General features: G+C 44.8%; 2 protein-coding genes across 3 annotated transcripts; one reads left to right on the top strand and one right to left on the bottom strand.

Moving 5' to 3' along the window:
* The first annotated feature begins 8044 nt into the window (after positions 1-8044).
* LOC100577365 (homeobox protein invected) lies at positions 8045-72967 on the top strand. 2 transcript variants are annotated; one of them, XM_006571083.3, is made up of 3 exons: positions 8045-11704; positions 64848-64853; positions 71112-72967. In XM_006571083.3, exons 1-3 carry the CDS (start codon positions 10276-10278, stop codon positions 71480-71482), a joined length of 1806 nt encoding a protein of 601 aa, XP_006571146.2. In that variant the 5' UTR covers positions 8045-10275; the 3' UTR covers positions 71483-72967. The 2 variants fall into 2 exon arrangements, with proteins under 2 accessions (XP_006571146.2, XP_003251690.2); XM_003251642.4 differs by having other exon boundaries at positions 8049-11704; positions 71130-72967.
* Positions 72968-98471: 25504 nt separating this feature from the next.
* LOC725151 (homeobox protein engrailed-1a) lies at positions 98472-103003 on the bottom strand. The gene is made up of 2 exons (XM_026444941.1): positions 101673-103003; positions 98472-99991 (listed from the first exon to the last, which is right to left on the bottom strand). The coding sequence occupies exons 1-2, from the start codon at positions 102367-102369 to the stop codon at positions 99639-99641; spliced, it is 1050 nt and encodes a 349-aa protein (XP_026300726.1). The 5' UTR covers positions 102370-103003; the 3' UTR covers positions 98472-99638.
* Between the last annotated feature and the right edge of the window lie 41176 nt (positions 103004-144179).

The raw sequence follows: 144179 nt of genomic DNA on the forward strand, positions 1-144179 counted from the left end.
AACAGCTACAATATTTAGGTTTATACTTCTTATATGCATAATTGATATATACGCAGCGTCCAAGTGTGTCTGGATATCCCTTCCTTTTTTTTTTTTTTTTTTTCATACTACTATATACCATTTTTTTTTTTTTTTAAACCGTTTTAAATTCTCGAGAGGCAGGAACATCATGGAATTGCCACGAGCGTGAACGGCCAGCGAGGATTAAATAATATTTCGCGAGATCACCCCCGCGCCGTGGATCGGGAGAGCCAAAGAAACTCATTAGTTGAGCTCTCGTCTCATGATAATTTATTTCGAAAACTATCTTTTGTCAATCCGCGAAATATTAATTTCCCCTCCTGGTCGTTACGAAAACATTCTCGTACGTTCTTATTTTCGGATATACTCTCCCCTCCCATTTCTGACGGACAATTAACAAATAGGATCCACCTGCTCGATCGAATTGTAAATATAGCAATGTATGATCTATATAATATTTATAATTAAACTCGAATGTATCAAGGTTTCCAATAAACAGTAGAAAGAGAATCCTTTTAATCTCTCATGGACGAAGATAGTTTATTTTCGCAATTTCAGAATATTTGAAATTGTTTTCGATAAAAATTCCACGAAGAAGAAAGAAAGAAAGAAAGATTTACTTTTTTCATCAACGATTCAGGTAGAAGATGGACAAACAACAAAATTTTATCAACTAATACTAAAACTTTTTATTTACAGATATTGTGAATTATTTATACGAAAGAGAAGTTGGAAAGAGTATTTTTCTTTTTTGTCATGATACGAATCGTATAACTCATCGCGAAAAATGGATATCGACGATTTTATTCGACGTGCGTTTCCACGAACTATTTCACCAGCGATGGAGGAGTGAAAAACCAGCGTGACGAAAGGGGAACTTCTACCTGGCCGATTTTGAAAAATTCGACGTGTCCAGAGGCTACAATGGCCACGGCACGGAACGAATCGTGTTTTCCAAACAGCATATCCTTCATCGAAATGCGTTGGTTCTCCGAGCGCGCTCAAAGATCGCCGCAAATGGCCGGTCCACGGTGAAAAGTGAAAATCTACGCAATATCTCATCCGCAAAATGGGCCCGGGGACCGTCATTTATCGCTCGATCCTCCCTCGATAACGGAAGAAAAATACGATAGTTCGTTCGCCTCTTCGAGGGTCGCGCATTATCGATGCCTGCATTTTTTTGTTCGACAGGAAAAAACGTTTCGAATGGCTCTAGGATCGTGACAATTAATAAAATGGTCTCCTCTGTGGAGGACCATTTCGAATATCTACGAGTTTTGTGGGTGGTCTGTTTTAATCCACCAGCAAATGTCGCCTGATTAATCAAGTATGCGCAATGTGTTCCAATATGATAAACTTTAAATCGCTTCATTGAGGTATTTTCTAAATGAATGGTTTCCTGTCGATCATCAATCAATGTAAAGAATTAGATTATTATTGCTGAAAAAAAAAAAAGAAAGAAAACTTATATAACTATCTATCCTCGTACAGGAATGAGCAATGTGAAATTAAAAATTCTTCAGACTATTGTACGCACAATTTTTCTTGGAAATATTCTTTACGCGGCAAGTCTATCATTTATCGGTAATTTAAAATCGTCACGTAAGAAGACTCGTGCTGAAATCGAAAGGATAACGATACGTAGATTAGAATCAAAATTTCAGAGCAATGAATATTCCAGCTGGAAACACAAATTATCCCTATCTCCTTGACCCAACTTTAACTTTAATGGCCAACGACAAGGAAAGGAAAAGCATCTCCGGATGTCCCGAAGAATTCTGGCGAGGCAAAGGGTCACGGTGGCGGTCGATCTTGTATCGCAGCCAAAAGGGCGATCCACGGCAGAAGCGAACACAGTAACGAACTGTCTCTCAACGGTTAGCATGCGGCAATTAATCAACCCGCAATAAATTAATTGCCGCTCGGCCAGGAATTAATTGCCACCCCGGCAATAATTATGGCCAACGCAGAAATAATTATCGTGGGCAACGCGATGATCTCTCTCCCCCTCCTCCTCTCCCCAGCACGACGATAATCCCTCTCGTAATTCGATGCGTGCTTAATATCTCGATCGATCCTCCTGCCGTTCCTCCTCATCTGTCTCGATTCGCTTTTAATTTCGATGAAAAGAGTGACCGTGATAAATAAATGTAAGTCGTGGAGAGAATCGTTTCGAAACGTTTCGTGCGTTTAATGCATCCGCGACAAGGAATGTCGAATCGCCAGCCGTTGTTTTATTACGCAGTTTTATTATCCCAAATGAGGCGAGTGTCGCTCGTTAATTGGGCCAACGACGGTGAAAGATGTTGGTCAAGCACGATTGAGCTGAACGAGAATCGTTTTATCTAATCATCTTGCTGATAGATTTTCAAGAAGGAATTTGTATCTCGAGCGATATTATAAATATTGGAGGATGAAAATTAGAAAAGGTTTGATTTTTTGAAAAAAATCTTCTCTCTCGGAAGAGCGATATAAAATATGTTATAAACCTTTACAGAGTGAAAATGATGGATATAAGGAGAATGCAGGTTTTGAAATTGCGTTGGAATTACATTTTGAGGTGTTAAGGGAAGGAGAAAGAGAAATTTCATGGAAATGTATTACCAGGAACGGGTCAATATTTCAATCCACCGCGGTATCTCGCCACGAATTTAAGCGTGTACTCCTCGACGTTCAACTTCCGGTTGGAGAAACGCATCGTTGCACGAGGGCGCAGTAGCCGGCAACAGAGGGAGCCACTGAATATCAAAATGAAATCTCAGAGGATAATAAATATTCGGTTATCGCGGTTAATCGAGTTATCGTGTGATACAGAAACGATGAGCTGGTCTTGTTGGCCAGCCACGATCCACGAAAATACTCGTTGAAAAATTCGAATCTATTGCTTGAAAATAAAATGAGAAGACCACCAAATAAATCCTTCGAGGTTTAATGGATTAAAAAAATATTCCAAAAATTTAATTCACTCTGAAAAAACTTTCGAAGAAATTACACTGTTGGAAATATACTTGCAAGAAAATTGATTTCACGTGGCACATCTCATATTAAATAATTCTTCGATTATCCAGACGAGCGATCGAGCTTCTACAATTACTCGTTGCTTCGATCTGCCCTTAATCCTGGTTACGAAACGAGTCGAAGTATCTCGAATGCATTATTTCACCAACGTCTCTGTACCCGGTTCCCGTATCATCGTGTATCGAGTATCTGTTCGGCTGGTGAACCATCCTTGTGTGTATATGTGTGTGTATGTGTGTACACTTAATAAAGTAGAGGTGTGGAGTTGCGCGATAGCGGCTCGCGGAAGTTATGTCCGACCGGAATCGCTGTTAGGTACTCGGCGCGGCAACGTTTGCTGAATTATCGCCGGTCGAAGGCTGCATATAATACCAGGACGCACTCTGTTTCCCGGCTACCGCCGATCCCCGCCACGATTATTTTCAATCCTCGTAGAAATTGAATGCGATTCGAACTTTTAAAGCGTTTAAAATCCAATTATGAGTATTTCTCCCTTCTGGTATAAACTCTTCTTGGGTTTACTTCCTTTTATAAATTGGCCCAAATAATTAGATAAGCGATTGGAGATGGAATTAAATAGGATTTCTAATAATAAATTTTAATTAACGAAAAATTGAAATTGTAGAATTTTAAAAAAAAGGGGAGGAAAAAAGATCTATTAGTAGGAAAAAATCAGTTAGCAGGATGGAATAAATTCGAAAGCTTCGCTTTCTCTCTCCCGTTCAAGAATAACGAGAAGCAGTCACTGTTTGTAAACGATTTCGTTTACCCAACGATGATACCCTGGCCATCGTTATTTCTGGCCGATATCTCTGATCGATAAACTCTGTGGTGCGTAAGAGTAAATACATTTTATCGGTGCAAATACTCGGGCGGGCGTAGATAGCGAGCGAAATATGGCGATTCTCCACGATTTTCACCGACAAGGACAATTTTTCTCCCCCCCCGAGTTCTCCGTTTACCTTTGATTAAATCATTTCATCAAACATGGTTCCCGCTGTGATCTATAATCGAGATTGGAGAAGAGTTTGGAAGAGAGAGAGAGCCTGGCCATCAGATAAAATCTGATGGATGCTCCTCGCCAATTCTCTCCGTGACGTATCTGCGGATATAATTCAAGGACTATCGCGTGATTTCGCACGATTGCACCGAGTGAGAGATAATCAGAAAGTCGTTTGAGAAAAATGCGATCAACAATTCGAAGTCCCAAAAAAAAAAGAAAGGAAAGTTGCAGGAAATCGAGTCTTTAAGAGGAGTTTAAAATTTTCTCAAGTTATTTTTCTTTCTTCATCTTTTACGCAAATTGTAAATAAATCACTTTTTACGTTCCTAAAGGAATCATAGTGATGGGAAAGAAAATCGAGACTCAAAAAAAAAATGGAGGAGAATCAATAGAGGAACGTTTCTCCAGAACGTTGCTTCTGCGAAAATGGCTGCTTATTAGAGGCAAATTGGCACCTTCTTTTCCAACTTGATGCCGTATTGTTGCTCGATTACTCGAGAAATCGATGCACGAACACGGGTATAGCCTCGCCTCGACCAATTATTTTTAAAAAGATAACATCTTTTAACGAGGAAGAAAGATCAATTCGTATAGAATAATAAGAGGATGTTGAAGAAAATCATAATCGCGATGCATCCAAATCGATAACGTTAATTTCTCTTTCCGACGAAGAGAGAGAGACAATTTTTCTTCAAAAAAAAAAAAACGAGACTGACCGTCAGAAAATTACAAGTTGAAAAGAAAAATTTATGCCCGACTCGGCTTAATTACGTGTCACCGGGTTGATATCGTAGTTAAATACGATAATAAGTCGCTATAAAAACATTGATGGTAAAAAATGCCGCTCCCGTGCTATTTGTTCATAATCAACGACTGATAATATTTTCGAGTATGCGGGAAAAGTTTGATTTGTGGCTTGTCCGCGCTATTATTAATCAACGATTGCCGATTCGATATCGAGTCGGTTTAAATTACGAAATATAATGTTTTATAATGATAACTCTTTCGTTATACAATATTAAAAGATAGATATTTTAATCGAAATGCTGTATAAGAAAACGAGAAAAGAAGGAAAAGAACAAAGAAAATAAATTAAGAAAGCGAAGAAATTGCGAAGAATATAGAATATATCAAAATCCATTCGAAAGATTCGAATGGACGATTAAATGCCACACGATATCAATCCAAATTTATTTTTCAAACTCGTCTCGTATTTCGCTAACGAACCGCACACTCTAATTCCAGACAAAATTACTATTTACCACAGATAATAACCGATCCGTTGAAAACTGCAACCACTCGTCCCATCACGAGCTAATCCATCCGCCGCTTTCAAATACCATTACCGCAAATTAGCCGGGAAAACAAACATTTAATCCTCTAAACGAGCACTCTCTCTCTCTCTCTTTCTCCCTCTGGTCGTCTGGCTCGCATTTATCCGGCATACAATTAAAATCCACGGGTCAGTTAATCGGTGTGGCTGCGTCGACCAAGAGAGGAGAGAGGAACGAGAGCGGTCTGCCTACGAATCGGAATTCGGCTTCGTTTTAATGCACATACGCGGGGATACTAACGAGCACGTGGATGCTCGTTAACGCGAGAATGCAAGATAGCCCGCGTTAACGAAATTTACGGAGGGAGTAACCGGTAACGAGTTTGGGTATCGAAGCCGATCGAAGGCACTCTTAATCCACGGATCTCGAGGTTCGTTTCGAGGAGGAACGAGGTGGAGGATATTTCGAGGAAGGATGTTTCTCGATGCTACGGATTTCTGGAGATGATTTAAGAAAAAAAAGATACGGAAAAAGGAAACGTTATCTTATAATCTGGCGATTTCGATGATGAGATATTCATATCATACGCGAAAGACGGTGTTGGATATTCACTCGCAAGAAAGTTTACTATCTTTTCCTTATTATGTTTCTTGCATAATTATTTTAAATCAGAATCGGAGGAGAAAAGTTCATCATCAATGATATATCGCCTTATAATTTACAATTCGTTGTGAATTCGAATCGTAAATGTTGTCGAATAAATATTCTTTGGACAGTCGCTGTTTAATTTCTATAAATGACATATAATTTCAACCGGAGGAAGCCTTAAAAGGTTTTGCACGCGCTTCGCGACACATTGGCAAGATACCATCCTGGTTAGGGTTCGATCGGATTAGCATAGGTTTCCGCGTTCTGCCGAGGAAAAGGCGCGTCGTGAATCCGGAATTAATCGGAAATAAATAGCACTTTTGCCAATGGAGAGAGAATGATAAAACGGCAAAGCCGATATGTATTATTACGGGGATCAAGAATCAAGACTTGTGCGCAAACAAGTTCCTTAAACGGGCGAATAAAAAACAACTTTTCCCCGTGTAACGTGAAAACCGTTCTATAACTTCATTAAAGAAACGAGTAAATTATTATCCATCTCGTGAAAGGAGATGGAAACAAAAGCGGGGAGAATTTTAATCTCATCTTTGATTCTAACGAGGCACGTCTTGTGAAATTATAAATTACGAGGAATCGAAATTAAATTTCTATCGATCATCTTTGTTTTGTCACCCCGACCGATCAAGAGGAAATCTAAGAGGAGTTGCGAAGGGTTTCTGCGCGTGAAAATCGCTGTTAAAACTCGCGAAGGAAGTCACGGATCGATGTTGACGCACTTTAACTTAACCCGACCGACGATTTACGAGCTGACATTTTTCTCCTCCCCTCCTCCCCTCCTTTTTTCCTCCTCTCTCTCTCTCTCTCTCTGGTTGCCTCCCTATCCGCTGAAAGATCGGCACATAATGAGGCTTAACGATCGCCCCGAGAGCACGTTGACGCGCAACCGACCTCCTCACGAACCCGACGAAAAATGAATACTTGATTCACGGCGCGCATGCACGCCACCGTTCTCCATCGCGGAGGAAAAAGCAGCGTGGGGTGGAATCGATATTCCCGCGGTGCTCCTTCGTCCCTTTCCCCCCAAGGCCGGACCCCTTCTGCATCTCGCTCTTCCGCTTCCTGTTTGCACAACTCATGCTGCGTGACGAATCGCCAATCTTGATTGAACGAGAGCCAGAAGAAGGATCATTTAATCTCGTTCACGAGTCATTAAAATATTGTTCAATATCGTTCGGCGAAATATTAATCTCGATCGAGCCAGAAGAATTAATTTTGTTTAAACGGTAGTCGAGTATGTACTCGCGACGAATCGCCAATCAGTGGGGGAGAATATTTTAATTCGGAATACTTTTATTGCGGATTATAGAGACAGAATTTTATTTTGACGAAGCATCTCGAATCGTATTGTGCACCTCGAAGATGTTTTGTAATTTATCGCAACAAAAATCTCCAACGTTTTATGGATCTGTAAATTATTTGCCGAGATTCTTTTCCCTTCGTTAAACCGATTAGTCGCAGCGGTTCAACACCGAGATTGGACCTATCTATCTTGCCACTTGACCTTGATTTCTTTCTTCGCCAGAGCCTTCACCTTTGATTAATCAAGATTGATACGCGCAAGTTCCATTCGCTAAAATATTCGAAACAAAAAGAAATCTTTGGCTCAACGGCGAAACGAGATAAAAGGCAAACAAGGCAACGATTTGTTTCCCCGTAATTCGAAATTAATCGGAATTACACGGACCGGAATTCAACTACCACGTTCCTCGTTTCCATTCAATTGAATATGTATGAGAGTAATGAGGAATTGCTCGAAGAGGAAAAAAAAAACAAGAGAGGAGGGGGAGGAGAAAAAAATTGGCTCGATCCAGTGGTCGATTAATAATGCACGCGAGACTAGTCGGAAGGCATTAGCCCCGTTTCTCCCATAACTCGCCGTTAAAGATGAAATCGGATAGATAGACAGGCCTGTATCGAATGGGGATTGTTACAACGTGGTGCATTACCGTAATAGAGGCGATCATAGCCTCACGATTGATTTATCCAATGCCCGGAAAACGATCGCGAAACAACACGAAACGTTTTGCGGACGAACGCTCTTGGGCCGTGCCCGATCAAAGGAATACTTAAGGAAACGAGAAGAAGAAGGTACGAAAATACTGAGCAGAAGAGAGAGAGAGAAGAGGATCGAATTGGCGAAGACGAACTCTGTAGAGGTAGAGGCCGGTGCGCGAGGAAAGCTGGCAGTTTGGAGCCGAGAGAAATGAACGAAGTATATAAGAAGGAAGCTCGGGGGAAGAGAAGCTAAACGTGGTAGGAGCTAAGAGCCGGATCATCTAAGAGCCAGATAGAGGAATCAGAAAGAACAGGCGGAACGTGCTGGAGACAGGAGGAAAGAGAGAAGAAGAAGAGAGAGAGAGAGAAGCGAGATGAAAGGAGAGGGTTAAAAGTGGAGGAGCGGAGGGACGAAGACAATCTGGAAAGCCAACGCGATAATGTCTGGAGGGGATGAATCGAGCGCGAGGAGGAAGAAGACCGAACGCCGTCCGACTAAAAAGGACAAGCGAACACAGGGGCAGCGTACTGGATCATCGGACGAAGCGGTTAGAGGAGCCAGAAGTAAAACGGAGAACGTTCCGTCCAGGTGGAAGGAAGAAGAGATGGTGGTGGTCGGCGAAGGGAGAGAGAAGGAGAAGGAGAAAGAGAGAGAGAGAGAGAAAGAGAGAAGGTATAAACGGAATAAACACGAAGAGACCACGGGGAGACCGGAGGTCTGCGACTGCGGGTGCGAGTAGAGGAGGAGGAGGAGGCGGAGGGGGGATATAGGCGATACGGCGAGATCCGAGGTGGAAGAGGAACAGAGAGGGTCGGGAAAGGTGTTGGAACGGGAGTAGGAAGGATAAGTTGGGCAGAAGAGGGGAAAGCGAGTTGTGGGTTGCCTATCAGCACTTGGTTGCACGGAGTGGTGGAAGGTTGGGCGGTTACAGGTTGGCAAGTTCTCGTGGCAGCCGGCAGATGTCGAGTGGTCGCGCCCCTAGACAGGGTCTTCACCCCTGAAAAGGTCAGCTCAGGGGCGTAGCGGTCGTGGAATCGACGCCCAGAAACGCCCATCGTCGACCCTCCCGCCGCTTCCTCGCCGCAGACGCTTCGCGGCAACCAACTGGACAACCAGCCCGGCCTGGATCCACAGCGTCGCACAACGGTTCCGTTGAAACCCGCGTCTACCAGCGCCGTACACAAGGAACACAGAACTCTTCTCCACGTTTCGTCGTCGGCCGTCATCTCGTCGAGCGCCGTGTCTCTCCTCGCCCCGATTATTATTATTCGTCGCCCTCGCCACGTTGACGAGCCCCTGGCCTCGGGGCTCCCGCCTCGGTTTACCTCCTCGTTCCAACGGTGCGGCGTTTGGTGCGCGTTCTGCTCGTTCCGTTCGATCTCCACGCTCTTTCCACGTTCGACCTGGTTTCGAGGGGCCATCCGGGTTGAAGGAGGGGCGCGAAAGTGAGAGTGCGATGGATTATGGACGTATCGAGAGGAGTTCAAGGCGGTACGACAGGTCAGTGATGCCTAGGGACCTCGGCGAGGACGATACCACGGCTCGTACTCGGTTCGGCTGCCGGTCCAAGTAACGAACTGGCGCGGTGGATGAGGCACGAGTGGACCGGTTCTTAGTGCGTAGCCCGCTCGAACAGGTAGTTTCGCGATGAAGATGGGAGATAAATACGAAACTCATCGTGGCAACCCGTCATGAACTGGGCTGAACAGTGTCCGTCGGCAAGATACGCTTACGGGGGAAGAGTACGGTTAGAGTGATCGGGCCAGCAACAGAGTAACTGAGGCGCGTGTGAAATATTTCCAAGTTTCCGGCGAGAAAAGGAAAAGTGCGTAGAATTGTACATTGCGATACTATGCGATTGACGAGGTACAGGGAAGGATCCCGAGTTAATGATCCATTCCGGACGGCCGATGAAAGGACAGGTGTCCCGTGCGAAAATGACGATCCCTCCTGGAAGCGTGCAACGGACGGAATCCGTTAGGTAGGTACTCGAAACTTGTCCCGGACTTGTCACACCGACAAGCGGAACGAAGGATAAAACGGGAAGAGACGGGAAAGAAGAGTCCTCGACCTCGTCGTCATGGGAGGATCAAGAAAGTCGAGCGAAGCTTAACTTCCTCTCCTCCTTCTTCTTCTTCTTCTTCTCTTTCTTCTTCTTCTGCTTCTTCTTCTTTCCGATCGACTCGACGAGGTGCGCAACGGAGAAATTATTCGGTTCCGAGAGAGAGAGAGAGAGAGAGGAGGAAGGGAAAAGAGCAAAAATAAAAGGAGAAACTAAAGAAACACGTGGAAACATGTCGAATACGCCACCCGAAGGATCGACCGGTTTAGATTCGAACGATCTCCACCACGAGATCAGGCAGAATCACCTGGCGACACGGTTGGAACTCGACGACTCTGAGAAGCGCGATCAGATACGAGGAAGTGACGCAGGCAACAACCCTGACAGCGATTGCGAAAGCGACACCAGCGAGGTGTTGAGCGTCGGTAGCGAGCCGACGCCCACCAGCGTCGTCGGAATCCGTGGTTGCGGCTCGGTCAGGTACGACCAGGAATCGGCGAGCAGCCGTGGTGGTGATTTTCGTGACGAGGAGAACACGAGGACATCGGCGACACCATCGCCTTCTAGCTCGACGAGCTGCAACGACGCGTTCTATCAGAGGACGACTAATCACGTCCCGGCACCCAGTCCACCGGCCTACAGTCAACCACCTTCGTCGCCCACCGCGTCCTCGGTCAGGTCGCCGGCTTCCTCCTCGGCCACCGCCTCCTCCCCGGGCCGGCCCGAGGCTATCCAAGACGTCATAGTGCCCAGGTATCAGTCGAGTCATCCGCCGCATTTGTTACCGCGTTATTCCTCGAGGGAGACCGAGATCCCCGATTACCCGGCTCGCGTCCAGCACAGTCTGAGCCACGAGATCGTTTACCCGACCGTGGACAGGTTGCACAGGACCCCGATCAGCGTCCCACTGGTCACCAGATTGTCGTTGTCGCCACCGTCGGCCATGACGGTCGCCGGCCTCCAGGCCACCACCCCTGTCCTCCATCCAACCGCGTGCAGGGATCCACGGGAAACGGCCTCGTTGATGCCGCACCCGGGCCAGCAACACTTGCACCACGCCAACAGCCACGTCCACCTTCACCAGACGTCCCAGGTGCAACACGTACCCGCAAACTCGGTGCACCAGCACCGACTCTCGGTCAGCAAGATCCTTCAGAGGGAGCCTCCCGGCAGCCCTGCCTCGCCCGGCCCGAGGGAGGAGAACGGGAGAACGATCCACGGTGGCGCGAACGGTGTTCAGAATAATGGGATCAATAACAGTAACCACCATAACAATCACAACAACAACAACAACAACAACAACAACAACAACAACAACAACAATCTGCAGCACCAGGCCGGCTTGAAGTTCAGTATAGACAACATATTGAAAGCGGACTTCGGCAGGAGGATCACGGATCCCATTTCGTTGAAGAAGTCGCGGCCGAAGAAGGTCAGCTCGAGGCCCATCGACCTGACCAAGGACTTTCTAGAGTCGGCCACCGAGGCCACCGAGAAAAACAGCTCGGAAACTAGCTCGACGACCAACGCCACGTCCGGTGGCGTTACGACCGCCAATCCTGCCTCCAACACGCCCGGACCACCTGTAACCGATCCTGGAAAGCAGTTGCCTTGGCCTGCCTGGGTCTACTGCACCAGATACTCGGATCGACCTTCCTCCGGTGAGTTTTCTTTGCATCTATTCTTCTCTATGTATTCTTCCACGAACGAAAATAACGTGAAATGATCTTTTTTTAACGATCGACGGTGTGTAGAAACTTATAAACAGATGATAAAGTATCGTTATTCGATCTTCAAGAGTAAAAAAATGCCAACTATTTGGATATCCGTATTGCATAACGGCGGATCCTTATGCAACGAATTTTTACAAATTTTTACAACGGTCTCGCGTTACGTAATACACTGTCCTCGAATCGATAGGAAGAGATATGCACACAACGAATATAACGAGTTTGAAAGATAGATATCCGTTTGAACGGTGGAGATAAAGCAAACGGTATTAATCGACGATGCTTTTCCGCCTCTCGTGATTCGACATTTACCGTTTACAAAAAATCCGACCGATCTTTTTCGAACGAAAATTACGACGAACTAATGGATCGGGCCGATAATGAAATTTCTCATTAGGCCCAATGGATATAACACGATTTCGAATAGTCGAAAGTTCATCGGCTTGGATTCAACGGTATGAAAGAATAATATGTTTCTCGGCCACGGGAAAGAAATCGTTGTTACGTAATACGGTTACGGTTCTACACTCGTTCCGTCACGATCTCGACAATTTTATTTAGATTATCGGCAGCTGGATGCTTTTTATAAACAGCTGAGTTGTTAACTAATTATCCCACGGGTTCCGGCAAAATAAAACCACCGTTGGCTCGACATTGGCCCGTAACGTAACGCGAATAATTCTCATTCTCACGATTCATTCCTCACGACGTAATAAGGGATGACCGATTTTAATTGAGATATTGATAATTCAACGAGACAGCGGAGAAAAAGAAGCGAGACCGATCCGTGAATCCCACGCTGTACAACACGCAAGCAAGAGAGATGGTTGTTTTCATCGATCGATCGATTAAGATGTAGGTTTAATTAGCGCGACAAGACGTATGATTTCACGTAAAAATTACCATTCGAGAGTCCATCCCCGCTCCATCAATTTCTATTCCTTGAATATTCAACGAGCAGTTTTCAAAGCGGGCAGACGGACGACCGGGATAACCGATCGAAACTTCCTTCCTATTAAACCGGCTAATTAGAGATTTATTTTGTCGCGTAGGGAGCCGCCGTTGGCGGGAATTGTTTCCCCGGTTTCGCAGCAGATGGATGACCCTTTGAAACGACACAGGAAAACGTGTAATTACTTTACTCGCCGACCGAGTGCCAGCTTGATGAATGGTAGAAAACGTTGCTTCGTGTCACTCATATCTGATATACGCTCATTGTCAGGAAACAATTGTTAACCACTCGGAGAAATAAGTTGCTCTCTGCCCCATAAATCAACCGGCGATATGCAACCAACTATTTCTCTCTTATTTGCTTTCGTATGCGTAACAACAATTTCCTATAGGTCATTCAGTTGTCGTATTCTTATGCAAACCATCGGTAAATAATCGCTCCCTATTAGATCGGTTTTCTCTCACAGTGGTCGTCGATGCTCGCCCCGTCGTCGTCGTTGTCCCTTTTCGCGCCCCTCCTCGTCGAAAGTTATCGGCCTGTCCTCGCCTCGATCGCATTGTGTTAGAAAAAAATCCACGGTCGACACGGTCCAACTTCGCCTCGCCACCCTATTGTATTTTAATAGCAATAGTGGACAAGTGCGGGGAAAACGGTTAACGCCATGAATGCCACGAATCTCTCACGGATCATTTTTCCATCGACGCACGCACTTTCCCGCGTGCTCGCTCCATATATCGAGCTCTCTCTATTCGAAAGTTGTTCCGGAAACTTTGACTCCTCGCAACACCGACCTGTTCTTTTTCTTCTAATCCAGAATAATTCTCCCCCTCCCTCAACGTTGAGAGATGATTATCGAGAAAGATTATTAGCTTGTTTATACGTTAGATACTCTTTCGATTAACTTTTCGTACAAGTTTAAATTATTCGGAAAAAGAAGTGGTTAATTATCATATTCAAAATTATCAAATTATCAATCGGAAAGCGTTTAAGAGAATTAGATGGGATCAGTCGTATCTTCGTTTCTCTTCGAATCTCCGCTCTTCGAATAATTTCGATCGATTCGAAGATAACGGTTGCTACTCTGACCTGTCGTCGCCTTGCATCACGACGAGGAGGACACGGCACGGCGATAAATGGAATTCAAAACGTTTCGTCGTCGAGTTCTCGTTGCGATATTTCCTATGAATGAAGTCGTATCGGCCGATGGAACATGTAAAAGTGCTAAATTCCCGATTAATAACCGGTAGTTTTCTTTCTCTCTTTTTTCTTTTCCTTTTTTTCTTTCCTTCTTTCTTTCTTTTTTTTTTTCGCGTGACCGGTTCTCCCCGTCGCCCGCCAAACGAACAAACAACAATATTGGATCACGTTCCTATTATGTCTTTACAGCGCGTAATTTCGCGGCCGACAGATAAATAGTCCGTTGAAACGGCCACGATAAAGCTTAATCACTGTTATTGCACCGGTCGGTGCGGCTATCGCAGGTTGGGGACACGATCACGGCTGTGTACACGTTCTTTCCACGCGCCCACGCGCCGAAGCCCAATATTCTGACAGCAGCGGATGTCAACGTCGCTTTTCGAGAAAATTGGGGAAAAAAAAAGAAAGAAAAAATATCGTGAATATACGAAAATAGATATAAAGGAAATAAAAAAAAAACGTTACGTGAAATTTGACGAACAGATATCTATTATAAATTCTAATTTAGAATTCGAAATTTCTTTTACATAAGTTTCGAACAAGCCGAAGAAAATATGTTGAGCGATAAGATTGAATCTGAAAAGAAACGCGTATACAATTTAACTTTCGATTTCTTAAGCAATAATAATAATAATAATATAACCAAATCAAGAAATTTACAACAAGTTGCGAATTACACGCGCTACTCTTTGGCAATAATACGAAAAGAAAAAAAGAAAAAAGAACAGAATGTTTTAATAATCAAACTTCTCGCTCGCAATTCTCGGAAAATTTATTAACACCGGTAAACTCGTAACCGACTGTCTCGTATAATCCCACTGATAATATTAATACGATCGTACGACAAGATCCAGTCCTCTGGAGGACTCCGTGGTATCGACACGAAGCCACTTTATGGAAGAGAGGCCTAGTGTAACGAGCGGGATCGTAAGCGGGACGAGCAAGAAATATCGCGTCCGATCTGGTTCTCCACGGTGACTTTATAATTTAACACTTTGCACACTCCGGTGAAAAATGCCGGACGGTGTTAATGGTGCTTTATTGCCGGTCAGTCAAATCAAACGAGATACGCTTATGAGGCGGCGTGCCGCGGACCACCTTATCACTCGGATAAATTCGTTATTAATTACCTCGACCGGTCGTTTTACGATCCCTTGCGGGACAGGGGACACGGGTCTCTCTTCGAGGAAAGCGGGATCGAGAACGAGTCCGGGGACGAGGACGCTGGCTCGTCTCGTTAAGCAGAATTAGAATTTTAGCCATCTCGATTAAATCGGTGTGACTCGAGCGTGCTTGGAATTATGCAACTCTAGCTAGGTTATAATATACCGAATCGTTCATTCCTCGTTTCCATTACCATACGACTGTAATTATACGATCGTTGTTGATCCCTCCGTAAATTATTTCGCGCGATTTGAAATGAACGGCGTGCAATGGACGAGCAACGAGATCTATATATACGAAGAAATTCCTTTTTCGATATTTCTCCAGAGAAAAATGTGCACAGTTGGGAATGTCCTGTCTCCCGGGGATATGTTCATTACCACCTCTATGCTCGATAAAACTGCGAATAATCACCGCGTTTAACATACGTTTGAGGAAAGTTATGGTTAATTAGCTCTGCCGGTATGTGACGGAAGATATTTCCATTAACGGGGCAAGGTGGAAAAGGGAAAAGAGATCGTTTGCCTTTGCCAAGAGGAGAAAAACTATGGTGTATTACGGTCGAAACGAGGCGGGCATGGCTCGCGATAAATGGCCGATATTCGCGACAAATGGGAAATCGGTCGCTTAACGAGGAGAAAGGGTCGCGAGCTTGTCTCTCGATTAGCGGACTGTAATGCGCGCAATTTTTAACGAGACGTTTTTAAAATACGCTTGGAATACGAGAAAGGAATATTTACGGGGGACGAAGGGAGAGGAATTCGAATTACTTTGTATTTTCGCACAATTTTTCAACGGGTCGTAAATAACGCGAAACGATACGCGGGGGATGCGATAAAAATTAATATTCGTCGTGGAGGAATTTTTAATACTTTTTAATACTCGTTGATCCCGCGATAAATCTCAGAGTGTTAAAAATTCGTCCGTGTAACCGGCCTGTTTTACGAATCCTGTGTAATACGCCCATAAAACTGCATTCGAACGAGAGAGAGAAAGAGAGCTCATTTCGGGTGAAACGAGGCTGAACGAAATAGCGCGCCGTTTAACACGGCGTATTTCATTCCTCTCCCTGATCTATCAGATTTAGAAATCAGATTCTCTGATTGTTTCGAGCAATGCATTTAACACGCCACGTTTTATCAATACTTACTCTCGCCCCCGCGGGACGAGAAGAAGAAGAGGAAGAAGAAAAAGGGGGAAGAAAAAGGGAAAAGAAAAGGAAAAGGAGAAGGAAAAGGGGATTATTATTAGCTCCGGGCCGCGAATAAGATCCGTAACGGCGTTGCATAATTAAAGGAACGATCGAAGCCGCGGGCGATCGGCCGATAAAAAGGCGAGTCGCGAGGTATATGGCGATAAATCAACCTTTAACGAAATGCTCGCTACGAAATAAAGAGACATTAATTTGCAAGGCTGGTTCGCTCCCTGCTCTCTCTCTCTCTCTCTTTTCCTTTTCTAACTATATATCCTTGTTCAACTGATTGGACAAGACAACCGATACGTGTACACGGGGTGAACGAAAGAAAGAAACCAGCAAACTCGAGTAGAAATCGCCGATATAATCCGTGGCTCGATGAATCTCAAACTTTTCCATTTTACATTTTCGAGCCTTTCCTTTCCTTTCCTACTAATTTTGACGGACGCTCGACTCGAAAATCATCAACGATCTAACATTAGATACGCTCGTGCCGTGTTAAATTCCATTGCATAATTTCGTTACGCGAACAGTAGATTTTCCATAACAGCGTGTAAACGTACGAAATACTATTTTCTCTTTTGTGAAAGATGAAATTTATCCATTGAACGCGACGAAAATTCGTTCGCTTAGAAACGGAATACTTGTTGAAGTCCAAACATTTCAAATAATTTAGCTCTCAAACTTTTCGATCGTATCCTTCGCAAAAATGCAACGCTTCGATCTACGTTTAAGAAACTGCATACAAATATATCCGAGAATACATCCGCAGGATTAACTCGCGTTACTCCTGAATCATCGAGCGCTCTACGAACACGTGTAACGTCGATGCGGTGGCCACGATCGATCTGGCCACGTGTGTGGAAGCGAGAGGTTGCTCCATATCGAGCAGCCTCGTGGGATCCATCCATCTTATTAAGGTTAAATCGAAGGTGCCTCCCGTTTCTCCGCGGTTGAACACGATAACAAAGGCAGGGAGCGCACGCACCATCCGTGTGTGTACGTGTGTATGCGCGCGCGCGTGTGTATAATAGCGGATCCTCGTGCGGCCTAGAGGCGGCTGCGGAGAAACCTATGAATGGCTTCCGTTCGTTCCAGATATCGTAAAGTGTATTTTCAGATACCAAGAATCGGTCGAAACGATCGTTTTCGTCTCGCGTCGTGCTACAAATGGCGGTATTGTGTTACCCTTGTAGCCGCGTTCGACGCGGATTTGCTAAGAAACTCGTGGCTGAAACTCGTGGCCGACACGCGATGAGAAATCTCTCCCTCTTAGAAAACGTGATAAATAACGCCAAGATTTATCGATTCTGCTCCAGAGAGCAGCCCGGCCACGAGGGATAACGGGGTGACCGCTAATGGATCCGAATGCTTTTCCTCGCCATTTTCATCGCTCGTGAAATCGCGTTATTTGAGAATTTCCGCTGGATTTCATCGATCTCTCCCCCTCCTCGCGCATATCATATATTTCTTAATTTAGATTCGATATTATTCCTTCCTTCGTTTACTTTCATTATCGTTGCTCGTCCCTTTTCTTTTTTCAACTCAACTCCCTTCTACTTCGCGTATTCCTTCATTTACCTTCGTTTAAAGGGTTTCGTTACGACGCGTAGACACCAGGGTTCACAAGTGCATGCAACAACGCTCCACCCAGGCCTGTAATTACAATCGAATTACTAACCCCGGCCGATTTGCATATCGGCGCAACTTGGTTCAATTTGACGTGCAATAAAGACGTGTTATTATCAACGTCGAGCTTGCACGTTGTTGAATCGAGACAACGTGATTTCTCCCCCCTTCCATTTTCCTTGATAATAAAAATCGTCGTTACAAATACCCCTGGCTGGCCGGCGTAGTTGGTCTACTGCGTCTTCTCCACAAGAAGAAGTCAAGTTAAAAGCGTTCTTTTGATAGTTAACGACGATTCACGGCGACGACAACGTGTGTCGAGGACGCTAATTACCCAACTTCTAGAAATTCCGATCCAAGCGAAGAGAACAAGGGGGAGATATCTCCCTCCTTATTCTTCTGTCTGCCGTCGTTCACGTCGTTCGATCGTTAAAATAAAATCACATCTAACGACGTATTAACGACACGTGTAATTATCATTCCTGTCTGATCGCGAGCCTTCGCTACCATATCATCACGCGCCGCTCCTCCACTCTCCACTCTTCCTCTTCCTCCCCCTCTTCTCTTTGATTTCCACGGATTTATGCGTGGAAAACGCGCGTGGCAAACGAAATCGAACAGACTTGACGATTTTATTCGATTCGCATCTCGCCCCACTCGTTATTATTATCATTATTATTAACGCGAAACTTGAACGCGTTAAATCTAAATTTAAATCCGAACCTAACACGAGCGCATATTACGCGGCTCGTAAAGTACGCAATGTCCACTCGAGGAAATATTCAAGACGGTTGAAATGGACGTTTGGCGCCATATATCGTCCAAAGAAATTACGCTGTCGCCGGTACAGTTATGGAAACATAATGACACGATAAATACGCGCACACGCGCGGCAACACACATACCTAGGGTAATTAAGAAGTCGTGATTTTCTGCGCGTGTTACAAACGACTCCATCCATTATGCGCAATTACGTCCTAACCTTTGAAACGGAAAATTTCCCAGAAAATTTTCTCCCGTATTGTTCGATCGATGTTCGATTAAGTAAAGTTTGATCGAAGAAGAGGCGCAACCGAAGTCGAAAACGGAGCGTTAAGTCGAGTAATGGAAAGAAATCGGCACGAAAAGATGCGTTGCGTTGTTTCCCTGTTAGAGAATCCGGCGAGGAGGACGACGAACATTGGCGCGAGGCAGCACCAAAGCGAAACGGCACGTCCATTGGCCGATTAACAAGCCGGCGTATGGCACCGCGGGGGATCCACTTGCCGGGACCCAGAACGCTGCATCGCCTTTCAAATATAACCTGACTTATGGGCGTAACGCGCCACGGAGCAAACTTTTACACGGTCACTGCGCCGATAAGCACCGCCAACGCCATATTCCCTTCTCTCTTCCTGTCTTCCTTGCCACGAATCAAGAACACGAATCGAGATTATCTGGCATTCGAAACGGTTGCCGTTTGATGTAACGGCCGACGTTGAACATCGTATTGAACAGGGTTGGAGGACAATGAAATTTAGAAGAATATTTTTAAAATTTTTTTTTTTTACTATTATTCCGTGATATTTTGGCGATGGTACAATGATCGTTGCAGTTATTAATCTGATATTCGAAACGAAGGGATCGTTGAAATTTTTAGAGAATTGTTGGGATATTTTTTTGAGTTTTTCCATTTGTCCACATCGATCACGAATTATTTTCTTGATGTTGTATGAAAAGATTTTATTTTTTGCAATAAGTACTGCACGGAAAGCTTATTCAAAGATCATTGTACATCTTATATATATGCTACAATCTCACGCTACAATATTTTTCATTTGCTTACTTTACAATTTCCTGCATTCTAATCAGGCAAGCTGCGCTCGCAACATTATGCTTCGGGAAGTATCGTGAATTTTTTATCAAAAAATCGAAATCAAGAAATTTAATATGCATAAGCTATAAAGGAAGTTGTTGAAATTTTGATTTATTAATACCTTCAACTCTTTCTTGGATGAATTACATCCTTGGTAATTGTGATGTATACATGATCTTCAACGTTACACGGTAATTACATATTTCACGTTTCCTCTCATCTTATTGGAAAACTCTTGAGCCATGAAATAACAGAGACGGATGTAGCGAGAGTTTCAGAAGAGGATATCTTTTCTCAAAGAAAACAATTTACACAATTGTGAAATCTCCGTTTCCATAATTTTCTTCTCGATAAGAGTAAAAAAAAAAAAAAAAGAGAGGAAAAAAAAACCCAAGATCGACGTATATTACTACATCGCATCAAACTAATGACTAATAACTCGCGCGGCATTCGTTTCTATGTACGCTTAATGTTGACAAACGATCCGAACGGAGAGAGAGTGGAGGAACGTAGGAAGAAGGAAGCGGATCGAGGTGCCCTCGAGACTACGACGACTCCAACCGATAGAGGCGACTTTGATGAATCAGGTCCCTGCTTTCTTTGACGATAATTTGAAGGTAACAGCGTGAAAGATACGAGCGTAATATCGCGTAATTAATAACGCCGTGGTTTCCAGCCCGGGGTTCCGAAGCATTTAACTTTTAAATTAATAATCGTGCTCGAAACCACGTACGCCACGTACGCTCAATGCGTCAATCTCCCTCGCGCTTCGTACTTTTCCACGATTAATAAGCTGGCGAAATAATAATAATTAGCGATCAACGAATCAACGATCACAATTGAGAATCGCGCATCGATCGTTTAGAAATCGAATCTGTTGTTCTGCCGTTCCGATCTGCCGAGGATCCGTTGGTGAAAGGAAGTCGAGGAGGAGGCGAACACGCACGTCGATTCAGTTACGAAGAAACGCGGGGAATGCCGCCGGTGACACGGAGGGAGAGGGATTACCTCACCATTGGATATAATATATAATGGCGCGGACGATTATCTCCGGGCTGGGATTTTCTCCCATTAAATCAATTAACCTCCCTCCATTAACGAGCTACCGTTTTCTTTCACCGATTGTTCCACAGGTTTTATCGATCCCTCCCCGATTCGTATATACCTCGAGAGCTTTGCCAAGTATTAAGTATATCATACACGATATATAATATAGGCGAACCGGCTCTCGGGCACAATTTGTAGGACAAGCAGGCTGATTCATAAGCCTGGGACGGTTTCATTGTCTCTTCAATTCGAGGCAATGATACACGCAACGATATTCGTAATTGGCCAATGATAGGAGTGAAAGGTATCAAGATTCGTTCGTCGGGGGTCGCCGATATACGGGGCCGGCCGATTGAGTTCGCCGAAACGGGGTTTATGATAATTAGCTTCCGAGAAATTTCAGCCGCCCGTTTCACGGTTTAACGACGTTTCAACGCCGTTAAGAGTCGAGAACGAATCGAGAAGGCGTAGGTGGCCCCCCCCGGAAGGAAGTTGATCGTCATCCGTCTTTACGATTAAGCATACGATTAACCGGGTACATCAATCTCTTCAGGGTCAACGACGAAACGTACACGGGCCATACCTCGGGGATATTGATCAATCCTCGCGTATTCGTTGAAAGAGTGAAATCCTTCCGGACAGGATGGATACAAATTCTCTTGCCTTTCGTACGCGTTCTTCGATACAAACTATTCAACTTGCGACAGAATCGTTTAGTTTGAATTGGAAATTAAGATTAAGCGGACCCTTAATTAAGAAATAATTAATAGAGACGGGGAGAGAATATCTCTCTAAACTTGTAAAAACTGTCACCGCTATCATCGGATATAATGGAAACAAATCTCATCTCGATGTGAGAAAAATCAATGAACTTGAAATCAGTTCTCGAGAAGAGACGACACGAGTGGAGGAGACGCGGACACGGATTGAAACGGATAAATCAGAGCCACGAGGAAGCGTCTAACCGGCGAATGCGGGCCGGAAGTGGACCTGTCGTCGATGCAAACGACGCACACGATGAACGCCTCTTCCCTCGTCTGGTTCGAGTGTACGCGCGTTTGCTTGGTGACGGGTGTAGGTGTATTATATGATCCCCGTTGAAAAGAGGGAGAGAAAGGAGGGCAGGGGACGTTACGAGCATGGTGGGTGCGTGGGTGGGCCGCCTCGTGTCTCGGATTCTTCTCGAGGGATATTCCCTCGAAATCGGGAGGAGGAGGAGGAGGAGAGACACGTGGCACACCGGATTCGGTAAATTATTAACGAGATTCTCTGTCCATTCTCGCCTCCATTTCCCCTCTTGACGTCTATATCCCGTACAGAGATATTCGCTGGTGAAATCGTCGATTCTTTTCAAGTTTCCACTGTTAATCGATTCCTTGGTTAGATCGGGCTAAGAAATTATCCAACGAGATGCGTTCGACGTGCGTTCGTTCAACGTATTATTATTATTATTATTATTATTATACGAATTCTATGCGTGTACGCCTCTCTCTATCTATCTCTGTATCGTATTATTTATGCTTTCTTCGATACTCCTCGACCAGCGTCGTCACGCTAATCACTTTACGCACGCCACAGACATCTATATTATTATTGACGATATATAATAAAGAAGTCAATCATCGATAACGAACGACACCATTACGCGGAAGATCGCGGGATATTTATTGGAGGAAGAGAGCAACCGGTCTGGCGACTCTGGTCTGGCCAGAGACGAGTAGAGTAGAGAGGAGGTAGACGCGGAGAGGAGGCCGAGTCAAAAATGTAGGGTGGCCGAGAGGATCCACCGGTTTCATTACGTGATGGGTACACGTGTTGCGTGCGGTATTGTTAACGAGATTGAGGAAATTGTTATACGGGGAAGATACAGTAATCGATGCTATCTCCGTTGCACGCGACCGTTTTCCTCTGTCCAACAACAATAAAATCTAAACTAATAATAATAGAAAAGAGACATGTGCACATGCCCTGTGGATGGATATATTTCTATCTAAAGAGGAGGATCATCGTTGGGAACTAGAATTTTCTTATGTTTTTTAGAAAAAGAAATGACGAAGATGATACACCGATTCCTTCTCGAGAAGAAAATCTAAATAGGATTTGCATCGTTTTCTTCCATTTTGAATGTTCAAGTAAAGTAAAAATCAATTAACAAACGTGTTAACATCGGCTAGATCGGTAAAAAAATAATAAGATCGGAAGTTCTTTCCCTTCGGGGAATGTCAACGATCGATTTCTCTTCGTTCCATGATAAAACCATGACGCGTTGTCGGAAATCATGACAAGATTGGATGAGGTATTCACCGTGGCGAAGGAAAGGGACGGAATACTTGATCGAAAGGAAAGTTGCGTCGATCGAGCAGGTTTGTAAAATAGAAAAAGGAAAAAAAAAAAAAAAAAAACACCAACGATCAGAAATATCCGATCGTTAATCCGTAACTGGATGGAAATTTGTTACGCCACGAATAATAATAATGGAATTACCCGCATCGCGTGGATCATTTTCTAATTCTAGAAATTGATAATTTAGAATACACACGAAACAACACCGTGCAATCTTTTTCGATTTTTTTTTCCTGGATCGCACAGCGGATTTCAATTTTGAGCTATGTATCATCTATCCTTTTTATTCTTGGAAAATTGAGACAAAGAGAAGAAGAAAAAAATTGTGAAACTACGTGAAACAGTATTGTATACGAAAAGAAATTAAAAGATTATCGAAGAGTAAGAGAATAAACATTAACAGTGTTCCGGTGAATTACTTAATAGGAAACACGTAGGCACGTAGAAACGTGTGCTTTATGGTTTTATAACGTATACACGTAAGAAGATACGACAGGGCCACCCGCGATAGCGGTGTCGAAAAACCGGATGATGCTCCTTCCGTACGACTATAATTTATCCTGGAATGACTGACTGGTCGTTAGAAGAAGGAAGGGATAACGCGAACGAAGACAGAATAGAAGATAGCACGCGTGTATGTGTGCGCGCGAGCGCGTAACTCTTGATTGAATCTTATTTATTATTAAATATAGAAATATATAAATGGTTGATCGCAATCGGTGATATTCGAATCAACGGATGTGGAAGAAATATTTGAAAAAATATTCCATCTATATCATCTATACGTGTGTAGAGTTGTTTAACGCGCAATTCTATACCCATTTTTGCAGTTCAATTATTATATACCACTCTTAACGTTACTTTATACACGACAAATAACGAATATTTGTCACGACGTGACAAATATTAAGAAGAATTCTTTGAAAGCTATTGTTCTCGCGACCTGGCGACCGGTTGTTGCCTATTATTTTCCCGATCATCGCAAAAAAGAAAAAAAAAAAAAAAGATAACGACGGAAAAACGAGGATCGCAATAAACTACTGGCGGATCCGTGTATTTTAATGCCCTCGTTTAAAGCACCACCTGTCCTCCGTCTGTTCCGACAATCGAACGAAATTCTTTTCGACGATACCTTCACGCACCAGGCCTCCCTTACTGAAATTACGAAAAAACAAAGCGACACAAGTATCGAAAATAACAAAAATACGCGATTAATTATCATCTTCGACAACGTTAAATTCCACTCCTCTCGCGTTGGACTGCAGCTCGCGCGGGGGCCTTGGCTGCACGTTAATCGGTAGAACGTATTATCTGATTAAAAGGTACTTTATATAGTTAATTACTTTATCAAACTCTTAAGTAGGATTGCGTTCTCCCGAGTCATTCCAGGCGTCGCCTCTCACGATCGACAAAAGCCGTGTTTCAATTATAAGCGTTTGCCTACCGTGCATTGAGATATTAAATGAAATCCATAAATTCATAGACACGTCTCGATTAATCACGTGAGAGGAGAGGAAAGGAGGGAGGGGAGGAGGGAGGGAGGGGGGCTTACTACACGAGAACCGTGGAAAGTTAATTACACCGAACGAGGCGAGCCGAGCCCGAGCCACGACGCATAAGCGCGCGATTATTTCGCGATTATCTAATACGAATTATCTGCGGTACGATGCCGCGATGCGTGGCGTACACACACACAGACACACATAGACACGCACACGATCGTCAAATTAATTATCATGTCCGTCTCGGTGCTCCGCTCAACGTCCGTGAAGCTCGTTAGGTTTAAGAACTACACGGGGAGATAAGGAGAAATTCGTGAAAAATGCGAAACGCGTAGACACGTCGGGAGGCGAGCACGTTGCGCGACGAGTTGCTCGTTTGCCAAGCTTGTAAAGAATTAAGCAGATGGTCGTTATATTTTTACGCCACTCCATAACCGCGCGCGCAGTACCATCTCGTCGAATTGCGGGTAATAATGAAATAAGAATCGCGATCAACACGCGTAAACGAGCGTGAACATTTTATTCCGGATCATATCCTTCTCGGCCGAATTCAATTATCACTAGTGGTTAGACGGTTTCAACGAATCGCGACATGACTTTGACACTTTTATAAATTATTCCCGTGGAAGGGAAAGATATTTCCTTTTTAATAAATCGTCCAATATTTTATACATTTTATCGTAAGATAAAACTCGTCGCGACTCGATAAATCATCGATCCTTCCTATAGCGTGTTATTTCATCGAATCTTTCCAATAGATTATCATTTTATATATATACATCGTTTCTTCAAGAATGAAAGAAGAATAAATAAACAATCTCTACCGGTGAAACAAAATGGAAAAAGTATAGAGTGAAAAGGGGAACGAAGGAAATCGAACAAATAAAGGGGAGCGTTTAAGGCGGGAAAATAAAAGGAGAAGGAGCAGCCTGGAGAACGTCTATTAGCATCTCTCCGGAGGGGGGCGAGTCCGGAGGATCCACCCTGACGGTTTATTCGTCGAAGCCCCGCGGACCCACCCTCGGCGCGCCACCCGATATTAATTACCAATTCGTCCCCGTTACCCTCGAAATAACAGCACCGCTCAGGGCGACTAATCACTCGATGCCGAGTGACGAGAGAGACAGAGAGAGAAAGAGAGAGAGTGTGGCCCGCGAGTTCGAGCTGGGAAACGTTTAACGGATATCTGACGAGTTCATTAATAACCCCTCGGTAGGTAGGTGGATGGATATAGCTCTTCAGGTATTCACGTGCTTAATTGATTCTCTCTTACGTAATTACCCTTTCCTCTCTTTCGGGACCAGGTTCGTCTATGAGACGACCTATTCCACGATTATTTTCGCGTTTCGTGGCGCCGGTTTATTATATTAATTTTAAAGCGGAATTATTTGGCCGGAATCGAAGGGATAAAGTAAACTTTTGCTTTAAGTTTAAATTATTTAAATCAGGAGGCAAAGGGAGGAAAGATTATTTAATTATAAATACGAAGAGAAGTTCGAATCTTCCTCCGGAGGAAGGAGACTTCCAGTAAGGGATATATGGATAAATATCGTAAATTATTAAACGTTATAAAGATACTTGGTTACATAAAATACGCGTCGTGTATATAAGCTTCGTCATGCGTTACAATCTACCCTCGAGAATGTTTTTAATTAAATGTTAGGCTCGAGAATGTGGCTGAAGGTATATATATACGAGTATTTCCAGTCTTATAAAACGTTAAAGTGCAAAATCATTTCGAAACTTTTTCGAGAAAACGAGCGATTTATGCGAAAACCTCCTGCGTAAAACGCGGATTATTTTGTAATTATAATTTCTCGGCGCACACAAAAGCTGCGGTGCAACGCGCGGTGTTGTATCTCTCCCCTCGCCGGCCAAGACGATTGAAAGATGAGACAGCCGAATGCAAATATCGCGGCTCGAGGCGTTCAAACCCCTGCGTAAACTCGAGTGATTCGACGTCGGTGAGAAAAAAGTCTACAACGCCCCCCCAACGGGGCCGGGTATGTTTGGAATTCGATTGACACGGTGGTGGTGCGCGACGCGAAGGGTTGTTTTAATGAATTTATACGATCGGAGGGGAAGGTCCCCTCAGGAGCGGGTCGAAAAAGTGATTGGGGGTGGGTGCCGGTTGACAGGTCACAAGATCAGAGAAGAACTTGAAATTCTATCGATACGTTGTTTCGAGTGTCGGAGAGAGGAATTTTACAGTCACGCCTCGATTAAAGTCACCCCTTAGAAGTGAAGGATGTATCGCATGGAATTTCTTCCTTCCAGAAAAATCGAACAGCAACAAGTCGAAATATTATAGAAATATTGTAAATGTACGTTCTGCGAATATACATCTAATCGTTCTTGTTTCTTCGATTGTTGTTTTTCAATGCAACGTGATAAGGCATCGTGTTTGCAAAGGACGATGTAACGAAAGCTGGTTAAAAAAACTTTTCAGGGAAACGAGTTGGAAAAGTGAGTTACCGGATCGTTCAACCCAAAGTGATGAAATGTAACATGCTCGCGGCGAATAAAAAATTAACCAGCGGTATAACCGGGTTAAGCCCTCCCTGGAAATATAGTACAGGTCGATGATCGACCTTTCGACTAGCGGAGCACCTGTGATACCCATGAATATCCACTTGTCTTTACCTCGTATAAAATATTTCGCGTGATTATCGAGGAGGCCGAAATTGACGAGTTGTTCGATAACAGGTTGTCGTCGTCCCGAATTTAGATGTGTGCCGACTTGATAACACGATCATAGCAAACAGCGACGATTTTCGTCCGAGTTTCCTTCACGTTCCTTCGTGTCGATAATAAAATATGCCTGCGCCTAATAAAATAAGCGCCATCGACGATCATTAATTTACTTTTTTTCTTTTTTTTTTTCAAGAAAGAAAATTACTCGTAATACGTTCCTTACAACTCTCTTAAATCGACGCTCGAACCTGGTTAATTATGCTCGACTGGGAACCCTAACATTATCGCCACTCATGCGCCACTCGGCTCTATTACAATTTTTTCCTCGTGGAAATAAGTGGAGCGAAACTGGGCCAATTTGTCCCGACCTGGGATAACAACAATTTTCTCACGTTTTACGACACAAACTCGCGATGATAAACGACCAAGGAAACGAATGGATTCACGTCGCGTTTCTTGCCAATATTCTCGCTCGTTTCCAACGTTCTTTTCGCAACGAAGGATCCCAAAAATGGATCTCGAGCGTCGTAGATTCGTTAGTATCGACGCCACCTGCGTGACGGAAGCGCCGTTTAAGAAGAACGAAGGTTGCACGGTGATTTGTAATTGGAGATTCGAAGAGTCGCGTCATTTTCGCGAATTATCGAGCTCGGATCGAATGGAAGGAACGCGAACGGTGAAATGGCAGGGGGACATATCCGCCTGGCGGAGTAGAAAGATTAGTAAATCCACATTATTAGCTTTAATGAGCCGAGACGCCGACCGCCTTCTTGCCTACGGCGAGATGCCGGCAAGGTGTGTGGCGAAAGTCGGCTGCAGGGTGGCCGACTCTGAATACGTCCCTGAATACGTTGCTAATAGATCGATGATCGACGCGTCGCCATCGATGCGTCAAAACCACCGCCCAAATTTTCCGCTCGATTCCATCTTCGAAGGAAAATTTAAAAATCAAATTTGCCAATCTTCTACGACAAGATTTTTATCATCCAAGGTATAACGATACGAGAATACTGTGAACCAGAAAATTTGATACTTTCTATTATCCATTGCGAACTTCACTCATATTTATTTCGCTCATACGTTCTCCTGTTACTAATTTGAGAAAACGTGTATTTGGCACAGGAACTAACCACTTGGTTAATTGCACCTGTCGAATGGCGGACGATAAACATCCTTAAATAGTATCGAGAGGAGACGATTTCATCGAAATAACCGAAGGAACGTGGTACAACAGATCCACGCGGCTTTCCGTCGAAAAAGTTTTTGCTAAACTGCTGCGTGGGCGGAATGCATTCAGAGTCGGGTTGCAATAAAGTAATAAGCCTCTATAAATAGCGGAGCCGCATGGAAGGAACACCATAGAGGGAACCGTGGAAGCATGGATGAAGGAGCTTGACCGCGAAAGTCAAGAACATAATCATAGACTATGATCAGCCGAGCTCCCTCTCCTCTTCCACTCGTCCTTCCTTCCCTCAGCTGCTCTTCTGTCATTCCTTTTACGGCCTTGCCGACCGCGATGATTGTTTGCTGAATTAATTCGCGGCCTCGCATACTCGCATTCGCTCAAATTTGTCCTTTTCTTTTCTCTTTTTTTTCTTTCGATTGATCGATAACGAAAGAAACGAGTAAGGTGTGAGAAAAAAAAAAGAAATTCGAAATCCAATCCTTGCGATTCCTTCTCGGTATAGCAACGATATTCAAAATATTCGAATCAGCTTCGACGTCTCTCAAGTAACGAGACGAACAATGAAACGTCGTCCAACAATTAGCGAGGACAGGCACGAAGCGACGCCCCTTCGATGTACGCGCAGCTTAATATTTTTCCTCTTCGCCATTATTGGTCGATCATCTCCATCGGAGGAGGGAAGGACTCTTCATCTTCCTATCTCTTCCATTCCTACTGTGTCCAACCTCGCGACAAATCGTGATTCATATTCAAAAAAGGGAATACTCTTTCCATGGAAGAGGTAACTTTCCACGATAAAATTCGTTCTCCGCGTAGTATAATTTAACGTCGTTAATCGAATCGTCGTTTTAGGGAGTCGCCACTTTCTTAAAAAGCGAGTTGCGGTTAGGTCGTCGACTATTCGAATCCGAACTGACGGATCGTTTAAAAAGAAAGGAGCCTCGTAATCCTTGCAAGGATAAAAAAGAACGTTTCTCTCGAGACGATCGGATATAGGGCGGGCCACAGGGCGGTCATAGCAATATAATTATCGAGGCGAAACTGAGAAGCGAAAAATGGTCCACGAGAAACGCGGCTCCCTTCTTCCGCCGTTGAAAAACATTCGACACCGAGGGGGGGGGAGGAAAGGGGGAGATCCGTAACCGTGGTTCAAGGAAGTCTCCAATGACAAAGGCCACTTTACGGCCTGCCTCTTCCCACTCTCTGTAACGTAACGAGTCTTCTCCTCGAGTACGCTCTTCGTGTTCCTCTTCGTGGTCGGGGGCTGCTCTCTCTAACGACCAGGTACGAAGATATCGTGCTCGATAATGGTTACTTTGGACCCCGACCTTATATAACCTGTTGTCCGAGGTGAGGGTCCCACCACCACGCGTACCAACCTACGACGGCACTTTTTATCCCCGTGAAACGAGAGAACCTATCCCCCTGTCGTACGCTCGGTCACGGTGAACGGGTTTCCTCTCCTGTTCGGGAAAATCGAGACGCGATCGATACGTTTCTAATCCTCGAGATCGATGGTAGATCGGCCGAAATGGAACAAGAGGAAGGGAGAGGGAAAAGGATAATAAAGATTGGGAGAAGGAAAGAAGTTTTTCTTTCGAGAAATTGAGTTCGCTCTCTCGTGAAATGATTGATCGTAAGGATCCATCCGGATTAAAATCGTTACCACGGGAACGTAGGATTAATCGAAGCGTAATTCCAAGATGCTACTCGAAAAGATTCTTTCCGGGACGTGGTTGAATCCACATTCCACATTGCTCGGTCCGGGGCTGATAGAGCGATTTTGTCCGGTGCACGGTTCAAGTATAGGCTGTCCGTCCGACTTAACCGAATGAAACCAGTCCAGTCGGCTGACAGTGCAAACAGACCCACAATTTTCTCAATGACCCTGGTACTTAACCAAAGTAACCGTTGGCAATAAAGGACCGCGAGCTGGCGATTAAGCCGAGTATCACCCCCGGGGGTCTTCTTCGTAGTCGTCACTCGGGGAGGATTCGCGTGTGCACGCGGCTCGATCGTTCGATCGTTCGGGAGGAAAGCGGTGAAACGACGATGATTGCACCGCGATAAATAATACGATTCTCCTTCCATACGAGCCAGCTCCTCCAGTTTTCGATTAACGCCGTCGATTATTAAATTTCTTATTCCTCCTCGAAAAACCCTTCCCCTGTGTGCACGCCAACGCGCGACACGATCACGTGGGATAATCTACGACCGAGTTTGGACGACATTCCCGGCAGAATTTACCTCTAACGAACGATCGTTAATTTCGTACGTAATACGCGATTGGAAACACTTTGACCCACCGATCGCGGACGCAATTTAAACAAACCGGTTCTATCGGGAAAAGAGAAAGCGACCATTAAAACCGAGGGAAACAATTCGGTTTGAATGAGAAGGAAACGCGTAAAAATATATATCCTGTCGTCTGTTCGATCCGCTCTTTCGAAAAAGGAACTCTTCCCTCGATAATCTTCTCTCGATAATCGAGATGAATTTCCCACGGATCTTCCTTCACTCCACGTTATCGTCCGCGCTATTAATAGCATTGAACGTAGCGGAGGTGTACACGAAATAACGCTATTCAACCGTCGTTACATCACGGATAAATTATTTCTTGACGCGAATCGAGCTCTTAGGAGCGAGCAATCAAATCTTTCTCCTCCTCCACCCCCTCCTCCCCCGTGTTAAAGCGATACGGTTTGATAAATTGTGGATAGTGATTGGAATTCGAAATAGTTAAACGAAATAGATAAACGATTGTATTAATAATAAAGTGTATATATAACAATATAATAATAACGTATAGGACGAGAGTCGAGCGTAAACATTTCTTATCGAGCGTATTTAATTACGTATTTAATTTACGTGTACGATTCGAAACGAGGCACGTAACAATAATAATAACAGGCAAAAAGGTTAAACCTCTGTTTCGAAACGAATCGACAGTCGCGCGTTGGCTTTGACACGCGTTACCTCGACTTTTCTCGCGAGCCACGATCCAATTAGAGATCCCACGCTTAAACACGGGGTTAAGATCATCGTCAGCCCTAATCTAAAACGTATCGCGACCACTGTTTCATGAGTATAACATAATTGTATACGGGGGAAGGGAAAAAAGGAGCGATGAAAACGTTAGTCTAATTAGAGTCGCAATTACCATTGTTCCCAGTCACGGAAACACAGATTAGCTACCGTAATCCGTTTATCTCATTTCTCTCTCTCTCTCTCTCGTCTCTTTTATTACAATTTTAAGATCTCGAGTGCCGACGATTGTATTAAGCGTTTCTTTGTTAGTTTGTGAGAATTGTGCGCCACCGAGTCAATTAAAAAGAAAGTTATACCGCGTGTGTAACCAAACACGACGTGCAATCTTGACTGGATCCGTGGTGTTAGAGCGTACATTTGTCTTCATTTAACTCGCACCGATTTATCTTTATATAACGATAAAACTTCTTCTCCATTTTGTAATCCGTATCTGGCAACACGAATGCCTTATTCGCGCATCTTTTTCTCCTTCCCCCTCCAATAAAGCGGTTAGAATTGTTTTCGAAGTTGACGCGACGATGGGTCAATCAATCCCTCGATTGGTGGAGGAGCGAGTGTTGCGCGTTGTACACTGTCAACTCGATTAGGCAGATTCGCCAAACTCTCGGCTGAGTAATAGCGGGAGTCATTAGATCGCGACGAAGCTTGGCATTCCACGCCGCGTAATAAAGCGACACGCGCATGTGTGCGCGTTCGCGCTACGGGTGTGTATACACGCGCCAGGCTGCACGCTGTGACGGAGCGTTTAATCAGGGCGTTCCTTCGGAATCCTCCGCCGTACAACCGTGGAATCTCGCGCGAGCTACGCCCAGAAATCAACCTGTTCGACTTTGTATGCGATTATACACGGGGGTGTGTTTGTATCGATCGAAAGTGATTTCTTGGAAAAAGGAAAATTAATTGGAAGAGGGGGATTTTAAAAATTGGTCGAGATTTCGTTCCTCTTCTATTTGTATTTACGAACAATTTATAAATTTCACGATTTGTTTGGTTCAGCGATGTACTTTTTTTTTTCGTTACCGGTTTTCTTCGAGCTGTATTTAATTATGATAATTTCGTAAAGAGGAAATACTCCAATCTATTGGATCTCTTTGGAGATTAAAAAAGGATTAATACGTTGAATTGACACTTACACGTGTAAAACTTGGATTTTCACAGATTTTCATTTTTCCAAGAATCGATATCTTTATGCAAAGACGATATCGCGATTGCAAAGACACCTCGTACACCGCGAACACGGTGAATTAATCGAGAGAGAGAGAGAGAGAAGGCTAACTCGTTTTCCGGCATAAAATCTCGTTAGTTATGATGGATAGTACGGCAAACTAATGACGTTACAATGTCTGCAAACGATCTTCGCAACACCTGGGGGACGATCGTCGATCGTATTTCGCTATAATCAATTAAACAGAGGGATACGACAATCGATAGGAGAAGAGAAAAAGCGATAACCTGTCGCCAGGAATTACGCGATATTTCTGTGATTAACGAGGGCGGAGTATTCGATGATATCCGAAGCAAATGGTTTCCTCGATCGAACACGACTTTGCTCGCTTACTGTTAAATGAAAACACGAAATGGAACGAAATTCAACGGGAAAATTAACACTGTTTATGCGATGGATAAAATATCCTCGTCCCTTTTTCTTCAACCACTTTCACAAAGAGTAACAAATATCTTAAAAGAAAGAAAGAACCAAACTCGACACGTATTACGATTGTTTTAGAAGAAAGACATCATCAACGACGGATCAAATTCAACGATATATTTTTCCATTCTCGTATTAAACGATCTCCGTAAAGATCGACGCAACAACAACAAGTTGGCGGCAAGTTTTCGATTCGAGTAAGCAGATCGTGCAGCGGGGAAGCGAGGAGAGCGGACATTGGCGCGAATCTCGTCGCAGCGAAATCGCGATGGGAAACGGGGCGGTGATGGTTCGTAACGTGCCACCGTGATCGACCTCCAGCGACGAGGCGAGGCCGAAATTTATTCTAACGCGGACACAAATAACGTTAAAACGCTGGTCGGCCGTGTTTAGAGAGTAGTCTTCCTCGTCGGTAAGTACCGGGCGGAATTCAACCAGCTAGATTGAGAGATATTCCGGCCATCCACGCACACGTACACACGCACGCGGTGTTGCACACACACACACACACGGGGAGAGGTGATGGCCGATGCGTGCACGTACGAGACCGGTTGCGTGGTGTGCGCGGGGCTGGCGAGCAATAGGCCCGACGGGAGAGACGGAGAGAGCGCGAGGAGCGACCGAGAGGAGAGGTTTTTCTGGTGGGGATAGGCCTCTGCGTGCGGTCCCTTCTTGGACGGACCACCCAAGTAGACCGGCTTACGCCGGCCATGCACACGGCCCAAGCGGCTGTGTGCTCACCTACACCTTTTCACCTACGTGAACCGGCCTACACCTACACACCTGTGCCGCCACGCACCACACCGACGAGGAGCACGAGCGCGCCCGTTCACGTGCACGCGCGTCTAGCCGACCGCGTCGATCCAACCGACAACCCCGGACGAAAACGATCCCACTTATGAATGAACCAACCGATACATCCGATCCGTTTCCCGCCTTCTTCCTTCCTTCCTTCCGATCGAGATCGAGCGACAGAAATTTTTCAACCGCGGGATTACCGTTCACGAAACGAAGGGAAAGGTTGCTTTTTAAAAATTTTTAAATCGAGGTGGGTATGAATATATATATATATATATATATGTGACGGATTCGAGCGATTCTCTCGTGAATATAATAATATCCTTGGACGTTTCGACGCGCGAATCTGTACAAAAGAAATTCCAAAGACCGTTTTCTTGGAAGCAAACCGTCCATTGCACGGTAAATCATTAGCGGTCGAACGGAAATTTCGTGCCGTCTCGTAGGGTACTGGACTTAACAGGTGTTACGCGACTTTATAACGTTCGAGGGAGCCACGTATCCAGCCGGTAGTAACGTACGGGTTTTACACAGGTGACCCCGTGATCCTCCACGCTGGAGGTCGTTGATGAGGCAACATCGTCTACAAGCAGCGTCTGCTCGGCCAAACGAATCATCCTTTTTCACAACTCCTCGCTCTCGTGCACGTACCTCGCCTAACGTTTCACTTTCTGACTTATTCCGTTTCTCCAACTATCGAATTCTTCTCCGACGATTAATTCAAATTTCGAATACGAAAATCGTTTCGTTGGTTCGCGTGCGTATCGCGCGTGTGCGGTCAGTTCACGAAAAAGCAAAGAAGAAGAAGAAGAAGAGGAAAAGAACGTTGCCGATTGAATGTCGGTGAATGGACACGGAAGAAAGGATGCCGATACGACGGAAAAGAAACGATCCCGGATGTCGGGAGGAAGGGAGTCTGGCGCTCATTATTGCAATTAGCATGCTAATCTTGGGGTTGGCTTAATGAATATGAAAATGAGCGCCGGCGATTCCAAAGCAGCGCGACAAGGTGATGTACGTGTACACGTCCGTGGGAGACGTCCGTGGCGGCAGTCGATAAAAGGAGAGAGAGGCGGTTAAGGAGAGATAGGTAGTCGTATACCTATTATAATCTTTATGGCTTCATCTACAGCCGATTCGACGATTAAACGGAATAGAGTTGAGCATCGAACCGACCACGCCGCTCGATTATTAACGGTAATGACGTGCACGGAGACGAAGCACACCCCCCTCCCTAACGACACCTCCACCGCGAGAGGAATCGCAGATGAATCGCGCAACAGCTGCTCGAATGAATTATTATATCGATAATTCCTAATTCACTCGTCGCCCTTACCTACGAGATAACGTAATTTCGTCGAGCAATCGACGCGTTATTTATCCAACGAATACGAGAGAATTGATAAAATTATTTCTACTCGTTAACTCACGGAACGTAGAATGATTATTTTTTGAGATTGCATTCGTAACGTTGATCTATATTGAAAGATAGCTGAATATCGGAAGCCGTTCTGCTTCGTTCATGAAGAGGTCATGCAGCAAAAGGAAATTTCACAGACGATTGACCCGAGGTAGCTTAGAACCGCTTCGCGTATTTTTCATCTTAAAGAGATCGAGCAGTTACGCGTTGAACTGTATTTATTTATTAGTTTCCGCGAAATTGATCTTCTATCGAAAAATTCTTCCGCCAAATTAATAGTATATATACGATTTAGAAATAGGAAAATTTAACGGTATATTTATCGATTCGTTAATTTACCATTCCCATGAATGTAAAAATCACATCCAACCACGGATTACTCTTAAGTAAAACGCGTCATAGTTTCATTTCTTATGCTTTAATTCGCGTAGAGAAAAAGAAAGGGAGAAAAAAAAGAAGGAAAGAAGCCCCGTATTACCATTTCACAAGAAGCCGATTACGCCGACAAGGAGTATCGAGTTAACGCAATTTCGAATGGGCTTTGCAACCGGTGTAACGAATTCTCATGTTAATTATGCGAATTTGGTTGGGCAACCGGCCCTCGCGGAACGGTTATAATGCGGTTTAAGGGATCGAGGCGAGAACGTCGTCACGATAATGAGCCATTAAATGATTGTCGTAGCGGGGAACGGTTTTATTATCTCGCGGTCGGCGAGATAACCCGCTACCGACAAAGCGGCCGCGAGGAACACTTCATTACGAAGTTTCGATTGGCCGAAAACGCCTCGCAGGCAATTAAAACCGGTCTTAATTTCGCCACGAGGAACGTTACTTGGCTTTAATGGCCACCGAGTACGGGAATCGATGTTATCCCCGGCCCGTTTAATTTTCATCTGTTCCTCGTGAAAAAAGTTCGTGAAACCGAAACGAGACGGGATTTTTTCTCAATTCGCGATACGACGCGAATTTGATCGTCGATTGAATCGTATCCGATTTAATCGATTACGATTACCAAGTATCCTTTTAATACGTTTATAAAATCAAGTATGATTTATACGGGAACTTGATCATCGACGACCATTTCACGGAGATTATTATATATATATTATCGCCAATAATCACCAGATTAACCGTTATGATTATGGTAATTTCGCGAGTATTATTAATTATTATTACCGCAGCTACTAATTTGTCCGTTTGAGAGATATGTAAATTACGGGTATTTATTTCTTGCTCGTTTATCATACCGCGTAAATTCTTCGATATTAAATTACAACGCTATTAGAATAATCTCGATCAATATCTAATATCGGAAAGATTATCGATACAAAAGGTTGTTATTAAACGATCAATGAGATCGAAATAAACGACATGGCGTCGAGATCGAAGAATAAATTTCTCGAATATTCTGTTGGATCGAGGTTGGTTCGTGCTCCCGTCACAATCACGCCAATCCCAAGTATATCCAAGAGGAAAGTGGAAGGATCGCGCGATAAAAAGTTTTCGCGCGTTACAACACTCTTGCCCCGTGTCAACGGACTCGGGAGCAAGAAAATTCCGAACAAGTCGGAAAAGAGGACGGTTGACACACTCGACGACGATCGCGTGCTGGGACGCGCGATGAACTTTGTCGCGCGTTTCTAGACGCGTAAGAATGCGTCGTGGGAGTTGGCGGGCTTTCAACATCGTTGAAGAGCATCGTGAATTTCCCTCCACCGTCCGCGCCAATAATTAAAGAGTCGACAACGATGTATAAATCACCGGTTAAACGAAAAAAAATCCTACGAATCCGTCACGAACGAGACAAATAATTCACGTGTTTTTCAGACGGACAAAGAGAGAGAGAGGATTGGTCGAGGTCGAAACGTTTTTCGAGATTTCGATTCGCATCCGTTCCTTCGCGTGATCATCTCGCCAATTGCGCGAAACGAGGGGAAAAATTTATCGTGAAATCAAGTTGTCCGATCCCCTCCCTCCTTCCTTCCTCCCTTGGGAGGACGATCATCGCGATAATTAACGCACGCGCGATTCGATTGTGAACTCGTTGTAAATCGTGATAATTCGCCGCGAAACGCGTCGAATTTGGCGGCGCAATAGGAACGTTGCGTTACTTTAACGAAGAGGATAATATGTGAATGTGTTGATTTATCAACCACGTGGAACGTGTCTTTTAGATCGTTTTGTAATTCACCAAACCGTTCTTAGATACCACGCGTTTGAATAAATTTACGAAGATCATACGCGGAAATGATATTTTCGTGAGATTATTTTTTTTTTAATAATACGAATTTAATTTAAGGAAAACATCGATATAGGTGAAGTATCGTAAGCTGTTTCACCTGCAAGCGAGCAAACCGAATTTCTTCTCGACTCGATTTCTTTCTCGATGGAATTTATCATCCGGTTTATTCGGGCGAGATACGCGTGTAATTCATAAAGCGGCCCCGCGGAACGAGTTCACGCGGGTTCGCGGGCGAACAAAGAGAGAAGAATGTTGAAGAGGGGCCCTAAAGAGGCCTCCGCGAGGCGAAACTGCACGAGGCGTGCTCTCGGCTTGCCATTCGTCCGATCGTCCCGTTAATATCGCGAAATTAAAAGCCCATAATTTATGGCCCGTTTGAGGACTTGGTGCTATCCCCTGAATTATGGCTCCCTTAACTAGACTTGAGTTACGACGAGCCACGCCGGGACCCGTCCTCCTTCGACTCTTCTTCTGCTCTTTCAGATTCGTCCTCTTCCTCCTCGCCCACCCCTTTGGCCCAACTGTGCGTGCTCCTCCATTTTCACCCACCTATTTCCGTCCTGCCACCTTCACTTCGGATACCACCAACTGCCTTTAAATCTCTCCTCCTTCTCCTCCTCCTTCTCTTTTTCTCTTCCTCCTTTCATTAAACCCCTTCTCCTCCCTCTTCCCTCTCCCACCACGCTTCTTTTATCGTTCGAAGAAATAAGCCAGCTTGATTTCTAAAGGTGGATTTACGATCTTTTTGCAGCCTCGATCGAAACCTCCCCCCCTCTTCCTTCGAATCGAAGCGTTACGACGGATATTCTTCCAACTCTCGTCCAAGACGAGATGACGATTATATTTTCCGTTCCGACAGTTTTCTCGAATCGTTGTTTCCGCAACCAGTTCCCTTGTTACCGGAAGATCGTAAATTTCCACGCGTTCCGACCACACCCACGAATCCAAAGGCCAAGCCAGAAGGGAATGGACTCCCTTTTCCAGTTGCAGCCAACGCGGAAAGGTGGAGAGCGATGAATTTATGGATTTAACCGCCCGAATGCCGGTTAATTATCGTACACGGTAAATCATATCCTCGCGAGTGGATGTATCAGCCTTCTATTTGGAAAATTGATTCTCCTCGTTTTCGTGGCTCTTCCTCGACAGAAGGAAAAAGACCTTATTATTTTCGGTCACGATCTTTCAAACGGATATAAATACACGTCTAGTTTGGAGAAAAATGTCGAGAGAGAGAGAGAGCACCTGTTTGTTTCTGGGGAAAGATATATACTCCTCCGAGAGATCTGGACTAGGTAGCAATTGTCCTTAAGTGGCTCTCGATATTAGTGAGTCTGTGAATCGATGCTCGACCACTGTACTTAAATGATCGAGAGAGCCGGTCCCGCGCGATTCGATGGAAAAGGAAGACGGGGAAATTCGTGACGGGGCGTAACACGTTTCTATATGTCAACAGTTGGCAGGGTATTGCTGGCCTTTACTTAACGGATGAGCGGAAATAATGCTCGGTTTTTGTCGAACCAGAGCCAGACCTGACGATATTATATACGGAGAACGTTTTCTTTCTCTCTTTCCCTCTTTCTTTATCTTTCTTTTTCAAGAGAAAGTATACAGCGCGTGTATATATACCGTGAAAACCGCGCTCCGCTCATAATTAGTCCTCGCGAACGATCGCTAGGGAAGTTTTCTTCGTGGCATTCCACTTTGTGTAATGGCCACCTTAACGGCCTCAACGGTTTCGTTCTTTTTAAACGTTTCCTCGTTCCCCCGTGCGCTTTTATTCTTTCGAGACAAATTTGATAGCCGCAAGAAATACAGTTTCTTGCTCTCTCGGTGAACTGCTCTTTAGGTAATATTGCCCCTCGCTTCTAAGACCTCTCTCTCTCTCTCTCCCTCGCTCCTCTCTCTCTCTCTTCTCTCTCTGTGGAGAAGTTGCGCCAGCCAGATCGATGATTACCGATATGGACGGTGCTCGTGAATCAAGCACCTGTAGGTCAGACCCATTTGTGACCGATTTACACAACGCTCTCGTTGCTCGCACCGTTCATTTCTTCTACGGTCTGTCCGCGAACAGCGCGCCACGTTTTACCGCGATGTGTACACGCGAGCGTTTGCAGCGAGATTCATTGGACGGTGCGAAACATTATATATCAGAACAAAGTACGTTTACGATTCTTTGTCCTATTATTGCGCGAAGGTAAATCGTTGGAAACGATAAAGCTGTCGTCGCTACGAACCGCAAAACTCGAATAGACATATTGTCTCTTTCGTTTCGAGATACTTTGTCTCCTTTTGTTCCAGAATTTTCTTCCTTTTTTTTTTAAACATCGCTCGATCGTCCGTTGAGCTGTTATTTAAGGGTAAATATACGGGGAAATATCGAGCAGTTTTCAGATTTGTTTTTTCCTCTCTCTCTTTTTCTTCTCTCTTATATATCCAATATATCCAATAACAATTCCAGTAGCATCGAACGCCTATATCGATGATCGCCTATTTGACCGGTTCTCATGAACCTAACACGTGTACTTACCAGGGAGCCGTTTATGCCCGTTTCTACACGACGGTACAGTTGTAGACACGCGTGTCTTACGTGCACCCGTGGAGGGAAACAAGGGAGACGAAAGAAGGAAAAGAAAGGGAGAAAGAGAGACGGGAGAGCGTACGTGCTCGTTGTCATACATTAGAGTTAATTAAGTGTGTTTAATTAAACTCGTTGCTCCCCTTTCGCATCCCACCTCCACCTCCTGTCGCCACAGAGAGAGAAAGAGAGAGATGCCCTCCTCCCCTCGCGCTTCCTCCAACCTTCCCTTACTCGCTTCCTTCCCGCGTCTCTCTCATTTTCTCTCGTTACAATACGAGAATCAACTTAAAAGTGTTAATGATTCCGGGCTTCGATTCCAGGTACGATTGGAATTTCTCTCGATCGATGCTTTGCCCTTTAAAGGACCGGTGCTCGTTTTTGTATTTTTTCTTTTCTTTTTTTTTTTAGATCACATCGAGGAAATAAAAGAAACGATTATCAACCTTGAAGAAATTTTAGGAAGGTATCGTGCAACGAAATTGGAAATTAAAAATTCCTCGCCTTGTTTGGATCTTAATTAAAATTTGTTAAATTCACCATTTGTCTCAAAGTCGAAACATCGTCCAATATTTCACAAGAATATCCAGAACTAGATCTTACTTCCCTCTACCATCAACCCAAATAAGAAAAAAAGAAGAAGAAGAAGAAGAAAGAAATCTAAACGGATCGTTCGTGCCAAACGTTCAACGGCAACGTCTTAAATACCGCGAGTACACGCCCGCGACACAGCGGAGTTAATCTCTGGAAAGGGGAGGACGGGGCCCCGATCCTTAGCTACGATTCCCGCGAAAAGTAACCGCGACTGGTTCTCGGAATTGAATTATATTGTCACTCGGTAGCGCATCGCGATTAACAGTTAGCCGTTTTTCTGCCGGCTCTCCTTGAGTGTGCCCGGCATTCCTGAAGAAGCGGTATTGCACTGTCGATCGATATCCGCGAGCGGGGAACGCTGGCACGTACGCGTACGTACACGTTAACAATCGGACGGCACGAACCCGCACACACACACACGCGCGCGAGCGTGCGTGTACACAGGGAGGAGGAGGAGGAGGAGGGGGAGAGACGATTCTTAGGAGACGTAATGGCACCCGTTCCATCGCGGGGGGAGGGGAGGGGGAAATGGGAACGAGGATGTGTAAAAGGCAATTGCCTCTCTTCACTTATGGTCCGACATAGCCGGCGACTCGCATAACTTCGCCTGCACGGTCGCCGTACGTCTTCCACGTTAATGCGCCAAGCGTATCGTGCGTGCCCCGTGCCCCGTGTGCGTGTGCGTGTGCGGCCCCCCCTCTTCCCTCTCCCCCGACCGTCCCACCTCCACCCTTTTGTCCGCCGAACGGCGCAATTTCGCGGGGATAATTATAAAATACGTTACGCTGCGACCGAGACCTCTTTGTACCTGTGTCCCTGATAGTAAATAAATTCGCGTTTCAACCGGGGATTTAGGGTGATCGTGTACGTGTATGCGGTTTTAAGAAGAGAGTTATCATGAAAGGATTCGTTTATTTTCTTCTCCTCCTCCTCCTCCTCCTCTTCTTCTTCTTCTTTTCTTTTTTTTCAGTAATATTCTAAGAGAGAAAGAGTGTTTCAAATTACGTATATGGTAAATGAATTGGTATTGGCGAGGTATGAGATTCTACATTCTAGATACTTGAAAGAAAGAGGATTGTTGATTATTCGGAAGATTATTGGGAGAATAGAATATGTTGTTGCCAAGTGGATTTATTTATAATATAATGGCGTTACGAAGATTATAGATGCAGCGGAATGCGTTTTGCTTTCGGATAGCGACGAGATGAATGTTTTCCCGATCAAACGTCGATCAAGCTCGATGCGTGATAAGTTATTCATTGGTAAGATATTGAACGATGGGAATGGGTAAGAATATTTCGCTCATTAATATTCGTTACGTATCTTCTTATATCTTAATCGAGAAACATTTGTGGAAGATGTGTTTTGTGCAATATGAAATTACATTGCGATAGATGTTTTAATTTCCTTGTTTCGATTTTTATTAAATCCTAAATGGAATTCTAAATTTTCGTCGATAATTAAATTGTTGTGTCCTCTGCTTTTGCAAAACGCGTGCTAATTATTAACGTATTAACGAGAATAAGAACAAAATGTTTGCAACAATGTACATATAAGATCGAAATAATTGACGGTTAACATAAAGAGAAATGTTTTCAAAGTTTTTAAACTTTTTATTCACGAGCGAGCGGTCTCATTAGCATAGATCTCTCGTTCAAAGTGTATTCACGTTGATCAAATTACAAGATAATTTCTAATATATTACGCGTAATTAAAATATGTACTATCCCTCGTTTAAAAACTTCTTTAAATGGACAGGAAAGCTTCAAACGTGAAGTGAAAGGCTTCACAGATTTCCTAACTTTCATTTTTTTCAGAGAACAGTTGGGAAATTGGTCGAACTTTCAACACGAGATATTAATAACGCGCTAATAGATCTCTTAATATCTCAATTTCACGTTGTTAAGCACAATTGATGATAGAAGCAACACAATTCATGCCTTCTTTTTTCCATTTTGCTTCGTAATTTGAAACTACGCGTGTAATTAATCGTGGTTACCGCGGACTAACTTCCGGTTTGATGCGTCGATCCACTTAACGATTTTATTTCGTCTTATTTTATTTTATTTTTTTTTTCGCGTGAAATCCGTACATGAAATTTCAAAATCACGTTTATATTCGTATCCCCGGATGGAAGGGAACGTCGGTAGAATTTTTTTGCAAAAAACATCATTTCATTAAGAGTTTGCTGAGCGAGAGAAAGAGAGAGACAGAGAGGAGAAAAAAATTCGCTTCCTTTTAAGGGATGTTCGTTATTCAGGTTCGCGTGCAAATGGCTTTCGAAAGTCGTGATCCACGCAACAAAAAACAAGGCAGAAATTTTCGTTCGGCGTTTCGGTGCGGGTTCCTGTTTCCCGTAGACGAGTTAACTCGTTCAGTGGACCTTAAACGGGTAACCGTGCGTTTCAACCATAACAATGTTGCAAGTCGTTAAGTCGATTGCGCTCGGTTTCGAAGGCATGATCGTGTCTTCAAGCTTCTTAATTACGTGTCGACTAATTATATCGCCGTCTTTATAAAAATTGCCCCGTATCTTATGCGTACGTTAACGTTCCGTCGTTAACAGAAATTTATACACCAATTAAACCGGGAAACCGGGACATGTACACAACGGAACGGAATCAAAAAATCAAAAATTCACACGATCCCCCGAAATATATTTATCGATTGTAATAATAACGCCACGATTTAATACCGTTCCATTATAAACTCTCTGTTTATAAAAGAAGATTCCCTTCCTGTTTAAGAGAGAGAGAAACGTTGGAAAGTTTTCGTAAATATTTATCTATTGTAAACGAAGGAGGAAGGAATTTCTACGAAATTTAACGCGTCCCTTTGAAAACAACGACAACAGAGCGGGATCAATCATCCCGTTAAGACGAAGCCGGAAACCTTGCGAGGAGATATCTCGAGTAACGATCGCGCGTATATAACGCTGGCCTCGCTTAAGGAGAACGCGTGAAAAACCGTAATCCCGGCTCGTGATTGCGAAATATATACGTCTTCCCTCGTTAACGCATCTCAACGCGTTCCCTTCGATCCACGTTTCCGCGTATCACTCTCGGAGCTGGACTCGTTGCGCGAAGTCGTAATTCGTAAGGAATAAAAAAAAGAAAAAGCTGTTGGAAACGTGCCGCATCGCGAAGGATCAAGACGTTGTATGACGGGTAGAGAGTCGAGTAAAATTTATTCGTCACCGCGTCGATCAGACGATCGGCGGAGGGAGAGAAAGAAGAAGGAAAAAAGAAGAGAAGAAAAATACATATATATATGTATAACGTCGGACGATTCTCGATTCGTATGGGGCCCGTCACAGTGTCGGGCCACCATGTCGAAGGATCGTGGCACCCTCGTGATTTCATCGACGCGGGTTAAAAAAAAAGTGGCATCGACGCTGACGAGTCAATTCATCTCCCGTTCTAGTGACCTCAAACTGGTGGAGGTGACGTCAGTCGGTGCGTCCAACTCCAGACCGTCCAGATCTATTCGAGGCAACGATCGATGGATCGTGACTCACGTCTCCGACTCGAAACACATCGGGCTGGACTGGCAGCCTCGTAATTCCTTTTCCACCCGGGGGATAATTCATTCCCCCGCCTCTGTTTTGACGCACCACCGCTCAAGATCCGTCGTATCAAATCGATAGGCCTCGATGGGCGCGCGGTGATCTATGATCGCCTCGGTGAACGGTGAATTGTTGTTGGTCGCACGCCGAGATCCGCTTTCTCGCGTGAAATTCTTCCGTTCCCTCGCGAAAATTTCCATCGTTTAAGAGGGAAAGTTCCAAAATCGTTCCTCGTATCTCGTCCAAAGAGATCTCGCGCGAGGATTTTCTTCGATCGATCCTCGAAGGAACATTTTCTTCGTGTTTCCTCGCGAAATGAAAATGCAACGAAGCCTAACGAAGCGTTTGGCGGGGGACGAATTCCAGGGCGTAAAGGAGGCCGGGGACGAGCAGGAAGACGAAAATCGGACGCAGAGCGTGTCGGGGCAAAGAAGAAAACGAGAAGAATAGCGGTGGCGTGCCCGGCAGTTCCTTTCGCGGCGTCCGTATCGAATGCTAATTAAACGGGTGTCGACTGTATCAAAATACCTAACGGCTGGCCCAGCTTGGTAGACTACAGCCCGATCGGTAGAGAAGGGCCACGGTATAGTTTTCGGGGAGCCGTGGAGCCTAATGTATGCCAGTGGGCTAGCACGGTGGTCTCGCGGCACCGTGTGGGTGGTCCACGTTCTCTTGCCAAGGCACTCCCCTATGCTACGGGCACTGTTATGTGCACTATATACCCTTTCCCTCTCGCGCTCCCTTGCGCCTCTCTCTCTCTCTCTCTCTCCCTTCCCCCTCTTTCCCTCTATTCGTCATAGCGCCTCGTCTTCACAATTCCTCCAAATTTCCTCTCTCGAGCCGCCTCTCTCTTTGATCGAATTATCTCCAAGCCTGTATAAGCGCGTTAAACGAGCCTGCTCCTCTTCCTTCCTTTTATATAATATCGGTTCGATCGGTGTGGGAAGAGGAGCGAGAAATCGAGGGGACGTGAAGTAATTTCAATTCACTTTGCACGATTAAAGGTAATAGAAATATTTTCGAATAGAATAAATTGATTGGCTACCTTTCGATTCGCGACCAATGCAACAACCATCGTCGTTCCATTGGTGGCGGGCGCATCGTTCGATTACGCGAATAAACACAGACGCTTTATAGACGTTTCCCCCATATTGCACACCGATCAAAACCCCGTGTATGACCCCGTATCGCTTAACACGCGTTACGTGCGCACACAACGCGCCCGCTGTTACATACTATTTACACTCGACCCGTTAACCAACGCTTATTTTCGCGTTATCTCGCGACAGAGTCGGCCGATCCGTGCCCGCGCATACGCGTTTGTTTTCCAATTTACGTGGACGGGCATGCGGACAGTTTATTATACGACAAGAAGGGCAGAGGCAAGCTCTCTCTCTCTCCGCCCGCGTTCATCTCGTTCTCGTTCAAATTTTATTCGTCAACTTTATGATTTACCGGCGGGGAAAATTTAAACGTTAAGATTCTTTATCATTTAATTAAATCGCGTATCGGATGTATATTTTCCAACGAATCGAATTCCACGTCGTGACGGTTCACGTCGCACGCGCGAGCGCGTGAAGAGCGCGGCAAAGGCGAGCGGAGCCAGTTGCACGCGGCCCTTTACTTACCGCCGGTGTACGACATGCTTACTCGCCTACCGTGTACCTCCTCGAACGGGGGAGAAGAGAAAGAAGGGTTGCTGAGGACGGAGGTGGAGGCGCACGTGTGGTCGGCGACGTATCGCTCAATTGAGCGAACGGTCCCAAACCGGTCCCCGGGTTTCGGTCCGGCAGGACGACAGTCGAGTGTCACGCTGTTGCCGCGGCTCCTGCTTTGACTAATTTGCTGCTGGCCCTTCCACCCATCCGATTCCGCGCCCTTCAATTTTCTCTCCCATTTCCTTTATCTCGCTTTATTCACTCGATTCCTCTTATCTTTCAAACTTTAAAGTTTCGTCTAATTTTATTATTAAACGGCGTAGAAATTCGTTGGCAGAATATGAAGGAAAGTTAGTTGAGATTATCGTTGGGAAATCCAAATCGAGAATAGCTGGAGAAGAAAAATTAGAGGCAGAGAAGAGGAGAGACGAAACGGGTGAATATGAGAATAGTTTAGCGTGTGCGTAGGTCGCGGCAGGAAAAAAGAAAGGAGGCTGGAGAGAAGGAGAGGAGAAGAGAGAGAGAAAGAGATAACTGGGCTGGGTTTTATTAATACGCTTGAGGACAAATTAGCCAGTTGATTGCACGATTTAATTATAACCGTCTTCCCTCGGTTTCTCGGCCAGCTTCGAACTCAGTCTCGTACGACGGAGAAGGAGAAAGTGAAGGAGAGGAAAAGAGACGGCCGTTGCTCTCGCCGGGTCCCTGTCGAGGAGGCACGGTATTAAAACGTCCACTTCTTTATTAACGGAGCCTCGAAGACGCGTTTCTCCTTCTTTTCCATTTTCGTGCACGCGTGAACGGGTATCGCGTTATCGCGTTATCTGGCCGTAAAGTAAAGGAGGGCCAAGCCTCAAACAAGGACGAAAAGGGACGACGATCTAATTTTCGGATCGAGATAGCCGCGAAACAAGCCCTTTGCAACCCGTTCTCCTCCTTTCACGATGGACGAAAATTTTAAAGCAACGATAACGAGAAAGAAAACGAGACGATTCCAAGTTACATTACATCTCGATAATAAACGTGGAACAATCTCTCCGATTCGCTTTCGATTCGATTCCTCGAAAGTCCTCGTCCGTCCAAGTTCCCGGGAGCCGATCGGTACTTCGAAGCGATCGGTGTTCGCCCGATCGGTGAAGATGGTGAATGGAAAGTAAAAATGTCGGAACAGAGTCTGTACTCTCTTACCAACCGTCGTTGTCCGACGATAATGGCCGGTAGTCGAGGAGGGTTATTTTTTTTCATCTTTCCTCCCCCCTTTCGAAATAGACACGTTCGAAAACGGGGGATCCACTCGCGCACGGTCTGTTTGCCGAGCCAAGAAAACATCGTGGAGGGCACTCGATGGTAAAGGTCCCACTAGAAACCTTTCGTGGAGAACAAGTTCGCCCGGAACGGGGTCCGTGTTGCTCCTTTTTCACGACTATACATAGTCACTATTCATCGTTCGCTATATAACCAAGGGACCTACACGGTGGGAGCCGTGCCTCGTAATGAAGACGTTTCTCTAGGTTAGGGGAAGTTTGACGTTTTTATGGGTCAGCCTTGACTCCTCTTTTTTTCGGCTCCGTCTCACATTCCCTCTCTATCTCTCTCTCCCCGCGATGCACACAGAGGCGACCTCGGAGCCAGCTATTTCTCATCGTTCCACTCCGCTTCTTTCCTCTTCTCTGGATCTCGCCCGCGTTCCCCGAAGGACCGGCCGACCGACCGACCGACCAACCAGGCCGCCCGTTATTGACGGGTCTATCATCTCGCTAATTCCGTAATAGGAGGATTTTCGGGTTTAAATTCGACGTTAAGCGAGTTAACGACCGGGCTTAACGGTGCCAACGACCTATCCTCGCATATTCTCCATCCCGGGAAACGCATCGAGGAACCTTGTTGTTGATTCGCGCTCGTCGTTTTTCTCCGAGGAAAGAGTTTTTCTTTCCTTCCCTTCGGGTATCGTCACATTTCCAACAATTTCCTCCTTTTTCTTTCGTACTCTCTCTCTCTCTCTCTATCTATGTATCCGTCTAACTGGAATTACCATTGCAGGTAATCTCTCGGCCGAGAGTGGTTACCTTTTAATAAATTCTCTCGCTGAACCGTGGACGCGGATAATGGCCGCACGGGAAGAAAAGGGGAGCCCCTCGTTTCTGGCTGAAATCGCAATTTCGCGCGCATCAGCGAATACCTTCTTCCACCGCGAGGAAAAACCTAAGGATGGGCGTGCATCGGTTAATCGTCGGCTATCTTAAGGAACGAGGGTAATGGCGAATCCTCTCCTTTTTTTTCCCCTTCCTTCCCCCCTAACGAGATCGCGGGGGAAAGAAACTGTTCATCTCGGATCATCGACCGTTCTTCAACGACGAGACGAGACGCTAATGATTGTGTCGTTAATGCGGGCGAACGTTAATAAAGGGAGAGGGAATTTTCGTCTAACATCTCGATTCGAGGCCAAGGCCACCAACGAGCTTCGATAATTGATACGTGAAACGATATTAACGCGATACGATTGAACGTTTATCGTGCAGGTATAATTGCGAGGAGGAGGAGGAGGGATTCCCGAGTAATCTGTTACATCTACTCCGCTCCGCTTGGACGGTGAGCAATTAAATTACGGTAAATGCTCGTAGATCATAAAGAAAGGTTGCGTCACCGCGGTTCGATGATTTATGCGATCTATCGTGGATCGAGCGTATTCTACGATCGAGCGTACGGTTGTCGGATCGTTGATCCAATGGCTAATGACATATTAAATCCTCGAGTAATGGTATCGATGATTATTGACGTGGGAACATTGATAATTAGAACGGTTGATCTTTCAACGGTGATAATGATAAGTAACGCGTAACGAGGTAGACGAGTGACGGATACAATGTTGCTCGGGGATAAACAGATTCGAAGTGATTCGTAGAATTAGCGATGACGAGAGAGAGAGAGAGAGAGGTTTAATTCGCGAGTTTTACGCTACGGTAATCGCGGGATCGTGACTGTCGATCGCTGTCCAACCGACTTCTAACCGCCTTTTACCCGCGTCTCTGTGTCGTAACGCGACGGCGCGAGAGGGGAAAAATCGTTTCTCTGTTGGATCGATATCGATTTCGAGAAAGGAATTTTCGATTTCCTTTAACGAAACTTTGTTCTTCGTTAATTCGTTAAACGTTGACGAGGGACAAAGGGCTCGGCGAAGGTGTCGAACGAAACCGCGAAAATCGAGAACGTCCTTGGCCCTGTTGGAATGAAACGATCCACTCGGAGCGGGGCGATGATGGTGGTCCTCGAGGTACAAAGGCTGCTCGTTTAAAGGACGCTCATTTTATTGGTGTCGCGCGATCGAACAGGCCCTTAAAGTACTTGGCTGCATTGTTCGTTAGCGTGGCGCCCGCAGAGTTGACCAGGCCTCGCCAACGTGAGAGCGATAAAAAGTTTCGAAAAGAAAAAAAGAAGAGAAGAGAAAGATTCGAAGAGAAAGAAACCACTTTTCGTTTCTTTGGACCGTATCGATTTTTACCATTCTCGAAATTTTGGAATACTTTGGAACACGTAGTGCGTGGTAAACTCGGTATACTAGGTCGTGTATACGTGGCCACTTTCGAGGTAACCACGCAAATCAAGGTATCACCGTTCCGACGAAAGTTACGATACGATCGGTGGCTTGCACAACTTGCACGTATCCGTTACGTCATATATCCAGCAAAGTGGGATTTTTCCAGTAGACAGCACAGGTAGCCATAAATTGAAAGATAAGGAGAAGGATAAATATCGGGGAGGAGAAGTTAACTCTCGAATTTCGCCAAAAGTCTCTACTGCACGAAGCGCAACAACACCCCTCGGAAGCGGTTTTATGGAGATTGGATTCCACCACACTCGTGCAAGATATTATTAAGAGGTCCAAGAACTCCTGCTCGCGTTGTTCACCGATATTTAAGCGAAGAGGAGAGAGAGGAGGAAGGAAAAGAAGAAAAAGAGGAGGAAGAGTTATTCGTCTGGTCGACGTCCTCCCATTCGACGACAGCTCTTTTTTTCCCTGCGTTACGAGGTACTTTGGCGTATCGGGAACCGTGTTGGAGGATGTACGACCCCCGAGTGCCACGGGGGTCACCGTCGTCCATCCGGGGACGGTGGACACTGTCCACTTCCCCGCGGGAAGAATTTATTTCGTCGAGGTCGTCGCGGTAGCCTGTCAGCCGAGGCGAGGCGAGCCGAGGACGTCTTAACTTCGACACGTCGCTCGCCCTGATCCCCGCGTGTTTGCTCTCGTGGACGAGTCGAGAGGCGGAGAGGCTACCGTTCACGGCTACTGCCGTATGAATTTACGTTGCACTCGACGTGCCGCGGCCACGAAGATGAGAAACGTGTACCGCGGACCGCACGCCAAACACGTCCATCCCCGCTGTTATAATATTTGGAGGAATTTGAAGAGCACTCGGTTTCCAAAGCAAATTATGCGCCGTTTTTCACCAGCAAAGTTGGATCGTCTGTTCGATCGAGCAACGAGTTATATGTATATATATATATATATATGGAAGAGCGATAGAGGAAAAAAGTTGGCGATAAACGTCGAACGAGTTTCGCCGTTCTCCGAAGATACGGGGGAAAAGAACGACGAAATCTTTAATGGATTTGGTGCGCGGCCATAAAAGTCCGTTAGTGGCCTCGCTGTAGCAAATTCTTCGAGGCGTCCCGTGGCCGGAGCAACCCCGAGATTCCACGGGAATTCCAGGGACGGAACACGGTCACCTAATACTCGGGCGGCTAATCCTCCACCCGTTGTGAGTGTGATCGACGAAAGAAGATTAGGAACGAGACGCTGCCTTTGAAATTATGGCGTTGCACAGGCCGGTGTATAATATTTTTACTCTGGATCTCGAATTAAGCGTCCCGTGCCTTGACGAAAGGTATTTCGTGGCTGGGTTTCTTGGGTTACGCATCGCAGTGTGGGCAAACTTTCATTTTACCACACGTTGCTCGCGTTAATCCTATAAACTCTCTCAATATATATATACACAAACTGTTTTTTCTAATCCAAAGATAAATTTAACCTATTCGAATATTATTTACATCCGATATCGTTAAATTAGCGTAATATCGTTTTGAAAAAGAAGAAGGACTCGTTGCATGGGAAACGCAGAATCGCGAGGAGTAAGCGGTCGGTGGAAACGCATTTGCGTGTGGTACCAAGCGGCGTGTGGCGCCGTGCGTTTGTGCGTTCATGCGTGTCTCTGCTCGTAACCGAGGCTGCTCCAATTTGAGGCCCGCGCCGCCTATGCCGCGCTTCCGTCGACACGCGATATAATGTTATCCGGCATGCGAAGTCAACGTGCCGCGCGATATTCTTTCGCGTGCTTGTGTCGCTGCACGGCCTCCTATCAACTTGCTACGCTTCAACGAGGCTTACCATCTCAAATTGCCGTTATTATATCGCCGGCTAGTTTTCTAGTTTTCCTCGTTATGCCCCCGTGAATTTACAAATTAATTCCTAGATAATTGGATTAAACGCGGGGCAAATAGCGTTGAAGAAATTATCGGATAAGCAACATTTACGCGTCAACTTCGTAAATTAATATAAATACACATATTTCTTGCGCAAATACGAGTCGTGTTTTAAATCGTCGTGCGTCGAAAAATAAGATAAGCTTCGATACTCTAAAAATTTGAATCTAAATTTCTGAACGCGCTACAATTAACCGAGTTACATATAAATTAAGAATGATTGGGAAAAAGAATAAAAATAAGCAACGTCCTCGACGCGACAAGAAACGATTTCGATTCATCACATTTTTTTTTCCTTTCCTTCTTCTTCTTCTTCCATCGCGCGAATCGCGTCGATCTCGAGTTTCACGTCCACAAGGTTAACTCGAAAATCCACGTAGGAGACGAGTTCCGTGGACCGAGTTCGAAGATAAATCTTGGAAGATGGAGTTCGGGTCCTCGGTCCTCCCCTCCCCCTTCAACGTTCCAAACGTGGCAATCGTGAACCGGCGCCGCGTATATTAAATTCACCGTGGCCTCACACGAGCCACGAAATTAAGCGATTTCGCGGGAGCGCGTCGAGCGGGGCGGTAACGCGCCTCAATTAAGAGGGGAACCGACGGGATTATTAATTCCGGATTAATTCGCCGCGACAGCGTATATTTCCGTTCCGCTCCTCGGCCAGATCCTCCGGAAGGAAAACGACGTCGGCAAGGCGCGCCGCGTCGCGAGTATTTCTATTTAAACGCGCCGCGCGTTCGAAATTGGAACGGGCTGATACGCCGCTCTCGAGCGAGCCGGGACAAATTGAGCCGAGGGGTCGAGGGTCGGGACGATTATCTTCTTCTTGGATATAACTTCGCGGCAATGTTCGTGGAACGATGGTTGCGAGAATTGAAAAATTCGAGAGGAGATTGAGTCTCCAGTGAAAAATCCATTTCAACGACAAATATTCTTGCAAATCGTTTAAAAAGTGCACGATTAAATATTATCATACGAGACTAAAGATTAAATTCTCAATAAAATTGAGTTGCAATCTATGAGTACATATGCGTGTACAGATCGATAGAGATTTTAATCGAACCAAATGGCGAGCTTGTAAAATTCGGAACCTCGTTAATTCTCGCACGAGTCTCGGGTGGAAAGGAACGTTACGATGACGATATATATTTCGTTGTTCCACGTGGCGGGGGCGAGAGGGTTCCGATTCCGGAAAGTCGGCTCGAAATGAAGACGCCCCTCCCGAGGGGGGCGGGGGAGGGGCCGGGTCCGGTGGGTTGTCCGGCGAAAAAAAACTGAGCCCGTTGCAAGTGTGCCGTGTAACAGGAATAAAAATGATATAGAGGCGGGCGTTATTGCTTTCCTTTTTATTCGGAGGGGGCCGACAGTAGCCTGACTGTCAGATGTTGCGGCGCCCCTCGTTGCAGGGGACATTATTTGATAGCGGATCCACGGAGGAATGGTGGAACGGTGTTGGTGGTCCACGATGGCGGACTCGAAACAATGAATTTACTTCATAAATCTCAATTCAGCCAGGGTCCACCGGCCAATTAAACTTAATCTCACCGACCACCGCCGTGAGGGCCATTTGCCTAAGACGTATCGACGGGGAGGGAAAAATAGGGGTCCACGATATTTCGATATAATTGCTGCTTCCGACAAACAGCTGACGCGATCCACTGTATTTCATTTATTTACGTCGTCTCTCTTTTTTTTCTCTTTCCGAATCTTCGTCAAAGACTTGGTTCCGTCTTCGTCTCTCGCAAAAACATCCTCCGAATTCCGAGAAGGAAGCACCGAAAGATTACAAGACGAGTTTCTCTCTCCCTCTCGCGCAACCGTGTTACGCAACCGTGACAGAGACACGAGACTCGTATCGACCCGATTTCGCGAATTTCACCGAGCGAGCGCATTACCCGGCTAATTGGTTCGGTTGAAATTGCTGGGAAGGACGCGTCGAGGAGGAGGGGGAGAACATCGATTATCACACGACATTGGAACAAGGTTTACAGACGTTCGTGTCGTGTTCTCGTTCGATGACGCGGATCGGCAAGATCGGATCGGAACCGTTTCGTAATAATTGGCGGGCCTCCTCGAAGCAACGGGAGGAACAGTTTCTGGGCCGAAAAATCCGGCCGATGGCTTCCAAGAAGCGTCTCTTCCCGGAGAGAGACTTGTTCTCATGGAAACGTGGCTTCCACATATTAGCGAATCGTGGGATTTCGTTCGTCACCGACACGGAAACCAGAAACATACCGGCGACACGTGTTACGTCCGTTCTCGCGACACCGAGGCTTTTTTCTTTCTTCCTTTTCCACCTTGTTTTATCTCCCTACTTTGGATCTTACGAAGAAAAAAAAAAATTTCCATGCAACGGGTAATTAAATCGTGTGCAACACATCGTTCCCCATATCTAGATATATTCCCTTGCGTTACACGATTGCGTTCAATGATACACCGCATTCCGCGTAGAGGAACGGTCCCGAAAGAAGAGACGTTTGAACGTAAATTCGTGCGACTGGGATTCATGGGAGCGAAGAGCCGCGACAGTAGCTGGAGGCGAGGGTAAGGATAATTAATAGCTTAATTTCAACCTATCAGGAAGTCATTTCTCACGCGACCGCCGGCGACGCTTCGTTTCAGAGCTGAATGTCCACTTTACAGATATCGCGGACCCTCGGGGATACGGGTTTTTGCGTGTAAAAGAGAAAAAAGAAAGGAAGAAGGAGGAGGAGTGGAGTACTTGGAGTCGATCTTTCCTCGTCCGTCTCGTTCAATGATAAATATCGATCTCTAACACGGTTTGATTGAATCGTTCGTTGATGGCTCGAGCTTAACACAGACGAGGCAGAAGAAAAATTGGATAGAAATTTCGAAAAGCTCGCAAAGTTATCTATATCTGCTCGTTGGACGAGTCGTCCTTCCGCGAAACGGAACGGCGGCGGTTCTTTTGGCAGGGAACGGAATTAAGATGTATCGTCGGAATCTGGTGCGGGTAATTTGCATCCGTCGCGACGCCCACGCGGCTTTCCGCCTCCGCGCTCGGGCCCACCCGTCTGCGCGGCCTAAACACACCCATTCGTAGCCCATTCGATTGTTCAGCAAAGTCTTTGAAATCGCGACCGATGCGCGAGACTTGAATGAAGAGGGAGAGGAGGAGGGGGTCTGATTCTCTTAAATTGTTCTTCGTATACAATAACGTATATGGGATGAGCGGTATCTGATGAGAAGCATCAGTCGAAAAATTGCCACGCACAATTGTAATGTCGCCGTTTGCGAAAAATTGAATTATCCGTCTGCGCGACAGAGACAAAGTACAATTGTTGGATACTTTTACTTCGAGTGATATGCTTTGGTTAATAAGTCTAGGAAAATGGGATTTCAACGATCGATGATTTGAAAGAAAGAAAGAAAGAACGAGCCTCGTTCAAAATACAAGTACAATTGTTGGATACTTTTACTCCGAGTGATTATCGATATGCTTTGGTTAATAAGTCTAGGAAAATGGGATTTCAAAAATTGAATTATCCGTCTGCGCGACAGAGACAAAGTACAATTGTTGGATACTTTTACTCCGAGTGATATGCTTTGGTTAATAAGTCTAGGAAAATGGGATTTCAACGATCGATGATTTGAAAGAAAGAAAGAAAGTTTTCGAACGAGCCTCGTTCAAAAATGGAACGTGGATTACGTTGGAATAATTTCGAGGAGAATTTCTCTTTATATAGCTCGGAAATAAAAGCACAACACGACCCGGAACGCGACAACCGGATGCTTCAACGAGTGTTCCGGCTCGAAAAGTGTTCTCCCCGTCATCGTCCAATTTGCGAGCCGTGATTTTTGTAGATAGAGCACGCGTGTCTTGTCCGGATCACGATTTAATAGGGCGATCACCGTGATGCCCGGTGACGGATTTAAGAGCGGACAAATTTAGAGGGTACGTCACGGGCACCCGTCTCTCGCCGAGGAACGCTCGATATTTATTCTCATTTTTATCTCCATGCCCAATAATCGCCTCTGTGTTCGGCCGCGAATAAATACGAATTTAGAAAGAACGCGATACCATTACGGGATCGAATTAAATCTGATGAATACGATCTTCTCGAGGTGTAACGTCCTAATCTCGATTATTCAATCATCGTGGCGGAGATTTAATTGCTGTACGGTATATTTGTTTGTTCGTTTGTTTCTGAGAAACTGGATAGTTTTTACGAGTTTCTCGTAGAATTGGAAATTTTATTAGCATTATTTCTTTGATTACAGATAAAGATTAGTAAAAAAAAAAAAAGTGACACGTGTATATTTTTCTTTATCTTGAATCTTCTTGAATTTTATCTCTCGTATAGAGTCGATTTATAATTTTCCTTTTTCGAGATAATATTGCTCGAAATTACTCGTCGAGGTTCATTCATAAAATTACGTGGACAACGGATAGGCAATTTTCTCGTTAGGAAAGAATGATTTGTTTTCAGAATAGCGTCTAAATAAAATTCTGGCGAATTCTGTTCCCTCTCACCGTGAAGTGTTACATCACAGGGAGCGATAATTCTGCAAAATGATGATTGATGCGTCGCCCGTAATCTCTTCCATAGTGACGCGAAAGATAAATCTTGATAGCGATTTCATGTAAATGCGATTCATGCAAATTGGCCGGAATAATTCGCGAACTGTTATCTCGATGCGTCGACGAAAAGGAAACAAAAAAAAAAAAAAAAGGATCGAGATGTCCTCGTTCGATGATCGCACTCGCGTTCGAAATCTTTCGCATTAAACTCGTAATGAAATTTTCGAATACCAACGCGTTCAAATAGTTGTTATCGACCGTGATTCCATCGATTAAACTCATCCCGCCCATTGTGTGGCCACTTTCAATGGGCAAAATTATCGAGATCCACGCATTAGATAGGCAAATTCCATAAAATCATTGGGCAGATCATACGTTTGCTAGATATCAGATTCCACATTTCCTATATAATACGACAAATAATATTCACGTAAACACCTGTCCTCGCGTAAAATATCGCATTGCCCGATCATTTCGATTCTTCAATTTCCATAAAACGGAAATTCTACAATAATCGTCGTAGCAATAATCTCGTAACCTCGAAAATTTCTACGACGTTCCTTCCACGCGGGAAAAATACCACGCCTCGATCGATCGATCGATCGATCAGACGAAAAATTAAATTCGAGAGAAAGAAGAAGAAGAAAAAAAGAATTCGATTAAAAATATTCAAACACCTGGCCGTCACGAAATTTCTCCTCGCAAGTTTTACGATTCTTATTCCATACGTTCCATAAACAACTCGATGACGACTCGAACGCGACTCGTCGTGAACGTGTTTAACCCCCATGAATACAATTGCGGCGATTCGAATCGGTGGATGGAATGGTGGCGCGGATCGGGTGGGTCGATTTTATGGCCTTGGCCAATGCACACCGAGCGGGGTACGTAGGCGCGTATCCGCGCCTGCCAATCCCCCATACGTTATATTAACACATTAGGTCCGCTCGCGTGCCGAAACCCCGTAAGCAGTAAGTAACAATAAGCGAAGGGGGAGCCCCCGTGGCCCCCTCTCGATGCCCGCGAGATGAGGATCGTGCGTAGAGAGGGAGGCTTTCCTGTACACGCGCGCGTTCCTGCCTCTGTCGTTTCGGGGAACGACACGCGTCACGCCACGAAACCACTTTTCCTTTCGGGACAGCGCTTCGGGTAAACGGGGTGAGATACGCTCACGGATGGACACCGGTTAGGGAATTGGAACGTTGGTATATTTAGAAAACGTAGGACAAGTTGGAGGGATTGGTCGAGTTGCTTTGATTTTCAGGGTCGAACGATTTTTGTTGGAAGAGAGTTGGTTTAGTTGGAGGATGGAATTTGGTTATTGAAATGATGTCGTATCGAATTAATTGTTTGTGATTATCGCTGATATTCGTGCTAATATACATGACTGAAACTCGAGGGAACGATTAGGGAAACAGAACGCGTCTGAAAACGCGTTTGGTAGTTTATCGTGCACGGTTCGAAAACGCTACACTCGTTGTCACTATTGAACGCAGCCGGCTAATGCACCTGCCGTCTATCTTTCCGAAACCATTCCTCGAAACTTTGCATCTGACGCGGGTATACGCGCCGCCACTTTCTCTCAACCCTGACGGAAGAGAAAAACCCTTGAAGGATCGAGTCAAGAAGAAAGAAAGAAAGAGAGAAAGAGAATTTTAGCTCGAAGTGAATCTAAAATCTATCTCGATTATTGCCACGATGATTCCCTCCGTAAATCCCGATGTTTGGTGAAACGAGGGAGAAGAAAGTGGCGGTTGAGAACCACTTTGACCACACGCACACTCCTCGGTGGCTCCAATTAAGCGGGCAACATTAATTTCAACCACCCGGTCCGACCCCGCGGTTATCTCCTTCTCTCGTGCACCCGCCGTTTACTCGGCCCTCTCCTTGTCTCTCCCTTCTCGCCTCTCCTCGTCCCACCATTGCCCTCCGCCGGTCCCACCTCGCTTCCACTCTCGCTCTTCCGCACGCACACGCACGAACACAACACGCGCGCCGACTGGAGACCTGGCCTCACCACACACGTCCACACACGTCGCGCACGCATTTTTGTCTTTGTTAATAAGTGGACGTTGATAGTTCAATGCGATATTGTTGCGTAATCGCCTCGCTTTGTAGCTCAGTGGTATTCACCGTGCTTGTTCCGACATGGGGGAGGGGGGAGGGATGATGAATAATTTTATTTGAAAGGGAACGATTGTTGCGGTTTGCGATCGTTATGCGGAAATTAAACGTAGACGTGGATGGGTTATAGATTTCTGGAGGAAGAATTTAGTAACTTTATTACTTCGATCTTTATCTTTCTCGTCGAATGAAGTATTACAAATTTTCTCTACGAATTTGTAATTTGATCGAAGGTAGTAATCGATTCAGGATTTAGTTAAGATAAATTTGTGGAAAAATTAAATTTAATCGGTTAAATATTATTGGATTGTCGAACGACGCCAATTTAGAAATTTAGTTTCGTTCCCGCTCCGAACAATTACACGAAAAAGCAACTCCTCCTCGACCGATCCGCCGCGTTAACCGAACAAAAATACCAAACATAGTACCACCGGTTCTACCCACGAGTCGAGGTTGAAATGAGTTACCCGTTTCCGGCCACGGACCTCTTTCCCAGCTCCCGGTAAACGGAATCGTTTGAATGAAAGCAGTTAATAAGCGCAAAAAATCGCTGCTCCTTTATGTCAATTTGTTCTCTCGGTTCGCAGGGGGGAGGAAAAAGAGGAACGATTCTCGGGAAGCGTTATCGCGGGAAACAAAAAAGGAGATCCGAATGAAAGGAGAGGCGTGCGTATCGTCGCGAAAGGAAGGAGGAGGGGGGAAAAAAAATTTTTCGCGAGAACCGTTTCCAGGTGCCCGATTCTCGGTCGGGGAAACGTTTATTGTTCCAACGAAACTTCTATATTTATCCATTGGTAAAACGAAAGCCTCGTATTTGTTTCTATTCCCGTATTCTCCTCGTCACGTCTCATTCCGGTTTCCCGTTTCTTTTTTTTTTTCTCTCTCTTTTCTCTTCTCTCTTTTTTTTTTAACGCGAGACACGTCCTCCTCCTCCTCTCCCCTCTCCCGAGTCGCTTTTGCACGCAACACGCAGCCTAATACTCGCGATTTTCAGCACAAGCCGCTCCGCTAATTCGTCTCGGTCGGGTCGAGCTTCTGTACACAGAAGCGGTGGAGTGGTGGTTTACTTTGTCCCGGTTTGGATCGACCTCCTTGCCGCATGCCTTCCCCAACACGGAGAGACGTTCCGTTCTCCTCGAAATTGATCCTCCCCGAGAGAGAAAGAGGGAAATGGCGAGAGGGAGAGGTTGTATTTTCGAATGTGTCGAGCGAAGTACGAGCGAAATTCTAGCACCGGTGAAGATGAGGATAGGCCTCGGTAATGAGACGGCCGACAACACTTGCCCGGATATTTCAGCCTTTCCTACCTCCCCCCTCGCCTCTTGTTAACCCCGCTCTCGTCGAACGCTTCTCGGCGAGAAATTCGATCGAACTTTCATCTCTGATGCGTGCGAAAATCGAAACGCGTTTGGAAGAGAAGGAAGGAAGAGAAGGAAGGAAGGAAGGGGAGGTCGAAGAGGGAACGTCGCTTAGAGACAGGATGACGTTTCTAATGCGAAACTGAGGAATTAGAACTGGTCGGCACTGTCTAATGAGATACTAATTGCACCGCATTCCTACACTATTGACCCGACACTGGGATCAGATAAGTCAGTCCTCGGTTAAGGGAAAGTGAAACGCGTAAGCGAGATGCATTCGCGAGATTCGTGGAAAATGTTTGAGCGCGGGGGAAAAGGATTATTCCGAGGGGATCTGTCGGCGTGGCTTCGCAGACAACTCGTGGAGAGGCGAACCCCTAATTACTCGAGAACGCGTATCGATGTTTGCTCCGCTTCACCGTCTCACTCATCTTTCCTATTCGAACTTCTATAAGGAACGATCTATAAGTCGAAGTGTAAGATCGAGTAGAATCGTTGATCGGACAAGCCTCGATAAAATTAGAGTAGCTTCGAGGTTATATATGTATGTGAATTGGAGAAAGGAGTGAAGTATTAATTCAGAGCGTGGAGTCTACTTCGATTCTTCAAAATCGTTTGAAAATGTTTGTTTTCTTTTTGGACGAAATTGGACGAGACAAGAAAATAAGAAAATAGTGAGGTTCGTGGATCGATCTATATGTATTGGAAAATTTGTATCTTTGGATCGGAACACACGTGCATCGTAATGGAACTGTATCCATTTCTAATTATACAACTATTTTGATGATTCCATACATTTCTTCTTCAAACGTTTTCCTTAAAATGTTTGCTTATATATACCTGGAACCAGGATCGTAATGTAATATCGGTTCCACGCGAAATAAACGTGATTTATTGCACGCTAATCCTATTAGACGGAACCGGTTAATTAACAATAATAGACGTTCAAACGAAGAACGTATTTATTTATCGAAAAGCTCGATTGAGCCGTCAGGACCATCGACCGACCGCGATTTTGACATCCAAATGGCCATGATCCAAAATATCGTCCCTTGTGTTCTTTGAAGTCTCTCTCTTTCTCCTGTGTAACACGTGGCGTGCTTATATATTAGAAAGAATCGTCCAAATATCTCAATCGAACACCAACGCCAACGAAAGAGTTTCACACGACGCATAATTGTTCCAGTCATTTTTGTATTTACTTATATTTTTCATGTTCACGAAATCGTATAAGATTTTGAAGAAATCGTGACACGACGAGAGAACGATGTATAGAATTTCTATTTTTTTTTTTCTACGAATAATTCGAGGATCAAAAAATTGTAAGAAGGATCGTGAAGAAGGTGAAAAGTTTGGAAACATAAAAGGGTGGAAAGATATATATCGCGGATTAATGATATAACAAGTGTGTTTTTTCAGAACGTATATTATTTATAGAATAACCTAATAGATTTCCGTAAAAGCGAAAGCGCGAGCAACACATGCCGTCAACAGGCATGTCGGTGTCTCCTGCACGATTTGTAATTGTAAACGCGCTTAAATGGCCAGACGACACGTGTACACGTCACGAGTAAATGCATCACGTTATGAGGTACTCAAATTAACGACGAAGCGGTTAATTGATTTGTCCACGTTCGTCCACAGAATTCGATTTATAAAGTCGATGCTCGTACGTACGGCGCGAGTTGCATCACTTTATGCATTTCCATTATCGTAATAATCATTTTTATCTCGCATCCTATGCGGTTAACTATTTTAAATCTCTGCGTTAGCCTGTGTAAATGAATCGTTAACGACCCGTTCTCAAGCCTCGTTTGTGCATTCGCAGATCGTAATTACGTTTAATCGCTATTCACCAAGAAATAAAGACTTTTGAATTTTCTTTTTTTTTTTTTTTCTATTTTTTTTTTTTTTTTCATGAAATTCTTCAATAAATTAAACTCCCATTTTATCTAAATCTTGTTACATAAGCGGGTATATGTTATTCGGATAGTTTTATTCCGAATAATTTCGCGAAAATAAATTTCCAATTTAAGGATACACTTTAACGGAGATCGATGCTATCCTTATCTCGTCACTCGATACGCGTGCGAATATATTATTGGAAAAAAGAGTATTTTGTCCGGTTTGATCGTTAATACAATTCAAAAAAGCATCGTCATCGTCCCAAGATGGCACAAACGAGCGATCTCGGTGAAGCAACGCCCTTAAACGTTAGGATCATTGAAAACGACGTTTTGCGTTATCGTGGGAACGGGTGGACGTCGAATGGACGAGCTATTCATCGTTCCTGGAGAACCGTAATCGCTACAGATGATGGTTATTAATATCTTGGCTGGATAACTCGAACTGCACGATCGACGATCGTATCGCCACGGTTATGGATTATGATTTAGAAATCATAAGCCGTTCCGCCACGGGATCACGCGTATAAAGGAACTGTTGGATGAAACAATAAAAGAATTTTCGATTCGATGTTGGAAGCAACGCGACTTCGAATAACTCTGAATTCATTCACAAAAAATAGGATAATTCTGTTGAAAGGAAGATAATTGGAGATAAAAGATTAACAAGAATCCTCGCTTCAATCCGTCGAATGATTAATTTTAAATTTAACGTAGCGCGAACAAGGAGAATAATTTGAATGGAAGCACGACACCGATATCTTTTCATCGAACACCGCGGATAGAGATCGGATAAGGAGCCAGGGAGATCGATATTGCAACCGACTGACGATTCGTTGGACGATAACGTTTTAACGTAATAATTAATAAAGAACAAGAACGATCGAACCATTTCGCAGTGGGTGTATGCATCGAACGGAACGATGTTGAACATCGTGTAACGATTGTGAATTGTGCTCGCTCCGGGATAACCGGGTCGCTCCTTTATCTCTCGTATCTTTGTTATCTCGCCGATGAATATCGCATATACGGCGACGAAAGATCAACGTTCTCGAGTGCACGGCCGCGGGCCAATCGATTTCAATGATACAACCGTCTATTTTTAACGCTCTGCGCGTCAGCCCGCTTGATCGAACTGCGTCAAAACATTACGCGATATTTCGCTCCGAATTTGGCACACAGTTTCTAGAGAAATTCTAAAATAAAGCTTAAAAATTCAAAGGTATCGAAATAAGATTGGAGAATATAAACAAAGAAATAATTTTTTTCTCCTACTTTTATATATACATGAAGAAGGAGGAAGATTGTGGCATCGCAAAAAATCGTCGAAGCTTAAAAATTTAAAGATATCGAAATAAGATTGGGGAATATAAACAAAGAAATAATTTTTTTCTCCTACTTTTATATATACATGAAGAAGGAGAAAGGCATTGCAGAAAATCGTCGAAGTTTAAAAATTCAAAGATATCGAAATAAGATTGGGGAATATAAAGAGATAAAGAATTTTTTCTTCTACTTTTATATATGCATGAAGAAGGAGAAAGGTTGTGGCATCATAGAAAATCATCGAAGCTTAAAAATTCAAAGATATCGAAATAAGATTGGGAAATATAAAGAGATAAAGGATTTTTTCTTCTACTTTTATATATCCATGAAGATGAAGGAAAGTTGTGACATCGCAGAAAATCGTCGAAGGTTAAAAAAAGATATCGAAATAAGATTGGGGAATATAAAGAGATAAAGGATTTTTTCCTTCTACTTTTATATATGCATATGAAGATGGAGGAAGGTTGTGTGGCATCGCAGAAAATCGTCGAAGGTGGTTCGTAGTCGATTTCACGGAGCCGGAAGAACCGGCTCCAAGAAGCGGAGCCAGGAATGAAATCATTAATCGTCCTTTCGAGCAATATATTATTTACGAATTTCTATTCATCATCATTCTTAATGTATTATGCCCGCTCCGCTAACCATCTGCCCACTTTAAACTGCGAAATGGTTCTCGCGATTGGGATCGTCCCCCTCCCCTCCCACGTATAAACAAATATCCGCTTGCCATCCGCGATGAAATTGGCAGCGAAGACACAATTAAGATCTTCTTTCTACGCTGCGTTGTACTAACTTTACTTTTCCAAAATAATTCTTTTATCAATCATCGAGAATATTTCGACTAATCTCTTCTTATCTTCAGCTAATGGGTAAATTGACGATAAGACAAAATGGATTTTTATCAGCCCGTTAAATTCAAATTAACTAAGCTAAGGCTTAATAATTTACTCGATTATTAATCTCGGGAAGGAAGATTTCACAGCATCGATTGCGACGAGAAATGAATTGAACGCGATTCGCGACGATAAAAAATTGGAACGAGAATCCCTCGTGAAGATTATCTCGTGGGTTGTAAAACGAAATCTTCCGGAGATGCGTGGTGAAATCGGCGCGTTTACACGTGTATCCGGCCAAGTTTTAAAAGTTTTAAAGGAACGGCCACGTTTTATCGAATCTTTATCGGCTGCGGCTGATCAGTCCGGGACAAAATGGAGGGAAACGAACAGAAGCGAGACCAACGGAACCGCGCCTTAATGGAAACGAAGTAACGACCCGTGGAAACGTAAACGCAGTCACGTAGCAGCGGGTAACGATCGACCGCAGTGACCAATCAATGGTCATTATTTATGGTTATGGGTACGATCACGACTGACTTTTCGTACGATTCTACGGGCCCCGCGTATTACACACACCTTAACGAGTTGGCGTGTAAAAATGTGAGCGGCCGCGATCGCGTGGAACAAAATCGGCGCCGATCCGTCTCTCTCTCTCTCTCTCTTTTTCTTTACCTGTTGTCCCACGGTTTCTATCAAACCGTCCCGTTATTACTATTCTCTACCTTGGACGACAATTCTCCGGTAGATTCGTGCCACGAGGATTTATGTTAGCAACAACATTCGCGCAATCGAATCGGAATACTTTATGTACGTAATGCTTTAGAATCTTGTTGGAATTCTTGCAACGAGAGAGGAAGGGAATCGTTTTCGTTATTATTTTTCATCATTGGTGTTTAAGAGGAAACGCGATCGAAACGCAATGGCGGAATCCGACTCGTTGGCGAACCCGATGGAACGGGGCGAAACGCGGCCAATCGTAAATCATTATCGTCCGTTCCGTTAATTGACGTTAGGGCCGATAGGAGGTACGCGATAAATGCCCCCGTCCGTTCCCTTTTCCCTCCCGTTTTATCGGGAGAAACGAAGCGACTCGGGCACGCGAGAAACGGATAATTGATTATTATTAATGAAATGCTTGTCCACGATCATGCTTTTTTAACCGTGTGTGTTTTTTCTTTTTTTGTTCTCAGGACGAAGTAAGTAAGAACGAGCCACGACGGTTTAGAGGACGTACGTGTAACGCTCGGCCTCTCTATAGGCGGGACTCTATTATGACGAAAACGGCACCCGGACGAACGTGAGCTTTTCCGAAGCCATTAATGTTCACGCTTGTTTCTGCAACCTTGGAACAACTGTTAATAACTTTTCACGATCCATCGATCATTCTCGATTCGCGCCCATTAATTTTATTATCCTTTCAAACTTGTTGCGGCGAAAAGAGAAGAAGAAAAATTGCATTGCGCGCAACACTCTCGGACAAAGATATATATTTATATATATAAAATATCGAAAATAGTTTATAAGTTTCTACGAGTTCGGTAAGAAATTTATTTTTTCAATTAACGTAGCACAATAATTTTCGACAGATTACGTGCACGATTTCTTTCATGTTCGTTTTCAGACAATCATCCCTTAAATCTTGCAATTTTCTGTTTTTCCAACCACCCTGTATGTATATATATACACGCACAGTGATCGCAATATAAGATCTATACGCAAGATGTATAGTTAATTTACCGGCCGGTAATTGAACCAACTTTTTTCCACCGCGTAATATTCCTCGCTCGCGGCAAAAAGTAGCCGACATGAAAATCACGGCCGGGACAGGTGGCCATCAATGGAGAGGCGAAGAGATCTTAATTCCCCGAATGACGTTTCGCTCGCCGCGTTTCCCGCACGTTTCCGCGAATAAACACTCGTCGAGTCGCGGTGTGAAAACTGACGAGCGACGAAAATTACCACGTAAATTACTCCTCTTCCCCGGATAAAACGTATCTCGATCGGACGTATCTCCGAGATAACCGAGACTCCGCGAATGCTCGCCGTTTCTCTCGAATAATCGGGAATGGCCGCGAGAGGAGAAGGCCGTGTCGACACACTTAGCCTCGTTTGTCCCGAGTAATGGCCGTGGTCATAATTCAAACGCGACGACGAGAGCCTCGACCGAGGCTTGTGGCCCGAGAATCGTTTCTTCCGACGTGACGATTGGATTAGATTCGCGGAAACGAAGAATCCTTTCGAAAGATCGAGAGCCGAAAATTCGTTTCTTGAACGAAGAGAATTGTTCGAACAGTTTTCGAAAAAGTTTTCGAAGGATCTCGAAATAAGGAGGATCGTAAATTTGGTGTTACTCGATAGAATTATTCCTCTTATATTTCTTTCTTCCCTTCGAGAATTATACAAAGACGAAGCGAAAAATATCGTATCCTTGTTGACATCGTGCCATACATAGCTCGTGAACACGCGGAAGAATCATTGAATTGGAAGGAAAAAAAAGAAATCAATCGTTCCCTCTCTCGATCTTATCCCATTCAAGAGAAAAAGGAGAAACGATATTCATAGGAACGAGTTATCCGCTCGAAAATTCCTTTGCGTGCGCGCAGATCAATTCTATCAGATTTCCCACGTGAACCGCGCCACGATATTTCCCTCGGTGCATACACGGAACTCCCCCCGTGGCGATCGTCTTTAATTGCGCGTTTAATTTCTCTCCGCACGAAGGGAGGCAAACGAAGGCTAATATTTTAATACGCAACGGATAATCCATTCCTACGTTTTCTCTTCGTTAGCTTGGCGATTTAATCTAATCGATGGAAAATCGGGCAAACCTCTCATCTTCCGCATCCTTCCTTTCACGATCGCGCTCTTCCTCGTTACGATTCTTTTTCTGTTTTCCATTTTAACACACGATGGAGCATGGATTCAGACCGATACACGAGCTTCAGAGACCGCGTAGAGGAATGTAGATACGTCGATGACCGTCGTTTCCTTCGTTTAACGGCGATTCACGAGGCGATCGTTGGAGAGAAAAAAGATCGGTGACGGGTGGATAGTTTCATTAACGGTGATTTAAAGGAGAAACGGGGAGGCTGACCGGTAATTAAAAACAATAATGAAACCGTGGACGCGACGATCGTTAATTAGAATTGATAATTGCGAGCGGGGATCGCGACACGTCGCGGGACAACGCGAAGGCTGGCCGGTATTGAGAAACTGTTCCTGTAAGCCGGTCTTGTATAGTCCCGCGATAAATTTTCCGACCTCTTAATTGATTTCTGTTATAGGCAGAGCAACAGCGCTACCACGTGGTATTTAAAACCACGTTCGATTGCGATACGAGCTTGTCCCCCCCCTCCGAGGTAGGAGAATTTCCTCCCTGATCGCCGAGGAATGATTTAATTTCGATTCGATTCGAATGTACATTCGTATTCCAAGATACGTTTGATTTTAACCGACAAGCGACTACGATCTTTTTATCCAATTTCGCCGATGCGCGAGTTTCTCTGAGATCTCTGGGAAAATTTGGAAAAGGAGTATAAAATCTATCGTTTTACAAAAGAAAAGAAAGAAGAAATTTCTCTCATCATCGATAGAACTTTTTTTCTCCGCGTAAAACACCTGCACTGTCACAAACGGAGGAAAAAGAAGAAAAAATTGCCTTTCCAGAGATATCGCGGTTTCTCAAGACGATACACGATGCCAGCCACCTGTCCCACTTCTGTCCTGGCTGGTACAACAGCTCTCGGTTGTTCCAGGGTATCGTTTAATGAATTCTTACCGTCCCAGCCCATCTCGCGTCCGTCGATCTCGCTGGAAGACGTAATTAAAAGGAACGTGACGCGCAAGTTTAGTGGCGCTTTAAGACCCGGCTCGGATCATTGCACGTATCCGCGATTCATAGCAGTGTGTACGACTCACTTCGCGCGGCCCCCGTCGATCGCCGCTCGATCGCGATCCGCAGGCTATTCACGGCGATCGTGCCACTCGATCGTGTCCAACTTACGATCGTAATTATCGAGTTGGAGCTTTATGGGGCCCGGTGCGCGCCGCTGGAATTCCAAGTCGCGAGCTTTCCCTCCCTCCCTCCCTCCCTCCGGATGGAAATGGAGAAAATTGCCCTTCGAATACGAAATCGGGGAACGGACGATACGCAACGGCGTATCGAGGATAGTCATAGATTGCTTTCCATTCACCTTGGGAAAACTTGCGGCGGGGAAAAAGTTCTGTCCACATAGGTTCACGCCGCTCTCCGCGGGGTTTTGCAAGAACGATCGATAAATTTATGAGGACTCGTTCCTCTTACGCTCGCTTCTAGGAATTCGCCGTGAACGATCTCCTTTCTTGGCGCGATTATTTCCCCCAACGATCTGACACTCCGCAACGTTTCCAACACGTTCGATCATGGAACCAACTCTGGACAGGGGCTAGAAATCAGAGACTTGGGCGTTCCCGAGCATCCTCTTTTTTCGGACGAATCGTGGAGAAAAAAAACGCGGCGGAAGAACGATACATCGAGACAACGCGGCGAGAGAGGGAAGAATCTATCAGTTTTTACCCGCCTTCCTCTTGGAGAGGAGGATGATTTCGCTAAATCTAAACCCCGTGGTTATCGATGCGAAACGAATCATTTCTGCGTCCTCTCCCCCTTTTTCCACCAATCTCCGGAATCCCATCCCATTGACAATCCAACAACGATCGCGTTCGAACCAATTCGAAGCGTAGGCCGAGCCCCCCCTCCTCTCCTCTCCTCTCCTCTTCTGTTGGACTGGCTCTCGCCGGCCCGATACCGGTGCAATTAAAAGCAACGTGACCGGTGAGCCAAGCAGCAAAACTGAAAGACGAAGAGAACGATCCAAAGGTTTCTACGATTCGTTACGCAAAGGTACGCCGGTTCGGGGGAAACGGTGTTTGAGCAAAGAGACGGCGAGGCGAGGCGAGGCGAGGCGCACAAAGAGGCGTATTATCGGCTGGCTGTCGCGTTAGACGAGGATCGCGTTAGACGAAAACGACGAAGCCGTCCTTCGAACAACAAAACGTTCCTCCACTCGTCGAGCCGAGTCGGACGACACAGGGGCAATGATGAAGCGGTTTAATTGTTCCCCGAGTTCCAGTTTTTCCGTCAATCGAATTACATCGGTAAAATCATCCCGACGACCGAGTTCGGAATGAACAGTTGGAGACGACGCTTTCCCTCCACTCCGGATGCATAAAAACTAACACGCCATTGTTCTCCCTCTTCTCCTCTATATACATGCATACGCGTTTCGATGTTGTTTGCCTTTGCTCGATCAACGATTCAATTATCTTTCCCTTCGCAACGCCCGATTCGTTTCGATCACGCGCTCTTCCTACGACCGGATCATCCTCCCAATCGTTACCGTTCCTACGGTAAGCGTGGAGAAACGGTGGGACGACAGAAAGTGACGAGAGAACTGACAATGACTCGCGGCGTTAATCAAGGGAGAAAGCGTTGGAGGAGAGAAGCGAGGTCGCGTTCGTAGCTGACGTCTAACTCAACGTCGAGGATAGGAAAGGGGAGAGGAAATTAGTGTTCGTTCGTGGCCGCGCGTCCCCGTGGTATGCGAGGTACTTTGAAGGGATGTACTCGCTCTCGAGAGAGGGGGCGTCTTAGCGTTATTGGTTTTACCCCCTCGAGACGAGAAGGAGGAGGAGGAGATGGTGGTTGTTCCTTAAATGGAAACGGCGAGAGAAGTGGGCTTCCTGAATACCTCTTTCCTGCCACCGAGAACGAGACTACTTCGCTTAAGTAATTAGACTGCCGACCGTTCGTTACCTCGCTCATTTCAGAACGAGAAACTGGCTCAGACCTGTCGCTCTCTTCGATCTTTCGCTTCGACCAATTTTTGTATACGCGGATAAAAAAAAGCTTTTCACTAAAGAGAGAGAGAGAGTTCATCTTCTGTCGTTTCGAAAAAGGATTAATTATAGGAAAAGTAATGATCTTCGCGCTAGAATATCTATTAATAGCATTATTCTTAGTAGGATTCGTGGAGATTTGTATAAAATAGGAAAGGGTTATAGTTATAATTCTTTCTTTCAGTTGGCGCGATCAAGGAGAACAGTAGCGTTTACACGAAATTGAAAAAACTCTCGCGTCGTATACACGTAGTTTTTTTCGCGTGGAACAATCACTCGTTCCGCGTGATTATCATCCCAGATTGCATCTCCTCGCCCCGCCCATACCAATAATAAAAGTCCTCGCTTTCCCGTGTGTATACGCGCGCGGGCAAGGTGTATAATCATTACGATATTTACGACGAGTTATTAACGTCGAATGGAAGCGTATTCTCGTATTGCCCGTTTGACGTTCGATGATCACGCCTATCCAATCGCCGTTTTGTTCCATTGTCTTCGCAGCTTCCGATCGATAAATCGCCGATTCGAAGATGAGAGAAATTTTTTACGGGAAAAGAAAGGATTCGACGACTTTTATCCCATTCACGTACCGTTAATCGGCGAGACGAAAACGAGGAGGAATAATTAGCACACACGTGAAAAAATAATTTGTTGCCTCTTACCGAGATACCGATTAATATTTCGAGCCGTAACAACACGTCGTAGCGAGAGTCTGGAGTACAACAACAATAAGGCGTTTGATTTACGATCGTGTTGTCTCTGTTAACTGCGCATGACCAGTGAGTGGAGAGTACCGTGAAAGAACTTCTAGCGACTCTTGGCCGAGGAGGAGCGGAAGGGAGAGACGCGAGGGGAAATCGTGCGGAGAAAATATTCGTGGACCAACTATATTCCACTCGTCTCGCGCGGACATTTATTTGGCACGGTGAAAAAGGCCTCCTCCCTTGAACGAACCTCTCTTATTATGGCAGCAGTTGTACACGAATGGGAAAAGCAGTTAATACCGACTAGACAATAAAAGTTGTCGTAAAGTTTGTCACTAAGCGCGCGCCCATCGTGCCGCCGGTTCGTTAATTCCTCAGATTTATTGGCGCGTAAACTTGTTGAATCAATGTTCTTCGCGGCCACGGAGGACCATTATGAGTCGTTACGTAAGAATAATTTTTTTATAACTTTATGTACCTTCTACGAGGAAGAAGTTTCGCCCGAAGCAAGTTTAGAAAGGGTTTAGAAGGATACGGTAGTTGGACGCAACGCCTCTAACGGAAACTTTTCAACTTTTGACGAGACGATATACACAGTCGCTCGAGATATCTATCTGTTTGGGGATAATTGAATATCTCTCGAACGCGATTCCTCTCTTTCCATTCCTTTTTTCTCTTCGAAATACAAAGGAACAGTTTCGAACGTTTGAGAATTGTATCAATTTCCAATCGTTCTCGGAAGCAATGATATAATTCTTTCCATAACGCATTCTCAAACAAAATATTCGTAAACTCGAGTTAAATTAATAATCTTCTGATCCGCGACAATACCGTAATTCGCCCGATATTTCGACAGATATCAGCTGACAATAGGATCGTACCGTGTTGCAGGTCCGCGGACGAGAAGGGTGAAGAGGTCGGATGGCCGTGGCAATGGCGGCACCCCGGAGGAGAAACGTCCGAGGACGGCATTTAGCGGGGAGCAACTGGCCAGGCTGAAGAGGGAGTTCGCGGAGAATCGATACCTGACGGAGCGGAGGAGGCAGCAGCTCTCGAGGGATCTGGGCCTGAACGAGGCGCAAATCAAGATCTGGTTTCAGAACAAGAGGGCGAAGATCAAGAAGGCGAGCGGGCAGAAGAATCCGCTCGCCCTTCAGCTGATGGCCCAGGGTCTTTACAATCATTCGACGGTTCCGTTGACGAAGGAGGAGGAGGAACAAGCGGCGGAACTTCAAGCGAAATGACGACAATAGGATCGATCGAATGATTGAGTTTAGGGATAGATATATATATAGAGAGAGAGAGAAACTCTTCGTTGATTCGTGATCTCGTGAGAGGGGATGGAACTTTTGATCGGACCGATGAAAACGTGAAATAAGAAAATAAGAATAAGAAAACCGGAGAGATTTCCAAGGGGTGAAACGAAAGGGGTGAGAGAATGAATGTTAGTCTTAGATAATTTAATAGGTTCCTCCTGTACATTTCTTTCTTTTTTTTTTTTGCGAAGGATCATCGTTGATTGTCCGTGACTCCAAAGAGATCGACATTCGTTTTTTTCGTTTCATTGAGATTGAGCGATAAATTCTTTCTTTCGGGCCGATTTTTCAGAAATCTTATTTTTTCTTTTATACACGATGAATAATATATAATTCTTATTTATCAATCATAAATTATATTGAATCATTCGAAACGACAATTTTCGGATTAATGCGAAATAACTTTCGAGAAGAATTTCTGAATTTAACGTATATAATTCAATCTGACACTTTCAATATTCTCGGAAACTGAAGGATTAATAAAGATCGATTCGTTTCTCTTTTCTACGCGCGAAGGATGCACGATTCGAATGGAAAAATTCAACTGATCGAACGTTCAAATTTTGTCTTCTAGAGCTTCCCTTTTAAGATGAGATTCTCGAGAGGGAGAATCCGCGAGCAGACGAGTTACCGGTTTCGAATGATGGTGATCGTGCTCACGGTGATCGCAACGATAACTATCATTCAACGCGAATCATTCGATGGCGAGGGAGGAGGAATCAGCGCGCACGTTCCTATGAAACGAGTAAAAAAAAAAAAAAGGAAAATTCGTATTTAAAAAGTGAGCGATGAACAACGCGGACGGAAGAATCGCCGCCGTTCGCGCGTCGCGATTACACGTGAATCGCTTAAGTCACGGTGAAATGGGTTGTACAGTGCCATTTGTACAGTTTTCTCGCGAACAATAGATCGAAGAAAAAAAATAAACGAGACAGTCGACAGTTCTTTGATAAAAGAACCAGTATTTCGAGGCAGAGAAAAATCTTCGCTATGAATGCGTGACAAGAGTGTTTGTGAGAGAGAGAGAGAGAGAGAGGGAGAGAGAGAAAGGAAGCGCGCGAAGTTAGTTTCGTTCCGTTAATTTATTGTAAAAATGTAAGATATTCGTACAATTGCGATGTGCAATAGAAGACGTTATACATACGAAGTATATGTACGAAGAGAAGAAAAATAGAGACGACTTATGTATAGGTATATATATATATATATATATAAATAAAAGATTGATAAATCGTCGTGTAAATAAAATCGCAAAACTTAGCGAGAACGTCATCTCGATAGACTGTTTAAAAATAACTTAGTTATTTATTTACCTATGCTAATACGGAAGGCTCGATACAATATCGGGCGCTTATACCTTGTAAGAATTATTTAAAGATCAAATTAAATATTCCCACTATCATGAGCCACGTATCGACGTGTTTACTATGTTCTATCTTTAATATCCATCCTGCTCCTTTGGACCAGATAATTCGTCGCCTATTAGCATTAGTTCGTCCACCGGGATAAATCTTTTTCAAACATTCGCGCAAAGACACCGACGATGCTGCACTCTGATAAACGGTCGATTAAATAATTACGCGATACGCGAAGTAATTAACGCGGTTCCGTTCTTCGAACCCAACCGCGAGATACGATACTTTTTTCTTTTCTTTTTTACTTTCTTTCCTTTGAAATAAAATTTGAACTCACTCGAGATATATACACTGAAACTTGGAAACTTTAATTGTAAACGTGCAACAAGTCCGTTCAATCGAGAGATCGACAATAATTTATCGATTACTTTAAATCTCTATCAACAAGACATATAATCTCACCGTATGCTCATCTGCAAAATATTCAAGATACCCAATCATTCCGTTAAATTTCGAGTAATAAAAAGAAGGAAAAGAAAGGAAAGAGTAAAGCAGCGCAACAATTGAAACGATTAAAAGGAGGGACGAGATGATCGCGATCTCGGGAGCATTAACGCGGCCTGCTATCGATCGATAGCCGTGAAAGCGGTACTAGACGCGTGCTAATTAACACCGGGAAGGGAATCAATCGAGGCAGATGTTTATCGAAATCCATCGGCGCGGCCAAGTGGCGGGGGAGAGGCGGCGGGGGGGAGGGAAGGACAGTGGCGAGAGGCGATCGGTGTCGGGATAAAAGGTTTCGGGGCGGGTCGATTCGCATTCAGCATTTGGCGCATGCTTCCACCCCCGAGCCCGTATTTCAGGCCCGTGCAAACCCCGTGAAAAGCCCCTCCTGCCGGCGTGATATCGATTGATTTACAGTCGAAAGGTGGCCATCGCTGATATCAAACCAGCCACGCCTACGTTTATATACCTACGTGGATGTATACGCGCGCGTGTGCGTGCGCGTTGCACGGTGAGCGGTGTCGGTTGACGCACTTTATACATCATTTAACGTTTCGCCAACGTTATTTCAATCCCTCCCTCCACTTATTTCGCACGAACATCTCGCACGAATCGAAATGGTTGCGAAGGTGAATAATTTGCGCCGTTCGTGTCGAATTCGGTAGAAAAAAAAAAAAATTGGAAATTTCTTTGAAAAGAGGTTGATCGATTTGAAAGAGAAAACGTCGCCTTTGTTACGGGGGTAGAAGGGAGTGGAAAGATGGAAGATAGAGTTGGCGGGAATAAATAATTTGACGGTGGAAACCGGTGTCCCCCGATTTTTCTCTTTCGACAACGGATGGCTCGGCCCCCGAAGATCGGCCGAAGGGGCCGGATGCGGATTTTGGAGAAGGATACCTGGTAAGTAATAGACGACATTAGAGTACAAGCTACGTTGGGATCCTCGCGATGAGTAATAAGGGGCGATTAGTTTTTATTTTACAAAAGCTGCTGTTTCGGGGACGGACGGAAGTCGGTTACCTGGACCGAGATCCCCGCGATATTTCATTCCCTTCCGAAATCGACGCCATTGATTCCTTTCGACACTATTTAAATTCCGAAAAAGAAAAAGAAAAAAAAATCATTTCACTCGCTCGTCGTTTGTTATCATCGAACGCTGGCTTGTGAATAAAAAAACGCGATAAGAGAATTGGCGCGAAATCTTATCCTTCGCATACTGCATACTAAAAAAAGAAATAAGGACGTTCGTAATGTGATTCGGTGGAAAGTGATGGAAATAGCCGCCGTTCCTCGGCTTCGAAACACATTGTCGATTAATCGGGGGATCGGGGAGGGCGGAGAGTCGCGGGGACCGATACGTCCCTGTCAGATTAGAATCGCGCCACTTGACAGACTCGCGCTTCTGTCCGTCCAGAATGCGTAGCCGGGGGATCCGGGTGGAGATTGGCTGCTCGGGTCAAGAGCCTTGCGTACAAACGATTCTTCGTTCTCCTCCTTTGTCCCGGAATCTTTACAAATGAGATACAAGCGGGGAGAAAAGTGAGGAAGGCGCGTGAGAAGGGAGCGCAAACATTAACCCTGTCGACCGACCCTGTGTTCGACATTCCTGACCAACCGTGCGCTTTTTTTTCCCCCCCTTAACAGAGGACAAGGAACCAGCTCGAAATTATGCATCCGGATCGTAACAACGATGATTCGTTAATGTATACGCTTTGGAACAGCCGATGGAACGGACTAGATATCGATCGATATTATCGATTTCGGAACGTGGATGATGCGCGTTTAAACGTATGCGACACGAATAATCGGTGGGATCGTTTCCGTTTTCAGTTGGGGCAGATCTGATCCCCCCGTTGACGACACGATGCTTCGTTTCGTCACCCGTTTTCTTTATGCATGCGACAAGCTGCATGTTACCTGGCTCCGTTTCGAGAAGAAAACGGCATACAAATTCGCCGGGGGGGGGGGAGATTGTCGGTCCAGCGTCTGTTTACATACGAGGTCAACTCGGTGGAACGAGGTGATCCAGAGGCGGGTTGTTCTATCTCGGTTGTTCTATCTCGCGCCATAAATCGAGGGGAAATCGCGCGGGTTGGTTCCATGGAGCTCAATAAAGTAACGCGGAAGGGAATTATTGAGCTCGCTAATCAGCCGTAAATAACGCTAGGTTAGAATTCTGCGTGCGGTTTGCGCGCCACGAACGATAAGCACCGATGGAGAGGAAAAGAAAAAAAAAGTGAAAATAGTTTATAGATAAGGGGGACGCTCGCTATCAATCGACGTTGCACTTACCGCGCTTGCATACCTCTCGTCGCGTTCTTGGCGTACCATCGATATATATATATATATATATATATATATATATATATATATATATATCCGGACTCTTTACTCTTTCGCCCGATCGTATCTCAACCAAGTGATTTTTCACGACGTTCTACCTCGCTCGTTCTGCCGTTTCCTTTTGTCCCTCCTTTGTCCCTCCCTCCCCTTTTCGCGTCAGTGTTTCACGTTCATGGCCGTTCCTTTTGCTTTTATCCCCCGTGAAAGTTCCCGTTTCGATTTTACAACGATCTTTCTCTCGATCATACTTCAATTCCTTTCTTTCTCTTTGCGCGTGCAATTTCAATTTATATATACTTTTAATCTCGTACAACTCGAAAATTGTTCTGGAAACGATCGGATAGGCCCGATGATCAGGTATGGAGGATTAAGAGGAGGATAATAATTCGTGGCGACCGTGAGAGATCGGTAGAGCGAGATCTTCAAGGATGATCGTCGTTAGTGAACGGGGCATTAGTCGTACGGTAGCCGATGCCGATGGATACGCTCCACCGTCAGTGGGGAGCCAACGTGGAAAGCCAGCGTCGGGAGATCTGATGGTGACGGGTATTAAAATTAATGGTCAGCCGTGTACGCTGACGTGTCACCTTATACCTCCATGCGTCATTTTGATTGACCAATAAATTATCTCGTGGAAGGTCTCGCGCGTGCTTGGCCATCGCTGTTCTCGCGGTTCTTTGCTTGTTCGAGTAAAAGTTCTGACCGTTGTGCAATTTGTTGCCCGTTTCACGCGGTGAAACGAAGGCATACTTGTACGAGCGCGAGGATTCGATAACAATCTATCCATAGAAATTTCGAACGAACGCCATCTTCTCGGTACGAGGAGATGGGTGAGGAAAAGAAAAAAAAAACGTGAAAAATCTATAATTACACGAAGAATATAAACAACAAAGGAAAAAAAGAATGAGAACGAATCGTCGAAATTTCCATCTCGAAACGTAGCGATATAAATTGCATGCAAAATACCCCGAATCGAGCACATTCGAACATCAAATCACATAGGCAAGAGGATCGTGTAGATAAACGATCGATTGGTTGGTTCTCTGGATCGAAACGTGGGCCAGACGGAGGGGCCGACTTGCGACACAGGGAACAATAACGAACCCTCCGTCTCGCGAATTTCCCCGAAACAGGTTGAAACGGGCTTTAATGGCTCAATCCGCGTGTTCCGGCAACTCGATGTGTGGGCCACCGGGTCGATGGTCCCCTCTGAAATTTTCTTCTGCTCCCGGTCCCCATGGAAGGCGCGTTACCGGCCACCGATGGGACAAAACTCGAGCGCCCTTCCCTTCAGTTTTTAGTCGCGCCACAGGCCAAATGACCGGGACGCGGCACTCTCATGCATGAATGCAACGTCAGCTGCCATCCCGGGATATGGCGAACTCTTCATTAACCGTGCAAAGGGTTACGGGGAGAACGAAAAGTGGTCGTGGAACGATTGAACGCCCGATCTTTTAATATCTATTACCCGGCTGTAAATCTGAATTTTTAATTGGCACGCAACGAACGCGAATATACGGGTGACGGAAGCAGATGTATCGGAGAGATGCGAGAGTAAGAAATGTTGCTCGATAAACCTTCCCTTCTCCTCCAACCGAGCGATTTGAATTTCAATTATGTACCATGGATACATATCGGGGGGATACACGGATGGAGACGCACAGTTGTTGGTATCGATTTAACGATTTCCGAGAAACTGGTTGGAGGAAGAATCAAGGTGACAACGCGAGGCGACGTTTTCGTATTTCGTCCAAGGAAGGATTTCCTCCGTAAGAAATCGGGTCCAATTTATTCCGAACCGTCGTTACCATCGATCGACACGATCGATTCAGTGTGAATAGAAGAACGGCGGTAAGACGATCCCGGGACTGTCGACGATCCCCCCCGATTCGGTGACTTTAACGAAAATTAAGTGAGATAGGTCCGGACGGGCCGATGCTTTTTGACAGCGGCCCAACTCTCCGCGGGAATCATAGGATCGCTCGACCGATATTTAGTTTCCTAGTGTCATGTCCACCTTTACGCGTCCGCGCCTCCGGACAAGACCGAACTCCAAACATGTCTGCCCGTGGACACTCTCGCGCGTCACAGCTCTATTCGACGATCGGAACCAGTTTTAAAAGCTAAGACACGCCGAGTTTTATGGATTATAAAGAGGTCGGCCGGGAGAAATTATGGCGGGAGGAGTCGTTTTTTGTTTCCAAGAATCTCGATTTCCTTCCAAGTATCGTGTCTCTCTCTCTCTCTCGTCCACTTTGAAATTGGAGTTGATCTTTGTAAATCGGCCTAATTAAAATTCAGTCTCCCCCGGTTAATACGTAGAATCGAAGTGTACTTACAACCCAGTACTATATAAGAATAATCCAATTTTTTTCTAACTAATCTGATTTATAAAGACTCCATTCAAAATTCAATATCGAAGAAATCTAGAAAGAGGAGCACGATCAAAGTATCGCAAAATTGCTTCAATTTTCGAAACGATCTAAAATTTCTCGAAAAAAGGAAAAGAAAAGAAGAAGAAGATTGGTGCTTTTTGAAAAGCTTTTCCTTCGAGATCGAGCGAAAAAGATTGCAAGACCGAACTAAACTAACCGATTGTACTAACGAAGATTGGCCAACTACTCGTGATCTTGATGGAAATCTGGTTGCGCAAAAATTCGCGTCAGATGGAGAAGCGACGAGGAACGAGGAGGAATTCCCGAATTCGTGGTAGCCTATAGGTGGATGAGTCACCACCTTCGGGATCAGGCGAAGAAGGTAAAGAGCCGCGGCGAGCACGAGAGGAGAAACAAGAGAAAAACGAACACGAGAGAAGCTGAAGAGAACCTCCAAGTGGTGGGGACATCGTGGTAGAGTGGTGGTACCGGGTGGAAAGAGTGGAAAGGGAGAGGTGGGATTCGAACCCCGGGACCACACACGACGCTCCACGCGTCTGCGACTCGGTTACATTGCTTAATTGTAAACGGCCCAGTGGTTCTCATGATCGAACTCTTTCCTCTGTTTACATTTCAACTGTTTCTCCGATTATTTGATCGCAAAGAAAATGGAATTTTTAATTTCTTCTCAACCTACGTGTGCTACGTTTTTTTCTTTTCGAAACGTTCAATAATTTTCACTGGATTGGAATTTTATATTAAAAGAAATCATAATTTATGAATATTAAAAGGGAGGAAGATAAATCTTATTATCGATGAGCATAATGACATTCGATTAATGAAGAAATTTTAATTGATCGAGGAGAGAGAAAAAAAATGACATGTCAATGTCGATACACCGTGTTTATTAATTGATATCAGGAGGCAGGTGTTTATGAAGATTTTAATCATATTTGGTCGGAAAGAATTCGAGGAGAGAACGTCAAAAATATATATTGGGGACAATGATTACGAACAAGAGTTCAGAAGTCTGATTTCTTATCTGCGACATCGTTAATGCCATCGATTGTTCCCTTGCGGCGGTTCCAACTAATTAAAACCAGAATCTCATCGAGCTTCCTCGCTCTCCTCTTTTACCTCGTGGCTTCCGCCGCTCGTGTTGTGACCTCTCCCTTTCCTCTACTTTTCGGCATTCCTCAAACGTTATCCCATCTTTCTTTCTTGGATGTCTAGTGTTCGCTTAATAGGCTTACATAACGCTACCGAAAAAGGTCTCGACAACAAGATTGATTTTGCTTTAATACTTGCACGGAATCGAGTATTTATCTAACAACAGCTAACGTATCGTTTAAACGATTTAAATAATAATATTTGTATATATATCGAATAAAATTATTTCAATATAGGTTACGACGATAAACGGATTAAATTTTTGTTAACGTAATCTTTGAAAACGGTGCTAAAATACGAGGCATAATTTTGAATATATATGTAAAATGTTTTTGTAAATGGGAAAGAAAGAACAAACGACGAAGAGAACTTCTTTAAATCCTTATGCTTTCGTAATATCATTAACCTGAGATAGCTTTCAAATCCTGTCCAAGGATCCAGTTAACGACTCTCAAGTGACTTTTGACTTTTTTTTATTAAACGTTCGAAACATTTAGGCATAAAAAACATTAGATAGATACGATATTTTATTCGATTCTTAAAGTCGAAATCAAATTGAAGATGTAAGAAAAATGTCATTATGGAATCCATGACGACATTTATAATGATATAAATGTAGTAAAAGATTTACTTCTATAGTTGAACTATTATTGATATATAAATACGTATATATATTTTATCTTTGAATTAAATGTGTTACGTTTGATGGAAGCAAAAAATAATTCGGTAAATTATTCATTATTCGTTTCTTTAATACTAGCGTCACGAGGTTATGTCGAAAATTTATCGTAAAAAATCATTTGCTCGTGAAACTCTTACCTGTATGATTGATGTGATCGTAGATTTTGACGAATTACTTGCGTATCAAGCACCAAAACTTGGAACAACTTTCTTGATTCACAATAACTAATTAACCGATTAAAGTTTCGAACTCGTTAAACACTTCCGCACAATAAATTTCCACCATGTTTGCTGATTAATATTCTGCGCATCCTTCTGCGCAATTAGAACCTCAACTTCGCGCCTAAAATGCGCGGCTAGTTGCGTCGTCTATAGATGTCGCGTTAATTTCACATAGTAAACATACGCCTTTACGATTCTGCGCATACTTCCGCGCATTCTTGTGCGCAATTAGGACAATAAGTTAATATTCTACGCATTCTTTTGCGCATGAAGAAGCACGAATTCGCGCCTAAAATGCGGTCTAGTCGTGACGTGTGCAAACATCGGTGTGTTCATTTACATATTTTGAATTATTTCATATTTATTATCAATATACTTATAGTTATAGATTTATATTTGTGCTTATTATTGTTATATATATATATTATATACTATATATCTCCTCAATCGAATGATACGAAGCATATTGTATCGCATTCGATAAGTGGAGCAATCGGAGCATGGGAAAAAATTGTGTAACGAGCAAGTTCGGTGAAAGTGTAAAGACGAGCTGTTAAATCGAGGAAAACTACAATCTGAAGGCCAACACTACCCATGGATTATGGATTCGTCATGCAGCCAACGGTGAGTACTGTTTTATAACCTACTGTTTACTGTTTACAATTTTCTTGACGACTTTACGAGGTAAATACCCGTCGAAGGGGTCAGAAAACGAAGGTAGTAAATATGGCCGTGCGTGCATTTTCACGTACTTTCGGTGTAATTATAGCAACATTTCGCTTTCGTTTTTAACTCTTCGCAAGTTTACGATGGCTTACGGTGTGGAATTTCGAAAAATATTCAATATTGTACGGTCGATTGAACAATTTCCTCTCATATCGTGACATATTTGATACATATACTATACGAACAAATTTCTATCATATTATCTTTTCGTTTCTACCTTCGATTTCTTTGTAAAAAATTTCTAATCGTATGCTGTGCTTGTTTCTGATCGTATAATAATCATTTATTTATCGATATTTCCTCGCGATAATATTCGAATAGTCGAATTTTGAAGTGGTTTATCATTTTTAAGAGCATATAGACATTGTGTAGACATTATTTGCAATAAATTTCCCAGAATGCCTTGCGATTTAGAAGTTCTATACATATAGATATACGCGTGTAGGCATTAGTTGCAATAAATTTCCCAGAGTGCCTTGCGACTTAGAAGTTCTATATATATATAGGTATATATATGTGTGTAGGCATTAGTTGCAATAAATTTCCCATAGTGCCTTGCGATTTAGAAGTTCTATACATATAGATATATATACGTGTAGATATTAGCAATAAATTTCCCAGAGTGCCTTGCGATTTAAAAGTTCTATATATGTATAGATATAAATATATAGATAAATATATATATATATATATATATATATATATTTACATCACAATGCTATTATACCTTTTATTATATCATATATCATTATAGTATGTTATTAAATATATAAATAACATATTTATAATGATAATTACAGATCTTTAATTACATTAAGAAAAAATAATGAATTATTATATCTTTCCTTCTAAAAATTTAAAAATAGGAATAATTCGAGCAGATAGTTTAGATTAAATTTCATTAAAAACATTTCTTTTTCCAATTAAAATAAAATTCTCAATACTTTCGCAGTTTTATCCTCGTATCAAACACGATTCAAATCGACGTAAATTCCTTTGTTGTCATTGCTATGATCCTAACATCGTATGACATCATCCAAACACTCGCACTGTAGCATAATCCACAATGCTCTCTATGTATGTACCTACGTATCCCCATAAACCTAAACTATCTCTAACAAGATCACTCTGATCCAGGTTGGGTGAAACGAGAGACGTAGGCGCCGGCGCCCTGGTCGTCAGGTTTCGTCGACGTAGATTCGTCGGGTGTGGGATCGACGAGGGCGTATCGAGGCCGGCGCGGTCTTGATATCAGCCAGGGCGAATGTCTTCGGGGTGGCTAGTAGGTCGCGTGTGACGGGAGGGCCACCCATGTAGCCGTTGTTCGCTCGCATCTATCATGGAGCCACCTTCTTTTCTCGGCAGCTTAAGCCCCAATAAAAGCCCCCGGTTCGGCCTGTGTCTCCGGATCGAGCAAAAAATCGGCCATTACCTCGCGATTTCTCGACCGGAGCCCCCCGATGGATCCAAGTTACTCGGGGACCTATCCGTTTCGATTCGTCCGCCGCGATTCATTCGCCTCTCTCCTAATATTTGGCCGACGATTTTTCTTCTAGCGTTTATCGTGCTTCCCGTTCTTCCGCGTCCCTCAAAGCGTTTTTCTTCAAAATCCTATCGCGTTTGGCTGGAATGAATCCTCGATTTCAATCCCAACTCGACATTACGTGCGTATCTAGTTTTTTGTGATTTAAATCTCGGATGGGTCGTTAGACGTCTATTTAAAAGGATAATATAGTATATATATTGCCAGTTTTAGCAATGATGAAAACGAGATACCCGTTTAACGACGGCACTAATAGAGCAAAAGATAATCGTTACCGAGTAGCAATAAAAAAAAAGAGGTACACGCGAGTCTTGTCCTTGGAGAGTTAATCGTTCGTGCACAGAAGATTCGTAATTACCCGCGTATTACGTATGGGGACTCAAGGTAAACTGACGTTACATACGGTTTCGTACGGTTTCTCGTACGGCCGGCTTTGAGACCACGATCCCCCTCGAGATCGCGGATTAACGATGCACGCTAATCGCGGGCAGGTGTTTCCATCGTGGATACTTAGAAGTCCAATGCATACCGCGGATCGCTTCGAAAAAGGAATCGTCGCGCTTTTTGCCCTCGTGGTGATCGTTACACTGGCGATATCGTTTCCGTTGGTGTCGAGATCGAACGGTAGCATCGGGGTTAATTAGCGCGATTCGCGGCACACACGAACGAGATCGCGCACACACGCACGCACAAACACACGTACACACGGTCGAGTGGAGGAGAACACTCGTTAACCCAGATTTTCCCGATATACTATATATAGAATGTCCCCGTGAAATGATTATTTCGATCGAGAATTGCGAGTTCACGCTTCGATTTCTCGCCGACGATGGCTTTCATCCGATCGCTTTCTTTTCACGACGAGACGAATAGATCGTCGCGTATCTTTTTATCTTTGAAATTGAAACGGTTCGAAGTACATCGCTTTTCTTCTTCGATCATTTACGAAACTCTTTCGCTCGAATCGTCATCGAAACATCATTGCTACCGTGCAATGCAATATCATTGGCAGAGATTAAGCCATAACGCGTAGGAGAGAAACACGATCAAACAATTGAGAGCTTACCGTACCTTCGCTATTATCCATCATTGTACTCCGATAATCTCCGATTCGGAATTCAATCAGAGGCAAAATTACTCGAAATGAAAGATACTCGATAGAGAACGAGCCCCTTTCCCCGATCTATCATCCTCGATCGATCAAACCTCGGAGATTCGCAAATCCTCCTCCAACCATTCTCTAGTCAACAATCGTAACAACGTGTTCCACAAGTTGCATCGAGGCTTGGCATCCCGAATGCATCCCTCTGAACGTTGGTGGATTGGCGATTGCGATCTATCGATACCGGTAATCGATTCCACATAGTAGCCTGTATCTGGGCCCCGTAGTTGCGCGCCGGATCGTCCTATCGTCCGTTCATCGCTTAATTATTACGGGCGTGCACATAATACACGATAGCGCATAACCGGCGATTTGCGCCGCCGGAATTTATCACCTCCGTAATTGGCAATCGTTTATCCGCGCAGTACCACCGGGCATCATTGGTATCCGCGGATTATCATCAAACGCTGCGCACGTCCGACTCCAATCGACCGCCCTCCGCGGATACCTACAATTCGGATCGTTAATTCGCCGCCCATTTACATTTTCGATTACCCTTCTTCCCCTAACATGTACGATTCTGCAAAATCTGTCCCATCGAAAAAGGTTTATCCTCTTCGTCGAAATCGTTTTTATTTTGGAAAATATGGAATTACAACTTAGAAATTACGAAGGATAATCCATGGAGAGAAAGATGTTATACTCGGTGAACGGTTTTAAGATTCACACAGTTTAAACCAGAGGATTCGATAATTCTCGATTCGTCATCTCGATAGAGCGTGAAGAGCGAAGCGTTATCGGATTCCACGAATACTGAATTAGATTCTTCGATAGCGGATGGAAGTTCTGTGAAATTATCTCGGGATTGAGACCCGTTTCCACGAATGGGATAGCGCATTTCGCAAAATGCTCGATTTTCTGGACGACCGCAGCTATTAATTCGTTCGACGACCAAAATCGTCGATGAGAAGGCGCATCATTCTTCCCACGAGTTCATTTTACGATGCTCGATTTGACCGGTCGACATTCACGAGAATTTATTAACGTCCATTTTCTGTTTAATTATCCGTGCGCGGCACGGATTGCCAAGGCGTTCCTGAGAAGCCCGGAGCTCTCCTCCGTGTCTTCAACATCGTTAAAGTTATCGGGCCTGAAACCGCGCGGACAGAAACCTCGTGTTTGACGCAGTAACGTCTTATTCGTCCCGATTATCGATTCGGCGAGAAGATTTGATTAGATTTCATTGCTCTCGATTCGAGAGGAACGGAATATTATTGTACCAATATTCATTTTTACTTCACGAATATCGGCACGTATTAAAAATATTTAAGTTTCTCAAGATATTATCACGTCAACGAATTATTTACGACAGCTAAATTTCTCAATCCTTTCGTATTGGGAGCAAAATGATGTATTCGCGGGTTGAATAAACAGATCTCAGCGTGTTTCCTATTAACGGATCTCTCATATCCTCTTCGATCCTAAACACGTAAATGTTCTTAAGATAACGAAGAAACGTGAAAAAAAAAAAAGAAAAAATTAACCATTGAGTCGTAGACAGAGAAAAATATCGTCCCGATTATCGATTCGGCATTCGGCGAGAAGATTTGATTAGATTTGATCGCTCTCGATTCGAGAGGAATGGAATATTATTGTACCAATATTCATTTTTATTTCACGAATTACGCAATACACATCGGTACGCATTAAAAACATTTAAGTTTCTCAAGATATTATCACGTCAACGAATTATTTACGACAGGTAAATTTCTCAATCCTTTCGTATTGGGAGCAAAATGATGTATTCGCGGGTTGAATAAACAGATCTCAGCGTGTTTCCTATTAACGGATCTCTCATGTCCTCTTCGATCCTAAACACGTAAATGTTCTTAAGATAACGAAGAAACGTGAAAAAAAAAAGGAAAAATTAACGATTGAGTCGTAGACAGAGAAAAATATCGTAGCCGATGCGTCGTTTCTCGTCGCCGATGGAGGATTCGTTGGAATAAGTTGCGCAGAATTTTCTCGACGCTCCTCTCGTGGATGGTGGAGCACGGGGGACGACGAAAGAAGACGCAAAAGGACGAGGAGGAAGATGAACATTCCGATAAGTTTCTTTCGTGGCGAGCCGCCTGGCATTCCAGGGACCGCGGTCGGACACTTTCTTAATCGTGGCCCGTTCGTTTGCATGGAAACAATTCGGCTACCGACTTAGGTGACTCGAGTGACATTCCCTCCAGCTAGGAAGGAAGAAAGGGAAGCGGGAGTGATCCATGGGACCCCATGGGTTCCACGGGTTACGGGCGGCCCTGTGTGCGCGTATACACTGTGCCGCGTATATGCGGGCCCAACTGGCACGGGGCCCAGTTGGGTGGTCCCATTCCGCTGACGCGTTCACAACACCCATCTCTCGCTATTATACCCCTTGGTGGCTCCCTTACTAAGGACCTTATTAAATATTGCTACACGCGAAATCTCATTCCATTACGTTCATCCCATCCGCCGAGATTTGAACGCCGGAATGCAACTCTGTTTCTCGAATGCAACTCGTCCAGAATCCGCGTGAGAATTTTCGGCCTTCTCTTTATCTCCCTCCCGATACGATCCCTCTTCTGCCTCGTCCTCTCTTGTCGTACTTCTCCGTTCCGTTCCATCGTCGTCGATCATTTCGTACGATCGTATCGTGCATCCTCTCGTGATTTAAGACAGTAACTCTCGCCGGCTACTTTTTCTCGAGAGAAAATAAAATAAAAAGAAATGATAAAAGGAAGAATAAATTTAACTCGTTAGATGTATCTCGAGATAATGATAATTTCAATTGGAATCGTGGCGATTATCGTTAATTATCCCACGATATTCGTATCCCCCGTCGTTCTTCACTTCACTTTTGATGCAAACGTAATTTCCTCTCTTGGGAAACGTCGTTCGATGGCCATGTATCGAGGCAAAAAAGCAAAAAAGCATGGAGCGAGATCGGATCCAGCGCCATGTTTCCCGGCGGTCGGCACGAATTAGGGGGTTGGCATTTCTTTCAAGGCGCCGCACGTTATCGCGCACGTGAACGAGCCTTAAGTACTGCCGATTACGGGTAATAAAAGCGTTCGAGTGTCATCCGGGGAACGTACGGCTGTTCCCGCGCGGAACGCGCAGCAAGAAACCGGCCGCGAAAACTCGGCCCGCCTCCTCGTCGTTTCATCGTCGTCCTCGTCCAGCGTCGCGTAATTTGTTGCACACGCGTTACGCGATTCGACGAGTTCTTTCAACCGACCGTGACGTAGGTCAACGATTGGCCTAACGATTGTTCGAACGATTCGTCCTGTTCCGCGAAACCATTATCGTGGAAGCAAGCTTGGAATTCGTATCGAATTTAGAAAGATATCCTTCGAGTTGCTATTTTATTATTCTCACACCTTCAGGTTCCCAATTCTAGAGGAGAAGAAATTTAGAAAGAAATTTCGCGCCACTTCGGAAAGTGTTCGAGCCGACTCTCTCGACCCGGTTGAAAATACAATATCCTTGCTGATTAATGACAATGGTTCCCAGTGTATACGACTGTTCCTCCCTTGATAAGAGGCGCACCCCGAAACCATGTATTCGAGATCGTGTCCCGGCATCGGTGACTCTGTAATGGGGTTAGATACCACGGTGGCCGCGTTGGCTAGGTTTCGCGCTGGGCGCTATCGTGACCCAGCAACCATCGCGATAGATCATCCCGTCGGTCCCATAAACAATAACTTACACTTCACCGATCTGTAAAGCGCGGTTAGATCCTCTCCTTCCTCCTCTTTCTCTCTCTTCGCCTGGTCAATCCGCCCCCGCGATTTCTCAAGGCACACGCACACTCCCGGCCAATTTTATTCCTTATTTTTTTATAACGGGAGGAGAAGAAAATTCTCGAACGCACAGTCGCGTCCAATGATAAGTGACTGACTTTCTGTATCTCTGAAGGATCGCTATGTATTACCGGGGAGAGGAGGGGGAGGGCGGAGGGTTCCAGGATCATTTGTTGGGGAAGGCATTCTACCTCTACGCGAGCGACCGCGTATATGATTTATCTATCAAAGAAATTGATTTTCTCTGCCCGGCGTGCTTTTTTTCTCGCGATTTATCGCGCCGCCGCGAGAAGAATACCACGCTCCTTCTTGATTCCCCGATGAAAATTCGAAGCTCAGCTCGGGGTATCTATCATCGAAGGGGGTTGCGCCTATAGTGAAGCGCGATGATAAATGATGGTGACCCCAAGCTGCCCCTTCCAACGGAACGACGATCTTCCACCCACTACTCTTTTCTACCGATTTCTTTTTCACCGTTCTGTCGAACGGATTTCGAGTGTCGTGTCTCCTCTCGCGTATCCCTCCTCTTCAGAAAAAAAATAAGAAATAACACGACGAGCCTCGTCCTCGAATTCACGCCGCGGAGTTTTCGCTTTCGACACCAAAACCGATTCGACGTCGCACGCGTGGATACACGCGCAATGAATTCCCGCGATCCGTTGCTAATTATAAGCACGACAGTGCAATCAGGAACAAAGAGCTTCTTGCCCTTGCATCTCTCGGATCCCCGCTCCGCTCGAAGAGACGCGCGTGTAACCGAGTGCCCGGCCGTGTACACACGTACAACGCGGAATGACTTACGAGCCTTAGACTCGGTTCCTATACCGCCTTATAACTCAGAAACCGGCGATAAATCTGATTCACCGGGCTCCTTTTTACCACCCCTCCATTTCCCCTCACCATCCGTCCGCTCTCTCTCTCTCTCTCTCTCTCGCCCCTCCCTCGCTGCCCCACCGCCTCTCTCTGTCTCTCGGTTCTTTCTCTCCGGACCGCGCGAAAATAATAATCGCCATAAATTATCGGCGGAAATCGCGCTGGTTTTGCACGACCTCCTCGATGCTGCGCTCGCTCGCTCGTAAACGCGCCCGATGAGACGATGCTCTCGACGTATTAAACTCTTCCTCCCTGCCCTCCCTCCATCCCTGCCACGAAGCGTCACCGAACGAGCTTTAATGGTTTCGCTACAATGTTCTCTTTGAGGACGCGTTGATTGTTGCACGCCTCGCCGTTGCACGGCCGAAGACCCGAAGAAGAGAAGGCGCGCAATCGCGAACACACGCCTCGCCGTGAGCGATTTATCGCCTCGAACGATGTCGCTCCGTAAATATAAACGTTTTGTTCCGGCAACAGCACAAGTTAAGGGATAAGGAATCGGAGATATATTGGGCGAAAATGTTGAAAAAAGGAGAGGAGAGAAGTGTATAGAATTTTGGAATATTGTCGGAAATGGAAAATTTAAAACAGTCCGTTCCGTATTTATCGAAGAGTTGAAAAATCGTTTAAGGATAGAAAGAGAAGTAAAATCGCGACGAGTGATTGATTTATCAATTTTAACAATTTTATGGTATTGTCGCGTATTTCGTTGTTGTTAATTCATACGTTACGAGTTCTTTCAACGATAACTAACGAAAGTTGATCTTTTTTATATATTATTCGAATTCTGTCCGCGCGATCGTAAAAACGAGAATCTGAATTCTTATCTTGCGAAAATTTATTCACAAACGGAATTAAACTCTCGAGGCTTTCTCGAGAAGGTGTACACGGTGAGGAAAGATATCGAAACAGATGCGGATTGATAATAGTCGAAACGCCGAAGGTACATGAATTTCGTTGAACGTGGAAATGTTGTTCGCTTGTCGATCCGTTCGTAGAAACGGATGGACGTTCGTAAAAATTCTAATAGTCGTATACCAAATTCTGTTCGGTGTCGAGCATATTTAACAGATTATCTTCGCGCGAGACGTTTTTACGACTTCTTATGGAAATTTGTACGCCTTTCTTTCACACTTCCTTCAGATTTTACAACGGCACGGCGTCGATCAAGTCGCGCCTCTAATGTTATGCGCGGCCGATTACTAAATCAACAGGATAAAACGAGAGATAACAAATGTAAAGAAACGTAAACACGTATCCGATAAATTTAATAGTATCGTTATATTACCGACGAGTAACGGTTCGAAAAATTCGACGGAACGGCGGGAATCGTATCTATCTCGGAATCGAAATTCACCGGAGGAAATCCAGTTTTCCATACGGATTTTCACGGCGCGTGGATTAACGCGGAGGGGTAGCATATTGTTCGTACAACCTCAAAATGGATCCACGGGGAAGAACCCCAACTCGAACAAATCCCGACAAATGGGCGGAAAAGTAAGCGTTGTATCGTGATCCAACGTTATCGGCCTGTTTCACTCGGTAACGCGGGGGTGGCGGACCTACCCCGTAAGGTCGGATTCTGCGGACGAAAGTGCTTTCTATCCCTTCCGATTGCACGTGGGGGGCTGAGAAAGGGTCGCACCCTCCCGAGTTGTTAACACTCGGCCGGGAGAAATGTTTGATTAAATAACCGCGTCGATGAATTGAAACTGGCGATGAAGTGCATGACTCGTCTTTTCGAGGGGGTGCATTGCAATGAACTAGGGAACCAGTTACTAGGGGGAAGGGGGAAGATTGGTTTTACAAGTATTTTATTTCCTCGAGATCGTTGAAACAAGGGAGGGAATTTTATATATCCCCTTCTATTTTGATTAATTTAAACATTTTCGAAAAGCTGAAAGCTTCGCATCGCGACGTTGATCGGCTTTTAAAATTCCAAGTTTCTTTTCTTCTGACGCGAATATTTTCGCCATCCCCCCAAGATGATTCGACTTTACCGCTTTTTCATTAACTGCCTTAAGAACCCCCCTTGACGTGAAACGAGGGTGGCTAATCTTCAGATTCCAAGGACGTAAGTTTGCTCCGTCTCCCGAGAAAGATTCGAAACAATTTTCATTATACACGATACGTTGAACAAAATTTCACGGTGCATTTTTCTTCTCGTGAATTATTAATATAAGATATTGGCGACACGTGTGTATTTGATAGAAATTAAATAGCCGTGTTGAAATGTACGAAATAAATGTACGGTTTTCGTGGTTCGTGCATTCGAACGATCGGATCAAAATCGTTGTTTACCAAATGGAAATTGAGAACGAATGGTGTCGAATTCGATTAAAGCGCGGTCTACTTGTGCATGATCGTTAATTATATATGGCAACGATTCGTCGGAGGTAACGGCCTCGAAATCGAAATGTTAATTTGCATTCGTGGCGTTGAGAAAAAAGTTAGGAAGAAACCGCAGGAAAAATAAAATTATACCCCGTGCACGCGCCAGAATCTACTCTCAACTTTAACTTTGAGCAGCAATTCGCGAAAACGCTTTTTACGACCGGTACGTGTCTATTAGCCTCATTACCAGCCCTTCACACCAACATGAACAACCCTCCTCTGGGGTGGAAAACGACGACACCCGTTATATTACAAGCTGTTATGCTCCACCCTCGCCACGAAGCGCGAATAAGTGAGCGAAAGGACGAGACCTTTTTTCCACTCTTGCTCTCGCCTCTCTTATTTCCAAAGTTCATCCAATCCATCCTGTAGGATAGTCGTTCACTTCTCGTTCTTTTATCGACGCTCAAACTCGTTTAAGGGTTTTATTATTATTAATTAAAAAGATTATTCATAGTCGTTGAGTTCTCGTTCTCTTATCGATGCTCGTTTAAGGGTTTTATTATTATTAATTAAAAAGATTATTCAAAATTATTCGAATGCTAAATTGGTTATCAAAATGGATTTATTTCTATCAAAATCGTGTCTATATAGGAACAAAGATCATTCGAGAGAGAGAGAGCATTTCATTGGTGTTGAAGGATAATTTTAAAAATCGTATTGATCGCAAGAGATCATCATCTATTTAGAAATATGTGTGTGGGTGGTCATGGAATAATGGTGGTTCGAAATGATATTATTCTTCCCTTATTGCCTGCAATGCGAGCCGAGCTTTATTCTCGTAGGCTATTAGTTTCGTGATTAATTAACGGATCCTGTAAATCAATTTTCTTCTTGTAGGGATGTATATCTTAGTCGTGCATCCTGGCCATGGATCCTATTATCTTCCATCGATTCGTCGACTTTTTTAATTTCAACCGCATAATTACGTTTCATTTTCGGTGATACTGAAAATCAATGTTACTCTTTGTTTGTAGTTATAGACGGGTGAAAAGAAATTAAGGCGATTAAAATATAATATTTATTTTATTCCGTTATTCGATACAATTTTTAAATTTAAAAAAGAAGTAAAAAGAAAGAGAAAGTAGGAAAAATGGTTGGAGAAAAAAAAAATACTCGTCGTTGTCGTATATTTAAACCGAAGGGACGGAGGAGGAAGATTGCCAAGATTACCCGCTTTTGAATTTTCATGGGGAGGGGAATTGTTAAGCTGGCTCTCTGCTGGATGTTTATTTAACTGAGAGTAATTTGATCAAAAATTTAATCAAGTCGGATTTTTGAGCGGCACCTGAAAGCGTGACGAATCAGTTACGCCGGGCCAATAAAACTCGAAAATATTCCCTCTCTTTCTCCGCTCCCAGCTTCGTGTACCGCCTCTCTTCGTTCTCGCGTTTATGGCAACCCCCCTATAGACAATTGTCGTTCCCCCAACCTGACTCTTAACCTTTCTTTTTCTTCTTCCTTCTCAGAGATCAGAAAAATATCATTCTCCGCTTTCCAACGAACGGTGCAGAAATTTCTCGAAATTCAAAAATAATTTAATTCATCATAATTCACGCATCCTTCACTTTCGAACTAATAATAAAAATAAAGAAGCCAACTTTCGAGATTTTCGATTCGAGGAAACAAGATTTTCGTGAGAATGAAAAAGAAAAGAAAAATTGGACGGAATTGAAGAAGATTCGAAGGGGAGGCGAGAGAGAGAGCATAAAAGTTTTATCGTAAATCGACCATTCGTAGGAGAGGGTTCCCCCGTTAAACCGTGGCGAGAGATAATGATTTTTTCTCTCGCACCATTGGTCAAGCGGATGGCGGAAGGGATTCGATAAGGGTGCAACCGAGTGGTGTTGTCGCGTTGATAATTGCTGCCAACTATTTCAATCCGGTATCCCCGTTTCGTAAAAATGTCACGGTTCTTAGATATTAAGAAGGGAGATAAAAACGAGAAGGAGGAGACGGTCGAGGGGGAGGGTTGGAAAACGAATATTAGCATGCTACGAAGCTTTCCACGAACCTGTTCCCGCCCCTTGCCGGGGCAGTTTTCGCGAAAAGGTGAGGGTAAAAGGCGGGGAGAGGCGATAGCAAGAAAGGAAGAAATTAAGGCGGAGGGAGAGGGATGGAAAGGAGTGTGCAAAGGGAAGGAAGAGCGAGAAGGGGAGAGAGAGAGGGAAAAAGTGGCGAAGGATTCGGCTCGATTACGGGCCGTATTCTTTTAATTACCGGAGAGTCCTTTGGGGCAACGAAACGAAACGTTTCCCTTTTAATTGCACGCTCCGGCCTGTACATTCCACGATCGTTCTCTCAAAGAATTTAATTACCGGCGCGTATGGCAGGTATCCTCGTTCCGCCACCCCGTCGCTGTTCCGTTTTACCCGACGTTGCTGCAATTACGCATGAAATGGATACGACGTAAAGCTTTATTTAAGACCGGCCTAGGATCATTATCATTTTTCCCCCGCCCGTTTTTTCTCTCTCTCTCTCGCTTCAACCGTCGACGCGAATCTAGAGCGCTACCCCCGCGCTCGAGGAGGGGAGAGAGAGCGTACAATAAACAGCGCGCCGTTACAATCGCGAGCGAGCAGCACCTGTTCCACGTAAGAACCGTGCAACACCCCTCCCCTCCCGCTCTCTTTCTCTCGCGCCTCACGGAAGCCGTGTGAACGCGGTGTTTATGCGCGGCTATTTCTTTCCCGCGCCGCTCCACCACACAGACGTTCGAACGATCGGTGGCCGAGGGAGAAAGGGGCAAAAAGTTAATTGTTCCGCTAAAAGGTAAATCATCACGGGTCACGGACCGAATCCACTTTACTTTATTTCAATTGAATCCCCGCGACGGGGATACAAGGATACTTTTTTCCCTTCTTTTTCTTTCGCACCGGGAAAACTCGAGAAAGTTGTCGGGGTAAGCTATGAATGCTCGGACTCGGAAAGGGAAGAAGAAGAAGTTGGGGAACGAATCTGGAACGAGTATGTCTCTATCGAGTGCGATGTATGTAATGTGAAGGGAAAAATGTCGTGCGAAGGGGGAAGGGAGAGGTAAACGTTTGGGGAGCGTTCGTTTGTTAATCGATAATTAAGAATTGACCGAAATGGGAGGGAAGGAAATACACGGAGGAAGCCTGGAGAGAAGCTTCCTCGCGTCGGAATATACCAGTTCCAGCAGCGCGGTCCACTTTGCGGTCGCAGACCGGCAGAGGGAAGAAGGGGAGGGCAATCGGTCACTGATTTGGTCAGATCCATAAGGAGCGTGCATAGCGAGGAGCATTAATGACCCGACAAGCATTCCTTGCCCAGATGCCCGATCCCCTCTCGCTTCGCCTTTCTTCTTCTTCTCTCTCTCTCTCTCCGTGTCGATCCACCTCTCGCGTTTTCTCTTTTTCTCCACTCGCTCCCTCTCCCTCCTTCCTTCTTTTTCTCTCCCCTTTTACCGTCGTTCCGTCTCTCCGCTGCGTCTGTCTCTTCCCTTCTGATGATTCTCTTTCTTACTTTCTCTCTTTCTCTCTTCTCCTTTTCTTTCTCTCCCGCTTCAGAAGTCTCGCGCGATCGCGTTGGGTGGTCTCTCTACTCTTACCGACTCTCTTGGTCCCATATAGCCGAGAGACGTGCGCACGTTCTACCATGTTCGGGACCTTCACGACAGACAAACCGAAAGCAAACCTTTATGCCCTTATACCTTAAACGCGAGACGTTCACGCACCGTGGATAGCTAGCCGCGCGACAAAGCGCGAGGGATCGCGTGGGAGGCCGAGGTAACCGAATGCGTCCGCGTATTTCGTCGCACCTTTCCCACCTTTTCTTCCATTTTTCATCGAAGAGTCGAAAGAAACGGCTTATTACCTTCGATCAATAATTATTTTCGGTAATCGATTATTTTATTGGATCTTTCCGTCCAGGAAATAATCCATCTTACGAATTATATCGAATAACGTGGAGAGCGATGTGCAAATTATTGTGGGAAATTCGATTTAAATATATCTTTTTATCTTCGTTGTTTAATAGTTTGGTGGAAAACAATGATGCGTGACGGAACGAAGATTATCATTCCCTTGAAGGTTGAATGAAACGGCGGCGTAAGCAAAAAAATGAGGCAAAACTCTTAATTAATTACAAAGTTGGGCCGGCGGTGGTTATCTTCGTTTCCGGACAGCACGGTTGCAATGCGGATCCGCCGAAAGATGCGCTCCCCGGCCCGTAACGCGTAATTGGCCGGGCTGTGAACGCGACATTAGATCCTCGTTATCCTAACGAGCTGAAATAGCGCGCGGCTCTCGAGAAGAGTGGCTCGATGAAAATTCGCGGAGCCTGCACACACACACACAGACGCGCGCGCGCGATCACACACATTGCGCCAACCGAGCAATCTGCCTCTCCTTTTTTTTGCTCTATTTTTTTCCACCAAGCTTTAGAGTGGTCAAAAAGGAATGAATCGGGCTATTAATCTGGCCGATTGTAGCGCACGCCCGATGGACGTTCCACTTTGTTCCCGTTTCTTCAATAGTACTCGCGATTCGCGATATTACGTTTCATCTCAGCCAACGATTTCTCTCGCGTTCGTTAGAAATTATACATCTCTTTCCAATACAAGATCAACGAGAGAAATATCCACGACGAAGGATACGTACGTGGAGAACGATTACGTAGCGCGAGAATAGAAGCGAGATGAGATAACACACAGACGGGGCCCCGTATCGATAAATGTCAAACGCGAGAAAAGTGCGTAATGCATTGTCGAAGATCGGCTTGACGAAGCGATTGGTTTCGGTGTATGGATAACCGAAGAGGGCACAAGCCGAGGGATGCAGCATTAAACCGATCCAAGTGACATTTTACGGACAAAGAGTTTTCTTGCAACGTCCCCGATGTTCACGCACGCCAATAAAACGGCCGCTAACGTTCCCGTCAAACGATTTTTCCCGCCAACAAAAACGACCCAGCTACGATGCAACCGGTACCAATGACCCCTAACGAGCCCCCTGTCTCGCCATGTTCGAACATCGAGTTTTCTTTAACTTCCTAGTAAATCTTCCTACTAATTTTCGAATCCCGTACAAAACACGAACCACGTTCTTGCCGTGGCACAGTTGCCATGTTTTTTCCCCCCCTCCCCGTACTTTATGACGAAACAATTATACGACATGCACTTTTTTTCCCCTCCGCTCCGGATAAAAGTCATCGGATCGAAGGGAACACCGTTTTCCTTCTGTTCGAAAATTCTAATTTAAAATCACGGGCAATTAAAATTCGACGCGACGAATCCTCTGCTCGCCAAAAATCTTTTCGCGCTGGCGAAATCGGCGGCCGCTACTCGGTTGCGACATAACTCATACGCGAGGCTCTTTCACGTCCATTGGCTGTGGTGCGCGCGATGAGAGACACGCGTTCACAAAGCCTCTTTTACTCGCCACGTACGGGGTGATCTATTGGCGAGACATCTGCCGCCGTGTCGTCATAGAGACGACGCATTTACGGGGAGCTAAGTGGCCTTTACCCGCGCGTTCCCGAAAGCGGCGCGATAAATTTCGCTTCGCCTCTCGCGCGGCCCGCCTTTAATTTGACGGGTTGGAGCTCGTTACTCTCGTTAGCAGCCGGAGCGAGAGGAAACCGGAGGCTAGAAGAGTAACCGTGGCGCGCTTTTGATCCACCCTTTGGATCCAGGTGATCTCGAAACAAATTTCGTTTCGACCCAACGTGCAATTTCCAACACCAAGGTATGAGAAACCTTTTCCAATCCCAATAATCAAGAATCAAAATAATCAAAGTTTCGATCCTTATCGGCGACGAAGCGAATGCTTAATTAATCGTCTTTCTTCGAAATTCCGGTTAACTCCGATCAATTAAAGACGAGAATAAACTTCTCGAAGGGAATTCCACTCGTACGATATATTAGCTCGAGTTAACGTCGTTTCCAGTCTGAAACGCGCCACAAAGTGGCGGAAGTAGCCGATAGTAGGTTACGTAATAGCTGATATTGTAATAAACATTCGGGTGAGTCGCCATTAATTGCGAACGTTGCGCAAGGTGGTCGCGAACCGCGCAAGAAGGTGAAATTTAGTGAGCCACTGGTGGAAACGTAGAGACCCCTAATGGCCATTCCGATGACTATGCTTCTCGACCACAGTGGCAGCTCCCTACCGCCATCCCCTTGGCTTCCTCTTAGGCCACCCTATCCGCTTCCACTCCAGGGATTCCGGCTCGTTTTCTCCACCACTGCCTGTGCCACTCTTGCCACTCTCTCCCTCTCCCTCTTCTCTCGTATGTGCAACCGTGTCCCAGCAATTACGCATCGTCGCAGTTAAATACAATGGCCAGGACAACGACTCTGTAATTTATCCCCGGTTTGGGCCACTATCCGCGCGTTTGTTCCCAACATTGGAAGAGAACAACCGCCGACGTTTCGTTCCCTCTTTCTCCTCTCTTTCCCCCTTCCACCGTCCGTGGCCGCCTCTCTCCAGGTTCTCGCGTCGTTTTACCCCCGCGAACGACCCGTGTTCTCCGCGTTTAAATTAATGATAATTAATAATGGCCGACTCGGCTATGGATGCCGTTCGTCAGGGTTGAAATACGCAGACTCGTATCTCGGTGGATTTATTGGGAATATTAAAAGTAGGCCGTTTCGTCGAACGAATTGAAATACGCGTTTCTGGAAATCGGCGTTTATCGATAATTGAGAGTCTCAAAGATTGATACGAAGAGATGGTATGACAGTTTACGAATAAATGTTCCGAGAAAAAGTTAGGATGGAGAGATATTTTGTGGAATAGAGGAGGGACGATGGGTGAAATTTAACTTTTGCACTTTGAAAATAGTACGTGGCACGCAATTATATACATATACATATAATACATATATACATATATAATACATCGGACTACGTGTTCGCGATAGAATTACCAATTAGGGATCGTCACGTTCACAGATACAATGGCTAACGATTCGGTAATTTATCCCCAGTTTTGGCCACTGTTCCTCTATATATATATATATATATATATATATATATATATATACGTCTCTGTGGATGTGTCGTTGTGGATGTTGAACCTCATCACCTACGTTGCAAATTAACGACAATTAATAACATTCAACATTCTCCGTTTTATTCGTATAAATTTTACCAACCAATGATTTCTGCTTCCAATAAATCTCAAAATATACTCCTAATACTTGTAAATAAAAAATTATTTTTCTTCGCGAAATCATTGTAAAAATTCTTCCAATCTTTTAACGATGACATACGTTGGGCAATTTTTCTATACGTTTATTTCGATTCAATTTTATTATTAGATATTTTTTATTAATCCTCTGTATTCTTCTTATATAATTAAAATCTCAAATATAAAATCCTTAATACACTTAATCCTGAAATCCAGAAGTGAATCCTCCTTACGTTCTCAGTCGTTTATTCGAATATTCTCCGCTTTCGTAAATCTGTTCGCTCGCGATCAGCCATGGTATTGCATCGTGCGCCAACAGGTGCATATATCGCTTATCCGATGTCGATCGGCAGCGACATGTGCGCGAACGCGTTTGAACTAGTCGCGCACTGTCATCCTCGCCACGTTCCATTTGTCGGTCCCGCTCGGAATACCGGGTGGCTCGTTAATTTAGGATCAATTATCGCGTCACGCCGCGTCACCGAGAACGAGGCGTGTCCTAGTCTCTGGCATCGGTGCGCACAGACGACCCTTCTCCTCCGCGATGCGCATACTTTTCAGCCACGTAAATTTTACTAATTACGTAGTTGCGTAGCTTTCGTTTCGAAATCCGTACGCGTCCATAAACGGCGTCCCTCCTTTCCCTTCCTATCCTATCCCGTTTATTCTCTTTTTCTTTTTAATCATTGTCGCGAGCGATAAACAAAATTCCATCGATCGAGATGGAATATTAATTTGTTGGCCAACGTGGACGAGAACAATTATTTCCCTGGTATTCGAGGAGAAATTTTTCTCGTTATTATTATTCGATGTAAAATGAAATTTACGATCGAAAAAAAATTACCGTTTCGTTTTATTCTGCTTTTTTCTCTCTTTGATGCTTGTAAATCGGAGAAGGAATCGCGTTCGAAGTATTCGGAGGGGAAGGAGAATAGGGGAGGAGAATAACGTGGAAAGATCACATATTTTTAATTCGATTTAATCGGTGGCAACATGTAAGCGGGTTACATAGATTATATCGACCACTGTATTGTGAGACACTGGTATATATATATACGCATACTTTCCAACTCTGTCTACACGGTTATAATATATGTATATGGAATATGTATAGAAAGATCTACTATATATATATATACATATATAGGTAATTAGGAATATACAATGTGAGATCTTTTCGTATTCACGCGACCGTGTGCAGCTCCATACATACGCAATATAATATAATCTTTCGCGCGGTCAATTAAAGATTATCTTGTATCATACATATACACATTAATACGACCATTCGTATTTACAATTATATACAAAGAAAATAAATAATTTAAACGTCTAATCGATAATGATCGTACTCCGCGAACTCGTGTGTACTTACTAGAATCGTATCTATGCCGATATGCATATAGTCGATAAATATAATGGGTTCAGTCTGCGGCCATGACGATCGTACGAAATAACGAACGTCAAACTTTCCGCTTTTCTCTCTCTTTCTCGCTCTCTTTCCAACCTACAAATCGCCCGAGATTTCACCGTGATTCAAGATTTATTGCTGCATTTATCGCTAAACTAATCGTAAAATAGAAAATTATTTGGTAATCGCTAGTAATGCAGTTAAGAATTAGACCAAGATCTTATCGCGTCGACCGGTTAAACGTCGAAGACCACTTAAAATATCGTTAAACACGCGTTTTCTACCTCCGTTCTAGCTCTCGAGTTTCCGTTTCGACAATCAGCTCCGTTTCCTTCTTCCTATTCTCGTATTAATTTGGAAATTTCTCTCGGAATTCGCAAGCATCGATTGTCGAACGATTAATGGGAATGATTGTTTCCAGTCACGATTTCCTCCCCGTCCTCGTCAACGGGGACCGTCGAGTGATTGTACAGGCCTTGGGCCATCAATTGAAGAGCGAGCGGATTTTTCTGCCCGCTCGCCTTTTTGATCTTCGCTCTTTTATTTTGGAACCAGATCTTGATCTGCGCCTCGTTCAATCCCAGATCTCTCGAGAGTTGTTGCCTCCTTCTCTCGGTCAGATATCGATTTTCCGCGAATTCCCTCTTCAATCTTGCCAGTTGTTCCGCGCTGAACGCGGTCCTTGGCCGCTTCTCCTCCGGCGAGCCATTCTTCCCGTTGTGCGATCGCTTCACCCGCCTCGTCCGCGGACCTGCAAATCATCGCATTAATCCCTCGTTAATCTACAATTCCATCTTTCCCTACAATCGTTCGATTGCAGCACGTTCAATTTTCATCAGGATAGTTGAATGAATAAGGTGATGGGAAGGGGGAGGGAGATTAACATATAATGAATTTCATTTCGTATCACGCTCGAATTCGCGACCATCATCCGTAAATCCTATTCCGTACGTGCGATGCAATCGCGTGATGAAAAGCGATTCATCGTCAAACTAGTAATCTATCAATAAAAATCTCTTCCCTGATAATTCTTCAAAACGATTACGTAAATAACGGTTTTAATAATAAAATCGAGTCAAAAAATTATATCCCTCGATTATCTCTTCATATTGCAACGTGTGAAAGTTACAACCTTATCGCGTCGCATTATCGCGTTTTCGTGACTTTTATAAGTAACTATTTAAACCGCGCGTCGCTTATGAATATTCATAAACCGACGTATCATAAAATCTCGCGTTAATCTCTTCTATAATTTCTAAAGTGAAAACAAATCGCCCGAACACGAATGTATCAAAAAAACAATACAAAACTTATTCCAAATCATTTCTTCTTAAACGACGTATCGTCCAGGTTCATCCGTTTCCATTTCTCCATTTAAAAAAAAAAAAAAAAAAAAGAATTAATCTATCCTCGTACACGTGTAACGCATTCCAGGTAAAATTACCCGATTTTAAGATCGATCGTCCATCGATCATCCTTCGACACTCTCCGCTGTTTAATTACTCGTGGGGAGATACGAGGGGGAGGGGGGACGAAACATCGATTCGTAATTGGGTTCGTAATTATTGTCGGATGATTATCGGATGTTAGAATCGCGGACCACCTCGATACAACATGGATACGTGGCGCGATATCTGTGTCGACGACAACTACGAGGTCGTCGCATAAGGTAGATCGCGGTTATAAGTTCAGGGGGAATTAAGTTCTGCGAACGGGTGCAGGTGGTGCGCTCCAAGTTGTTGCCGTTCATCCTCTCAATTACCCATAAACTATGCAACCAAGTTAGTAGTTTAGCTCGGATCATGCGAATACGTCCCATCCCGGGGGTTGGAGAAACTGGTTGCCGGTTTCTTTGTCGACGAGGAATCTTTATCGAAGAAGTGCAGCGAGATGCGTGCAATTGGGCGAACTTTATCGCAGGTTGCGCGATTTTTCGAAACGGTGAAACGCGTGTTTGATTTACATAGAAACTGGTTTTCCAGATGTAACGGTCGGCCGTAAGTAAATTGATTAAGCCGATACTAGGGAGAAATAGTGGTAACGAGAGGTATGGCGAGGTATGGTCGCGTTCCTCGACTTCCGTGATACTTGCGCGATTAACTGAGATATATCTGTTGAGAGATACAGATTCCGGGAAATGGTGGCGGGATTAATCTCGCGCGGACCACCCTGTATAAGCATCGATCAGTTTCGCGGCTCGCGATAAATTAGGGCTATTAATATTTATTATGTTATTCGCGCGAGACTTGCCGCGCGCGCGCGTGTGTGTGTATAATTTATAGCCGAATAACAGTATATCATTAAGTGTTTCTTTTCTTTTCTTTTTTTTTCTTTCTTTATCGCTAATGAATTCGAACATTCCGATGAATCCATAATAAAAGTATTCGATTACGCTGCTAAAAAGAATTTATTTAACATAACTGGAAACCTACCGGAAGATGGCCTGTCCGAGTATCTGGTACAATAAACCCACGCGGGCCAAGGACTCTGGCCGTTGAGCCCGGTTTGATTGGTGGCCGTGTTAGAAGTACTTCCGGTACTGCTGTCTCCGCTCAAGGAGTCGCTGCCTATGGTCGAGGATGTCGAGCCCAAAGAAGGCGCCCCTGTTACGGAGCTTCCGGTTACAGAACTCCTACTGCTCGCCAAACTCTCGAGACTTCCGCTTCTGCTGAGGCCGCTGTTCCTCTGGAGAGGTGACGTAAGCCCGCAATGGGACGAGAACAAATCCCTGTCTCTGTGCATCGAGAAACCGTTAGGTTGGGGCCTTGTCGGAGATAATCGGTTCGACGACAGGCTCAGATCGCGTGGTAGAGAAAGAGGGCTGTGACGCGGAATCGGAACCGGGATCGTCGTGGTCGAGTGTCCGGAAACCAGAGCCGCCTGGGCTTTCGGGGCTTTCGTGTTTAGAATCGCTTCCCGGCCGAAATCCGGTCTCAGGATATTTACCACGCTGAATCTTAATGGCGTTTCGATATCGTCTTTGCGATCCTGTTGCTGATCCTGGCGAGGGATCACGTGACTCTCGGGTGAACGTACCCGATGATGATGATGGTGATGGTGGTGATGGTGGCTGCCGATCCCGAGTCGAAGGCCGTAAGCGGAATCCATTGTTACGAGAGCTACGCTCATTTTTCGATCTTCTTGATCCGTGCGTCTGCCAATGTAAATAGAAAAAACTTCGCTAAGTGACTCGGTTGAAATCGATCGAGTTCCGATTAAGGTGCGTTTGTTGTCATATTTGTGAAAAATCGTCACATTCGTCACGTGTATCTAGAGTCTATCGAATATCAATGTTCACTGAATTGGGACACTGATTCACGTTTCAACGTTTCATCTGTTTAGAAAGTTTTGAAGTCGAAAGTTCACCGCACGTGTCACTTCTTCACTGATCTTCCATTGACACAGATCGTTGGCTCGTTGACAGCTCGTGTCACGGGCGGAGAGTTTCAAATCGTCCTTTTCCCGCGTCGTAATACTTGTCAGGCTGGGGATGCTGGCTGGTATCGCTCACGTGGCAACCCTCTTTCAACCGCGAAACATTGTCGCATTTAATGCTCGTATTGCCCGAAGCGAGATTAACGGTTTGACTCTGGATCACTTCCAAGAGCGAGAGGGGTCTCCTTAGTATTGGCTTTTCTCGAGGTTTCCGAGGACTCGAGCGAGTGCTGTGACGGGTCTGACTGGCTGTCCATCCGTCGCTCAGTGATGTCTAAACTAGGGGACCTGTGGTCCCTACTTACCGCTCTCCCCTCCGTCCCCCTCGCCCCTTCACTCCTCCTACGCCCCAGTCTGGAGTGCAGTGCACTAGACACCCTCGATTGTATCTCTATTAACTCTTCAGTCACAGGCTCCGCCCACTGGCGTAAGGTCTACCCTACTCCCCTCCGTTCACTTCCCCCACCACCGCATCGCGCGGAGAGTAGGGGGGCTGGAGTTAAAGTTTACTACGATCGATGCCACTGCATCGTTCCAGTCTCGTTTCAACGTCGACCAGATTTTTGTCTTGCTTATAACTTTTCTTTCCTTTCTTTTTCTTTCATCTCCTTCTACGTATCGCTGTTTCGGGAAAAATATGTTGTCGAGTTTTTTCTTTTGAAGACGTGATTTTCCTTGTAGGAAATACCCGACCATTTTTGGAAAGAATTATACAAACCGATTGCATCTTTGCTCGAGATAGGCATGGGATTTTTCACTTTTTTCTTTTTTTTTTTTAGGAATTTTTTTTTGAACAACTAAGAGGAAAACTTTAATTGCAAGATTTGAAGATAGATATAGGCTCGTTACGATACGCGCACGGCTAGGAATACTCGCAAATGTTTCCGAGTAATTTGGCAATATCGGGCCAAAAAACGAAGATATCCGCGCCACTGCGAGTGTCGGTACGAACGCCAGCCTTTCCCCGCCCCGTTTCGTCCCCCCACCACCAGCTGGAACGAAGATCTCGCCCACAATCTTGCCCCTCCCCGTGCAGGCCACGCCCACGTCACCTCCCCTCCCACTTTTCGATATCCACTACTCCATACTTTTGTTCCTCCCCACCTAGATTTCCATCCGGAGAGCAGCTAATTCATTTCTTCGAGTCGACAAGCGTTCTCTCACTGACGCGAATTTTATCGTTCGACGTTCAAATCGCTTTATACAAAAATTTATACCAGAGCATCCACGTCCACCGAGCAAACCACCTCTCACCAGTTACCCCCCTCTTTTCAAGGTGGAGCCCCGTGACGGTTAACGAACAAATATATTATCCGTGCTGTGTAGCAGATGCTGATCCACAGCCTGCCGCTCGTCTCCGCTCGTTTCTTTTCCTCTTTCCTTCCTTCGTTTAAATGCGTCGATCGATTGTTCGTCCAAAGGTAAACAAATATTCAGGGTTCATCATTCGAATCCATTATAACTCACTTTTTCGTTTTCTTTCGTACAGGTTCGAACGTCTTTCTCCTCTTTATTTCTATAGACGAAACTCTGGCAAACTCGCTCGATCGGTCGATCACTGTCGCATACCTGCGTTTCACCGACACGAGAAAGAAAGGGGTTGTTCTTTTCCCTACCTGCACAACTTTTATTACCGGTGAACGAACCTTTATCTATCGAAGCGATCTTAAATCGTTATGATTCTGATACATGTTGTGGACACTCGAAAGGCGTAATTAACTTCATTAGAAACAGCGACGACACACTCGCCCATTAACCAGTAAAGAGAAAATTACAGTCATTAACCCTTTTAACGTCTAATCGCATGAGATTCTCTTCTTCTCTCGGTGGAAGCGTTATTTGCTCACGACATGGAAAGAACGAACCTACGTATTAGGAGCACGCGAGACTTATAAGGAGCCGTCATTAAAATCCTGCCAATTAAACCCTGTAACAAAACGTGTATCGCGATATCCACGGTGAGTCACGTGCAAACTGATATATTATCGGCCAAGTAATTAATGAAAATTCGAAAATTGAAGCAGCAACTCTGGATTAAAAACAATCCTTTATGCCGGGGATAGATATATATATGATGGGGATAGGCAGGTACTTGGACAAAATAGGAACGTTAATTCAAGGAAATAAACGTGATTAGTGGAAAGAGCGTGGAATTGGACGTTTTGCAAGATATAGCAGGCAAGTATAATGGGTAATTCTAGCGAAGATAATGATCATAATCGTTGAGTCTCGATTACAACGGAACGAGAGAATAGTGTAATCGCGAAAAGTCCACTCTTTACATGTCCATAAAATTTTCTACGTTACACAACACCTGTTCTCCGTGAACATGTTTACGAGCATAACACGTTTTCATCCGTGACTTTCAAAATTATATTTCTAACCATAGTTGGATCAGACGTGGAGCGAACGGAAGGCAATTCCTTTGTTCCGGCAAGCTGAAGTTTTTGCGAGGAAAAAAAAGAAAAAGAAAAAGAAAGAAGGAAAAGGAAAAAGAAAGGTACCAGCACGTTGTTGCGGAGCACGGTTTTATTAATGACCACGCCTAAGTATACCAGCTGCTACGTGAACCACAAAGGAATCATTAGTTCCTGGTTTAGATTCGTATAAGAACAATAATAGAGAGATAGCCGCTATAAATAACCATAACGTGTCTATCCATCAAGAGCGGCTTCGTCTTGGAACAGAATTCTACGCCACTTTCCGGTTCGAACACTTTCAGTCGGTTGGTGGGGGGATAGAGTCCTCTGAACTAGTTTTCAACGCGATCCTCCTTCAGCCTCCTTTAAACCTGCGCCGTGCTCCACCGTTATTTGTCGAGAATAGATCGATCCCGATCTAAAATTGATTTAACGATTGATCCAAGATTTTACCCCCCTCGGGCAAATCGAATTTCGCGTGAAAAATTCTACCTCTCCAAGGCTTCGATTCGAGTTTACATAATCCATTTTGCTTCGCTGAAGAATCTAATAAAACCACGCTCATAGACTATCTACATTATTACCTATAACGCGATAGCGTATAATTTCATTCCCTCCTCGAGAATCGTTACATATTTCCATAGATCCAATTCTAAAACTTGACCATCGAGAAAAAACAAAAAAAAGGAAAAAACGAGACCAGTTCTTCAAATTCATTCGAGATATTGTCCACGATTCCGAGGAGATTTGTAAAAAGAGAAACGATGATTTGACACTGTGATCCGTCTGTGGACTGATCAAATATATTCCAACAAGAAGGGATCGTCGGAGGGCGAGGCGTGGTTAATTTCGTTGGTTAGGACACGTACTACTACTCGCATGCGGACGCTCGAAGGGGCTCGGTGGTCGAAAAGAGAAAATGCCTAGGGCGAGACCAATCGCGACGTCTCGTACGTCAGGGATTGATTGGGTTTTTCGTACGGCTTGAAAAAGGAAGAATGGGACGAAGCGAGGATCTTGCAGCGACGATCATTATTCCTCGAACGCGATTTGTAAACGGGTTCTATTTATGGCACTGCAAACTCTATAATCAGCCGCCGCAGGGGCGACGACTTATTTAGAATAATTAATGCTGGTACGACCTCGCGAACCGGTTGCCGGCCAATCGCGATAACGGCCTCCCCTCCACACCGCCCATAGAGGGGAAGCGAGGGGCGTGGCCAACCTGCGGACCCGCCCACCCCGCTCGATCCGCATGCAACTTCGCGTGCAAACTCCCCGCTTTTCCCCCTTCCCTTTTCCCGTGTATCGCCACTTTTTCGAGAGGCTCGCGATATTTTCTAGAGCAGAAGCGAAACCTGCGCGTAACCATGCGCGTCCGGACGAGCATCGCGCAACTTTATCCTTTATCCGTGGAAGTCTGCATACACCAGTTTCTTCTTTTCCTTTTTTTTTTTTTTTTAGATAAACGTTTATAAATTGTGGAACCAAAAGACATCTTCTTCGAACAACGTTAAAACGCTTCTTCGTGGTATTCATTTCCATCGGGAGTTTATTATTGGGTGTTTTGTATTTTAATAACAATTTCGATCGATTTATTATTAATAATCGCTCGATATTCCATAATTTATTATTAACATTCGTACGATATAATAAAAGATAGAAAGGAGACGTTGAATAAAAAAATCGATTCGATAAAAGAAAGGGGCGAGATATATATAAATATATATACACAACACGATCGTACTCCGAAACGAAAACAATCGGCGTAACGCGCGCAAGCGTGTCTTGTATCGGAGGACGAGGTGGGGACGAGAATAATAAATACGATATACGGGACGCGTGAACCCGTATAACTACGCGATCAATCGAGCTGATTGAAAGTATCCGACGGGTAGGGCCGTCGTGGATCGACGGAAAGTGCACTTCCTCCTTCCCTCGTTCGCGCGGACACACCCCCGCCTGCCTTCTACGCGAGACACACCGTCGATGATTCCCCTAATCCCGTTTATAAACACCCGACGACCACTCCCACCTCCCCTGCTGCGGAGGGATGATGCCATTCCTACCCTCCACCGGAACGTCGACCGCTCGTTTTCACAGCCTGTTACGCGTCCTGCGAGATCCTGCGCCCCTCTCCCTTCTTCTATATTTGTACGTCGGCTGAGATAATGCACACCCGGTACATACGAAGATAACCGCACCCCAGGGATGCGGTATGCTGCTTATGAACCGTTCTAACGCGATGGGGAACCGCAAAGTGTACTGATTTATCGGCGGGAATGTGATGAACGAGGAAATCGTGCTCTCTCTCTCTCCTTCTTCTCTCAAGAGGGGCTTCTCTCTCCTCTCTCGTGCAAGGATGTTGCTCCGAAGAAACAGTGAGTCTTTCATGGCTGAAAACTTGTTACGTCCTTCTCTCTCTCTCTCTCTCTCTCTCTCTCTCTCTCTCTCTCTCTCTCTCTCTCTCTCTCTCTCTCTCTCTTTCTCTCTCTCGCGGATTAAATCCGGTACAAAGGGAAGCGACCAAGGGGGTAAAAACGAAGCGACGCATTTTCTTTAGTAGACAATTATTTGTAGACAAGTATTCTATCGGAGAAAGAGTCCGAGTAACGAGTCCATTCGAATGTCCTGTCCGATTTTTTTCTCTCTCCTTCTCTCTCTCCTCCCCTCTATAAATATAACACAGATAGATTACACCGTAGTAGTACACGGTATTTCGCTATTTTCTTACGACGTCGAAGAAGAAGAGGAGGAGGAGGAGGAGAAGGAAAGAGGAGAATCGCCTCGTCACACACGCCGATTTCTTTTTCCCCCCCCCTAACCCGTACCCTAACCCTAACCGCATTCTGCCATCTTGTCCAGGAGGCAAAAGGGAACAATGAGAGCCCGGGGGGAGGGCGCGCAGGAGAACCCCGACAAGAGAACCAATTACCGGGCGAACTTTTTCCCGATGCCCGTTAATCACATTAATCCATTTACGAACGAGCGAACAGGCTCGTGTACACGTCGGTCGTTTGCCGATGCTAAAAACGCACGAATACGGCGGGATCCGCGGGGATGCCGTCCGAGGAAGCCGATGTAAAATTGGTACGTGTTCTGCGTAATCCAGCACCTCGGCCCGGCCGAATATGGCCGTCTAGTCTCTTCCAACCCCCGCTCGCTAGAGGGGTCTCCCTCTATTCTAATAGCCGTGCCCCCGTCCACGTGCTCGAACGCGTCGAGCACGGAGCAGTTCCGCGAGTCGAGCAGACGAAACGAGACGATTCTTGCGCGCGTGTAGGAGAAACCACCTGGCTCTCCTCGACCACCGGCCTTAGTTCTCTTAGCGGCGATGCCTGGACATATTTTAGAGGAAGATGTGACGGAGAAGAAAATTAGCCGCTGCCGTTTAGCGAACGTTGTTGCGGCTTGCGGCGCGGAAAAACAAGTTCCCCCTCCCCTCCCCTCCCGTGTAATAGGGCAGGCATTAAGCGTGGAAAGAAGTTCGCGGTTATGGTAAACAGGGGGGATACGTGGATGGTGAGTCGATCGCTCAGGGGACGCGTTAAGCGCATCGATTTAAAAAGGGAAAAAAGGATCGAAAAAGGATTGTTTCGGATCCTTGATTATCTCGGTGTATAATATTTCCGTTTCGATTCTTCGCTGTTAATCCTTTACAGAGCATATTCTCGTTGTTGGGACTCCTTTTTTATTCACACGTGTATTTAAAGCGATAAATAGTTTGGTGGATAGTTTATAATAGGGTCGAAATTGTTCGGATGGAAGGATATCAGATTTTATATTACGTATTTTATTTTACTCTCGTTCGAGGCAAACAGTTGGAGCAAAAAAGAAACGAGTTCTCGGATTAGTCTCGGTTGGAAAACAAAGCACAGATGTTGAAAACTCGAACAATCGTCTGTGTTTTGGAAACACGATTCGTTCCATCCATCGGATTGTTATCATTAGGAAATGTAACGTTTGGAAAGCCTCTCCATTTCGTCACGCAGTTTTCTTTCCAAAAGACGCACGGTTTCTCTTCCAATCGTTTATCCTCCAATATAATAATTCCAAGAATTCCAAATTTCATCTCAAATGAGATCTATCGATTTTCAACCATCTCGATTACTAGTAACTAGAAAACTTTTAAGAAGAAGAAAATTCTCGTGTGTTTTTTTTTAATCCAAGAAAATTGTCGTTCGTTCCGATTTGGGAAGAAAAGACGACCTTAACACGCGCACAAAGAGGATCCGTGCTCGCATTGTTGATTGCGGTAAGGGTTCGAGCAGGGCACCAGAGCAGGGAGCTGGTGGTAGTCGAAGAAGGGTTTGTTTATACTCGAGCTTTACGGGGGGCCTCATTGTTCGCTGTGACCAATTGCTCGCCAGGAGGTCCTTGTGGAGCCAGGAAGCGCTCTTCTTTTTCATTCTTGGCCGAAAAACGTTCGGAGGAGGTCGTGGAGAAATTGGGAGAAGGGCCTGTGTGTTTTTTTTAGAATCAATCTTCTATCACGATCCTCGAATCGTTTCAAGGATGAGCGGCTATTAATTATTCCCCCCCTTCCCCCCCTATTCTTTCTTGTTAATCTTACTTTCCTATCCTCCCTTATTCTCCTTTAATCCGTTAGAAGTATCGGTGTTTCAAATTTTTTAACACGTTTACTGGGGAATATAATTTTATTCCTAAACCTAAAATTAACGTTAACGTTTTTACAAATAACTTTTATGCAGAATTCGTTCCAAATTTAATATTTTACAATGCATAGGTTTTTTTTTTGAAAATTTATTTTCCACATCCAAGTTGATATCAAAATAATACTATATTAGGTTCTTTTTTTTTTTTGAAAATTTATTTTCCACACCCAAGTTGATATCAAAATAATATTATATTAGGTTCTTTTTTTTTTGAAAATTTATTTTCCATATCCAAGTTGATATCAAAATAATACTATTTATATTAGGTTCTTCTTTTTGGAAATTTATTTTCCATATCCAAGTTGATATCAAAATAATACTATTTATATTAGGTTCTTCTTTTTGGAAATTTATTTTCCATATCCAAGTTGATATCAAAATAATACTATTTATATTAGGTTCTTCTTTTTGGAAATTTATTTTCCATATCCAAGTTGATATCAAAATAATACTATTTATATTAGGTTCTTCTTTTTGGAAATTTATTTTCCACATCCAAGTTGATATCAAAATAATACTATATTAGGTTGTTTTTTTTGGAAATTTATTTTCCATATCCAAGTTGATATCAAAATAATACTATTTATATTAGGTTCTTCTTTTTGGAAATTTATTTTCCATATCCAAGTTGATATCAAAATAATACTATTTATATTAGGTTCTTCTTTTTGGAAATTTATTTTCCATATCCAAGTTGATATCAAAATAATACTATATTAGGAATAACTGTTAGAAAATTTTCAATTTGACTTGTCGGTTCTTCAAGGATATTTTCAATTTTCGTTGGATTCATATCGGATGATCAGGGAAAGAGACATGTTTCACTATCGATTCGTTCCCGATATTTCACGCATCGAAAGGTTTCACGTGGATCAGCGCGAAGGACATCGCGCGCACTCTAAGCGGAAAATGCTTTCAGGTAGCAGTTACAGGTAGATCTGTCGCGACTGTTCTTAGATAGAGGACGCGGGGGTCCTTTATCCTGCCGAGATAATCTGATTTCCCGTGACTGAGATGTCAAAACTTGTGTGCCGTCCTTGACAACTCGGTTTTCGGAATACCGCTTCGAGGAAACGTGATTCGCTTCGCCCCCAAACTCGACTCGAAAATATTTTATGCTCTTCTGTGACCAGAGATAAAACTTTACGAGTCATTTCCTGAATATATATATATATTTTTAGAACTTCTCTTGGAGAATTTGACGATTCAACGAGAAAAATAATTCATTCGCGTTTCAATCGCACTCGAAACAATCAAATTTAATCAAAGATTCGATCGAGGATTGATCGATTGGCAAAATATCGTATGATAAAAGCATACCTGCGACTTATATTATAATCTTTCTCCCTTCGACAAAAGGATTGTTTACTCATCGATAGATTATCCGATTTAAAAAGTCACAGGTCGTGAAAAAGCTAGGTATTTCGTACTTTCCTTTGTTCGTCTTTGCATAAAAGCAAACCGGCATTCTACCCCGACTTTCCCGCTTTAAAATAACACTCGATTTACCTGCGATTCGTCGCAACAACGTCTGCTTGTGCCAAGAAACCTTTAATCCAAACCTCTGTCGTCTCGTTTCATCTTCCATTCTCGCAAACCGTATTCCGCTTTCGAAATATCTCGAACGCAAATCGACTCGAATCGATAATAATTCCCCCGAAGAGGGGAATTTCTCTGGATCCGTGTGTTTTGACACGAGGAATCGCAAAGGGTGTCGAATCGTGGCGTGTTCCTGGAAAATGGCGATCCGCTCGTTTAGAGGCGGAAAAGGGACGAGCGTGTCGAAAGGTACGGGCCTTTAGAGCAAACAAGATTTGCCGATTAACGTTCAAGGCGACCCCCGTGATCCCTTCGGAACACGCTACAAAAGTCAGGTCAGTCGACTTTTTGACTTTTCGACGCGCACGAAATTTTTCGGACACCGAGTGGAACGAATCCTCGCGGATAAACGTCGCCACACCTTGCAGAGATGTTCCCAAGACCGTCCTTCCCTCCCAAACATGTTTTACAATGCTCGTTTACGCCGCTCCACTCTTGTTTCCCTCCACGCGAACATCGCTCCGTGATTCGCTCCTGCGATTTCCAAGATTTTATTCCAAGAGAATAAATTTATTCCTCGATTTGTACCGATTTATTTCTCGCACGAATTACGAATTTCATCAAATTTCGTTACAATAACGATAAACGGAATAAGTATTCGTTAAAACATAATTTTATTTTATTTCAAATAAAATTGCAAAATACGAATTTATGAAGGTGTTACGAAAAAATTGGTGGAAGGTGTTTCGATTATCGTGAATACTCGAGAGGGAAAAAATGCAAACTAATCTCTACAGGATAGTTACACGAGTGAAATATTCAAGAAGAAGAAGAGAACGTGGCGGCTCGCGTGTCGTGGGTCATACGAGTAGGATTATTTAATTGAAATGACGAGTTTTTACGTCTCTTCGGAGAAAACGTAATTCCCCGTTGCGAAATAATGCAGCGAATAGAGCAGCGATTCGAAAATAAGAGTAGAAAGAATTAGAGAAGCATTAAGGGGAGAGTGGTCACGAAACCCATCTCTCTCTCTCTCTCTCTCACGCACGCGCGACGAGAACTCGTAAAAAAATGATGATTCTATTTTTAAATTCTTTGTCGAGGTATTTTTAGATTGGTTGAATTCAGAAAAAGAAAATTGAAGGAGAGTTACAGAGTTGTTGTTCGGTCTATAAAATTTTACATTCTCTAACAAGCCGACTTCTTAACGACGTCTCTTAAATGTTAATATATAATATATGATAATTATGACAGAACAGATGGAAGAATCGGTTAAATAATCGTATGTGCTTCGAGCCTTTTGCAATTACCAGGCAAACGTCGAATAGATAGGTACTGGTGTGGTGGATAGGTATATTACTCGTGAAGTTCGTTAGCGAAGAAACCGGCAAGAAAGGCAAACAATCGTTCATCTGGGAATAGGATAAAATCAGAGGACGTGGGAATTATCAGTCGAGGAGAGATTACACACAGGTATTAATGGTTTGTTACCAGGTATAGGTGGGGCGACGCGTTAATTTTATCGCATATTTTCATTGCGCTTAGCTCGCGGCAATATTGAGTTATTTTAAATTTCAATTCGTATTTCTAATTTTTCGGAGATATAAATTCTCCTATACGCGTCGGATAATTATTTTCAATTTCATTCATTTCAACGTTTTTGTTCGAACGTAAAAATTCCAGGATCACGGTAAAAAAAGATTGGAGTTATTGCGATATCGCGCAGCTGCTTATTGGCAAGAAAAGAAAGAAAGAAAGAAAGAATTAAATTGTTTTACAAAAGAGTTAATTTCCTATTAGAAAAAAAAAGTTGCAAATTTTCCACCTGCGATTTAGTCATTTTTGGGACATTTCGAACGAAAACGGAAAAAGAGGATACGGCGTCGATTTTGTCGCGTGATACGCACTCACGACAAACATGCAATCGATGGCCAGGATTAATTTCACCGGGATGTCGAGCGATAAATCGTGTTTTCACGACACGCGGAGAAACGACACGGTCACCATTTAACCGCCGCGCCATTCGAAACAACAAGTGGACGTGAAAGATTACACGCGCGAGAAATTGCGCCCGCGGAACACCGTTCCTGTTTTATATACCGTTCCACGTCGAAAAACGACTCTCGGGGCCCCCCGAATAATCTGAATAATCGCAAGTGTTAATTGACGCGTGACACCAGGAATTAGCACGTCAATGCGATCCAACAAGCTATTGGACGCGAAAATTTCCAGTAGCGGTTAAGCAGTTAGGTTAGCGATGAAACGAACTACTGGTCGTCGAATTTCGTAAAAACATTATGGAATCTTATAAATTCTATCGCGGAAATACTTTGGATTTTCCTAACGATAAAAGAGAGAAGGAGTAGGTAATAATGGCAGTTTCATTTCTTCGATGCCCTTATTGTACCGATATCCATCTGGTGGAGCTAAATGAAAAGGCTGCAATTACGAGTCATTAAGACCACGAGAAAGGTTAATATTCCTTTAGAAACTCGTAATTTGATCGGGAACACATGCGATGCTTTCCACTTCTCGTGCGAATTTCTTGGTGAAATTCTTGCTTCACGAATTGCGGCACGAGTGGGTAATGCGGGGCGTACGGTCACGGTATTGGAAGAAGCGACGTAAAAGAAGGTGGCTCGATGAGTGAAATTTGGCACGTTGCGTTCCATGACACTTTAATGCCGTGCCCGTTCATCGATTTCGGGAAAAAAATCGCGAACACTGTGTCATTAACTCGGCGACTCTCGTCCAAGTCGCGGGTAATTACCGGTTTTTTAATATTTGATTTCGTTTCGAGACGAGGCTCTCGGTTGTCGCGCAACTGTTATTTCAAGAGAAAAACGTTCGATTATAACTTTTTCGATATATTATATGAGGAAAAAAGAAAGAAAAAGTGAAACGTATATAGAAATTTTATCGATGATACGAATTTGTTGAACCTTTATCTAAACGCGTGTAAAATATCACGTACATTCTCACGTGTTAAGAAACGTCGATTCGGTTAATCGCAATCGCGTGATGACGATGAATCGAATCGCGTTGGGAATGGCCCATGCTATTGTGCGTGTCATCTAGTTCCGGATGCGAGGCCACCTGGTGAAACCCGTCATTACGCGTGCACTTTGAGATCTCATCTGAAAGAGATTCGCGAAATTGCCGGTGGCAGATTCGAGGCCGAAACACCGAGTTGGTAAACTAAGCGAGACAGGGGCTGCTCGTTGAGATTTTAACTGTCACGACATCGAAATATTGCTCCTCGGCCGGCACCGCGGTTGGCACCGAATTCGTGCGCCCGCCTCAAACCGCATAAATTGTAATCCGATGAGTCGAATTTGTCCGTGCGGTGTTTATTCTTGCGCGCCAAGTATTCGTTTAAATTTCCAACTCTCTCTACATATATATATATATCCCCAAATGGAATAAAAATCGAGAATTTTTACGAATTATCATAAACATGGCAAAAATTGTCAAGCTCGGTGCAATAAATAAAAAGAAACAGGAAAAGAAATCCAATTTCTTCTCCTCGACAAAGAGATCCGGAGCATCTTAATCTTTCACAAGACGGTTTAGAAACAACTCATCGAAAATCGTCACTCGCGAGACGATACCCCTTAACGCGAACATACATGGCGAGATCGTTGAAATAAAACTCGATCCCCAGGTTGAGAGCCACTCGTCGACGTGTGTGGTCCGCTCTAGCGGCGAGGTGCCGACACTCGAAGCTTCCCCCTCTCGTATTCCTCTTCTTCTTCTTCTTCTTCTTCTTCGTCGTCTTCTTCTTCCTCCTCTTCTTCTTCCTCTTCTTCTTCTTTCTTCCTCGTCGCGTTTTTTCTCGTTTTCTCTCCCTTCATTGTTAGCCCCTCGCTTGTTCCGCGCGTCTCGTTCGCTCTCGCGCGGGGAGAGCTTCGTTTTCTCCTCGTCTTCGTCCCTCTCTCTCTCCTCCCCCCGTTCCTCTCTGATCCGGAGCTCGCGCGCGCGCGCGCCACCGCGTCATTATACACCGGCACGGTGCCTCGGCACGAATCTACTTTAGGAGGGCTGGTCGTGTCCTCGTCCGACTCGTCTCGCGGCCCATGCCACCCTCTCCCTCCCTCCCGCTCGGCCAGCTTATTACCGGCAACCCTAATCCCGTCCTTGTCCCACTCGTTACGGGGGCCTCGTTGGTAAGCTCAGGTGCGCTGCTGCTCGCATCGCCTCCTCGTATCTCGACGTCTCTCGGAGTACGACCGGCTCCCGGATTGCTAATCCAACGCCGCCTGTTTCCACCGCGAAAATCGGTCGTGGACACGATGGAAAAGATCGTTACCTGTAATGACGAGGCCTTACGGCTTTACTGTGCCGCGCGGCGCAACAACTCGCAATTAGACTTGGATGAAAGACTCGCTGCTCTTCCATGCGAGGAGTCTTGCTCGTAGGAGCGTTACCGATGATAATGATGCGTCCGATCGATGAGAGAGAAATCTGGGATGGATGTAGATACGAAATGATGGTTTATTGGAAGGAAAAAGGGATGCGTCTGTTCTCGTACAATTTTAGAACATAAATAAAATCATTGTCTCGTCCCCAAGTCTATCCAGAATCTGTTGCGCGGATCTTGGCTGGCTAACTCTCCTAGTCTCTCTCAGAGGAATTGGAAAAAGTTGGGGACACGGGCCAGGATCCGTATCTTCTGGCCGCCCCCTTCTTCCCTTTTGTCGCGGGTCTTTGTGACTTGGTTGTCCGGCCGTCGTTACGTCACGCCGCCACGACGTCCCTCTAACAAGGTGCAGTTTTTACGGGCTCGCAACATAATTGGCCTCTCATTTGCATAGATTCGCGGTACGGGGCACATGCGCGTACGCGAGCCGGCCATGCGCTTAGACGAGGAATCCGCCTCTTGCTGCTCCCCTCATTAAGGCCTCCCTTAGTTTCCCCGCAATTTGCATCGCTCTTAACGCTGTGCGAACACCTCGGGACAACGCTCGAGCCGCTTTTGACTTTGAGAATAACTGGACGAATTGGTGAGATTTTCTGATCGAGCTGTAAGCTCGAAGCATTTTACTTTATTAGCTGTAAGCATTTTACTTCGTCGAAGATGATGGAATCTTTGAAGAAATAAGAAATTACGAAATATATAATGTAATAAATTGTTGTACAAAAATTGGAAAGGAATAATTTCATTGCAATGGAAGGAAGGAAGAAGGGGATGTCGAAGGCGAGGGCAATGTCGAAAGGCAATGTCGAACGCTCCGCAGCTTTCTCAACGAGCTGCGAATCGAGTTAATATTTTCCTGGGATGGTGGAGGAGATAGGGAGGATGGGAAGCAGGCGGGAAAACAAATCACGGCGCGTGTCTGGCATACCGGACCCTTCCTACGTCGCACCCTTATGTAAAATCCCTAAGTGGCTCTCCCGTCGACGACGCCCAGGCCGTCGAAAATATTTGTCGTCGAATCATCCTGAGGTCAAATTGAATTCGTGTCCCCTCCCCCCGCATCGCTCCGGGTATATAATAATCGCGGAGGACGAAAGATAAAAGACGACATCTCCCTCCGACCGAATATCGGATCCTCGACACCGTGGAGGAAATAACAATAATAATAATAAGTAAACACTTGTCGAAAAAAATTGTCGAGACGGGAATGAATTTTTAGAAGACATTTACATACAGTTTTCTGAAAGGGGCGAGAACTTTGGTTTTCGAGGACTTGAACGTTTCGACGATGGAAGGAAGAAGAAAGGCTTGGCGAATGACTCGGATATTTCACGGCTCGTTTTATTCGCAATAAATATATATACGCGATAGGTTGTTGCGGCTCCAAGTTGTGGCAATCCTACACGCTACGTAACGTCGACGGATTAAAAAGAAAAACTTAACGAATCACCGTCTCAAATCGGAATAGGTGATTCTCGGAAATATATATTGCATAATCCGCTGCACACTCGTTGTTGCAGCCTAGTGAGAATCCGGATAGAGATATCTCGAGGATAAGCATAAATGTCCGCTATAAAAATACGTTTTAATATATTCCATATATATATATATACCTACGTGTTTCAATCTCATTTTAATCCGTGAAAAAATCCGTTTCGTGAATTTATATTCCGATATTTATATTCGACACTCGAAGAAAATTTCCAATAGATTAGTAAACGTGGTCGATCGAACAGTTTTATCGCGTTCGGGCATATATTCAACACAATTTTTCCGCAGTGCAATTACGGCCCATGAGGATGAAATCGTCTTGGCCCGGTTGGTAGCGCAATTTCAACGGGGGTTGGAGATTCGTTGCGGGTCGCGTGACGGGCCCGGGACACGGCTTACCGAGATAAGCCGTGTCGTCGGCCAGATTATGGTTTTCAACCCTCTCCTCGGGATCGCCCTCTGTTTCCACGCCAACTCCTCCCCGAAACGCTTGCTCGAAACGATCGTGTTCCCACCCCTGAAATATTTCGCCTCGCGACACGTGTAACTTCTCGAAAGTGGAGCGTTTTTTCTTTTTTTTTTTGGAGGAGGAATCTTTCTTTCAATAGGAAGAGAGTAACGTTTCGAAGGAAATTTATAAGGGATTTATCGAAATTTAATTTTTTTTTTTCATCGTAAAGATGGAAGGTCGTGCAAGAAATGTTAAATAATGAAGCTGTGCGCGCTCCCCGAAGAATGATTATATAGTTTCTCCGGTGCAGCTGTTAGCTTGATTAAGGGGTTGAAGAGGCATCGATACGGACTTCAATAATCCTAACAGCGAGAACGTGGGCCGTTGAAAGCCCTCGGGGGTCTGAAAGTGGATAATCACGGCCGTATGAAAAGCGAAACGTTACGTGCGCGATCGGCTAATCTTATTTTTCGTCAAACGCAATAAAGACATAATTAAGAATTATAAATAAGAACGGTATTATTATTACGAAACGATATTCGGAAGATCGATGAAAAATCAGCCGTGTAATTCGATCTGCCTCGTCCAACGCCTTCTTTTCCTTTCCGAGATGTACGAGGCTTGCCTTCGATTTAAGCGATCGCACGACGTGAAATATTTGGCAATAAACGTTTCACGAGAGGAATCATTAATCCGGGAAAACGGATGATCGATGTCGGACACGTGTAACCGTTTCATCTCGAGAGGAAGGAAATGATCCCCGCGGAGTTCTATCTAAAGCGAGTTTCGACGAGCGTTCAAGGGATTTTTACCGTAGATAAAATGGAGGAAGTGATCGAATTCCTTGGGCCAATCGTAAATCGATCGCGTCGTATGACAAATTATCGTTTCAAGCATTTCGATCCCCGCAAAAATTTCGAAACGATGAGGGCGACGTGACGATTCCTGTATCTCGAACGATCGTTCGCAATGTTTTTCTCGTTTGTATCACATCTCGCGGAATGAACAGAAGCGTTCGAGGACTGGGCGAGAAAGGGTCGTCGAATATCATGGAATCGTTAACTCTTCGTATCGAATGGTCGACGCCGAGTACATTGATTTTTCACACCGTGGAACCATCCTGACCCTCTTCGGCCGCCTAGTCGTAAAAAGCGAAACGAAAGAATCTACTTGGCGGGAGACGCTGCCGGTGCGGCGTTCAGGTCGAACTGCGCGAAATGGGCTCCACGAGTCTTTCTCCTGCCGGTGACGGCCTGACAAATCAAGCTGAAAATTGAATTCTGGGGGCGCCCGTGGCCTTGTGCTCGCCCTTATCTTGCGTGGTGTGGGTGCCCAACGAACGTTCCGTACGCGCCACACATTCACGGATCGGAGCAAACGGGTGTGAGTGGGCGCCCCTTTACGATTGTTTCTCACCACCACGCGGCACTCTTACTCTCCTTTCGTTTCGCCACTCCCTTCTTTCGGCCATTAAATAATAAAATTCCCCGTTGCTCGTCTCTCCCCCCTGCCTCGCTCTCCCCTCTCCTCAACCTCGCCTTATTGCCAGTCTTTCTCAAGATTGCGAGAGACGAATACTCATTCTCGCTGGCAAATTTCGAGATTAGGCATGGAGGATTTAAAAATAATTCCCTGAAAATGATACTCATTACATTCCTTTTTTTTAATTTCGCATAGCCAATTCATTCTTCGCGATTCTTCTTCTTCTTCGCCATCCCTCTTCCCCCTCCCTATTCGCGAACAACAATAGATCGCGTTCGTCTCGCCCCCGGATAATTGGAATCAATTAAGCATAATCGGGCAACGGCGAGACTTTAAAAAAAAAAACGCTCGCGCATAAATGGAGTTCCACTGTATCAGGAAACCCGGCATTTCCATAAGATTCCACGGCACCGAGAGCTTCAACCAACCCTTGCTTCGACCAACTCGAGGAGAGGGGAGGGGAGGGGGTGTTGATCGGCCGCAAAGAGGCGCATTTTCGCGGCGCTGGTTTCACAGGCGCTGGCAAGGTAGAGACGAGCGGACACGTTACTGCACTCTTGACCACGGGGTTACGAGCGTGGCCGCTCGTTTGCTCGTTATTTCGCTCGCCGTGCGCGGGCGAATAAGGAACGTGGTTCTTTGGTAGCGTGCGGGGCGAGCGGAGTGGCGTGTGGACCGGCGTGATAAACGAAGAGGGGGTCGATCCACGGGCGCTGTGAGAAGGAGAGAGAGAAAGAGAGAGAGAAAGAGAGAGAGAGAGAGAGAGAGTCGGGGGAGTCACGCGAACGGATCACACGTGAGGCGTTGCAGAAAAGCGTTGCACAGAAAACGTAACACACTCGAATCCGTGGGAGGAAATCGTAAAAGGGCCTCCTCACGGAGCTGTTCGCCTCGCCCCCCCCCCCCCCTTCCCCTCGACAGTGGCGGATTAATGGCCGGAGAGACCCTGGACTTCCATTAGACGGCGAACAATGCGGCCAGCATTTTTGGAAGGGTGCCGTTTGGAAGCCGATCGCTTATGGAAATTCGATACCCGGCAAACCAACTCCCAGGCATCCTCGCTATTCTAGATATTTCGATCAGAGGAGGGGAAAGTTTGAAGCGAGGAATACACAATTGGAATTACGCAATAGAAGTATTGGAAGTGTAATTGGAATTTCATCTTTCTTTCCCACTTTGGGCAACAAAAGTTTCCCGCGAGGAAATGTTTGAACGTCGGTGGCGGGGATTCAAGAAATCGTGGATGGTATTCAAGCTGTTTCAGATAATTCGGATTAGAGTTGTTATTAATAAATTGATTCAACGATGAGTAAAAGTAATCGTGATTGAAGTATTTTCAACGAGATTGAAAAATTTCTTAATTAGAAGAAGAAATTATTTAACTCCTGTAGAATAGAAATTCGATGCAGAGGAAAACAACAAGATTCTGATTATTTCAAGTTTCGATTAGTCTCCTATTCACCTTTATAAAAGAAAGGAAGAGGGGAAGAGAAAAAGATTTCTCAAACAATTTCTCGGAGGAAGAATCGTTTAATATTTGTTAAATCGCAATATCTGTACGATTAACAATTTTAAATGAAGAGGGGAGAAATTTTTTCACGGTCGGCTAAATCGAGCAGCTAGAGAGCGTTTAATTAACTTATTCATTCCGGCGCGTTGCCCCTAATTAAACGTGAACTGTAACACCTCGGTGTGGTCGAGCGAAAGCCTTCATTGCGGTAAGAGAGATCCGATAAGGCCGTGGAAGCGGGTTTTAATGAATGGAGAACGCGCCTCACCTTTTGGTCCGATGCTCTCTTATATATATATATACCTAACTCGAAACCATACACTCGTATCGTGCTACCCCATCGGGAGAGGTATCGTTGTTTTCGATTTCTTTTCTCTCCTTTCTTTTCTTTTTTTTTTCTTTCCCTCCGCTGGCCTTTCAACCTGCCTCCCACCAGATCGAACAATTTTCGCGTTGCTCCTGTTCTCCTTGTTATTCTTCCCCTCGTTTATTCTCTAAGTTCGACGATTCCTCGAAAATTCCATTCTCAACCCCTTAATCACTCCCATTTGGAAATTCTGAATTATAGAATTATATCTAGAGAGAGAATTCAGAAGCTTTCCAATCCGATCGATTACGCTTACTCTTCGAAAGGCTGTTCGACTGTGAAAAAGAAAAAAGAAAGAAAGAAAAAAACACGAAGAGACGGCCATGAAGGTGTCGAACTCTACTCCACCTCGTTGCCTCGAGAAAGGGGGAAAGCGAGGGGGCCATTCGCTCGACTCTTTGGAAAAGGTAAGCGGCGTTCGAGAGAAAGAGGAAACGCATGGGGAGATTGGCGTTCGAAAAGGCGTGGAGAGGTGTTGTAAGACAGAGAGGGGGGGGAGGAAACGGGGCCGAGGGAGGGCGAGAAAGCAAAGAGGGGTTGAACGGAGACGGAGAAAGAGGAGGAGAGGTGCGACGAGGAAAAACCAACGAGGGTATATATAGGCTTATCGATTCGAGAGGGTTCGTGCCTCCCTCTCTTCCTTTCCCAATACTCCCTCCCTTTGTCCTTCTCTCTCTCTCTTCCCCCCCCTCGTAGCTGGCTTTCCATTTCGTAGCTTGAGCCTCCGCTGTGTGCGTATGTTTATGTGCGTTCAAGGAACACGTGTCAGAGGTTACGCAAACAGAATGATTGATACATTAGCCGGTTGGCTGCCCTCTCACCTTATCTTTTATTCCGTTCGGTGAATTGATTCCCCCGCGGTGGAGGGGGGATTGCGAAGGACTGGGCAAGAAGGGGTGGCTGGCGCGTGTAATGAATCGAGGATCCTTTCACTCCCCTTTTACGATGATCCGGTACGGTACGTCGTAACTTGCCACTTGGCCGATCTATCGGCGTCGATAATTAACAGCCTGGTTGCTTCTGTCGCGAGTGGGAGTATCGGTGATTAAATCGAACGAGCCTGTCTCGATTTCTATCTATCGGAGAGGGATTAACGATGATGCAGCAGTTATTTCGAATTTATTCGTTACGCATATTCGGTGAAAAAGTGTCGCGAGTGTTTGAACGAGGGTATATTTTTTTTTTTAGGAAAAGTCTCGATTTAAAAAAAGAGAGAAGAGAGAGAGAAAAAGAAGAATGGGAGAGATACGTGCGTTTCTCTTGGATGCGCCATTTGATCCCGGTTAGCGGATTGAATTACCCTTGATATTGCTGTTTCGAAATAGAATTACAAAAAAAAAAGGGGAGAGAGAAGTTTGATGTAAAATAAAAAAAGAATTACAGAATCCTCTCGTCGATTGACGATCGATATCGGTTCCCATGACGATCATCTCCGGTTATACTCTCATCGATCTTAAATCGCGTTCATTAAGAGAGCGCTCATCTCGTTTCGTTTTATTGATAGATAATAATAATAATAGTATATGAGATAATTGTTTAAAAATTCGCGGAAGAATTTTCCTCCCCTTGGACAAATAGAAAAAAAAAATAAAACTTGAAATTCCAAGTTGGGGGATTGGAAAAACTGTTGCTCGTCTCGAGGAATGACTGACGCGTGTAACGAGGCTCAGCCCGAAGGAATCGCCGTTCCCATGAAGTTCCCCGCAAGAATGCGCGAGTTCCATCGCGGTTCCCGTATCGAGACAACCGTTTCGAGAGTGGAGAAGCTCGAGGAAGAAACGGGAGAGGCTGGCTGTTCGGGCCGCGTCCGTGGAAGCGCGTCAGCGCGCGTTGCCGTGGCGGCGTGACAGCCGGACGGACGTGAAGCGTTTTGTTATTCAAATGGAGGCAAAGCGAAGCACGCGCGATATCTTTCCCGATATCGGCTCGTCCCATCTAGTCCACGGGCTATTTTTGCCACGGCGCGTCCGTGCAGCCGAAGCGGCCGATTCGAAGTAAGTAGCCACCTATGCGGCGTACAGGATCGATAGATCCTATCTGGGATCGAAGAAGAACGAGGAATCGCGTGGAAAGGAACATTCTTTCGTGCGATTCTTCCGTTCGATATCGAGTGGAGGGGAAAAGGAAAAAAAAGAAAAAAAGGCCTCTTCAACTCGTTTCCATAAGGAGGGATCTGTTTAAGGCCTAAGAATTAATTTTTGTAGTTTGGGCAGATTTTTCGGGGGAATCGATAACTCTAAGATCGTACATCTCACGGATCTTTTTCTCTTTTTTTTCTTTTTTTCCAAATCGAGCGGTTTGTTAATTGGAATTTTTTGTAAATAAAAATATATGGGAACGTGGTATAATGTTGTGTCCTCGAAAAGAGAAAGAAAGAAGAAATATAGGAAAGGAACGGTAATGGAAATTTCATTGGCGATAAGTTTTCTCTCGTCATCGAGAGAGAAGACGAGATTATATCGCGCGCTAAATTGATATCACCGCCGTTGAATGATCATCTCCCTCCCAGTGAGTTTAATTCCACGGGTATCACTCCGTTCGAGAGATCGCGGAATGCAAAGTATACGTTCCTTCACGGGGATCCTCCTCCCATCTTAGCGGTGCTCTTTTCCTCTCCGGAATCGCGGTTCTTTCTCTCTCTGTCTCGGAACGAGGAGACTGGTTGCATCGATTCTCTCACGAACGTTTCACCGTCGATTTATCGCCTATACTTAGTTGTTCATCGATTGGACTATTCTGGAACCATCAATTTCTGAAGGAATCATTATGGAACCATGAGAAGAGCGGATGTTTTAATAACGAGAACTGTTACTGGCTACTTGTTTCCAATGTGACTTAAATACATATATATATATGCGAGGTAATGGTTTAACATGTTGCTTATATGTAAATGTTGACACGATATAATCGAGCATAAATTACTCTCGAAGCTTCATATATATATTTATCAGTTTGGATGTCCTGTTTTTTCGTTCTCTCTAGTGCCTTATTATTTTTATCATACCTTTTCGTAACACTCATATTTCGATCATCATTTTTATTTTCCCCTCAACCACATTTCTCCACTTCTGTCACATTCAACCTATTTCTTCCGTTTATTCTCAAAATTCTTAAAACGTACGAATCCTTTACTTACTTGCTAAATATCCCATTAATTTCCTCGTGCGCGCGCGCGATTCCATTTACCCCTGTAAACATCATCCGAAACAAGATCGCGGAATGTAAAGTACAACGAGAGAACAGCCCTGCTTGTCCGCTGGTCCTCCTTTATCCCTCTCTCTCTCTCTCTCTTTCTCTCTCTGGAGATTCTGCGCCGTTTCTTCTCGGGATTTTTCTCGTCGGCACACACACACTCACACACACACACGACCGTGTGTCGACCCGGTCGTAGCCGACGACAGTGATGGACGCCCGTGCGGTTTGCTTCTCTATCACCGTGCTCGACGATGGCCGCCGAAGACGAGGACGAAGACGAAGAAGAGGAAGAAGAGGAGGAAGAAGAAGAAGACCGTGCACGACGACGACGACGACGAAGACGAAGACGACGACGAGCAACACGGTGGAAACAGCAGCCACGGGGAGGGGGGGAGGAGTTGGGTACGACGAACCAGATTGTGTGCACGAGGTACACGTCACCCGTACTAACGACTTCCCGATCCACGTCCGACAGAGAGAAAAGAATCGAGGGGGGCCTCGGTCGGGGGAGGTGAGAGGGGAGGAGGAGGAGGGGAGAGGGTTCGGCCGAGTGATGTTTTATTTAGTACTCGAATTCTTAAAAATCCGAACGCGGATCTCCCCTGCTCGGAGACACGAGATCTTTTCGATCGAACGGCCGGCCGATTTATTCGCGGAAATCTACCCCCCGGTTCATCCTCTCCTTCCTCCCTTCCTTTCTTTGTCGGTGGTTAATTGAATCGCGCGAATCTCCCCCCGCGATATGCGTGATTCCGGAATACACGGATGACAAACTCGAATTTCTCCTCCAAGTACGAGATTTCCTCTCCGATTCTCAAAGGTCTTTCCAATTTTTGTCCTCCAAGACTTTTTGGCTTCGAGATTCTTAACCGTCCGTCCGTCGTTTCGACAGCGGCCGCGCGCGTCCAACGGTATAACGCCCACGCAGGAAGGGAGGGAGGGATGCCGCGAGAACGTGTTCTTTCGGCGCGAATAAACACGTCGCGCGACAAAGTGGCCACCGCGGGGTCCGAGGAGCGATATCGCTTACGACTTCTCTCGAGGCGCGGTGTACGCGCGCTGGAAATGCAAATTTGAACCGGTGGGAAGGACGCGAGCCGCGGTCGCCGACAGACAGAGAGAGAGAGAGAGAGAGAGAGAGAGAGCGGCCGTCGTCGGGCGTGCGGCCAGGCGTCGGTTGATCGAACGTGCCACGGCATTTGTTGTGCTCGCTTAAGAGGCCGGATAAAATCTTGGCAACCCCCGCGCTCGCCGTTGTCCCATAAGCTGCCATAAACGAGCCCGGTACCCGTCACACTCGCTCCTCGCCATCCGCCACGCGATGGCATAAAATCCTAATCAGCGACGTGGCTCCGGCGAGAAGGACCGAGTATCTTTCTCCTCGTCCCCCCTCTCCTCTCCTCTCCTCTCCCGTTTCTCGCCAACTTTCGTTCCTTTCGTTCCTCTTGCTTTCCGCGCCCCTGTCATCCTCGCCGAGGACGACAGTCCCGCGGAGACGAGCGAATAACGTCGGGGACCACCCATGCCACGTTGGCCGGATACGCGGCAAAAAATGCCGCGATGGAAATGCCGGCCAATGTCGATTTGTCAGCCGCGTGGAAAGCCGCGTGAAGCCTTTTGCCTGGCCGTCGAGGAACGACCATCTCGTCTCGCGAGGGGGAAACGGAGAGAGAGAAAGAAGGAGAGGAAGAGAGAGAGAGAGAGGTGGACGGTTGAATACCTAAGTGGAAGAGTGAAAGTGTTGATCGGGCTCGCGTATATCCGAGAGGGACGCTGACAAACCACTTTGTTCGTGCTCGATAACTGGCTAAACTTTACTACTCACGGAGGGGACGACACGCTGGGTGTCTCATGGCGCGCGATTCCTCAAACGATTCCTCTGTTTTTGAATGTGGAAAAAACGAAGGAAAATGAAGGGAGGCTAATTTCAACGAAGAACGGAACGTTGGATAATATCGGGTAACGATCCCGCCGGGATGGAATTAAGATAAACGCGGAGCGAGGAGAGATGATTAACGAGCTCTCCCCTTCGACTCTTTTTATCGAGGTTTCGTCCAACCCGGCCTCGTCTCCCCGTTGTCCTTTCAACACCTCGGGGGGCAAGAAAACTCGGCCGGGACGAAACATCGTTCGTTTAACATCGCCGCGAAATCCGGGGTGAATCCCCGCTTTTTACCGCTATTAATTCAGATTGCGGTTCGTAAATTGCGAGCGTCGGCAACGAGCCGCGGCTTGAAACCGAACCACCTTTCTCGTACATCCAAACTCTTTTTCCACTTGGCGACGGGACGCCAGTGTTCCTCGCGCTACATTCCGTCGCCACGTCCGCCGTCCGTGAAACGCGCCGCTCCGACGACAGGAAATTAGTGTCGAGGAGGGAGGGGCGCTGGAAACGCGCCGCCGCGAGTTAATGAGATTAAACGAGCGACCGATTCCTCGAATTAGAAAATATTTCAATCCACGGGCGCTTCTTCTTTCTCGCCGCATTGTAATTCCCACGTGTTTCCGATTCCACGGAGTCGTCGTGCACGGGGCAAGGTTCGTCGAAAAACTGGTGGAAACAACGGTCACGGATCCCAACGGATCCCCGAGCGGCGCTCATCTTCTCTCCACCTGCCACCTTTGCAAATTGAGATCATTTACGGGCAATTATGCGCCGGAGACCCTGTCTGGGTATAAAAAGCTTCCGCCTGTTAATTACGTTTTCGGCGTGGACACGGATCGTCTGTTCGCAGGTTAATTGCGACATTGTAGCTCGCTAACGGGTGGTGAATAATAGGTCAATAAGAGCGTTGAAACTGAAGAGTTTTTGAAAATGGATTGCGTAATTTTTGTCTTGTTTTTCTTTCCTTTTTTGATATTTCGACGAAGATTCGTTTCTCGATCGTGGAAAAATGAGAGAGGATTCGAGTGAAAAACGAAATGATGTTCGATGCCACCGGCGGTGCATTCGACACGGACTAATTAGCGCACCGGTGCATTAACGTCCGAATGAATAATTATCAGAGGGGCGAAGGTTGCGCAGACATCGGTTCGATCTTGTCGTAGATCGGACGGATACCGACCGGAGCTTGCGTCTTTATTAATAACCCGCAACGACATTGACCGATCTGAACAAGTCGCGTAATTATCATCCATCCAAGCTTCTCTTCCCGCAAGTGAAATTTTCTTCGCTTTCTATCTTCCACCCTTGTTCTCTCCCCTTACCTCGAAATATTTTCATCCTCTGGATTTTGGAAGAGGGGAGTTATTTCGTCGATGATATCTGTTCGAAGAAGTAGGCGTGATGATCTCTGATCAAAGGAGAATATTTAACGGGGAAATTGTGGATCCACAGCTGTCGCGAATTTAGCATATTTCTCGAGTTAAACGGAAAATAGGAAGCGCAAGACGTAGACACGAGCGGAGGGAGAGGCTCGATGCGTCTACGTAGCACGATATGCATTATGCAACAAACGCCTTCTGCTTGCTTAGATGATGGGCGTTTAATCTATTCTTCTTCAGTAACCTGTCCGTTTTACTATCGTGAAACGCAGTTTCAAATGTTTCTCAATGTCGAGTCTCTTTTCCTCATATCTTTCAACATTTCTTTTTTTTTTTTTTCGTTTCTCCGCCTTCTCCTCTAAAAATCTCTCTTACCAAATTACTTTATTTACGATCTTACAGCGGCAATCAATCAGCCGGTTGTTGGATCGCCATCAACCGGGAGCCCAGAGAGAATCGATGTACAAACGATTCCCGATCACGCTCGATCATCGATTAACCCCCTCAACAATCGGGGCTACGAGTATTCTTGGGTCAGGATTCCTCTCTGCGTAACCCGTTTGCGGTTCCTGCTTGTAAACGAACCCTCAAAGCGTCGAATCGATCGTCGTCGAGCCTCTCCTTCTCCCTCTTTCTCTCTCCCTCTCTCTCCTACCACTCTCTCTGTGTACTCGTGTTTCATGCATCGGCCGAGTCAAGGGTTAACTCTTTACAGATCCAGTGCCGATAGGTCGGTCACGCGAGCTATGGAAACTGTAGGCTAATGTCAATTAATATAATTGCGCCACAACGTTCTTCGTAATAATCGAATTAAACGGACTCGTTTCTTTTCGTCTATTGTTTCGCCGGAATCTCGTTAGCTCGGGATGGAGAATGATGGGCTGGGAACGATAGAACCAACGTCCTCGATTGAAGAAACTTCTCACGATTCGATATATAAATCCTATCCAATTATTACGAGCTGGTGATTGCAAAATCGATGGTACGAAATATTGAATCGTCGAGAATATGTATTTTTATTCGATTGGATATTTTTTTAAAATTTTTTCTTTTTTTTTTTTCATTCGAATAAATGAAAAATACGAGTGGAAAAGTTAGAGGTTAAAAGGGGGGGAGGTGAACGGAGGATTACAGGAAGGATTCAGAATTCACAGCCACGAGCGTAACGATCGCGTTGGCAATAATTATTCACCCGATGGGGGAGATACGTACGATTTGGGATGAGCTGTGCAAATACTGCGTGGGAGATAACAGGCGCGTCGAGCTACTCGCCTAAATTAACCCTCTATTAATCCGACAAGTGGGGGTCGCTCGGTACATCGTAAATTATCGCTCACGAGGAGCCGTGGTGCGCGCCTGTGACGTGCCACGTACACGTGACTCGTCGACTTCCATTTTTACGCCGTTTAATTGAATCCGTTGTTTGAACAACGCTAATCTAACGCCCCGCGTACAAATTTTCATGGCTATAAGTTATTTAACTAGGTCGAAGGGTTGGTTGGCCAGGTGCGACAGCCGGTCGGATTTAAAAAAATCATCGCGTCACGTAAAATTCCATCACTCGTAGCTTTAACGTATATTTGATCTTCGAATTTGATATTGGAAGGAATTATTCATCGATGAATTTTCGTCGATTATGATCTAATTGAATTTGAAAAAAAAATAATCTAGCTCGCGATACAAGAATTAAGTTGGGATTGAGTTGAGCACCCCGTTGCGCGCGACAAGGACAAAACGAAGCGCGAAATACGAAAGAATTCGCATCTTGGAGGATTATAACACGCGTCGGGAACCGGTATTAGAGGGTGGCTCTCTAATTACGGGCATACAAATGAGCACGGCAGGCCATCGTCTGGCGATCCGATCCGCCCGTAGCTATCATAACGCTATCCAGATGCGTTTGGCCAGCCAGCCACGAAATCCTAGCCTCTCCCATCCCGCATTTCCAATCATTCTCCGCCAATTTCGACAACAACCGACCACCGTATCCATCCACGCGAAACCTACGCTCCTCGAAGAAAAATATCTCTCGCGTACAGAGAAGAAGAAGAAGGAGGAGGAGGAGGAGGAGGAGGAGGTCAGATCGCACGGGTAACGACGATTCGAATCGAAGCCTCGAAGGCTAATACGAGCCGTACGAGGAAAGACGAAACGGCAACAAATCGCAGAAAACAGGTAAAAGAGGGACCGGTAATTCCCGTTTAAAGGGCCCCCGATGTCCACGATAATACGGGAACGCGTGCAAGAGCAAAGGTGGGCAAACGCTTATGGTCGATAGCTTGGCTCCAGGAGTGGCTCGCGGCTGGCGCGGCTTCCGTCATGGAGGGGGATACCGAGGCGGGAAGAGGGGCCCGTCGACACTGGCGGAGAAGGGCCCCGGGAGGAGTGGGGCCGGCGAAGGGGGAAGAGGGCCGAAGGGAGCCGATCTGACGAGGTGGCGGGGAAGCGACAGGGCCTGCTGCCGATCCTGGACCACCCAAGTCGAAATTCACTATAGTTTGTTGTTCGCCGCGGTTACGATACTCGTTTTCAGCCTACCCTTTCCCCTCCTCTCTCTCTCTCTCTCTCCCTCTCTCTCTTTCTCTGCGCCTTCCATACGAGTCTCTCCTCGCGATTCGTTCGCTCCTCGCTCCCGGATCGTGTCTTCCCTTTTCTCCCGCTTCTTTGTCTCTCTCCTTCTTTTCTTTTCTTTCCGTTCCTTTTCTTCCCTTCCTTTTTCTCCTCTCCTCTCCCCCTCCCCCCTCCCTCGTTTCTCCTTTTCTGTTTCGCGCGCTCGCTCGAAGAGTGGAGCCGGCACAAGCCGTGACAAGCGACGAGCACCCGACAACGGGAAAAAGCGGAGAGGTTCGACACGCTCGTTTCGGATAGCGGCCCTTTGCCACGGCTGATAACGATTCCGGTAACCGCACCGTTCGAATCACCGGCATGGAAGCAGCGGACCAGCGCCGTTTTTATAGGGGACCCCGCTAATACCCCGGCCGTTCGAGATATTGCGATGGAATTTTGGGAGGAACTCTCTCTCTCTCTCTCTCTCTCTCGGGGAGCCAAAACTCTCCGTCCCGACGAGATGATGCTGGATGAGATTCTATCGTCCAACCCGTCCCAAATAATAATGATCTCGTGCTAGCTTCGCGATAGCTTTTCGAAAAGTTCTCCGATTCCAATTTATTTCGAGGAGGATATTCTTTTAGTTATAATTTCACTTCTCAGCAAAGACTTAGTAGACAATTTTCTTTCGTCGAGAGGATCGATGCAACGATATTTGGAATAAAAATTCATCGAAATTTCTTATCTTCTTATCCTCCTCCATCGAATTCATCAAAAGCCAGGATCGAAGAGATTGCTTCCGTGGTCATTGCGATAATTAGACAGTATCTAAGCTGAGAGTAGAGACGATGGAAGAAATCGTTGGAGAAGAGAATCGCGGAGCCGGATCGCGATCTCTCGCGTTGAAATACGGTTATGGACGAATCGCGTGATTAATACGTACGAGGCCGGCGCGGACGCGTGCACGGCGACGAGGGGGGTTGCGTATCCGGCCGACGAAACGAGAACCTTCCTACCGGCCTCTTCGTGAGAGAGATATTTCACTCGTGTCTCTTTTTCCACCGCTTATCTGCGCGTCCTTCGAGGCGGCTGTCAGCCATCGAGGAGCTGGGACTCGAATAGAGTGTCACCGGTAATCAGCGGGCCCCGGGCCCCGTGTAACCGTATACGCCCATTTCGAGCAATATTCGTAAGTGCATGCAAATTGGACGGGACATCCGAGACGTTCCCTGAACCGGCTCTCGGCCATTCCTTCCCAAGACCTCCGTTCGAATTATTTCTTACATTTGGAAATATCGAATTAACGTTAATTAAATTCTTTTAATCCGATTTCGACAATTTTATCGAGAAGAGATTGTTTCTTTTTGATATCAACGTGTATATCGAGAAATGCGTCTTTTCGAAAATCTTCTAATCTTCTCTGGGGAGAGTTATCCTTGAATTTGCGGGCTCGATGATTTCGCGCGATGAAAGCGCAAGTAAGTCCGGGGATGGAAGTCCAAAACGACGAACACTGGAGAAGAGGAGGCACGTTAATTCAATAACGAATTTCTTCTCATCCATCATGCCGGCGGCTGCGACGATGTTTCTTCTTTTTGCACGACTAGCAAGAGGAACGCGCGCCGATTGTACGAATATCTCGGCGGACGGCGAATCCACACGCCGAAACCCAGGCAACCGTTCAACGACAAGAACGAGGGAGCCATAACTTTATTCGTCCGTCCGGTGAAATGGTCGACGACAACGTCGGTGACAACGACAGCGACGAAGTCGTCCGTTTCTTCGGAAGGAAGGAAGGAAGATTCTAGCGATGGACTTAAGAGGATTCGAAATTCGTTTCGGCCGTGAACAATTGGAATTTAAGACGAATTCGAGGGAAGAGAAATTTGAGGGAATGATTATGAGCGCGTGATATTTAAAATAACAGGTTTGATAAGCTTTTAAATTATGATTCGAGTAATACTCCACCACGAGTTTCTCGAGTTCGATAATGGAATGCTATTAGATTTCATATCGCCAGAAATGTTCGTCGCATTAAATATTCATAAGGAATTCAAAGGATTTGAGGAATTTCTTATATATATATATATGTATATATCTGGTTACAAGATTTGATAAGAATTACACTTTCAATCCGTACGGATAATTTAAAGTTTAAATTAGCAAGCCACTCACAAGTACATCAAAATTATATTTATTAACGTCATCGATTATATCTTTCGTTCGTTTCAATTTTCTTAAATTTCGATCTTCGAATTCCATCAAATTCTCTTATCTCGTTAAAGATAACCGACATTTCGAAATGAAAATTTCATTCGACCAATTTTTTCCCCCCTCCTCCCAATGATATTACATTATTCAATTCCGCCGTTACGAGAAGAATTCCAACGATTCTCTCAAATTTATCTTTCGTAATTCCATTCCTTCTTTAAATTCATATCTTTGATATTTGAAAAAAAAAAAAGAAATACCTCGAACTACACTCTTCCTAGCCTATTTCCTTCCTCAAAACAATACGTGCAAATTATCCATACCTACCTGCTTATCCACCACCGTGTTATTTCATAAATCCGTTGCTTTAATAATCAGAGAAATATCTGAAATCCTCTTTGCCCATCGCTAGATCTCTCGATATTCCCTCGAGTCGCCGCGCAGGCTGCCGATGGTTGGCCGATCTCTCTCTCTCTCTCTCACACTTATTCTCTCTTACACTCATCCCTCCTCTGTTCAAGCACACGAGAAAGAAAGAAAGAGAGAGAGAGGATGGGAAGGGGAAAGGGCCCGACAGATCTAAGGCCCAGCCTCGCTGCCTGGTCTCCGGGGCCTAGATCTGGTCCCGTCACATCCAAAGCGCCGCCCATTTTTTTATTCCACCCCGTAGAAGAAGCTGAAACGAATGCTCGATTCCTCTGCGAGCAACAGCGCGGAATTCGCGAGAGTCCCTCGGCCCCGTGTCTCCGATCCGTGCGCTTGGAATGCGCGCACCCGGGGTACACCTTGTAGCCGAGATTTTTCGCCAAGGCACGATAAGGGAAACGCGGATGGGGGGGAAAAAAGCCGGCCGACCGGACGGATTGAAATCGTTCGATCGAGAAGGCATGACGTGACTGCGCTCCAACTTTCGCGGTTTTTGCCCCTCTTGATTTGATTCGAATTCGAAAAGGTGAGTCAGGGGAGAAGAGGGAGGGGATATAGTGAGCAGGAATGGTCTGAGTTTTTTTTAATTTTAAGAGATACTTGATATTTGAGAAGATTCGGATGGGGATGAAAAGTTGAATTTCAAATTATGAAAATTGTGGTTTTTATTTGAAGTTTATTTGAATCATTTGGAATTTGGGAGATTGAGTTGAAATTGGATTTTAAGAAGAGGAAATAAAAAGTTGAATTTCAAATTGAAGTTGAAAATTGAATTTCAAATTGTGAAAATTGTGGGAGGTTTATTTGAATCATTTGGAATTTGGGAGATTGAGTTGAAGTTGGATTTTAAGAAGAGGAAATGAAAAGTTGAATTTCAAATTGTGAAAATTGTGGGAGGTTTATTTGAATCATTTGGAATTTGGGAAATTGAGTTGAAGTTGGATTTTAAGAAGAGGAAATGAAAAGTTGAATTTCAAATTGTGAAAATTGTGGGAGGTTTATTTGAATTATTTGGAATTATTGGAATTTGAGAGATTGAATTGAAATTGGATTTTAAGAAGAGGAAATGGGGATGAAAAGTTGAATTTCAAATTGTGAAAATTGTGGGAGGTTTATTTGAATTATTTGGAATTATTGGAATTTAAGAGATTGAATTGAAATTGGATTTTAAGAAGAGGAAATGGGGATGAAAAGTTGAATTTCAAATTGTGAAAATTGTAGGAGGTTTATTTGAATCATTTGGAATTTGGGAGATTAAGTTGAAGTTGGATTTTAAAAAGAAGAAATGAAAAGTTGAATTTCAAATTGTGAAAATTATGGGAGGTTTATTTGAATCATTTGGAATTTGGGAGATTGAATTGAAGTTGGATTTTAAAAAGAGGAGAGAGAGGGAATATTTGACGATTAAGGAATAAAGAGTACGTGGGAATGATTCTTTTTCTTTTTCTCTTGGGGGAACGTATTTGAGAAATTGTGGAGTTGAACTCGGGGGAAGCTGTGAGAATGTTGGGAAAGAAGCGAGTTACTCTTGAAAATTACACTCGGGGGAATTTTCGATTCTTCGGGGAATCGTCAACTCTTGATACTTGTTACCATAAAGGAATATGGCGCGAGGAATATGGATGAGTAGAAAAAGTGTTGCGAATTATTTTGCGATTGCACGATAATATTGAAATAAGATGGCCGAGAAGAGAAGTTTTAGGCGCGTAATTATTAAAATAATTGAAGAGAAAACAAGACCAGATAACAGTCAATGCCAAATTGAACATTAGTCGACACTGACGAATTACGCTTTGAAAGAGTAGTGGAGGCTTATTCCTCATTTAAGATTGATTTAACGACTAATTAATTCCCGGCTGCTCGAACACAGACAACTAACTGTTGGCGCCCTGCTGGCTGTTAATAATCGTTGCCCACCAAAATTGTCTGGATGCGTACGTTTATCTATCCATCGGCAGGAGAGCTAATTATTTTCTTTTGTGTCTGCCTGGAATATACATGGGACTCCATGCGGAGAAGGGACGAACCCCCGTATCATTTCCTCCTTCCTAAATTGGAAGGAACAAAATGGTCCCCTGCTCTTCGATGCCGAGCTTCGACCCGTGCCCCCTCAAACCGTCCTCCCCCTTTTTTCCTTTTTAATTAACCGTTTATCTTTTTAAGGTATACGCGCGCGTATGTGATAAGCTTCTTAAACGTAAATCGTCGAGTTTCTTCGTTAGCGAATCGAGCGTATAACGTATCTTTTAAAAGGGAAAATTGTCACATTACGAATTTTCATCCCCGAAGAATGGAAGATGCAAAACGTATTTTAACCAATTACGTTAAAAGATTAAAAATTTACCCAACTTTTTAGAAAAGTTTTAATTTCACGAACACGACGGTATCTATAAATCCGTTCAGAATTAATCTAGCCTGGTTTCATGCTGGATGTAACCAATCCGACTTAACAAAATATTGTGCACGCTGCGCTATATATCAACTCAACGATGTTCCTTCTCATGCTCAATTCTCTGAAGATAAAAATCGTCGAATACAGTTTTCAATACGGATCTTACACGCGCCATTCGTTAACCATTTCGTCGAACAAGAAAAGCCATATCTAACCCCTCGGACCATCCCCTCGTAAATCGAATCTTCGTGCATATCTCGTGGAATGCTTGCATCGAAGGAGAGGGGGGGAGGAGGGGAGGAGGAGAGAAGACAAAAAGAGGAGAAAAAAAAAAAGGAGCTGACATATCTATGAGTGTCATTTGGGCGTTCGACAATGCCTGCCTTATGGTAAACACACCCATGCGGAGAGACCCAGGACGTAGACGCACGATGAGTCCATAAAACGGAGAAAGGCGACGAAGGGGATTGGAGGGGGGCAGGGAGGGAGGGAGGGAGGGTTGGAAAAAGACGGAGAATGGGGTGGAAAAGGGGGAAGAGGGAGGGGTGGCGCGGAGGGGAGAGGCACGGGTGTACGGCACATCTGCCGTTTGCCATACGGCGATACCAGAAAACCCTCTTGGGCTCTCTTCTCAATGGCGGACTATAGATCGATCCTGCCCCATAGGAAACAAGAACGCCTTCCGCTGCGTTTGCCGCACCGCAATTCGTGCTGAGAAACAGCCACTGCCACCACCAGAATTTATATCCGTGAAGGGAATAGCAATTTTGTCCTTTTCACCGGCCCCCCCGTTCGCCTCACCTTTTGAACCTTGTGAAACGCTCGAGCTTTCTTTTTTTTCATCCATAGAAAATGATCTCGTCGCGTACGATTTTTGACAGTGAAATATATATACATGTATATAGAGAGAGAAGAATTTTTATCATTTAAAGATTTTTTAATATCGATTTTCTTATTCGATCATGGGTGCACGAGAAACGTAAGAGGATTTTTTAATTAATCGATCAATCTTCGTTCAATGAAAGTGAACGGTTCTACTTCTTTCTACTTATTATCGAATTCGTATCCACGTCGAAGAATTAATTAGATCACGGAAGGGAGGGATATGAAATTGTTCATAAAAGTTTCATCGCGAATCGCCATATTTGTGAAAATAAATGGCGCGCTTTTTCCCCCCTCCCCTCCCCCACGATGGATGGAACCACGAGTAAACGAGGGGATAAAGAAAATGCGCGTCGACAATTACGAACGACTTTATTGTCGTGTATATAACGGTGAAATCGAGAAAGAATACGAACAAGCCTCGCATACAGATCGGGGATCGTTTACAGAGACGTTTAGCGCGAGATGTTAGCCGACCGATCGAACAATATAATTGTTCACGTCCACGTGCTGAAAATACTGCGGACCCGCGGACGTCCCTCGTGCTTGCACGTTCGTGAGAAATTATTGTGTCGAGCGTGACTGGAGATTTCTATTAAAAACCGGGCAAGAACGATCGAACGTCCGCAAACTTTCCCGTATATCATACCCTCGGCTCGTACTCGATCCTGATGAATCCAGATTTTTTTCCTCGCCCCCCCAGGAAACGACACGATAATTCGAGATCCGGATACAATATTTTCCAAATACGAGCGCCTTCTCTTTTCAAATCTAATTTCTTCTCAATTCGATAAAAATAGAATAGGATTCTGCAAATTCGAATATATGCGATATTTGATTCGTTTCGTCGAATGAATGATATAAAGCACGTATCCCGAGGATCGTTATTAACTCTCGATGTGGTAGAAATCTATCGAATGGATCGCGTCAAACGATCGAGGTTTAGCGCATCGTCGCGCGGGAACTGTTAAGCAGGCAATTAGAAAAGCGACGGAAACTCGTCTGGCACGCTCGTTCGAATAAATTGCCTGTCAACTTTTCGAGCCAGCCACGAACAAACGTGTCACGGATCGTGGCCCCATCCTCTTGGCGTGTGCGCGCGTGTGTCAGCGGCGCCACGCGGATTTAATCTGTGCCACGGGATGCGATTGCGCAACCCGCCGAGTGTCAGCGGGTTCGTCGAGGTTCGTTAACTCTCAATTTTGCGGCAGCCCGCACGAGTCGAATAATCGTCCCGCTCGCGCGCCTCCTCTTCGCCTTGTCCCTCCACGTTCCAACGTCCCTACGTTTGCCTAACGCCTGGTCGACTGGAGAAAAACTATCGTATTTCTTATCGATTCGACGCGATCGATCCTAATAGTTGGAATTTCACTTTGTATCGTGTATGGCGGATTTTCACGATTCATGAATTTGGAGTAACTTTCGATCGATTTATTTTTTTTTTAAGAAAAGAATAATGGATAGAAACGAATCTCCATTTTCCTTTTCATTCATCTTCGAGATTACGAATGTATTATCAGGAGAGTTACTTGTACGGTTGGTTAGCTCAGAGGAGTTATTTAATATGGATACGTTCGAGTATGGACGGTTGATGAAAGATGGATCAAGATTCGGAGGAAACGCGTTCAACAGGTTGGAATGGAGTTTGATATATGGAGCCTGGTGTGTACGTTCCTGCAAATTTGTTTCTTTGTTTGTTAATTTTTTATCGCGGATCTTGATGGCTCTAATGGAAGGCTAATTACGGGATCCGTTGATGAGCGGTAATGTCCGTGCGCCTTCCGCGAGCAGCTTCACGCGGCACAGAGATGTATTAATGGAAAAATGAATGTATGTAGGGTAATTTAGCGGAGGAAACGGAGCCAGATCCTATTGAGAGTTAAGGTTTCCCGCTGTTAGAGAAACATTATTAGACAAAGGTGTACAACCTCTCGCATCATCTGCAAATCCTTTTCAGATATATAATTCGCGTCTAATTCCGCATTAATTGCCCTCTTATCGTCTTCTCGATTTTCATTATTTATATCTATGTATAGAACGAATCGTCATGCTTCTTTTCCCTCTTCCCATCTTTTTGTACACGATCCTCCAATAGTTACAAGATCGAGGACGATCGACAAGAACCGCTTCTAACCGCCAATAATTCTAACGATGCGCAAAGGCAAAAAAAGGAAAAAAAATTAATATTTCAAGACCGACAAAAGTGAAATGCACTCGAGGAGGAACAATCATTGCTGGGTTGCAAAAAATTCGGTTAGGATTCCTTTTTCACCTGGCCGAGGAATTTGATTGGCAAAAAGGAGCGTGCACTATGCCCTACGTTACTGGGTCCTGGATAAGCGTGGAGAGAGAGGGGAGAGAGAGGGGGAAAGGAGAAGAGGAAAGCGAGAGAGATAAAAGGGTTCGCGTGTAGAGGGGGAGGGGGCAGCGTGGTTTCCAGAGAGAGTCCAGTTTGCGATGAAATTAGCCGTGTCCGCCGAGGGCTGAGACAAAAAGTAATGGCTTTCACGCTAGGCACTCGGGATTAATTAACGAAACGACCAAAAATGGCGGCCGTACGTGCCCGTTGCTCGGGGCCGTGCATAAGAACCGATTCCCTTTCTCTCGGCTCTCATGCTCGTAACGAGCCCGCAAACCGAACGTGGCCAATCGTCACCTGCCATTCAAATTTTTGAAATTGCTTCACCATCCTCCGCCATCCATTCCGATCGATTCGAGGATTAATTGGCCACCTTCCCCTTTTTTCCTCCCGAATCTCATTTCCGTCCCCCCCTTCTCGCACGAGTTTGTTTTCGTACATCGATTATTTCGCGAGATACTCGTCTTCTCGATGAGCTAACGAGCTGAAACTTCTTCTTCTTCTTCTTTCTAAAAGAGTTATCGTTCGAGGAAATTTATCTGGACAATCGTTTAGACGACACTGTGTTAACCTTCCATGCTTTCTTTCCTCTCGCGTCCCATTATCGTACACGATCCATCGATTTTTACAAGCTTCTCCTCCTCGTTTCCAAGGCGGATGTTGATCGGATCGATGAACTTCCGCTCTCTCGACACGAAGGAGCGAGGAGGAGTTGTTTGCATCCGTGCAGGATTTCAAATTTCGACGGGATAATCGGCCGACGTTTCGACTTTCGAAGGAAGACGTAGGCGACTCGCGCGACAGCTTGACAGCCGGACATTAACGATCCAGGATGGATCCGCGCGTGATTTCCATCGCGAGATCAGAGGTCTCGTTCGCAGGTGCGCCGGGGAAATCGAGACGGGAATCGATGATCCTCCGTGGATTCGTACGTGGACGAACGAAGATAAATTTCACGTCGAGTGGATTTTAAGCGGAAGGCTTAGGCCATCATCCACCACGGATGAAAAATTAATCGGGCGACCAACAATTTTCCATCTCATCGAGATCTATTATCGGAACGGTTCGAATTATCCTCGTGCGGATAATATATTTCACTTTGTGCAACGACACGTTGAATTTTCAGGCTTGATCGCGCCCGATCGATTAAGATGTCGCAAAAAAGTTGACTTCTCGATGGTACGGTACGGCGAAATGGCACCTTTCTATTATGTAGTCAATTTTGACGAAACACCCGGGACAAGATGCTTATCTTTATTGCCATAAGTTATAAAGGTATCTATCTTTTTAAGATAGATACGAGGGGAATGAATAAATCGACAACACACTCGTCAAACTCGTTTTTCCATAGAGGAGAGAGTGTAATATAGATGGAGACCAATTCTATCGCGATAGAAAATTAAATTTGCATAAGAGAGAGATGATCGGTGGCTGGAAACGCGAAACCAAAAGGAAGGAAATAAAAAAGGAAATATCGAGACGAGCGATCGGGATCATCGATCAACAGATCGAATTTCGCGTTTAACGTTTCCTTGAATCGAATTAACGAATACCGAGATTGGTCGGATGGACCATCCCTTCGTTCGAGCCACGCTTTGACGCGGGAAGGAACAAGGTCGAAATCAACACGAACCGCTCTCTCGCCTTCGAGGTACCATTTTTCATTCGGGAATCGGGGATCGATCGGCGAAGGGAGGCGAGCGCATCCATCCCCCTCGGTCGGCGAGGGAAGCCACGAATTCGCACACGAGCAGCCGTGGCCCGGATCCGGATGATGATGAAACGGTGCTCGGGCCAGGGCAATTTGACTTACGACATTTTGAAAGCGAGCCGACCGATCGTGGGCGTGTGTTGAAACGTTGCGATGTCGGACGGGTTTTGCGTGGGCCTCGCGGCGCATTACATCTGGCCTGGGTACTGCTGCTTTATGATGGACGAGACAGGTGATTATGCGTGTGGAAACCAGCATGCGAGCTCGCGCCGTGCCTCGGTGTGGGTGCTCGTCAACGGGGCCACGTGGACCCGGGTGGGTGTGTGGGTGCGCGAGGAGGGGCCCCGCTTCTCTCCGTGTGTGGGTTCGCATCGGATAACCTCGTAATTCCCGTTCCTTTTTTTTTTTTTTTTTTGTGAATCGACCATCCTCGCCGAATGTCCCGAGAAACCAATTCGAGGCGGCGTTTCCGCCTGTTTCGCGTGCGTGAGAATTTTTTCCAAATATTTTTTTCTCTCCATTTCTATGCGGAATTTTGAAATTTTGAAATCGAGGCTTAGAAGTGTTTTCTCTAATAAAAATCTTATGGATGGAACGGAGGGGAAGGAACGTTTTCTATCTTCGTTTCCGCCGGGTTTTCGGGTGAATAATCGTGAAATCATCTCACAGAGAAATTCAATTTTTAGCTTTTACGCTTCTCGTAGAAATCGTTTATTCCACGACGGTTTTTTTTATCTCGTTTAATTAACGAAGCTATGCGCGTAAATCGATCGAGTGGTGAAAAATGGGAAAGAGCATTTTATTTCCTAGTTATTCGGGAATTTCATATTCTGGAAGAATTTAATTGAACACGGCCGTTCAAGCATAGTAGGTAAACAAATCAAATGTGGAAATACGATTTCGAAATTCTTTCTCGATCGGTTGATTCCGCAATTTTGCGATGCGTGCAAATGCAAATAAATAAATTTAGAATGAAAATTAATTACAAAACCGCGTAATGAATTTCATTTGGATCTGACCGTTAACAGGTTGGAAAGACAACTCGTTTTCGCTAAACGTTGAGTAACGATCCGTGACGAATCTGATGGACGGAGGCCGGACTCCGTCCGGTTAAACTTCATTCGCTCGTCGTGACACTCCTATTTGCATAAGACGTAAAGGAGGAGGAGGGAAAAGCGTGAAAATTGCGGAAATTCGGTGTGAAAGGCCGAAGGGTGGCCGCTCTCCCCCCTTTCGCAACGGGTAACTCAGTTTCACCATTGTTTCGCGGCTAATCGCAAGTTTGTCTAAACGTAGGGGTTGCAAACCGCAAAGGGGCAAATTCTGACCGTAATTCATCGAGAAACTATTCCGATTTTTCACAAGTGTTGGAGATCATCGACGACGAGAATGTTTCTGACGCTTGGCTTTCTTTTTTCTTTTCTCTGGATTGTAAATAATTTACTGGTTTGGGTTAAAAATCGTAGATAGAAAGTCTGGACAACGAATTATTAATTCATCTTCGTATACTGGTTTGTCTCCGAGGCAGGGGAAAAAAATATTCGACAACTTGAGAATTTAATTTAACATTCTTTAACAAAGACTGTTTTAATCGTGATCATTGTAGTTTCGTGATTTGACTCGATTAATTTCCGTTCTGTAATGAAATTTCGTTAAAAAAAAAAAATCTAAAGATAGAGTCACTTTTTTTTTTTTTTTCTTATTACAAGTTCTTCTCGTTTCAAAATCCATTATCTCGTATTAACACGAAACCGTTTATTTCTTTTTCAGATTTCATCCATCAATGACTGTCGTCGAAACGCTTTAAACTTCGAAACCTCGGGAACGAACGTGCACGTCGTCATGGTGCCGTGCAATTGGTGCAAATGAAAAGGTACGCACGATTCGGTGTAACATTTAAGGCGAGGGCACGCGTCACGCCCATATCCGGCCGTGTATGTATTTCCGGTCCAGCGAAAATCACTGGGCGACGCGAAGAAAAAGAAAAGAAAAGAAAAGAAAGAGAGGCGATACACGCAAATCTCGAGTTGGCGCAAGATCTGTTCGGGTAAATACGCGTGGACACGCCCGTCGCAATTACACAGAGTGCCTGCAAGTATAATGAGGCTCGCGTCTCATTGTGATTTATGCCAGGTTGCCCCGTGTCGAGAAACCGCCTCCCTTGTTCTCCTTGATGTAAATTCGCGACAAACGGAACCATCGCGGATGAAATGTTTCCTCGGCTTGCGATGATAACCCGTGATGGAAAGGGAAGCTTATCCCCGATCGATACTGCTTCTCTCTCTTCTATTCCTCTGAGAGGAAATTTATAAATTAATTCTCGCTCGAAAATTGTTCCTTTCGGAATGAATTTTAAATTGAATCGTGTATATATATATATCTCTTTCTTTGATTTTAAGAGGCAGAGGATGAAATCATGATTATTCAATAAATTTTTCAACAAATTATTTCGTTTTAGATAGAAATTCAGGTATAGAGGCAATATTAATAAAGTTGCCGTTACTTTTCCATTAGCCGTCATTATAAATTCCATAGAATTTTACATCTACATATCCTATATAATTAATTTATAATATCCCTTCCCACCCTCCCTCCCTCCCTTCCTTTATCATAAACTCTCTTCCTCGACAACATTTAATAACTTCCCCGATCTGTAATTCAATTTCGACGAATATTATTTTTAAGGCCTCGCGCCAAGTACAATCCATCAGCCGCGATACTAATTCCACATAAATACAGCTTATCTCGAGCCACTGTCATTAATCGTTGGAACATCGAAAGAGATATAAATATATATATATATATAGAGAGAGAGAGAGAGAGAGACGAAATCGTAACCGGAACACGGTCGAACGTGGTGGATAAATCGGGCCGGGCTAAACAACTCGTCAAAACCGTGACGCATGACCCGCACGACATGACAGGCGTCGTGGGCATCGCGTGTCGCGCTCAGCCGCTCTAATACCATTCGGTTCCATGTATTATTCAATCAGCCAATAAGGAAAACACGCCATTCCGTGTGGCCTCGGCTCGTGATCCTCTCCCAGCTCGGATTGTGCTTCTCGGTCTTGTGTTCGTGATACGCGTACCGGAGGAGGAGAAGGGCCTCCGGTTAAACGAACTTGCGATCGTGGAAAATTGTCCTCGACAGGATCTGTCGAAGGTTAATCACGCGGATTGAGCGGTCGAACGTTGACAGACCGTCTGTCCGTGGAAAGAAACGCACGAGAGGGAATGTTAAGAGGCGTCGTTTCGAGGCTTTCGTCTCGCTTTTCTTTCTCTTTTTCTCGCGCGCCCAACCATTGCTCGATTGACAAGAAGCGTTTAATAAGAAAATACGTGACGAAAAATCGTATTGTACACGATGACCTTTGAGAGGGAGGATGGGATCGTGATTGAACGGGACTGGTAGATAGGAGAGTGAAAAAAGAACGAACACGATATCTGTGCTTCTAATATCGTTTATTAAGATTGAAATATTTAGTAAATTTTCTCAAACTCTTCTTCTCCATCGTTCGCTGTATTTCTCTGATTCGTTCGATTTTATTTACTTACTTCTTATTATTCAGAGAGTTAATAGAAAGTTTCCACCGATTCTGTGCTCCCATCATTCACCCTCCCTCCCGTCTCGCAATATAAAATCCACCGCTCATCAATCTCTCCCTCGAGTCCCATTTACACATCGCCGTTTCCCCGGAACACAACACATAAACAGTGAATAACACCGTCGACGGGGATAAAGGGAATAAGTCAAAAACGAGAGGAAAGCGGAGGGGGAGGAAACGGAGAGAGACAAGAAAAAAAAACTACCGATAACGTCGTCAACCCGCGACAGCTAATCCGGCGGGTAATCCAGTCTCGAACCGGCCATTACGACTGTGTGCTGCTGTCCATCGTTAAGAAGAAGTCGCGCCTCGTGAATGACCTCCCCCTCCCCCTGTAATAACGAGCTCCTTACATCCAGATTACATCCGTGCGCCGTAAGGAACGTACGTGTAGCGGCTTTATACAACAGCTATAAAGCAATAAAAGTCGATTTGCCCTGGTGAACACAGGCCCCCGGTGATATATCGCTGCTTAGCGCCCACGTAACCAAGGAGCGCATCGACCGGCCGGCCGGCAGTGGGTCCGTCGAGGAGAGGAAACCGGCCGCCGCCGCCGCCG

Source organism: Apis mellifera, linkage group LG1 (assembly GCF_003254395.2).
Source record: "Apis mellifera strain DH4 linkage group LG1, Amel_HAv3.1, whole genome shotgun sequence".
In the NCBI taxonomy this organism is placed as follows: Eukaryota; Metazoa; Arthropoda; class Insecta; order Hymenoptera; family Apidae; genus Apis; species Apis mellifera.

What these genes read in the sequence shown, in the direction of transcription:
- LOC100577365 (XM_006571083.3), top strand. Translation starts at nt 10,276, where the DNA reads ATGTCGAATACGCCACCCGAAGGATCGACCGGTTTAGATTCGAACGAT.
- LOC725151 (XM_026444941.1), bottom strand. Translation starts at nt 102,369, where the DNA reads ATGAGCGTAGCTCTCGTAACAATGGATTCCGCTTACGGCCTTCGACTC. An exon ending in CTCGGACAGGCCATCTTCCG is followed by an intron (nt 99,992 to 101,672) that starts GTAGGTTTCCAG and finishes GATGATTTGCAG; the next exon opens with GTCCGCGGACGAGGCGGGTG.